Source organism: Strix aluco, chromosome 3 (genome assembly GCF_031877795.1).
Source record: "Strix aluco isolate bStrAlu1 chromosome 3, bStrAlu1.hap1, whole genome shotgun sequence".
Taxonomy (NCBI): domain Eukaryota; kingdom Metazoa; phylum Chordata; class Aves; order Strigiformes; family Strigidae; genus Strix; species Strix aluco.
The window spans coordinates 56,467,382-56,611,560 of record NC_133933.1 but is presented as its reverse complement, the minus strand read 5'-3'; the positions used below and the strand labels follow the sequence as shown (position 1 = coordinate 56,611,560).

Here is a 144,179-nt window from a genome sequence, read left to right as displayed (position 1 = left end):
CTAATTTTATCCCCTTGAACGTGGCCACAGGCTCTGTGGTGTATCAGAGAATCATTAAGGCTTCTTGTCTGCAAGCTGTAATCTTAACATGGTTGTTTTGTCAAGGTGTTCTTCTGTGCATGTGTTCATGAATGAGCAGAAAATCACATCCTACAGGCCAGCACAAAGCTCATGTGGTTTCCAGCTCCCCTGCTTATTGTGTAATCAAGTTCATGTGCTTCATTTCATGTGCAACTTGCTCCAATCCCATCCCTACTGTATGGCACTGTGTCATCCTACATTCTGTAAATGTTTTAAAATATGAAGAAATTGGGCCTTTTCCCAGAACTGGGACTGGTCAGGAGATGAACCCAAATCCCGAAAACATACACAAGTTGATGAATATGATGTGAATCACATTTTAAGTGCTGTCCAAGGGCTGTGGAGAGGACCCTTCAACCTTCAAAAGCACTACAGCAGTTTTTTTCTAGCATGTTATTGAGGGAGATTTACTTGGGAAGCCATATCCTTTTTTTTTTGCTCATCCTCCCTCCTCCCCTGCCTTAATCCTTACCCCTTTTAGCTGTTTTGGAGTTCAGACATGCAAAAATCCAAACTCATGGAATTAGGAAAAAAATCATGTGTAAACACAAACATGAATATGCTTTAATATGCAGGGCAGTGTCCTGTTATTTTTCATGCCACTCCCAGTGAGGCTTCCTTCCCCTGCCCCATCACTGATCCCTAATGATGTTGTAGTTGCATGCAGCCTCCCATGTCCTGAGGCTTCACTGCCTCCAACTCCTCTTCATCTTTTCCAGCTTGCTTAATATCCAGTCATTTTCCAGTTTGCCTAATATCTAGTCAAATTCTGGGATGCCAAAACCTAAAAGCTAGTCTGGGTTTAGAATTGCTTATTTTTTGTACTTATTTCTCTGGAAAAGGAGGAGTAAACTGGGAGGGAAGAGGGCTTTTGGGTGCCCTGGGGTCCCAAAGTAGGGTCTGCAGGGGTGGTGCTTGCTGCTGGGCATCAGGAGCCGTCTCATGAAGCCAATCTTCTGGGCATCAGGAGCCATAGACTGACTGACAGTACCAAGATTTGAAGGGGTGTAGGGGGAATTGTGATAGTAAATCCATTACTGTCTGCATGCTTGCTTTCATGCAGAATCAGGTGTAGCTTGGAGGAGGTGAGTTTGGCTCACAAATACACTCCCACCCATTACAGAAGCAAGCTGTGAGTGAGTGGTCCAAAGAGATTTTTAGTTTTGTAACAAGCAGAAGAAAGTGTTCCTTCATGAATTTCCCACTCATGCTGTATGAGTTGCTGCTGCCAGATGCCCTGGGATGCCAAAAGCATGAATGTGTTCAGAAGGCAAATAGGAAAATTTCTGGAAGGACGGTCCATGAGGGACTGAAGCAGAAATGTGGGCAGATGACCTCTGGCTCAGGAAGTCCCCAAGCCACAGACTGCTGGCAGTTGGAAGAGTGCAACAGGGAAAAGATCACCCTATTGGCCTGGCTTGTCCCCTGCATGTGGGGTCAAGGGATGGGCTTGCTGCAGCTGCTCTGCTGGCCCTCTTCTGTCTGCCTGCCACAACAAAGGTAGATCTGGGGCAAAACAAGTCCTTGAGGTGCTGGACTGCATCCAGAGAAGGGCAATGAAGCTGGTGAAGTGTCTAGAGAGCACAAGTCTTATGAAGTGTGGCTGAGGGAACTGGGATTGTTTAGGCTGGAGAAAAGGAGGCTGAGGGGAGACCTTATCACTCTCTACAACTGCCTGAAAGGAGGTTGTAGTGAGGTGGGTGTTGGTCCCTTCTCCCAAGTAGCAAGCGATAGGATGAGAGGAAACGGCCTCAAGTTGTGCCAGGGGAGGTTTAGATTGGATATTAGGAAAAATTTCTTCACTGAAAGGGTTGTCAAGCATTGTAACAGGCTGCCTGGGGAAGTGGCTGAGTCACAATCCCTGGAGGTATTTAAAAGACAGGTAGATGTGGTGTTTAGGGACATGGTTTAGTGGTGGGCTTGGCAGTGCTAGATTAACAGTTGGACTTGATGATCTTAAAGGTCTTTTCCAACCTAAACAATCCTATGATTCTATGATTCTTACTTGGGGGCAGCTTCAGAAGTCAGAACATGGAGATAAATAGTTTTTTCTTTGCTTCTCTCTTGCCTGCGGAAGGAAAGGGGAAAAGGCAGATGATGCTCTTGGTGGCTAACAGCATGATTCACCAAATAATCCATATGCTTACAATCACTGAAAACCAGGTTTAATGGATGTCTCATCACAGGTAATTTCTCAAATGAGGTTAGATTATTTTGAAGAGCCGCAAAATAAGGAGTAAAGTGGAGACTTTCTGTGGCTTTATTGCAGCTGCACCGCTTTCTGGAAAGCCTATCATAATAGTAGCATTAGTAACTTTAACTCTGGCATTTCCTACTGTAAAAACTGTTATTCTAGGTGGTTCCTAAAGTAACATCTGGGTTTGTGGTTGCATGGATGGACTTCCTAACTTTTCCTAAGGGCAACCTCTCCATACTCTACCCTGTGCTATGTTGCCATCCCTTTCTGGCCAAGCTGGGTCCTTTTCCTCCCACCCCCAGTTTTTTACTAGGCCAAGTATCTTTTGGCTCCGCATCAGCTTCAGTAAATCCAAGCAGCTCCTTTAGTGCCTGTGGAGCTCTGCCCTCACCCTGGGAGCTGCTCCAGCAGGTGCAAGTCGTGCCAGAAGGAGAAAGCACTGAAACCACAGGACATTCCCTGCCTTGCTTCACCAAACTTAAAACTACACCTCAGCCAGCTTTGTCCCCGTTGGGCATGAGCATCTCCAGTGACATCAGCAGTCCCCTTGCTGGCGCAGCTGTGTATGGGGGGTGAGAACAGGGTGGTGAGCACCCCTGAGCACATGTGGGGTGCAGCTGGCAGCCACAGACACTTAGATGGGACTGCTAAGTTTTCAGGAGGATGGCATGACTGGGGGTTGTGTTCCTTGGCTTTACTCCACACAAGTACAACAGCCAGCTTGAGTAGGGTTTCAATGCCATCGACCTGCTTGGCTTTCCCTGAGGAGCTGTGCCTTTGCCCCTCTGCCTCACCTGCCCTGGGCAGGTAGGATGGCTGAACGAGCTGCCAAAATCTCCTGCTGTCATGCCAAGGTGCTCTCCTGCTTGAAAGCCACCTTCAGCTGCCGTCAGTGGCCAGCTGTGGCAGGGATGATGTGTTTCCCCATGCTTACAGATGCCTCTCAAGGTGGAGAGGCTGTACGTGCTAAGGAGCAACTGAAGCCCAGATTGGAGCTTTTCTGAAACTGTCCTCCATGCCTTCTCTTACTGTCTGGCTCCCACGTAAGGTGTTAGTGGATTCTGGTCAGATCATGCAGGAGAGCCCAGAGCCTGATCTTGCTACCTGGGCATGAGTTACCCACTGGCCATCCACTGTATTTATATGTCTATAACAAAACCCAACAGATCCTCAGAGATGTACAATAACTTTTTTCTTAGCAGATTTTTCAGGTTTAAAGGAGAGTTGCTCTGCTCTGAAGGAGGGTCCTTAATGCCATACCTGTGCAAATTTTCAGCATCTTCAATGGTCTCAGGCAGAGCTTTTCCCTTCATCTCAGGTAGGAGCAAGACCAAACCACTGTCAATTAAGACAATCACAGCTGCAAACACAGAACAAGGATTGCAAAGGCAACACAATGGTCATGCCTGAGTTTAATTTCAAGTCACTAACTAATTCTCATTGAGACACAGCTGCCCCGATAATTGAATAAGGGCTCTTCAAAGTGATAACAAGTCTTGGCTTTTTATCTATGTCATTCTCATTTTTCAGTAATTGCAGATATTTCTGAGGTGCATCTGAGGCCTGGAAAGCCGTCCTGGGCCGTAGACCCAGAGGTGGACTGTTCCCTTGCTTTGTGCACACAGTGTGAAAGAAAAAGATTTTGGCTCCAGTTGTGCAGCTGGCATGGGACTGGGGTGACATTAGCTAGCTGTCATCCCTACTTTTGGGTAGATTAGGACATGCACAAAAGGTTGCTACCAGCCCACCTGGCCAATTTCACCTTCTGATTAGTTAGAGTCTGCTATGACCATACTCAGGGCAGATGGTCCATGTGGGCACATCGATCTGAATATGTGCAGTAGCAGACATTCAAGGCAGCCTTTTTTTTAGGATAGTAGTCTTAACATTAGGGCTGACATGCTGCTTTGTCATCCTGAATTGCCATGCGATCTTTGACAGACTGTGCCCCTGAGATGCCAGCAAGAGGTGGAGTGTGACTTTTTTGTAGGGAGACAGGAGGCCATCCTGCTTGGACTTCAGGTCCTGTAACCACATCCAGCTGAGAGGGGCAGAACCCAACGACATTCCTCCCTTGGCAAGGGCTCAGCAGGAGGAAGTCAAAGCTTGAAAGAGCTGTACCAAAAACATGGGGTCCCCTCCACTGCAGAAAGGGCTGAGGTGTGACTTTGGCATCTAGATGAAACAGACTTACCAAGCTGTGCCTTACATGTTGACAAACAATATACATCTCTCTACATTTTTTTAGAAGGCAAGAAATAGAGCAGCGAACTCATTCATCTAGGCCGTGGCCAACAGATGCATCTCACAGCTCTTACCAAAGACGACCAGGGGGAGTTCGTGCCAGAGCTCCGCTAGTCGGTACACAAGGAAGGGTGTTATGATCCCACCAAGGTCGCACATGGACGAGCAGACGAGGACTCCCAGGTTCCTGCAAAGAGGGAACACACGCATGCACACACAGAGAGTCACTGGCTCTGCCTGAGGGTGCCTCACACAGCCCTGCACCCTCAGTGCCCCGGCAGGACCCGCAGCAGATGGGAGCAGATCAGCACCCTGCCCGGGGGATTTGCAGCTGATGGGAGGAGGGATGGGCCATGAGCCTCAGGGAGAAAAAGACAGGTAACAAACACCCTGGGACTTAGAAAGGTCTGGCCCCTATTGTGGTGAACATAATCAAAAGAGAGCATAGGCAGAGCATTCTCCCGTGGGGAAATACTGCAAGATGAAATGAGTGAGGGGGCAGAGAGTTAGACAAGGCAAGACATTAAGACTAGCCTTATATTGGAGGAGAGATGTTAATGAACATTTGACTTCTGGTTCATTGAACTGCACTGGAAGGGGAGCCTGGAGGGTGTTTGGGAAGGTTTCTTACGTTCCCCTCAAGAAACCTGCTGCCTCAGTGCTGGGCTCAGAAGCAGGGAAGGGACTTTGGCAAGGGGGGGTGGTGGGTTTCTGCTGCACCACCCAGCAGCTCTCCTCCACCTTTGCAAGGTGTATTTAATACATACAAACACCTTTTCCAGGCCAGTGCATCAGCCACAGACTCCTCAGCTGCATCCACAGCCTTGAGCTGGCTTCTAGCAGTCTCTTCCAGAGAAATAGCCAGCGTTTTTACCAGTTAACAGAAGATGGTGCACTTACCTGAGAAATGTTGGATACAGCTCAGGATTTACCACGCAAATAATTTCATAGCACATGGTAATTCCCATCCTGCCCAGGCAAGCTGTAGTCATTTTAAGCCAATAGAGCCCTGGAAAGACATTGTGCACGTTAAGGTTGGAATACAAATCTATGGGTTGTTTTCTGCTCTTGATGTAAAACAGCATTAAACTTGATTTAAGAAAACAGTAAGTTTGCTGTCATGAAAGGTCAAGAGGGCAGCACATGATGGTGTTCTGTTTCAATCAGTAAAGAATTTATAATGCAATTGTCTTGTGATTCAAGCAAATAACCAAGGCTTGAGACTTTGCTAGGTTGCTGTCACAGAGAGGAGAAATCAATGATACAAACTAGTTTGGGTTATCCAATGCATTAACCAAAATCTTATGCAAGTCACCATTTCTTGCTTGCAATAAATCTAAACAGAGGGTAGCTGCATTGTTTGGTAGTTGAAACCTGCTTGTCAGCAAGATACTCTGTACTTTTGCACAGAGGTTTCTGATGGTTTTCAGACTGGGACAAGTTTGTGTTTCCCCCCTGTCTTTCAGTGTGTGCTCTACAATTGCTTTCACATCTGGAGCTACAGATGTCTGCTGCAAATAAATGAATATCCCAGGACTGGGTGTAGAGTCAGTGCAGCACATCTCTGTGTGCCATGTGGACTTTTAGATCCCAAACTGACCTTGGATTGTGGCTTCAGTTGTTTCAGCTGTTAGCACACACGGAGCATTGAGTTTCTCCCTCATTTCGCCATTTGAGTGGCTCATCAAGCCCAGGGCAGTATTTTACTGACCCATAGCTCCTGGTAAGCCCTGCTAGCAGAGCCTCTCCAGGGCTGAGACACCAGCCACTGCTGCATGTGATCTGCAGCAACTGCAGCTGTGGGAGTCTGGGGCCATCCCTGCCTCCTCAACAGGGCTCTGACAGCCCCACGGAGCTGGTCTGGGTGAAAAACAACCCTTTTCTGGAGGGTTGGACTTTGGGCTATGGGCTTTGAAGGTGGCTCAGATTAGGGCTGGTAGTGCTGACACAGGCAAATGGGGAAAGCTGGGGTCTCTGTTGGTGGGTGCTGCTGCCAAACCCAGCAGGGCATCAAACCATGGGCTGAGCTGGGAGGGCAACAGCATCTTCACTGGCTGTGACTGTCCCTGGTGCAAGACCCTCACCCAGGCACTGCTGTTCTCACTGCCCGTGTGGGGTCGTGGGACTCCCCCCTTCCTGTGCTCCCCCAGCAAAGCCTGGTGGTCCCTTGCATAGCCCCTGCACTCCCCAGTTGCTTATTAAAATGAGTTTCCATTGTCTGGACACTTTAGGTTTTTGCTTATGACATTTTTCGTAACATTTTGTGGTTTTGTTCTTGTTCCCCCATGAAGTGACAGTTGTTGGCACTGTTACATCTGTGGTTTCAGTCTAGCTGTATTCCATAAAGAAAAAGGAAAGATGTTTAATTCAGTGGCCCTTAAGGGACACATTGCTTTGAGACTATAGCCTTGGAGAGAAATGCTTAGCTAAACAAAAGCCAAGTGCCTGTCGCTGTGGTTGTTCAACATCCTACATTTATGGCAGCAGCACTGTTGATGTGTAGATGTGTACTTACCGTACCCAGATGGTGTTTAAGCGTGTGCATGTACCCATGTATTTTTCCTTTCAAGAAACGGAAAACATTGGGATTTTTGGATGAAAACCCTGAATTGTGCATTCAAATCCAAATTTTAGGCCAGACAAAAATTGTGGACTTTACATGGCATGTTTCATGATCTAGCACCCGCAGACTTGACATCTGATTTGATGCCATTTCGGAAATTTAATTCACCCCATTTCTCCAGCCTCTCATTAACTGGTATAAATGCTGACAGTGGGACATACGTTAGCTTTTATGGTATTTGTCTTCATCGGATCACAATACTGACATGGGCCAGGTTAGCAAGGATTGTTTTCCATTTTCCAGGGCAATAACCAAGAGACAGGGAGAAAATTCACTGACAGAGGAGGATTTCTTGACTCACTGTCTGGGACTAACGCCGTAATGAGGCAAGCACCACCTGCCATCATGTTTGCCGCAGCCCAGGGGTAACGACGGCCAATGCGATCCAGTGTTAGCATGAGAATGAAGGCGGCTGGGAACTCGACGAGAGCAGAGTAGAGGAAATCCAGATACAGGTTCCCAGCAGCTATTCCCATGTACATGATGAGCCCCTGGTAGAGGACGGAGCTTGTGAACCTGGGCAGAGAACAGGGTGCAAATGAAGCCAAAATCTTTGAGAGAGAGTTTATGTACAGAACTGAGATTTGCAGCTGGTCAGGAGGAAAACAAGCTTAAATCAACGATGACAGTTTAGGGCACTGAATCACACATCTCCATTTTGGCTGCAAAAGTCTTCCCTTACCAACTGTACATCAAAATAAATGTGTGTTTTCTGATCTGAGGTGTCCTGACCAGGTCTACAAATGAAGGTTTCAGCTTTTCTCCATCTTCATCTTCAGAGCTGAGATTCTGGGAGCACAAATGATAGAAGACAAGAGATTACACTGGGCAGAGGAGAGGGTGGTGAGCACTGCAATGAATATTTTCCTTTGGATTAATGGGAGGGTGAGGGTTTTCATTTGCCAGTTAAGTAACAGGGCAAAATAATTTCTCCAGAGTGTTTTGGGGAAACATGAAAATTTATATAGACAGTCTTCATATCTGTGTAGCCATGTGTATGAGGCCATTGCATGGCATGAAGCAGCATTTAAAAATATAATGAATGTTCTGGAATGTTCAGTCACGAGATTTGGCGAGTTTACTGTTGACTGATACTACTTAAAGGAAGAATTTTTCTTGTCTGCTGGCTATTTTTGCAAGGCTGTTTTCCCAAATATGCTCTGCAAAGGTCCTAGGCAGTCAAAGAGAAGAAAACTCACTTGCCATTCCTTTAGGGAACTGCTTGTGGTTTTTGGTTGCCAAGCTGCTCCCTACTCTAAACTCAAAACAATCCTTGATTCATAACATTATTTGCCCTGAGCTTTGCATATATGCATCAAATGCAGTGCAGTCACCTGGAAAGAGAGAGGTAGATTCTTCTTATTTCCCTTGGCAATGTGCTTAATAGCTTCCATAGCTTTGTCATTTTGCTTTTGAGATATGAGCCACCTGGGGGACTCGGGCAGACACCTGCAACACATATAAGCGTGACAGCTATGAGGAAGGAAAATGCATGTTACTGGTACACAGAAAATGAAAATGGAACTGAGTTTCTTGGGCTAGGATCTTATGGTGTATTGAATATCCAAGGCTGGTACTGATATCAGTGATAGCTCTGTCTGTCAGTGATTGCACTCTGATTTGTGCTCCTCTTGAATGACAACATAGCCTGATTTTTCTTTTCTTTTCTTTTCTTTTTTTTTTTTTTTTTTTTTTTAAGGCTGAAACCAGTTTATTATAGTTTGGAAATATTAGTCTGAGATAAATTCTGTTGACATGTTTTAGAAATGGCTAATAGTCTGTGGATATAAAAAAGAACACCTGTAAACCTGATCCTTCAGCTTCTTCATGTTAAAAATAAACTTCCAGAAAAAAAACAAACAAAAAACCCCTCCCAAATCTGTTCCCTGATCTGGTTATGAAATTTTCTAAGGAGCATTTTCACTCCATTTTTTTTGCAAATAGTCAACAAAAGTCTGTTGATTGCATTAAAAAAGAAGAAAATAATGACTTATTAGTTTGTGATGGGTGGCAATGACTCCAAACACAGTAGCATTAAGACATGTTGCAGGTAGTCCCTTGCTCTTGGGTGATTCAGACTAAACCCCTGGGCAGGGGGAACAGAACAACAGAAAAATGACAATCTGATCCAACGTCATCTTAGAAAACCTATGTGTAGTGCCACAGCTGATCTCTACAGAGAAGCCTCAACTCCCAGTTACAGTCTCCTACTTTTGGCTCAGTGCTGCTGGAAGCTATAAGAAAGAATAGGCACTTACCAATAGTAGAGCAGGAAGAAGAAATTGGGCAGTGTGACCGTGAGCTGGAGCCACCTCCAGTGTGGAAGCACATAAGCCAAGGCGGTGAGGATGAGGAGTCCCAGGGTGAAGGCAAGCTGGTAAGTGATGCCCACTGCCCTCCGGTAGTTTGAGCCAACAAATTCTGCAACTGCAAAGTCATATGAACTAAAATAAATTGGTTTGGAGAGCTGGGGGGATGTAACTCCTGCCAGCTAAAACCACATGCAGCCCCTGTGTGTAGCTGTGTCCTTGTGGTGTGCTGTGCGGGTGTGGGTTTGGATGGGAAAGCAGAGCAGGTCTGGGTTCTTGGTGTAAATCACAGGACAAGTCCTGACCCTTACTCCTCTTGTCATTCAGCTGGGGACTTCATCCCTGCCTCCAAAGGGGTCAGGCCCTCACCCATTAACATGGGGTAAAAGTTGCTTTCTTCCTCGCACTCCTTCTAGCTAAGAACTAAATGCGAAGATAAAATAGACAGCTGACGCTTGCCTCCATCTCCCTCCTTCCATACGGCTTGGTAACAGAGCCTCCCTACCTGCCAAGCACGTGAAAGAACACAGCAAAAATTGTTTTGGCACCAAGGCTGTGAAACACAAGTGTTATCTCTCACAGTACCACTTGCTGCCTTTCCCGGAGAAGTGTCATACATCTTTGCAGCCTTTTCAATTAGTTCTTGTCTCTAGACCTTGTCCTTCATTTTGGCCACTGGCTCTACAGATATGAACACTCCCTAGTTTTCAGAGCTGCCTCCTATTTATTCCATTTATGTCTACGAGCTGGTGCAAGCTTGGGTCATAAACACCTGTATTTAAGCAAAGAGGTGCAGTTTGGCAGTAAATAGCACAGTGTCAGTGTCTGCTCTTGTTACACACAGTTCCTTAAAAATTGAATGGCACAAGTGGGGGTCAGCCCTGCTGCTAAACAGGGGGTTCCTGCCAGAAAGTGTAATTGCAAGCTGCCGTAACTGAGGACGTAGCCTGTCAGCCAGCCCCCCTTGCTGACCAGTCCCTGTATCAGGCGGAAGATCACTGTCCAGGTGTAGCTCGGTGCAAAGGCCATAAGAACCCCCGAGACTGCATTGATGAGGACTGTGACCAGGAGGCAGAGTTTGCGGCCAAACCTGTGGAGAGAAAGAAGAAACGAGAAGAAAGAGGCTCAGCTGCCGGCAGGGTAGGGTGGGAAACCAAAGGGTTTGAAGAGGCTGGAGATGGTCCCTGCCCATCTTTTCTCTGTTCATTTTGAGTAGGAGTCTGTATCTGCTCTTCACTTTGCAACATTTTTCATCTCAATGGAAGCTCAGAGGATTCCCCTGTCCTGTGCTTTCAGGTCATTGCTCACTTCTGGTTAATGACAGCTAATGAGTTCAAGAAATGCTCATACTGATATGGCTCTTCAGCCCATCTTTCAAAGCTGCAATAGCTTTTAAAGGGGATCTTGTTCAGTAACTGTGATCTTTACCTACTTTCTCATCAACCTTCTCTGACTATTGAGCTCTTCTTGAAGAGGGTTTTGTACATCCCTGTTATTTGTCATTTCCTGTATCACTGTGACTCACTAATAGTCAGAAATAAATTCTTTCCAAAAGAAACAAGCTTACTGGAACACTGGAAAAGCATTTGTTTTCTAGCTGACAGAGATATATATTCAGTTATTAAGTATGATTTATAAAAAGCATTAAATTAGTCATTGCCCACTAACAAAAATAGAATAATAAATGCCAGACAGGATAAATGTCTTCTGTTCTCCACAAGAACATCAGCAGATCCCATCGCTCAAACTTTCCTCCTGTCATGAGCCTGATGTATGGACATTTTTGACTTGCCTTGAAGTCCAGCCCAAAAGAGCATCATCAGACCACGAGAAGAGCCCTCTCCCACAAAGATCCTTTCCCAGTGCCCCAGCTCTGAATGGCAGAGGTGCAATGCTGCATGTTAGCACTGACCTTGGGAGCTCTCTGTGGACACAGAGGTGCCATTCCAAGACACCTATGACTCTTGAATGTCAAAGTCAGTACCTGGATGTGTGCCCAGAAACTGATCAAGTAAATGAGTAGGTCTAATCCCTCAGAGAAGCACATTTGGAAAGAGCTTATGAAATCTCCCCTAAAGCAGCTGAAATATTTGCAGGAGTTGTCTCAAGTACAGTGGGTTGCAGCACTCTCATGCACAGGAAGACTAGCACTTAACTGCACTCAGGCTGTCTGACAAGAAGAGGATGGATATTTCAAATGCAGGAAACACAGAATCCATGGGCCTTCTTCCCATTCTCTCTACTAAATTTGAAGCTTCTGGGTTTGTTTTTGCTCTAAGTGCAACACCCTCTGGGTATGGGATTTTGTATTGCTGTTGTGTGCTTGCAGTGCAGGGACCATGGTGAACTGGAGCAGGATGGCAGTGAGCAGAGCAGTAGAAAACCCCTCGATGCTATGACATGCATGTGCTTTATCTTAACAGCAATGATATCCTACTCCCTCATGTCTTTTCATACTTTTGCTTGATAATAAGCCTTGGTAAAAAGATCCTTCAGTATTTTGACAGAGAGAGAGAGCATTTCAGATATAAATGGCTGGGGGGTTGGGAGCTCCAGTTTCCATTGGCTCGCACAGCCGTACGCTGCCAAGAAATGCCTTTGCTAGTGAACATGATTGCTTAATCCACCTCTGTGCTGAAAAGGTGATCTGAAGAGTAATGCCCCTGATGGTCACAGGATCTGCTCACTGCTGTTTCATGTCTTGCCATGCCTGGATGGGCAGCTGCTACATATCCCCTCCTTTGCTCCCATAAGCTGTGCATCATTATCCGAATGTCAGTTCTAGGAAGAATACCTTCAAATTCACTGGAAGACTGGCCAGAAAACAAAAATTTGTGTTTAAGGGAAAGGGAGGATGGAGGGCTGATGTATGTTTCCAATGCAAAAAAGAGACCAAGATCTTTCACAATGCATGTGAAGGAAAGCAAAAATTGGTGTAAACACATCAGCCTTCAAATCAAACAGGGGATTCCAACCCAGGAATGAAGACTAGATGTAGGATCTTTGCGGTACTGCTGTAGCTATTTGATGTCTTTCACCCAAGAGAGCTTTTTGCCAAAGGTGTAGCTGCACACAAGATATGGCCAGAGTTACTTTGATAAATCACTATCTTCTGATGAAAAATCCCTTTAAGCAGAAAGCTTAAAAAACCCATGATTTCTCTCACTGGAAGTAAGATAATGGTTTACTGAGGACTGAAAAGTGGTCTGTCCAATCCGTCCATAGGTGAGCTTCTTCACAAGCAGGTTTGTCCATGTGGAGGGACAGGTTGAGGTTAGCTAGGACTGTGGTAGCCACTTTCCCCACAAAGATGGTGTGCACAACCTAAACGATTATATGTTTGCCTGCAATGAAACATGGGAGCAGGGACAGTCCCACCCTTATTTTGTGACACTGCAGAAGTACTACGGGGTATGGCTGTGCCCCTTCCCATAGACCTTCCTCCTTGGAGGAGGGGGAAAATGAAAAGAAGAAAACGGTGGCAATACCTGTCCAACAGAGATGGTTTTGGGGCTTGATCAGCATGGGAGGAAAAGGTTATTGCTCGCTGTGCTCTCCTATGTTCTGAGAATACAAAGAAAAAATACATTTCTCCAAGACAGACTGACTCTACAGAAAGATTGTTCACCCTGTGTTACCTTCACCTCTTCAAATTCCAGTCTCGGCCTCTCTTGCCATTTTACTGAAAAAATTGGTAAACATGCACAGGAAGGTCAGCTACAAAGCATTACATTTGTTCAGAGTCTAACCTAAAAAAACCCCACCCACTGGGCAGATAGATGACACAATGACGTTTGTGATGGAAAAGAGGAGATGAGGGATAATAAGGTCTAGATCTGGCTACATAAAGAGGATCTGAGAAAAGGGGGACCAAAGAAAATTTAGGAAGGACCAACTTCTATTTCTGTATCTGAGAAAAACTCTCCTATTCTGAAACAGATTTATGGCCATCTGGATACTGTTAACATTAATGTGAAACAAATTTATCACAAAGATGGGCAAATAGTTCTTGGTGCACGAGTTAAAATTTAATCTCAAACTCTGAGCTCACATTGTAGTTTGCCACTGTGAAAGAAAACAAAACCTCTTCACTTGTGAATGTGCAAATTCCTCACAGAGCCACTGTGAGGCTGTAAAAGTGGAGTAACACCACGGCATTTCCATGGATTCGTGGGTCACAGCAGCCTTTGAAAGCAGGGGCTTAGGAACTACCATCCACCCCTTTGTAAGTGACACATGGGCCTTTTGAATCAAGTTTTAATTGCATTTATTTCCATTTTGAATCATGAATGTTGTTCAGTGACATGCAGAAAGCAGATAGAGAACCAGCGGAAACAGTTCTTCTCACAGCTGTCTATATAGTACATACCTGTCTGCTATGTAGCCAATGCTCACGGAGCCAAGAAAAAACCCAGCGTTCACACACGACTGGAAGAGGTCAAGCTTCCAGGAGTCCTCACACACCAGGTTAAACTGCAAGGGCAACCACAGTTAGAAGCATGGGAACATTCAGCACAAACCATGGCTCTTCAAGGAGGAAGGAAACTGATGACACACAACTAGAAAACAGGCTCTGGAAAAGAAACCCTCTAATCTCTTAAACTGACATCTGCAGTACATCTTGTCTGGATTTTCCCAAACCTTGTGGAAAAGTTACACCCTAGAAAATGATTGCACAATGACACATAAGGAGAGTGAGAAAGGGAGAGAAACTTTGAATGAACAAATTAAAAAGTTCAGAAAAATCTCACCCTCTCCTCCCCACCCATCTGTTTGAAATTTGGAGGACACTTGGAACATCGTTTCCTTCCCAGATGCCAAGACCTGTCTCTAACTGTATATTATCTCACTGCATGAAAGCAGTGCCAGGCATAAGAGGTGGTGGGGCTGTCATGAGCCCCGCCGGAGGGGAGCCAAGAGATGGCTGTCCCGCTCCTCATTAGCACTGGCAAAACGCCCAGGATTTGGTTGACTTTTCTCTGCAGTGAACCAGTACTCTGTAACTTGCTTTTAATTTACAATTAACAGGTTACCAACCTGCACCCAGCGAGGGTAGGAGGGCAAAGTGGTGTTAACTTCTCTACAGCTGGTAGATTCATTCAGGTGTAACTAGACTTCAGCCCAGAAAGCAGCAAGAATGCTTCTTATGGCTGCTTATTTAATCTCTTTCTAATCCGGACAAGTTTGCCGAGGCCGTACCAAACAGCTCAGACCAGTTTCCCTGGCTTGGCTGATGCAAAGGACAGCTGGGAGTGCTCTTATTTGCCCCAACCCATCTGTCCCAGGGGAAAGTGGGGTGGAGTTGCTTTGTAATGATGATGATAGCGAAGCAAGGGAATACAAATACCCTACCCAAGGAAGCTGTGAAGTATCCAGTGTCGCAGCTTTCTAAAAACAGGTTACAGAAACATCTGCTAGGCATGGTTTAGGTATAGTTAATACAGACTTGGGACTGAAGGAGAAGTAGAAGAGATCTATCTTGAGGTCCTTCCTATGCTTCAGGTCTCTACATGGCTTTTTAGACTGTTAGTACTGGTTTTACACAGTTTTTCACTTTCTAAACTATCTGGTTTAGATATTGTAAGTTGGAAGAAAAGAACACTGCTGTTGCTAACTCATTATCTGACAAATTCAGCACCATCTTCTACTTCTTGTTCATTGTGCATGAGTATCTGTTTGGATTACCACCCAAATGTGCAATTCCTCAGTTTGGGCAACAGGATGCTCCCCTCAATTTGGTGACTGAAATACTGGATTATGAGAATAGCCATTGTCTGATTGATGACAAGCTTGCAGTATTATCCTCCCAAAGGATAAGCAATCATTTCCCATTATTTATCCATATAAATCTTTGCTCTAAGTCCCTAGCAAGTCCTGATACGCACTATTTATTAGCAGTCAGGCTCAGTCTGTGCACCAAAAGCAAACTTTAGCAATCCAGCACGTTCTAGCTTCAAGGTGTGCAGGCAAGAATGATTTTGCTGGACAAACCATGTCTTACCTCGGTCACGAGAGAGGTCCCTGGGGTGTCATAGACCCAGCCGTCCCAGCAGGGACCAAGGGGGACGGCACTTTGATTGCCCACAAGGCTGCCGAGGGGGTCGGTGCAGCTGACGCCTGTCATGTTCCAGTCCACCTCATACCTCCTGCAGTGGCTGCTGAAACCAGTCCTGTGGCCACCCCACTCGGGAACCGTGTAATTCAGCTGCTCCTCCAGGCTCCAGCCACACCGCTGGCTCAGCTCAGCCACGCCAGGACTGAAGCAGCGATGCTCGGGGATGAACCCGAAGAAGACGACACCCACATAGACCGGGGTGAAGGCAGCAGAAAGCAGGCATAAGACAAAGAGGGCTCGTTTCTGAAAGAAATCAAATTCTCCGATCTGCTCTAAAATATCATCCAGAGTTGGCATCTTTGTATATTGCAACTCATTAAAATATCTAACTCAGCTGTGTTCCAGGGCTTTGCCTTTCACTGCATGCTTAAATAACAGCTGAAGTGTTTGCTCAAAACTCACAAACAAATAATTAATTGACTTTGTCAATTGTCAAGCCATGCATCACAACCTTTGTTTCTCAAATGCCATTTCTAAACAAACTTTGGCTCTCCAGTTTTGGCCTCTGTTGTTCCTTTTTTTTCCTATATGACACACTTGAAATACAAGGGATGATGTCTTACATCATGTCCTTTTCAGTCTGTCACTGAGAGTCTGTCAGTGCACGGTATGTGGTAGACGATAATTCCTTTGTCCAGCATTTTCAGACGCCATAAATATTATGAAAGCAATGTTATCCTCTTCCTTGTATATATACAACTGAAGAACTTTTTACTCAAAATTACACTGGATGTAGATGACCACTTGCATGCAGCTTTGGGGGTGTAGTAAACAACACAGAGAGGACATAACAGGGCAGATTTCTTTTAGGCACCTAGTAGCTAAAGAATAGTGTTGTGCCCCAAATAGGAAGCAGACCGGCCACTGCAGAATTGGCACTCCTGAGTCTGAGGTGCCCAGACCGAACTTGCAGGGGTTCACATGCAGCTACCCCACACTTGAGGAACTGAGAGTGGCCCGGAGACCTGTCACCATCCCTCGCGTGCCTACCCTGCCCCCTACCTCCTGCCCTGCACCCTGGGGAGGCAGTGGGCAGAGGCTGCTGTAAGCCACAGTCCCATCTCACAAACACTTTACAGCTATTTCATGTGAATTTATTAGACAATGCTAATGTGTAAATGTGTGCTTAAACAATGGAGACATCCTCAGCCTCTTTTACTGAGGAGGATGATTTATGTCGTGTTCTCATAGCTGGTTGCATAAGGTCCTTTCATGTGGTTCCCCATTTGCCTGCCCTGTAAACAATTTGCTTGTGACAAATAATGTAAGCAATGATGGAGGACTGGAAGAGATTCAGTGCGGCTGAACATCAAAAGTGTGGATTTAGTCAAAAACCATCTACTGGCAAAGATTTCTGCCTGCAGATTTTCCGCAGACAGGTTTTATTACCCCTCCTTCTAAGCCAGTCTGTAATGCATGCTTTTGCCAGGAAAGGTTGGACCAGAAGATCCTTGAGGTCCCTTACAACCTGATATTCTATGATTCTATGACTTTTTAACCTGTTTAGTCCTTCTGAAGGGAATCCCTGAGCAGGTGCTGTCACTTAGTTCATTTTCCCCTGAGGAGCACTTGGTGACCTCTCTGAGTTTTATGAAGCACAAAAGTAAATGATGAACCTTGAAGGAAAACAGAGGTGATAAGTATAACATGATATTTTAAAGGGCTATTAATAAGAAGCCCTATTGAATTACAATGACTGGCATACCTAGGAACTGTCATGAATCACAAATGGGACTGCTACTTTGCAAGAAACCTCTTTCACAGCTAAGAAAAGACCAGACCTTTGACCGTTTACCACTAAACTGTTTACCTGTCTCTGTTCAGGTCTGGTTTACATCACAAGGAATGGGCTAGTCTTCCTGTTAATGCTAGAGGCGCTCCCTGCACTAACAGCCTTCAAACCTTGCACCCATCTGCACACAGACTACTCAGCAGTCCATATATCTGATGCATTTGTTAACAGCTAAAACCTGGGTCAGCCAAAACCGAATTAAATACAAGAATAACTGCATAAAGCATTCTGGAAATCTGCTTTACTCCCTTTTCTGATTCTGCCTAGTATAGTTTCGCTAAGAAGGAGAGTGAGAAGGAAGACCAATGCAAGTGTTTTGTTTATATGCCAGTTATGCTGGCAGAAGATTGTATCTCTGCTTTTGAGGCAGATTGATGTTACTTCTTTTGGAAAACCTCCAGTGTCACTTGACTATTCTCTTGTATTGCCAGTAAGTAAAGTATTGTCCTACAGCAGGAGTGACCACTGAGTAGCTTCACATATTGCATGATCTCTAGAGGATTTTGTTATTGACATCTGAGCTGCCCTTGAATATCCTGACAAGACTCCCTCCTGTGTATGGTGACACCAGTCTTAGGGGAACTGAGTGGTCCATCCTGCCAACATAAGGGCATGTGACTTTTGTCACCTGGACACACCTGAGTGCATTCATGTGATCTCTTTAAGATGTTCTGCGTCAGGGTTTTTTTCCATGTCACTGGGGACAGAGCAGGGAGTAAGCATGCATGCAGTTCTGCTGGTGGATCTGAGCACAGGTGAACGGAGGCAGCATGACAGCTTGCCAGGGTGGCCTCTGCACTGAAGAACTAAACAAGACTGTGTATGGGCTCAAGCACTGTCCCATATCCTCACTGCTTAATCTTTACCGCGCTCCCTAGTACTGTTTTGCCTGAATCCTGTTAGCACAGTCCTCACAACGCCCAGGCAGGTTTGGAGTGGTGATGACAGACAGGCTGTTTCTGGTAGGCAGGAGGGAAAAGATCACCCTGACTTGGGATGGTGTATACAGATGTAAGCCATGCCATGCCCCAGGTCTCCAGCAGTAGAAAATGGGCCTGCCCATTTTATTTATTAGCGCAGATGCAGCATGACATCAATCAGCATATAATGTGTAAGACAGTCAGAGAAGCAAAGTAAAGAAAGCTGTAGCACCTCTGTTAGCAGAGGGCATCCGTGCCTCCAACAGAAGACCCATATTACCCTGCAGTGACAGGTTCATGAAACAGTGTCAGATGTGACAGGTTTACTGTGTATAATCAGTAATCCCTTCAGTTTACTGTAGTGAAGCATTACCATGCCCACTCTAAAACATGTCAGCCTTCCAAAAGCTGGGGTAAGCATTCCTGTACTCTGACCTTCCTGAGCTTTGGATGTATACTTACAGGGTTGGGTGAAATGTGAACAAAGTGAAGACTAAAACACTGCTGTAAAAAAATTACAGATACAAGTGCATACCTGTGGGAGGCATCGGCCTGTCAGCCCTGCACAGCCTCTGAGAAACAGCTAGGCTTTGATGAAAAACAGGCCTTGGGAGAAAGATAAGGAACTGCTGAGTGGTGCTAAGGTGGCAGAGGAAAACAACGGACAGCTGCAACACTAAACTGTGGAAAAGTACTGAACTGTGAGAAGTTACCGCCGTGTGAACAGCGCGTGAACAAGAAGTTGATTGGTCTGCACAGCGCGTGTTAGAGTGGTCTTCTGCTGATAGGAGAAAAGGTTGATAACTGTCTAATTGCTGATTTGCTAATTATGAAGTAAGAGCTTTGGCGAGAGCATAAGTATGTACTATTGGAAAAATAAACGGTTTTGCTTGTTATAACTCTCATAGAGTTGTGCAGGTCCAATATCCTCCCACAACACATACCTATGTATACGGACCTTATCATAGTTCTGTTTCCTGTGAGTATAACAAGAGCATAGATGTTTATCAGGGAGCTTTGAGCATGATGCTGTCTGCCATAATCGTGTGCTACCATGGACCTGAGCAGGAAATACTAGGTTCAGAGGAATGCAATGGAGAATCACTGGAAACCTCCAAATAAACAGTGAGTTGTGCTCCCACTGGGATGTATTGCTTGTGCATTGGGGTGCAGGTGAGCCAGTCCAGTCTCATGGTGTGAAGGTCCCACTCCCCATCCCCTTTCCTACAGCCTGTTCTGACACTTGTTGGTCCTGTACTCCATGAATTGAGTCAACTCGCAAAGTTCAGCAGAGGCTGATTCTAGAAAATATCTGGGTAGATATATCCTGCAGTAGGCAGTTATAGGGGCTCAGTGAAGGGCTGAGGAAGAATTCAGCACAAGGGAAGGGACAGGACCACATGGCTGGGAGCTGCTGTGAGGGGGAAGCTGGAAAGGCAATGGAAGAAGCAGAACGTCCTCCTTGTGGTGACAAGGAGACCAGCTGTCTTGTAGCTGTTGGTAGGGCTTCACCTGAGCTAATGTCAGCCATGTAAAAGCTGAGCATCTAGACTGAGCTATTTGTCTATACCTGTTGCCCAGGCCTGTCCAGTCAATAGAGAAGAACAGGTACCTCCAGATATATGTCCACATGTATAGCAGAGCTACAGTGGTGATAAGTAGCAGATCTGTGCACCCAGAGCTGTTAATAGCAGTTGGAGCACCCCGAGTACACAGCTAACCTGGACAAGGTGTTGACACATGGGGACATTTCTGACAAATTAACCAGGGCATGAAGTTCTGGGCTGGCAGTGGGGCTGACTGCAGGTGCCCAGACAACACCTGATCTTGCATGAATCCTGCTGGGAGAAAGGTGCCTGCCAAAAAATGTTTAAGCAAATTTGGACTGCCAGAGTCTGTGATACATCAGTGCTTTGCGTCATGGGATTTCGTCTCTTCAGATCAGCACTGAGGGCTAGATATCTAAGAGCTGACTATAGAGGGAGCCTACACACCTTGTTTTTAGGCTGCTCAAGTTATTTCAAACAACGTGTGTTCGCACTTGATATTTATTTGCACCATGAGAACGTATTTTATAACTGAGAGAAACAAAGTGTACTTTATGGTTGGCTCACATACTACTAACACATTTTTCTCAGATGATAATCACACTGTATCTGGCAAAACCCTCTAGTTTCTGATTATTTGCATCTAGATCCAAAAGTCACAGCTTGAGCTCATTTCCTCATTGAACACTAATTACCACTTAGTATTGTGCAATGTAGGAATATGTCCCTCGATTACAGACAGCTCAGTGCAGTCCTCACTGCTCAGCTTCTGCTGTGGCATAAAGCATGACGTGTTGCTGGAGTTTGTTCTTTGAACATTTCATTTCTGCAGTCGTGAGGTGGAGTAGCTTTTGCCAAGAGTGGGAGCGCTGCTGAGCTGCTGTGCCACTGGCATTTGGGTTCATGAGCTGCTGGAGCGCTGTGTGAGGAGCTGCTTGGGCCAGGATGAGGGATGCTCACACCGCTTAGGAAAAGGGAATCAGCCCTGCGGCAGCTTGGCTTGTTGTGAACCTGTGCCATGGTCCCCAGGGCAGAGCTGCTTTACTCTGACTTTCCAAGGAGACGGCAAGGTCACCCTGCAATGTGCTTGGGGTTTGCACAGCCACTTTTATCAAAGGGGGCAGAGATAAAAGGTTATCAAGGGGAGCAAAGGAGTCCTGGCAGTCCTGTAACTACCCGTACAGAGCCTGGAGGGTGTGCTAGGCACTTCAGAAAAAACACCCAGGGTTTTTTAAATGCTGCTCAGAGATTTTTTTCAAGCCTACCCACCCATCCAGTTCACAAAACTCCTCCCAGAGCTGTCTGGAGGGGGTGACTGCATCCAGCAGCAGAGCCAAGGCTGGACCTGGCTCTGGGGTGGTACAGCACAGGTACAGCACAGGCTGTCTGCAGTTATCCTCATGTTTCAACCCAGCCTGCCATCACTGCCACCAATGTGACTGGGAAGCACATGAGCCCCAGGGCTTCAGCTTCCTGGTGAGCAGCCACACATGGCTGGAAAGAACAAGCCTCATCCCCAAAGAACTTGCAGTCTAAGTCTTAGGTTTTTTATTTCTTTTGCGTAGTTGACCTGCTGATACCTGGTCTAAGGTAGCAGGACTTGACATGAGACAAGCAGTGCAAACAGTACCGATATTACAAGGCTAGATTCTACACAAGGGACTTGATAAACCAGTGAGGATGGAGTGAACCTGGGGACTGAGGCTGCAGCATAACATATGCTTCTGTTGGTGGCAAAGGTAAGTTCCGCTGTCATGACGTACTGGGTAACTGCACCCACAGTTACCTGGCAAAGTCATATCTATTTCACAGTTCTTAGTCCAGGCATAGTCACTCCTGGGGTGGTTTAAACACATTGATGACTTCTCTCCCACATATAGATGCTCCTTTTGAACCAGCAGCCCTGCAGAAGTGGGAGCTGCTCCGTGCCTTGGATAAGAGGGAAGAGGCGAGTTAAGTAGGTTTCAGGTGAAGCACAGCTCAAAGAAACCCTGTGAATTTGAAAGGGGATTAAAAAAAGCATAGGAGAAAGCAAATCGGCAAGTAGCAAGCAGGTTTGCTGTCAGAACAGCCAAAAGACAGTTCCTACAAAGGCTGAGAACTGGCCCTGTTCAGCAAGACTTTAATATATAGTTAATTGCAAGCATTTGATCTTGCAGTAAGGTCTTGGGAGTGTGATTGCTTAATTAATTCCTAGATTGCGCGTATTTATCACATACTTACTGCTGTGCTCAGACAGGGTATTACAACTGCACAGCATGATGTGAGGCATGGAGTCACCCCTGGCCCCTCACTCCAGCTCAGAGCAGGAGCAAAAGTGGTGGCGGGGGTGAGGCTGCCCTGTCTGTGGGGTTCAGGCAGGGGATGCCCCCTTCCCACCTCTGCAGGGCTCTGCTCCTTGTGCTGCTGCCCCCAGGCAGCCTGGGAGGACAGCAAAGGTGACAAGGGAGCAGCACATCCCACCACTAATTCAGCACCTACCCAGAAGGGTCCCACTGGGAAGGGGAGAAGAGGGCGCTTCTCTGAGGGACAGGTGACCGCATGGAGGAGAGAGTGACCCCCATCTCATCAGACAAGACTGCACTGGGGCAAAGTGTCCTGACCCCAGGAAGATGGAGAGGAACAGGTGGGCACGGGGAAAGACTGCGCTTGTACTTCAAGACCAATTAGTCCTCTTTGAAGACCCCAAACTCACCTGTCTGCCCTGCCTCAACCCGTGGCAGACCCCCCTGACTCCTGCAGCCCCTGGCCTTGCCCTGACCCCTGCTGAAATCCCATTGGATCCTTGAGGCAGCAAAATACCGTTACCTGGAGTGTTGGATTGTCTCAAGCCAGCCCTAACAGAATAAAAAGTGGTATAATATTATGAGATCTGATTTTCTGAATTTCTGACAGCCCTGCTCCATGTGTATCACCATGCAGCTGTTAGGATCGCTGATGGGAATGTGGTCTAGCAAGAGACAGGCAATTACAGAATTCCCCACGTATACCATGCCAAAAGACTTCAGTGTCATTATGCAGATTATTCTTGGATTTTCTGTATGGTCCTGAGTTAAAGCACCATTTGAGCACTTCTGTGAAATGATTAAATGCACCCATCTCTTCTGGTGTGGTTATATATTGCTTTTCACATGACAGAAGGCCTGGAATCAGACACACAGCATTTACTAAAAAGAGCAGTGAAGCAGTTAAAACTGACCTAGAAAAATGGTAGTTGGGGATCAGTCAGTGCAACAGATTTAGTGAAAGACTGCCTCTGAGTTTGAGTATATTTTTTCTGGATGCAAAAGGGGTTCTGCTAGCTTGCATCTTTGGGGAGCTAAGTATCATACACACACAGCTGTGATGCAGTTTGTCAGTGTTTGTTTACACAATCGTTACTAGCCCTGATATTTATGCTTCTAAAAGAGCTTTGTGCTCAGCTTCTGTTCAAATGGCTTGTAAACCCACTCCTTTTGTACCTGAGAAACCGCACATTTGTCTGTGAGATTCCGTGTTCAGGTCTGCTGCCTCTGACACTGTAAAGGTGTAAGCAAGGTGCTGCTCCAGTAAAGGAGGAGGTATCCAACACTACTTGTCACGGTAGGTGCTCTTAAGTCTTCCCTTCTGGAGAAGCTGAGGGCTCTCACCCTTAAGTTTTATTTCCTTATCTTAGCTTGTGATGTAAATTTTGGGGTTTTGATATCTTGTAATTTGGTTTTATGAACATTTGGGCATCTGTCTACACTTCTGGGAGATAATGAAACATGCTGATTGCACAAATCCAGCTGCAGCTAAAAATGAGATAATGTAAACACAATCTCTCAGAGTCTGCAAGGATAAAGAAAGCTGCCGAGGAGCAATGGCAAGAAAGCATCAGTAGGTTAAGTCCAAAGGAAACGTACAGACCCAGCGTTCATGGACAAACAGATGACCTTTGGTAGAGAACTGGAGCTAAATGCTACAAACCCATCATGAATGCAGGCAGCCCTGCCTCACTTTATCTCCAGGACTGCTGAAATTTCAGTGGGTCTAACTAGACTAAAAGAGGCTGGTAAGAGAAATAAGGGGAGTCAGATTCAATGGTAAGGAAGCTAGCTAGAGGCAAAGTTGAAGCCAAACATATACCATGTGGAATAGGACTTAGGAAATAGAGACCAATGTTTTCTGGTTGAGTCTTCCCCTGCAGTGGCTAACTGTCCTGCTGTGCTGCTCAACAGGCTTCGATGCTTCCCTCCCAACTGCAGTAGGTGCCTCGATAACTGCCTCCAGTGTAAGAAATGAGGTAGTGGGTGGATACTGGTGGTGGAAGAAGCAACAAGACAGTGATGGTCACCATTAGATATTCTGTTTGGGGCAGTGGTAGGTGAGAAGAAGCTGCCAACATGCTTCAGTGAGATCATGCTGCTACCCTTGAGCATCTGTAGGGTTGGTTGCCTCTTGAACAAACAACTTTTGAAGTGAAATAGCCACGGGAAAGCCTAGCCACTTTACAGCTAAGGGAGTAGGTGGAACGAGATCATTGGACTTGGCACTTTAAACAGATGAACCATAAATTCAGTGCGGGGCCACCGTTGGACTGGAGCGGGTTCGCTTTCAAGTTGGGAGGAATTGGCTAAGTGAAGGCAGGGGAGCTCCCTGCGGAAGAGCTGTTCTTTGTGGACTGAAACTGAGGCATTGAGTCAAGCATGTTAATTAAGTGACTGCGGAAGTTCAGCCTCTAAGTCAAATAAAGATAAAAACAAGGACAAAGTGCAGGAAGCATTCGCAGAAGGAGCCACAAATTCAAGTACAGGAACAGCATCATGTCCTTGTGTGTGTGTACATGGGGGCAGTGTGTGTGTGCAGGGAGGGCTTTGTGTTATTCAGCAGGTGATGGACAAACAGCCACCCTGCAACCTGTGTGGCCAGCCATGCCAACAGCGCTGGCCGCACTCTGGTTTCCTGAGACTGAGGTGGCAGTGCCGGCAGCACATGCAGTTTTACAATGCATGGGCTGTTCTCCACGGAGGTATTTTGGACTGAGTAACCTTGTAAAATGTGTGTCCCAACTCTCCTATGGAGCAAACTGCTCATTCAGTACAAGAGGTTCCCAATAATTTCTAAATTATTGGGCCACTCCCATAAATACAAGAGTAAGTGGACTAGGAGCGTACCAGGAAATTCTGAGCTTAAATCTTCATTAAATATATCTCCATGAGTCCCTAAGTGTGGAAGTGGGTGGGCAGGGTGGTTAGTCATACCTGTGGGGACCATCAAGGTGAGTGACTATTGTTAGTCATATGTGCAATAAAGTATGTGCTATTACATACATTTTGGGGCCAGGCCATAGCTATATCACAGTCATGTTAATATTTAACTGCATCTGCCCCTCAGTTACAGCAGAAGATGTGGTGATCTCATCTTTTCCATCTGATTTCAGGCTACATCTCCACTGTGACCTGCAGCAGAATTGTCCCACACCAGTAACACCAGTGGTGGTTTCCAGGTGACACAGCACACAAAGCTGACCTGAATAGCCTGGAGGCAAATACGCATTTCTGTTGAATTAGTGCACATGACATAGGGTCTATGCCAACTTTATGCTTTTACATTGGTTTCAAGGCCAGCCCCAGGATGACAGGTGATACCCACCCAGCAGAGAGTGAGGGACCTCAGCCAGCACAGATGCTGCTAGAAGGTCTCTTCAACACTTTCTGGACAAACCATAATCAGCTGAGCATGTTTATGCCAGCTCAGTGTTTTGCATCAGTTTTACCCATCCCTAGGAGCCTTACAGCCACACTGACCAGAGCCTCTGTGCCTGCTGTTGCTCCTGGTAGTGCATGGACACAGTGCGTCAGGCAGGTCTGGTGTCTGGGATATATGTGGCTTCACTTCCTGAGAATTACTGTTTTCTTGAACTCCACAGGCACAAGGAGAAGAGCAGATAGAAATACAGCTATGGAGGACCGTACCCTGCAGGAGAGAGCATGTGCTTCAATGAGTTTGGGCGGGTTAGGTCTGGCTGGGTATGCAGACCTCAGCAGAGACTCCTTCCCAGGCTGGTCTCGGAGGGGATGTACTCTATGGTAGTTCACACACAGGTGCTCTGCCAGGTGGATCCACGCTGCCAATCAACCATGAAGCTATACCCAACGCAAACCAAATCTGTCAGTTACCAAGCAGGGAAAAATTACGCTGCAGACTCCCAAACTCTGCTCTTATCAAGAACATCCTGTAATACTTGTGTGTGCTCTTGGATGATTACAGGTGGCAACTGTTAAGAGAAAAGCTTTTAAGTAAGTCAGACGATAGCATGCAAAAACTTTGTTTAAACTTCTATCTGCATTGTGGTTATCTTGGGGTTTCCAGGCACAGGGAACTCTGTGAAAGAATAATCTTAAAAAAATAGCCTCTACATCTGCTAAATAAAACAGCCACGTAGCAAGCTAGAAGCTGAAAATCATCTGAAAAGTTTCAGAAGCTCCAAAGAAATGAGCTGAGGTTTTCTAAGCAGGCGCTGGGAGTGATCAGTGATGTGGTCTGGGTGTGAGGGCGTGGAAATGCCACGGACGCCCTGTGGAGGTGGTGGCAGTACTAGTTCTGCGTTAACAGTCATCGATGCTGATTTTCAGCATTGCTAATCTGTACCTGAGAGTTACAGCCACTGAACAAGCAGTTGTGTTTCCCCTCACTCCTGCAACCGCTTTTGGTCCCCTCCCTGCTTTCTGGCTGTCCCTGTGTGTCCTCATTTTGCTCCTTGATCCTAGGGTCACACTGCCCATGTGTCGTGTCCCCATTCAAGCTCAGTGCCTTGCATTCCTGCTTCTGCAAACACTCCCCATGGAGTTTTTCTAGCCAGGGACTTTTGCCTCAGGCCTTGTCTTGCATCAGACCTCTGCACACAAACCATCACCTTGGCTGCCCCTCTGGGAGCAGTCTGCGTCACCTTGCCACGGCCTGGCCTGGCCACCTGCTGCCACCACCAGCCAACCGTGTGGCACCGTGGAACCTCAGAGAGCCTTGGCCAAAGGCGCGTGTGCGCGCGCACACACACACACGTATACACACACACAGAGCGTTAGTTTATTCCTCTGAGAAAAATGAGTGGTAAAGGGAAACACACTTCCACCAGGAGAGCATGAGCTGAATGCCTGACCTCAGTCACCATGCCACAGACACCGCAGCAGCAGACAGTAAGATGCCACGCCTCTGATGTCATTTTTCCCTGCACAGGAGACCAACTTCTTCTGAAATACTGCCTGCAGTGACAGTGCTGGAGAGACTCTGTGGACATTCATGGCTTTGGTGAAGCAGACTTTTTCTACCTTGAGGTCATGACTTAGCACCACAATGCTGACAGTCAGAGCTGCCTGCTGAGCTGTCCCCAGAGAGGACCGAGGGACAAGTACACCTCCTGCCTCCTCAGCCCACCAGGAAGCCCTTCTCCTCTCAAGACCTTTGGTGAGGGTCTAACCCAGGCCCTCCTCCTGCTAGGAGCCTTCAGAGCTAGATTGAAACCTCACTCAGTTTCTCTATAGTTACTCTATGGCTGCAAAGCATGGGAAGAATTGAAGGCTGCAGCAGCAGGAAAAAAGACCCCTGGATGCCAGCGTGAGCTGTGTTGGTGAAGATGGAGCCCTCTGTGGCTGCCGTGGCTTTGGGGAAGGTGGCACAGTGGTGCCTCTGCCCTTCCTCACTCACATGGACTCACAGCAGGAGGTGGAAGCGGTGCCAAATGCAGAGCCAGGCATGGCCAGCTGTCCACAGTGGCCACCGCTTTCTCTCCTGCCCCTTGACTAGTCCCAGCTCTTCCATGTCTCCTTGGAGCCAGCAGAGCTGTGGGGCCACCAAAGAAGCTCAGTAGCTCTCCCACGGGAACTGGCCCTGCATGGTCATTGTGCCAGTTAACCTGTTTCTTCTCCTTTCCCTCTGTGCCCGCTGCTTTGCATCCCTTTCCTTTTGCCCAGCTCATATGGGTTTACAAGTGCTTTAAACAGATCTTTGCTCTAGAAGCTGCTCTTTGCTCTCAGCAAGGCGTCCAATGGCCAGACCCACCTGTGGGCAGGGAGAAAGGCTGAGGCAACAGCAAATACCAGCCTGGGACAAGAAGAAACCGAGGAGACCTGGTGAGGGTGAGCAGATTGCCAGCTACCCTGCAACAGAGCAAAGCAGCAGCAGACAATGCCGTTCTCCTCCCAAGCTCTTTACTATCTTCATCCCCTCCCACACAGACTGCCCCCTTTGCTCTTAACTCCCTGCCCCCAGTTTTGCTGGTTTTACAGTGGTATCTGTGGTATGGTAGCATACAGTATAGCCTCTGTGTTTTCTACCTGGGTCAGCAATTCCTTTAAACTACTACTTCCCTTTCACCATATACTTAATGCTTCTCTTTTCTGCCATTTCTCATGTTGTTACCTTATAATTTCTCATGCAGTTATTTCGTCTGTGTTGGTACAGGTCAGGGTTGGCCATTTGCCTGCATACCTCAACAGAGCAAGCTAGCCGTGACAGCCTGGAGGTGAGCGCAGGTTAGTCTGGCTCAGGTATTGTTAGCATAACCATCTCTGTGGGCAGTGTGGGGGTTAGACCCAAGGCCTGGTGAACAAAAGTGACATGGTACCACCACAGCATGCAACTGACAGGAATAATTTTGTTATTTGGCACTACTCTAGTTTTTTGCACACACACATGGTATTTTCCAAAAAAAAGCATAAGAAAGCAGAGCTGAAGTTGCACAAATCCAGCTTGCTTTTGTTTCCCAGCAGCAGTGATGGGAATGGCTTAGCACAGGTAATGTATGCTGCAGTTGCTTGGAGCTTTGTAGGGAAAAAGAAACACAGAATCATCACTGACTGGTTGAGGTTGGAAGGGACTTCTGAAGGTCATCTGGTCCATCCCCCCTGCTCAAGCAGGGCCACCTAGAACAGGTTGCCCAGGGCCATGTCCAGACAGCTTTTGAATATCTCCAAGGATGGCAACTCTACAACCTCTCTGGCCAGCCTGTGCCAGTGCTCGGTCACCCTCATGGTAAAAAAGTGTTTCCTGATATTCAGAGGGAACCTCCTGTGTTTCAGCTTGTGACCATTGCCTCTTAAAACATCCTTCCTAAGAATGTGCTTTAATGCTCTCCTGACAGAAATTCTGCAGCCTCTGTACACAGAAGGCTGGATAGGACCTGAGTCAATGAATCTATAAGAAATCTTGGCACAGTATGAACTAACAGGGATCACAGCTGGGAGTGTGACTGCAAGGTATGAGGCCTCCTTATGTTGGTCACAAGGCCAGTGTTTCCCACTGGACTGATCGCTTTATGGAACAGGAGAGTAACAGGAGGAGGGATTTCTCATATCGTACACAGTGTTTTGCAAGTTTATTCATTTGTCCCAGAGAAGACTGAACTTGCCTGAAAGGTTCAGCCTCAGAGGTTGGAAAATTGAGGTGGAATAAAATAAAATAAAAACAAAGCATGATGTGATGGGAAAACCAAGGGAAAAACTTCCCTGAATATAGAAAAATCAGTGAAAGATTAGATGGGAAGACCATAGACTTATAGAAGATAAACAAGGGGCTTCCTTGCTGAAAGCTGACATATGGCTTAGCTAGTGCCACCCCTCTGAGCAAAAGCCATTACTAGGAAAAATAGGAATGAGGTATTCCTGGTACTTTAGAATAAATTGCCTTTTTAATCATACTGCTGACAGGAAGGGAGATTTTTTCCCCTATTATTTGTGCCAAGGCTCCTCTGTCTGGTACAAAATTGTCAGCCATCCCTTTGGAAAATGACTGTGAGGCAGAAGGAGGTCAGTGAAGATGCCTTTAAACTCCCACCAAGCTGGGATAAGGGCTTCGAGAGTGACAGCCAGTACCTGCAAGGCATGAGGCATGTGACAAACAGCCTTCCTTGGGGGTACACACCACTTCGATGCATGCATGACCTTGTACCCTGCTCTGCCAGCCTGTTCTGGATGGACAGCAGGGCTGGGATGGGCTCTGCTTCCCCTTGACCCCATGGGAAGGCAGCGAGGCCCGCAGCCCTTCTGAAGATGAGAAGATGAGGTCCATGCTTGTTCCTGCTCCTTATGCTCGCTATGCAGGAGCATAAATGTCTCCTTGGCTCCGCTGACCCAGGCACAGTTTGTTACACAGTACTGGAGGGGGTAGTAATTTGAGGGGTTGGGATGGTGTCAGCAGCTGTGCTTATGCATATATGGAAATGATATGGTAACATTGCTGTTTTCATTTATTAAACAAACCCAAAGTAAATCCCTTTTGCTTTTCTTCAGCTATCACTTTGCTAAAAATACCATATGAACTAATACTCTAAACAACCTTTTCATAAAGCTCATCTTTGGATTAGTCTCCTAAATCTAAGTTAGTCCAGTAACTGCTTGTTTACTGAAACTGGTCCATTCTCTGCCTTCTCATCCTCAGCATGGAGGAGCAGATAAGTGGGACTGGAAGTACTGTCTGCCCCGGAGGACTGATGGTGGGCCTACCCCCAGGGAAGGCCACACACCACAGCAGCAGATGGCACTACCGCAGACTTCCCAATACCTCCCCAATTCCCTATTCCACTGCAGCTGGCCAGCATGGAGCTGTGGCCCCATCCTTTTTCTGTGGTTGATAATGTCCCCTCATCATTCAGAAGCTCCAGCTCTTGGCTACTGCACACTACAAGGACCGAGTCAAGGGTTGCACACCTTCAACTGAGACCAGCTGCCCAGGTGAGTGACCTCACAGTAGGAAGAACAGCCTTTTGCAGATGATGCCTTCCAGTTCCTGGTGCCCAGGGCTTTCCACCTGCCACCATACTTTGCATGGTGGTGACACTGCCAGGGTCCACGACTCTGAGTTTCCTGATCACTGCACTACCCTTACACAGGGTCCTCTGTTAAGGTATGGGTTTGGTCTGTAGACAATGATGACTGAAAGTTCAGTCTAGAAATACAGCAGCCATCTCAGGGACTCCCTCTGCCATCTGCATTATTTTGTCTGGTCCAGCTTCCCAAGATGCAGGTGTTAGACTTTCCATCCAGTCACTGCAGGGTTGTTTCATGGGAAAATGGATACGAATGATGCAGCCTTTTCAGAAACACTCAGCTTGAACTGGCCTTTGTTTCATCTCATCTGATTGCTCAGGATTTCAGAATATCAGACCAATTCCTTGATATCTGTGGAATAATTCTTGCTTTGCATCTCCACATCAGGTATTTACATCTTTGTATTTTTTTTTTCTTAAATACACTCAGAAACATTCACTAGGGAAGTGAAAATATAACAAATCCTGTGTACTAAATATACTGACATTTAAGAGCAAACAAGCGTTAAAACAACTGAAAGTACTGATCAATTGAAGTACCCTGTGGTAGGTCCACATGCCCAAAAATGCCCATTTCAAGTAGTGTGCTAGGTGCTGGATCACGAACAGAGAGAGTGTAAGCCCAGATAAGCAGCCTGATGAAAGTGGCCTAGTCCCTCTTCCTATTAATAAAGCATGCTAATCAAGCAAGAGGTGAGAACCCAGCTGTAAAGAATTCCTTTGGGTTGGTATTGTGCAGTTAGGACAAAGGACACAATGTTATAGCAGAGATAAACTACAAAAACAGAGTCAACTATAAATAGATTGTTACCACTAAGGGCTTCCAAAAACAACTACAGGGAGATTACAGAAAGGCACTGAGGAATTACTAGTTCCCATCCATCCTTCCAGGATGACTCAAACTTTTGCTGGTGCATTTGGAGTGCACTGGGTCTTTGCTGCTGCTCTGAATTTACCCCGCTCCTGCAGCCTTTTTTATTTTCTGCAGAGCTGTATCTCGGTTCTTTTTCAGTGGTGGTAAAAAAATTTTGCTATTATCTTGGAAAGCCAGAAACAGGTATTTGCTGAGTCTAAATAATTTTTCATATAAATATGAAATGTATATTAATTGTCCAGTGTAGAGTTTGAGCAGCTCCATATTCAGGCTCATGGGGTATTTTGAACCTGAGTTGTCTTCTATACCAAGTCATGATGCTTCAATCCAAAGCTGTCCTTAAGATGGACAGCCGTGGTCTAGGAGAATTGCTCTATTACCTTCTTCTCATATGTGTGAATCCTAACATTTTTTTCCACTGACCAGCTTAGTGGTCTTCAAAATTCCTGGGACCTCACAGCAATAAAAATTATGCAACAGAAGGGCCACAGAAAAGACTTGTTAGGAGTATTTGATAGAACAGCAAACTGAGAAATGGTGTGAAAGTAGATTAAAAAGACTAATATTAGAAACTCTACAAGGGTTTTTGTGCTTGTTTATTTTTCTTTTTTTTTTTTTTTAAATGAAAGTCCCACTTCAAAAACACCTAGAGAATCAGACAGCTAGTGAGTAGCATCCCCAGGTGTTTTCATTGCACTGACACCCTTCTTGATATGGTTTAAAGGTTTCACCTGTATTCACACAAAACAAGGCTGGAAACTTTCACGCAAGGCCCTTTTCTTAGTATTTAGAACTATTTTCTTCCAAATTTGATGGAAACTGAGTCACAGAGGAGGGATGTGTAACCATGAGAAATCACAAACAAAACTGATGTGATTTCTCCCGTCTTTCCAAGCCGGACTTGCGGCAGGTGTGGCTGAGAGAGAAAGCAAACTTGTGATTCACAGCTGTCTGATAACATGGGGGAAATTTTTCTTTTTATCAGGAATTTACACCCATCTTTGGAAATACCCATTTGTTCCGTTGTGTGAAATAGCCTTTGGTGAACTTGGCTTGTCTTATCTCATGGCCTAAATGCTTGGCTATTTGAAGTCATTAGCGAAGGTCCTGACAGACGTGCTGTGGGATTATGGCCTATTTATCTGAACAGGAAGGCAGAGCCTGGTGCAGTTCCTCTCTTGGCCTCCAGAGTGACAGGGTGAAGAGGAAAAGGATGAGGGAGGCCACATATAGACTATAAAAATGTGTGTGTAGGAACCCATTTTCCTCTGGCTGCCCTTCCTTCAGCTGGCCTTGGAGAATCTGATGAGCCCTTTCAGTTCCTCTGTTGCTCTCAGATACTGAGCTGAAATCCTGACAAGCAGTTTTTCCCAGATGCGCTTGGAGAGCCACAGGTTTCTGTTGCTTTCCCTGAGTAGGATTAAAATCAGTGGGGAACACAGACAGGCTATCCACAGGCACCCAAATGTGTGGCACCTGATCTCCAACAGGCAGGCAAAGAGGAAATGTGCAAGCGCCATGGTGGCAAAACAGCACTGGGTTTGGGTAAAGAAACACAGACCCACCAGGATCCCATTTGCCTTGCGGCAGAAGACGCTTCACCCCCAGGAAGACCCTGTGCAAGGAGAGGTGTAGGGCAGCGGCGAGGGAGCCCTTGCTGCTGACTGCCGTGGGGATGAGACTGTGGGAGCCCCTGGGGCTGTGAGAGCCTAAACCACATGTGCCCCCCACCGTCCACACTGGGGCAGCAGGAGGAAAAGCTGAGGGTGTGAGAATGAGCATGAGCTGTGGGTGGAGGATGGCTCCTCTCCTACTGTAAGTTTTTTACCTACACGTGCTCAAAATGACAGAGATATGGACTGTCTCCGGTGTGGCCACTACTGGTCTGGTTTGGTTTTTTTTCCTCTTCTGTGAGGAGAAAAACAGGACCCTCTTTGCTCCTGTTTTGCTTTTCCTTTCACTCTCCAGGGTTTTTTTCCACTTTTGGATTTTCATTTCTCTCCCCGTGTCCCCATTTTCCTCTGCTGTTTCAGCTGCTCTCCTAGTGATGAGTACAGATCCCCCTGGTTGTTGTAGTCTACAGTTCCTAGAACTACATTTATTTGTATTTGTTCTTGGAACCAAGATAGTAAAAATAGCCTAAAGGCCATGGAAATAGCGATGGAGGGGAGTATAATGCATTGTACATTGCTTTCATGGATTGCCAAAAGGTGGAAACCCTGTTGATTGGAGCTGACTTTTCCCATGTCTCAAAGTTAGCCTGCAGCTTACTAAGTTGATCTGGAGTCCTGGGAAAGGACCTATTCCATTGAGTAGAGTTGCCACCTTCTGGAAAAAAAAAGAGGAAATCTGGAAGAAGGGGGAGATGAAGAAGATGAAAGTGGGTGGTGGGAGGAAGAAGAAAGATTAATAAAGTGAAGGGAAAAAAACAAGAGCAACAAAAAACAAAACACAAGAACTGTCAGAGAAAAAGCTGCATGTAATTTGGTGTCCTGACTTGGAATGTGATTGTACCATGTGTGGGAGAGAGGAGAGTAAACATCTCTAATTGCCCCACGAAGAGGTCTTGCTCTGATCTCAAAAAAATCATCTATTTATCCAGTCTCCAAAACAGAGCTCCTATATCCTTTTCAGACTGGCTTCTTAACAAGATGTGTTGTAACAATGTGAGCCCTATGAACATGCGACATTCCTGGGGCTGGAATCAGGTTTCTGCACTCCATCATGGAAGAGCAATGTTTTTGCACAGGAGAGTCAAACCCGCAGGATGCAGCTGGAAGGTGCGTGAAAGGTGAAGTGAGTGGTGAAGAATGATGAAGGGCCCTGCCATCTTCTGCTGTGAACCAAGCTTTGTCAGTAAGATCTGCGCAATGTACTTTGAGCTACTACTGCCCGGTTCATTGCAGCAGTCTCTCTGTGGCGTTGCCAGTTAGTGGAGGTACAGATAATGCCCAAGTGCAAGGCTGTAGAGATCCCTGCCCCTTCTTCTGGCATAGAGGGCTGGAGAAAAGACAGGTGTTGGCAATCTCCTCGCCATAGGATGATGTGATGCTGACTGGTTTGCACCCCTGCTGCCTAGGGCTATCTAATCTATAGCAGATTTGTCTGGGAGAGGAGTATCTGGTGCAATATGAAGCTGCATCAAGCAGTGAGAAAACAGGCAGGGTGAACGATCGCTTCCAAAGCTTGTTCCCAGGCCCTCTTTCATTTAGCAAGAGGTATACACCTGTAGGAGATCAAAACCTAGGTCATGCTTTTCTGCATCATTTTATCACAGAAACAGTGCTGTTATGGACAGTGGTGCCTTCAGGTGTCTGCAAACCAGCTAAAGTCACTGCCTCACTGCTTACAGTGTCCCAAACAAGGACTTTGAGGTTTTAAAGTGTTTATCTGAAGCACTGGCAAAGGTCATCCAGGGTGTTGCAGTAAAGCTGTAACTTTCCAGGATTCAGAGTAGCTATTGATCCAAATGTCTCATGAACTCAACCAGGCATGTGTAAGCAAATGGTAGTCTAGTGGAACGAGTGTACAGGAAGCGTATGTGCTTTCCCCTCCAGACTACATAGTTTTCATTCTGATTCTGAAATAGCTGTGACATTTAGGCTTCTAAACAGAGCTCCAACTGAAGATGCTCATGACTGTAATTTAGTTGTACTTCTATATCTCTTTCTTCTCTTCTCCCCTTTCATCACCACTTCTGCCTCTGCTCTTTCACTGGCTTACTGCCTTCCCACTCTTCCCCCTCCCTCTTTCTGTTCTCTTCTCTGCATCTGTTTTTAATGCTTCTGCCTTCTTCATCAGTCAACATCTTCCCTGGGTCTCTCTTCCCTTGCTTCTTTCCCAGTATCAAAGAGCATAATTTTTTACTGTATGTATAGGATAAAATGTTTAAAATACTGGTTTGACCCTGACATCTCTCCTCAAAGTTTTAAAGGCATTCTTTCAAGAGGTTACAGCTACAGACTTTGTATACAAACCCATCATTTTCCCATCCTTAGATGTGTTCAGCTCTTGCAGCACGCAGAGCTGCAGTTCCAGGAAAACCTCGGGGAAGCTGGGAATCACTTGCTGTAGAATATACGCACTAATGCATACTCTCATGCATCTGTCACTGGGATATGTTAGATTTCTTTGACAAATTGGCGTCTTGCAGCACACTGATATGGTGGCAAATATTGATAAGCCATTTTTGGACAGAGAAAAGAAAACGGGGTGAACACTGAAGAATCAAGGTCACTTTGACATCACCTATGCCAGACAGTTGAACTGATTTTACTGAATGAATCTTCTCCTGAATGACCCGCAGTGTAACTGCACCAGTGTCTCTCAGCTGCTAGGTTTTCTGGCTTTGGGTCTGGCAGACTGTGATGCACATGTTGTGCATGACAGGAGCATAATGGAGGAGATGTGTGAAACTTTGACAACCAGCTACTAGACTATGTTTTCTTTTGGGAAAGTAAGTAGCTTCAGAAGCAATGTTGCAATAGTGGACAGAATCTGGTCTAGCTCCACAGTTTAGCTAAGAGGTGGCAGTGGTACTTGCACCAATGGGTTTCTGAAATAGGTAAAATGCTGAGCACAGCTACACTGGTACATGGCTTACAGGGGACTAACCCTTATGATTCAGAATTGAGGTAATACCCAGCAAGGATAAAAGCAACATTTTTTATTGGGGTAAAGCTTGAGGACCAGTGGAAGCTTTATACACACCCTCGAGCAGAGCTGTGAGGGCAGCACACAGGCTGATTATCAGGCACTGTCCCCATTTATTTGTCTTTGTGGTGGTCCCTATAGAGACAATCTCCTCCCCAGTTGCTGGAAGCTGTCAGGATAAACCATCTCACCTTTGACATCTCAGCATGATTGACCTGTTGGGATAAAAGAGCTTCTCTTGTTTGAAACCAGCCATCAGAGAGTGCTCCATCTTCTCAGACACAGACCTGGACCCAAAGCCTCTAAGCTTGATTACTGCAAACCAGCATAACCTCAAAAGCATCTTCTGATGCAAGCACAGCAGCGCATCTACCTAGCAACACGCATCTTTGCCAAGCTCACACCACAGCACCAGTCTTCATGTCTGTTACAAAGTCTGTATAGTAGTCAAAACCTTCCTTGATCTGTATCTAACCATTTCAGAAATGATACTTTGCTTCAAAACCATAGACACCCATGGTAAAAGATGTAGGTAACCAGAGACAAGGAATTGCAGGAGACATCTTTGGTAAGTGCTGTCCCTGTGCTCCTTCTCACAAGAGAATAGAGTGACCATGGACCTCATAATCCTGAACAAAGTGCAAAACACCTGCCATTGCAATTCTGGTTTTATTCAGGGAGTTCTGCACAGGATGGGCTCACGTTCACACAAAATGCACCCCAGTCCTGGCTCCCCCTTCCCTTCTCCCGCCACTCAAACAGATGAATGGAAAAGTGAAATAACTTGTTCTCTATTCATTTTTGAGAAAGAAAAACTGGTCATTTCTCTTTTAAATATTTGGAAGACTTTGAAATTAAAATTAACAAAGTCATATAAAAGCCTTCTTGAACAGGTAGATCCAACTTTAAAAAAAAATCCTGGATTTTGGACTGTCACAGTTTGTGAGTCTCACTTTATTTACACTACAGAAAGACTCTTGCAAATTATATCTGTACAGATGGTGAATTAGCGCTTTGGAGAAGTAATTAAACATTGCCTCAGTGTTCATTTCTATTTGCTGAAGGAAAGACTTTATAGCTCTCTTTGAAACAACTTTCTTCCTGCCTCTGCCATCCTGCAGAGAGGCTACATCACTCACTGCTGCTTTTTGCAACAGTTTCTGCACTCTTTCCCATTTAACTCTCTGTTTTATCCTTGCACCTATTAATTTATCGCAGCAGTGGTGGGAGCCGGCATTTGTGGCTCACCCTCCCCGAAGGAGTTAACTGGGTTTATTACATAATCTGTTTAACATTCGGGATGAATAGGAAATGCACGCCCCTCCTCTCCTACAATATGTTTGTGCGCTTTAAATTGCACTCCTCCCCAGCTGTGTGTAAGCCCCACGCCACTCGACATGCCCTGAGTCTCCGCGTGTGTGCTTGGGCGCGCACTTGGATGCCAGCCTGCAGCTTTGCCCCGTTCCTGCTCTGCTCATGCGACCGGTGGCATTGCACACCCGTATGTATCTGTGTGTGTGTGTGAGCATGCACATGAGAAGAGAGGAGTGAGGGGAGGTGAGACGGTCACGTTTATAGGAAGTGCCAGGAGTCGGTGCAAAGTGTGAAAGCAAACTCTGCCATCTCTTGGACTGCTGCCAGCGGACAGACCACCTCGCATAATGCCGTCTTTTGATGAGGTTTTGAAGGAAGCTGGGGAATTTGGAAGATTTCAGAAGAGAGTCTTTTTTCTCCTTTGCCAGACAGGCATAACTTTTTCTTTCCTGTTTGCTAGCGTGGTTTTCCTTGGGCAGGCACCGGGCAACTACTGGTGCAGGATCCCTGGGGCAGCTGAATTAAGTGAACGATGTGGATGGACGCTGGAAGAGGAACAAAACTTCACGGTACTGCCCCTGCACCTGGGGAACGGGTCCTTCAGCGGGGAGTGCGAGAGGCTGGACATCACGTGGGACGCCTCTGTCAGCTGCGCCAGCCCGCTTGCCCACTATGGCAATCACAGCGTGGGCAACCTGCCGCTCACCACATGCCATGATAACTGGGTGTATGAACAGCCCCACTCCTCCATCATCAGTGAGGTAAGAAAAGTCCCCATCCTCTAATCTGTGGCTTCTATCCTGGTGCAGGATTGCAGCAGTACAATGGGAATGCTGCTGCAAGTGTTTTTGCTTTGGTGGCTGGTTTTCCTTTCCAGATTTGTTTTGTCCTGAGTCACCAGCAAATCGGGACAATGAGTATGATCAAGTGTCAGCGTCAAGCTTTTAGGGAAAAGTGAGCTGATCTGAAGGGTGGCTCTCCAAAGCCAAGCACCCCATGCAAAGCCAAACACCCCACACAGAGATTGCTCTGTCACTAGAGGGATGTCAGGTTAAAATAAAGAGTTAAGTCCTTGCAGCTGAGGCTTCTGGTGCTCAATTTTGGGCCAGCAGCTTTGGTGGTGTAAACTCCAAGTGTAGCTGACTGATACTACTTGATGATCTAGATCACTGTATATTATCCATTCTCTGTATTTCCAGTACTGTACATTTAAGTCTGCAGGTAATAAAAAAACCTTGTGGCAGACTGCTCTTTTGAGATCTGACAGGAGTCAGCAGAAATTAATGTGTTTACTAAAGAAAAAAAATCAAACACACATTTTTGCCCAAAACAATCATTCAGCTTTTCCTGAAATGTCAGCATCAGAGAACTGCAGACTATTACGGCTAGTGGTAAGCACTGGCAAATGTAGTGGCTTTTTAATGAGGGTGTGAAAGGCCATTTAAGATGCTTTCCTAGGAGATCCTCTGTGTAATTTGTAATCATGCTGTGGATGTGCTGTTGTCTGGCTCCAGCACAGTCTGCACACTAGAAGTGTATATTTTAAGATGATCCTAACGGTAACTGTCACTGATGCAGTGATGAAAAATATGAAGTGTGCTTAGAGGGGTTGGCTAGGAAATCATCAAGGTGTACCTCAAAATGTGTCAGCACAGCCATGGGCTTTGGCTGCTGCCTGTCTCATGAGCCTCCAGCTGTGGTTTTTAGCTGGGTGCTTGCCCTGGATCTGTGCCCTCTGAAACAGGGCACAGCGGGCAAAGTCCCAAGCAAACACTGAACTGAAAAGTGGTACCTATCCCAACCTTTCAATTCACCATCCTTTCCCCATCCAGCTCGGCCCACTGGATTTGCTCTTAGGCTTCAGGCTCTTCAGAGCAGCAGCTTTGGTGCCCTGAGCACCACATCTGACCTGTGCAGATTTAGCCAGGATCTATGCTCAGGAGGGGATAAATCAGAGCACCTGGGTGACCCTAGAGCAGAGGTTCAGAACTGGCTTTTGTGTGCGATTGTTGAAACTAATGCTGCTTGGAGGGCTGCCAGTGTTGTGCAGGGAATTGGTGTCAAACTTTGGTCCCTGTGAATGATGTATCTCTGCCCCAGCTGGCAGTGACATCCAGGGCTGGGTGGGCAGGAGGATGAATGCTGCCCGGGAGCCACAGTCTCGCTCTGGAGCAAACTACAGGAGGTGGCTGTGGTGGGAAGGTTATGCTGCTGCTGCTGAGGTACCTCTGCTTAGGGACTGCAAGGGGTTAGGTCATGGTGTCTTTTACTTGGGCAGTCTGTGCTAGCCATTCCCCTCAGAGATTAAGAATAAAAATACAGAGATTCCTTTACTTTTGTTATTCCTTTTTTTTCCCTTCAGCCTTGCTGTAGGTGAAAGAATGTAAGTTGTGTCCATAAGACTGTGCTCAGAGTCCATTTAGGGCAGCAGTTTGCATATCTAGCAAAGCCACTGTGATTTTCCAGCAGCACTGAGCCACTGGGCACAGCTATGGGACAATGAAACCAGTGTTTTTTTTGCAGCAATAAATGGGAGTGAAAGGTTCAATGTTCTCCGGCAAACACCTTGCCCATCTGCACCTTCTTCCTCTCTTCTCCCGGCAAGACCCTCCAGGGGCAAGGGAGGGAGAAGGGATGAAGGGATGCTTGGGGAAGTGCTCCCCACTTGTGCTCCCAAAGGCACACATTGGGAAAACCAGGGAGTAACAGTCTGCAGATAGCGACAGGTTGGGACTGTCTGTCCACTGTACCGGGGCAGCAGGTCCCATCATCAGAGTCACTGCAGCTCCTAGAGTGACTGTTGTTGACTGGGTGCAGCTTGGCTGGAGGGTGCTCTGTGGCACTTGCATCTTGTTCCCAGTTTTACAACATTTGCTGGATAAATCACATCCCACAAGGCTTGGTTTCTTCATCTGTAAAGGAAGCTTGTGTCATGCATGTCCTGGCTCAATTGCTTTGAGATCAGCTATTAAAAGGAGCTTGATGCATTATACGTCCAGAAAAGACAATTTAAATTCCAGATTTAATTTAGTCTTCTTTCACCCAGCTGAGGCTCTAACAAATCATGACTCAATTTGAGCAGATTTGTGCTCTGTTTGATCAGCTCACCAAAGACGTCTTTTCTCATGTGTCTACTTGTAAATGTTTCATGTTGTCCATGTGTACAGAAATGTTTCTGTTTCTTTCAACTGTCTTAAGATTTCTGGCACTTTATGTCTGACTGAATCAACAGTGGAAGTGACCAGGAAGACAAAGTTAAAAGGATGAGTTACATGACAATCTGAAGGACATATATTCAGGGAGAAAGAGAGTAGGGGAAATAAAAGTCAGGTTACTGAAGGAGTTCTTCCAGGCCTATGGCAAGCGCAGATCTGGTGTGGATTTGCAGAGTGGCAGGGGAGTCAGGGGTCAAGTGCAGGCATGTAAAGCCTTTGCTGGGAAAAGATGTCATATCGCAGAGCAGGTCCAGCAGCTAAATCACAGGCTATTGCAATCAGTTCTAAGCACCCTAAAAGAACTAAATCATATATCTGGAAAGACTGACTTATGAGGAGTTGTGAAATGGAAGGTATTGCAGTACCTGACTTCATTGCTCTCGTTGTGCATGACTGGAGCATGTTGCTCGCTGGCTGCTCTCTTGTCTTAGCTATCTTCCGCAGAGGTGTTAACAGTAGCATCAGCAGAAGGAAGCAGAGGAAAAAGGGGGAATGTGGACTGATAAAAAGCACCCACTGCTTTATAAGCAGTACCTGGGGTGCATGCTGCATCACCTGCTGCTGCAGGACTCCTGAGTCTCAGTGCTGGGATACAGTGGGGTGCTGGGAGAACGTACCAGGGCTTTCCTCCTTCAGCATTTGAGGAGAAGAGCAAAATCTTTTAAGAAATCAATACAGGAGCAACACATGGCAAAGCCATTTAACTTGGTCTAGTGACAGGCAACAGAGCACTCCTAAAGATTCCCTTTCAAAATCTTCTTTTGATGTATAAAGGGCTCTGAGAGGAGGTCCCTACTTCTGCAGTGACATGCCTAAGGGTCTCTGTGCTCCATTGCTTTAGGTCAGGCTTTTCTGTGAGGGCAATCCAGACCAGAGGAGGAGTTGTTCACTGGTGTTGCACACACGGTCAAGTGCTGTGGTGCCTGCATTAGAGTTGAGCAAGCCAGAGCTGGGATGATGTAAACGTTTCAAGATATCAGCAAAGTCCTCCGCTATGCGTAAAACTTGGCAGGGACCCCTCCGACGCAATGGTGTCGCAGGTGGTGGATCTGCACAGAGGACCTTGGCCCCGTGCATCTGCTCCTGTTTAGTTGAGTGGGTCTTGCACAGCTCCCTATGAAACTGGAAGACACAGCTGCGTGCGTCAGCGGCGAGACGGGAACCCAGTGGCTTCTCAGATTTTGCTTGGAGTGGGAGGCTGAAGGGGTACTTATCAAGCTAAATCCATTCCTGGCTCATGCCAGCTGATACCATCTGAAATGATGCTGGTTGTAGCAGGTGGCTGCTGCTGCTCGGGAGGGAAGGCTGGTGACAGCAGCACCTCTCAGAGGGGGAGGAGGGCAGGAAAGGACAGCTGTTCTGCGCAGCAGAGGGAGAAGGAGGCAGAGCAGTGGTGGCGGGGCTGCAGAGGACTGGGGGGCCACAGCCTGACGCTCTGACCCGGGGGTCTGGAAGGAAGCCCATGTCACCCCCTGCACTCCGTAATGAAGTAGGAAGCGTGTTGCCTGCCATCTCCTGCTGGGTGAGCCTTGTGAGGGGGACACACGAAAGTTAATAAACTTAATTTCCCCAGGAAACTGTGCTGAAGACTGAGTCACTGACCTTAAATACTGCTGGAGTTTGGCACTGTGTACTTAAGTCCCAGTGGAGAAAGTGTAGCACTCTGCGAAATGCCGGCTGGTGATAGCAAAGCAATAGCCATTTTATTCGGACATTTTTGGCGGTGATGACGCCTAGAGGCATGTGCATGAATTACAATCGCGTCTGTAGGTTGAATGGCCTGTGTTGGTGGATGAAAGAGAGGGAAGTCGACATGGTTATCAGCAGCTACAGCACAGCTGGCATATTTTAGGCTTATTAGCAGCCTTTGTTGGCAGGAGTTCAGCAGAAGGGACTAATTCCAATATGTCCTGTCTGCAGCAAGTCTTCACGCTGTAGATGATGTCATTTCAAGACCTGGCAACAATTTTATTGCCAAAGTGCAAGGTCTGGGGTGGACAAGTGATCATCTGAACATATCCTATTGCACCTGCTGGGAATAAATCTTCTTACTCCTCTGCTTGCCAGCTGTCTCAGAAAATAACAGTCAGCCAGCATTTGCACAGAAATCTGTAAGCAAAGCAATAATGTTTGTCTCAAAGTTTTTACAGTCCCTCAGAGCAGGAGATACCATGGCAGTCAAGCTCAGAGTAGAGAAAGCACAGTTGGTCCTTTTGCTGTCCTCCTCCAAGGCAATAAACAACGCAATTCACCCTCAAAGTGTTGATCTAGTGTAATTATTGTCATTGGCATGGCAGTACCCTGTCTTATTTCCCCGGTCATGGTGGGATTAATATTAAGTGGTGGAGTGAAAGGGAAAAAGGGCAGATGAAGCAGCAATTGCTGAATTTCTTATGAAGGTCTAACTAAGCTTTCCCCATCTGAGAGGGGCTGGAGCAGTTCCTTGGATGAGTTACACCTGTGGGGCTATGTTTTTGTCACTGCCATTGAGCCAGCTGGTACTGGTTGAGGGTTTGAGCCTTGGTTTTTCTTGTTCTTTTTAGGACAGTTGCTGTTTTTCCCCCTTTAGGAGACGGCAGGTTTCTCCACCTCCCTCTTGCTTTGGCCATGGATAGACATAAGAGAAAAGGACAGAACAGGTCTTCTGTCCTAGGAGGCTCAATGAGTCCAGGTGATCTGAGTGACAGGGACACGAAGGTAACAGCTGGGCCTTGGGCCATGCACAGGTGAGAAACTTCGAAAGCTTTCAAAGCTATTCCTCGGGCCTTGAGCCTCAGTGCCCTGGGAGCAGGGTAAAGGCTGACTCCATTTGTCCTGTTAAGTGTTCAGCTTGAAATAAGACATGAAGAAGAACAGTGTCCTTTCTTAGTCCCTTAGCACTCTGATGGAAACTTTGACAGAAGGAGAAAAGGTAATTTCTCCCTTTCCACTTGCAGGGTGTCTTGTTGCAGTAAGAATGTGTGAAAGATGGCAGTTTGACAGCCCAGAGGTCAAAAGAAATGAAGAAGAGCTTCCCAGCAACAAATAAGGAACATGCAGCAACAGTGTTCATCTCCCCAGGTTTCCTTAAACGATGAATATTGCACTGAATCGTTTGTCACTGGGAGTGGAAGGATAAACCAGCCTCCATTTGGCCACTTATATGAGTAACGCTTAATATGGGCTCTCAATATGCTGTTGTAACTGGGCTGAGGAGTCACTGTATTGACCAAAGAATTTCATCCATCATTTTGAAATTTAATTGTAAGAGGCAGTAAAGTGCTTCCAAACTCCTACTCAAAGTTGCTACATTTTGAGGAGCTTTAATGACATGCTGTCATTTAAAACAGTGCATTTCTGCAGGGATAGGTGTGCTGAAGTGTTTTGGGACTTGCTCAATGCATAAGGGCCTCTCAAGTACCAGGAATTACAAGTCTGTGGTTAGTCTGCATGTCAAACTAAAATGGAAAATGTTTGCCTTCTGTCAAAGCTATGAAGAAATGAGAAGTTGCCACAGTCCCCATGTTTCCCAGTCATTAGTCATGTACGAGCATTTCTTCTATTCCCATCTCAGCCAGTTCCCACTCCTTTCTACAGAGATTATTCCACTAATGAACTCCAGAAAACCAGTGCAAAACCTCTTCCTTCTCCCGGAGAGGTCTCACTGAGGTGGTTTGCTGCTGCTTTAGAGATCAGCAAAGTGCGCCAACACAGTTCCTTCCAGCCACATCACTGCTGCTGTAAATCTGCACTGGGATTTCACATTGATGTTCAAACCTCTAGCGCATAGGAAAATGTTCATCGCAGAGATGTATTTCCAAGCAGGAGTGTATGACTGCCTGTACTGCAAGGCTATCAGGGTGAAAGGGACTGATTTTCCCCACTCTGTTAAGGACACTAAAGAAGGGGATGTCCTGATGGAGCTGTTCCTGCTGTCTGTCTCTGTTGGCAGCACCTCACTTCTGCTCAGGATGGCAGTTCACTGCCAAGGCTAAGAGGAAAGGAGTGCAGATGTAGATTGTTTATTAATGTGGGCAATGCAACTTTTTCTAGTCAGCTCCCTAAATGGAAGGAGACTGTGTTCCATCACACAATGCTTTTTGTCATAGAGTGGATAGAAATCATGCAGGCGAGCATGGTGCTGAATGCAGAGACGAGTTGCAGGGCTGTGTTGGGTGCATGCACTTGTGCAGTGAGGGGCTTAGCTGGGAGCATGGCAATGCTGAGGAAGAGGATGTGTCCTTAGCTGGAGCTGGCCAGATGAGCTAGTTCACCCACTTGATGATTGCAGCGAGGAGCCGGCTAGTTAGGTTTTGACAGGGTCTAGGTGTAGCCAGCACTATACAGGTTAACAAATAGGCTTACAATCAGGGGCTAAAAAACCTAAGGTTTTCCCTTCCTTTTTCATATCCTTCTCCCCACACTGCAGTAAATGTTTTAGCAGTTAAATTTCAAGTCTATGGAGGAAAGGGGACTGAACACAGGATGCGGTGACATTACCTTTCTGCTATTGTCCTGGGTAAGCTTATTCAAGTGAAAGCAGAAATGTTTACTTCACGGCATGACATGCACTGTGAGGACACTGTTTGTGGACAGAGACACCTACAAATGCACAGGTTGGACAGGGCAGTAAGCTCTCCTTGCTCTGGCATCTCCCATAGGTTTCTCTGGAATACGTCCCAAATCTTGCAGCAGCAGGGGTGTGCTGTTGCAGCCATAGAGGTGACTCTTCTGAAGGGAAACCGCAGCTGCATCCCAGCTTGCTGAGGGTTGTATGATGCTCAGCAATGAGCCACTGGTCTCACATCTCTTCTGCTGCTTATTTTCAATTGGTGTGAGCTATAGCTCTTCTTCCCTGCAGCTGTCAAAGTGAAATGTTCAGGAAGAAAACAAAGAAAACCAAAGTCAGACAGCTGTGGTCTAGATAGAGAGCCGTAGAGTTTTTGATTCTCAATGTTACCAATTTTGGAAACCAAGTGGGATCACAGGAGGGTAGTCTGTGACATTTAATCACCGTATGCTGAGAGTTTTTTGGTATGTTATGAGAAGAACGTGTACTTTCAGGGAATGATATCTCCTATTACTGACAGTGGGAGATGGTTACTAACAGGGATAGCTCTTCTGCTACTCGATGCCATTGGATATTAGCATGGAAGCGCTCCTGGTCGGTGAGCTCCTCACAACATGGACTGCATCTGCCTGGGCACAGGAGCAGCCTGTGTGGTAGGAGTGTTAACATCAGCCCATGCATAGATGAGCATATGACTGTTCAGAAACAGAGAGGAGGCACCACTCCAGTCCCTTTTGTGGAGGCTGCTAACAAGGGTAGTGGGAGATGTTTTGGGGGAGTGTCATATAGGAGGACTACTGGCTAACTGGAGACAGACTGAAATCCTGGGTAAACAGATGCAGATGCTTTTCCTTGAAGTGATGCAGATGGGGATAACTATCAGGCACAACCAAACCAGGTCACAGCTGAAGTGGTGATGTGGATCTGACAGGCGGCTTGGATCAAAAAAAGATCTCTGCAGGGTGTGCAATTCTCTTTTAAAGGTTACATTCCCCTCTAAAGGTTATGTTTGCAAATGAAAAGCAAGACATTAGCTGGGTGATGACTTAAATGCTAGATGCTACGTCAGACAAAGATAAAAGGTCTGAGAATGCTTATCTGTACCAGAATTTATTTAAATACTTAGAAAATAACAAAGCGCAGGATTAATTTAGGAGAGTACAGTAAGCATATTGTTACTAATCTCTTCAGAAAGAGCTCATAGTTTCTTAGAAGTTTTATGTATTTTCCTATTTCCCAGAATATTTAAAATAGTTGACTGTGTTGTTAGCCAAGACCTAGTTTCAGCTGCTGCCTAAATCATCTGAAATTGCTGTTCAGATGAAAGAGTCCTCTCCAGTAAAGATATTTTTCCCTCTTTCTGGCATGCGTTTGTTCTCCTGCCTTCTTTCATGACAGCTTATTCACTGTCTGTTTATAGTAAAGAGGGATAAAATTATTTAAAAAATAAATACACCCTTTGAAAAAGGACCAAAAGTATAAACCCTGAAGGCCAGTGCCTGCAGCAGGCACTGGGGCTGGTCCCTCTTGGCAGCTCTGTGCCAGCTGTCTGTTTGCCTGGGCATGGCTCCAGTGCTGTCCGGCACAGTCACCTACAACCACCCTGGGAGCTACCTTTGTAGCTCTGTAGCTTTCCCTCTACTCCTCGAAGGGCAGGTGTCCTTCCTGGGAGTGCTGAGGGTCCTGGGCTGGCACCGTCCCATGGCAGGCAGGAATCTTTTCTCTGCTGATGACGGCGCTCCCTTTGCCATTGCCTGAGCTGCTGGGATAACCTCCTGGGTCTTGGGAAACCTGATGCATTGGCTTGGGGAGAGCTGTAATCCCAATGCAGCTTGTAGGTATTAGAAATCTGGGGCTTGGTCTCTGAAATCGACAACTGAAATTAGGGGCGAGTGTATTTTAAGTGATTTACAATGTTTTTATTTACAGATTTTATGTCCGTGTAAGCATCATCTCATTTTGACATTGCTTTAACAGTTTTGTTATTATATGATCTTTTAAATTTTGTTCTCATGCTAATTTATTGCTGTTTCTGATGAGGTAATAATGCTCTTACTCCCTTCCTCATTCTCTGCTAGGCTGTTTTGTCTTATGAGGGGAAGTCTTCTCTCATGACCATCTTCTTCAGGAGCAATTGCAAGTGTCAGAGGATGTTTTGCTCTCTGACGCAGGCAATTCTGTGAAGGGCTCTGAAACTTGGTCCTGTATGAAGCCCTCACTCTGATCTATCAATTGGTCTGATATTTCCCTCCAAGACTTTGGTCTTTCAAGGAGCCAAGCTGCTTGTGAGGTGCCGAGCTATCTTAACTTTCCCTGGGAGACAACTCGCTCTGCAGACCATGGGCTCAGATCTCTCAGTTATTCTTGGGGACTGCTAGGAGAGAGGTATGAGGGCTCCCCTCTGCCTTTCTGGGGAATGGAGCTCCCAGGGTCTCTCTACAAGTGTCTGTTGGAAGCAGAAAATAATGGTGCGAAGGTTCATGTTAAACAGTGTTCAAGGCTGGAGCACAGATGCAGGTTGAAGCTGACCTCTGTCACTCTCCATCACTGTAAATGGCTGGGAATAGCCAGTGCAGCACAGCCATCTCTGAAGCCACCAGCAGGAAATGGCATGAAATAACAGAGCATTTTGTAAAGCAGCCAGTGACATAGGGCTCTTGAGCTCTCACTAGAGCTGTCATCCGCACAGCAGAGCATGGGGTCTCTCCTTCTGGCACTGGTCTGACCAAAAACCCACAGGGAAGAGTGCAGCTATATGGTGAGACAGGTAAGGAGAGTGAAAGACCTGTGCTGCGCTTTGAGGTCCTGGGAGAGCTGTTGCTGTGTGATGTGAAAGCTCAGCTGAGCAGCACCATTCAGCACCTGAATGTCTCACCTGAAATTCAGACCAAGCTGGCCAGAGGAGACATGCCAGTGACCCGCTGACCAGGCAATGTATATACCTCTGTGTTCATATACCAGTCCAACAGCTGTCCCCATGGTGCATACATGACAGTGACAGCGTGTCCAACATGGGCCCTGATTGGGGGACCTGCATCAGACGTGTTCTGTGAGGTATCTAGCTGAGCACAGCTCTAAGTCAGAGACGTTTTCTTGGGTTCATGTGACACCACTCTTCCTGCTTGCCCTCTCTGCCTGTCTCTTTGCGTGATTATTTCCTTTTCAGTTAGACTTCAGCAGCATGCTTTTAAAGCTGATACTTTATTGTAGCTGGATTTTAGCCTTCCATAAGCTGTATTGCCCTGTATAGGTGGCTGCAGGTCCTCCTCTGAGAGCCCCAATCTCTGCCATCAGCACAGTCAATTGCAATGTCTTCTAAAGTCTTTTAATGATCATTCTCATTAAAAACTCTGTTCCAAAGTTGCATCTTTTGATACTATTTGCCAGGGTTGTCATAGTTTCAAGAAGCAAGAGGTTAAGCAGCTTTTGAAGTCTGAAAGTCCTGCTCCATGTTCAGGCTATTTTAGGAAAGCATTGCAATAGCCCTTGAGTATGACAGCTGAGAGCAGGTTTTATTCCTCTCAGAGGAAGCTGAGATTTCTGCAGCTCTTGCAAGATTTACAGAAGTAGAAGCCAGATGCTGATGGCCTGGCTTGACTGAAAGGTGGCCAGTCAGGCTCCACAGAGTAATGGGGTTGACATCAAAAACATGGCTTTGTTTAATGTCAGTGGGGGTTGGATATCTATCAGGTTGGGGATGTATGAGGTTACTAGCCAAGTTTTTCTTCACAGTTGTGAGAGCTGGGAGCTGCAAGTCTCAGTCACAAAATTCCCAGACCTACAGCTTCCAGAAAAACAAAAAGCCACAAACAAATCCAAATCCTGGACTTTCAGTAAAATCATCATAACTAACAACAATGATTCTTCTGTAGTTACTGTCAGCTAATAGTACATCTGGAACCAAAACTGAGGAATTTTTAAAAAGTGAAGAATAGCCCATAGAAGTGAGTGTGAATGGCACTTGTGTGGAGTTCAGAATATTAAAAGAAATGGTTTCTTATTTAGGTACATAAATAACCATTAAAGAGTATTACTTTAGATTTTTGGGTCCAGATTCGGGCTCAGTGAAATCCAAGTCTGGGCTCTCTCTGTATCTCCTGTGTAGGCACCTCTGAAATCCCAGGCCCAGCAAGACTCGCTGGGCATTACAGCATGCAAATGAGCCAAGATGGAGGTCAGGCTTGCGGTACTAAATTTCAGAGTCTGGAGAATTGTGAGTGGCAGAAGAGGCTGTTAATATTCTCTCCAACCCACCCTGTGGCCACCCTGTCCAATCACAGTGTTTAAGCACTGGTATTATTGTACATGTGCTGGTGAGCACAGATGTGACACACTGTGTGTGCTTCAGCAACCAGCACCTTGTTAGTAATGAAAAGATTCCTTGCAGCTCATGCCTGAAAGCAAAAGGGTCTCTCTAGGGTAAATGGTGGCAGCTGTGGTTGTCTGTGGCTTCCCTTGGTCCTGAAGCTGCATTGTTCCTAAGGTTACCACAGATTTGGATCGAAACCTCCCAACTCCAATAAGGTTTGCAGAACTCGGTTGGTATTTCTTTATTCTCAAAGAACGTCTAAAGTAATTTCCAGTGACATGCTGTCTGGATGACTACTTCAGTTTCATTTTAGTTTTAATTCCTAGTCTCTTTGTCTCCCTTCCTCTCACCCACTCCCCGTCCCCATCCCTGTTAATGAATTCTTCAGATATGCACCAATGTAACGTCATGTTAGGGAGTTATGGCTACTGCAGTATAAGGAATGGAAAAGTCTGGGAAAGCTACACCAAGAAAATACATATTGAATGTGTCTGAAATTGATCTGAGATCTGTTTTCAGTTTCCTCAGAGACCACATGTTTTTGCTTTTATCTAGAAGGCACTAAGAAAAATAATCAAACCATTTCTATGAGCTGATGTTTTCATTGGCTATAGCTGTGCACCCTTATACTGCACTAAACAAAGTCATGGCTTTGCCTTGGCAACATATTTAACAGCATTTGTTTGGTTTGCAAAAGAGCAATTTGCTTTCCATATCTGGACAACTAATGTATGAAAGACAGCATCCTTTTGGCAAGGAAGATCTCTCCTTCAATGTTCACAATAGCTTGAAGAGTGCTTGCTGTGGCTGCGCTTCCCTGGCCCCAGTGGTGCTTGCTGTTGAACAAGCATATTTGAACTTCCTCTTCCCCTTCCCTCCTGATCTGAAGCAGTTTCTATAATGTTTTGCCCTGAGGACGGTGAATGACCCACCTGGAGTGTTTATGCCTCTCCCTTGTTCCTGCAGTATAACCTTGTGTGCGGCAATGCCTGGATGCTGGATCTCTCACAGGCTATCCTCAATCTGGGGTTTCTGGCTGGTGCGTTCACCCTCGGCTACGCTGCAGACAGGTACTGTATAAGTGCTGCTGTACTTTGATTTGTTCGGAGGTGAAATCACCTCTAGTGTCATCTGCAATAAGCATGCATCAACACTCTGGAGGTTTAATTCACTTTGGATAAGCATCCCCAGCCTGGGTTAACAAAACCCAGCCAATGTAATCTTCACTTCCTGTTGGGCTGGGAACTTCACATGATCGTACTTAATGATCCTGTTTGGACTTTAAAATGTCATGAAAAGAGCTTTTCTTGCTGTTTCCGACGTTTTCTGTGCACATCTGGACTCAGGAAGGGCAGAAGGACACAGAAATGAAAAGGAAGCATTCAGATAAGTTTTCTGGACTAGTATTTACTGGAGGATGTTTAATAGACCCCAGTGATGAAGAAAGCAGCTACTTGAGGAAAGAAGGAAGGGGACTCAGTATGGTAACTCTCTCCATTCACAAGCTGGACTCATATGCTTACCACTGAGGTCATAGGTCCCTCCAGCCAGTCCTCAACTCTGTTAGAGCTGAATGAATATCAGGGAAAATATGTGGGTGATATTCAGGCTTAAGCAGCCGACCTGCCCCGTAGCAGGGAGCTCCCATTAGCTCTGCCTTGCTCTTAGAGTAAAGGAGGGAGCCTGGTTTGTGCTTTGTGTTGATAATTAACAGTAGTCAACCTATATGTTAGCTGAGAGAACCACTGATGTTTTCGATGGCAGAACATATTTCTTCAGTTCATAAAATTCTTTCTGCCTGTTTTGTTTTGTTTTGGTATCTGTAATAATAGTAATAGTAGCTTAAAGTACAATTTCTTTGTAGGCAAGAATACTTACAGAATTATCTGGGATGTCATCTCAGATAACAAATGTAGAACTAGCAAACAAAAGTACTTTCAAGGAAAACCTCATCTTTCCAAGGAATATAATAATAAGGGAAGAAGTAAAGTGGAAAGGATGCCATGGCACTGGCTAGCTTAAGATATCGCTGCTCAGTGGCTGGCTGGGCAGTTGTGATACTAGCACCTTAAGACTGTGTAAGAGTAAAGATATTACAGCTAATTGTTAAAATAAAATAATATGTCTAGGAGTACTAGTGTGTTAAGCATAAAGTAACTACCATACAACTATGAATGCTATACATTGATAGCACTGGAAGAATGTGCTGCAGCCAGATCATTTGACTCTTGTCTCCTTGACAGCACTCAAAAGAATGGACCTGGTTGAAAATACCCTGATTGTTGTCCCATATAAATTCTTCTCATGAAACCTTTTGAACAAAATAGAACAAACAAATATTCTCTCAAATACTTTTTGATAAGATAAACAGCTACATCAGTTTTCACAGTTTCTTCTTAAAATAACAATAACAATGGAGAAGAAATCAAAATGGAAATTCTAGTTGTGTTCCAAGGACACAGCTGCCATGAAACTGCAGGGAGGTTTTGTTGGGGTTTTTTTTGTTACGGCTTATCTTGGGCACACCTATTAATAATGATGGTTTTTGCTGGAAAATGAGACTCATGAATACGTTAGGCATGAAAACAAGTGGTCTAAACCTAAACAAAACACTGGAAAATCACATAAAGTAATTAAAGAAGAAATCACTTGCTTTCACAGAGCTGGTTGTAATTACTATTAGGAGACTAACTTGTGAAAACAGAAATCCCCAACAAAAGTTGCCTTTATTTCAGCTAAATCAAAAATCTGAACTGTAACGTATGGGCTATAGTTTAGATACAGACTGTTTTCTAAAATAAAAGGGGGCCTGGTGAGGACATCACCAGTTTTAAAATTAGTACCATAAAGGCAGTGATAGCTACCACAGGGAAAAGGGTCCAATATCCCAAGGGCCAACAGTGCAGAGTTTCAGGCATCCTCCATTTGGAGCAACGCTGGTCTCAAAAAGGCACTTTCAGATCTAGCATTAAAATGAGTGCCAAAAAAAATTCTTTGTGTCTTTTCATGATTTTCAATTTCTTTTCCCTTTTCAACAGATATGGCAGAATCCTCATCTACCTGCTCTCCTGTCTCGGGGTTGGGATATGTGGTATCATAGTGGCATTCGCACCAAACTTTACTGTATTTTTGATCTTCCGTTTTCTCCAAGGCATGTTTGGCAAAGGAACCTGGATGACATGCTATGTGATTGGTGAGAGCTGTTATCTTATTTCTTTTCTGGTTAGGAAAAGTGAGGGATTTTTGGAAGACAAGAAGTCTGGCTACACCTGCTTTTGATAATATTTTTTCTTGGGAACAAAGCACTGGCCTTGGAGTCAGCAAGCAATGAATTACGCAAGTCCATCCCTAGTTATTGCATTGTCCTCCAAGACAAGGTACCTGCATGCAAATTGTAACTTGGCATCATCCATGGTCTGGGCTCACGCCTGAACTGAATGTTTGGAGAAGCAATCACTGGCCTTTGTCCAGACAATGATAGGGACCTTTCTAGCAGCTAAACAGTATAGTGTTTCCTTACCTGGTGATGTCTGCTAATTTACTGGTACAGAGGTGGCCTCTGAGAATGGCAGCAAGTGCAAACTCTTTCTGATATTCAGTACTGATATAGGATGGAAATGTGCAGCAATGTACAGGCCTGCCTGACCTCATAGGATCCCATGAAGAAGAGTGAAGAAGAAATAATGCATGAGAGCAGACTAACAAGAGTGACGTGTCCTTCAGAACTGTCCAAGCTCTCCTTTTCTACTTATCTCTGTGGTATTTGCATATGCCTGTGAGCAGCTGGCCATAGGCAATTCAGCAGCAATGCAACACTTTCTGTTGATGTTATTTGAGGACTTTTATGGCTGGGATTAACATAAATAATTAAGAGGTGGAAGAGTAGAATAGTAGGAAGTGTATTTATAAAGGTTTTCTTATTACATAAAAGATCAACAAGATGATCAAAATCTACAGAGCAACCCCCAAATAAACCAGATACACAAACAGGGACATGGTTAATTTTGGCTGAGTCTGAATGTCTTCCGCACATGTCCAGAGGAGTTGACTGCTTTTCCTCATTGGGAGGACAGACACTTGGATGGCTGCTCTTCATTCTTTAGCTGGGAGTCTTTGCTTAGTGCCAGGGTGCATATTAGGATTCTTATTTCCTGAAAAGGGAAAATGAAGGGAAGCTTTTTTATAAATAGCATCAAAACAGCAGGGATTTGATAGATTCTTTGATAGATTATAGTCATGGCCCAGCAATGAAGCTCCTCGCATAGCAAGCTTACTTTTAATGAGAAAAGGGTATTGTTGTGGCATCTTGAATGACTGCCATGTTCAGAAAGGGAAACTCCTCTCTAGAGCATGAAATAGCAAGACATTGATGAAAGCATCCTACTAGATTTTTTACTTAAAAAGAAAATCAGCCATTCAGTAATCTACTGTGATAATCCAAAACACAGTGATAACATCACTATGTAGTGCAAAAATTTGTACCATCACTGTAGTCTGTGAGGCCTGTGACAATTTTTTTAAATTCCTAGTGGAATTTATACAAGTGAGAGCAGAATTGCAACCAGATGTAAACAGTTACAGTGAGACCTGGGAACACTGTGGTGATGTATGTGCAAACATAGCTTTCTAACCCTCTCAGCATCTAAAGACCAGAAGCACCTCAGTTTTCTGGGCAAAGTTACAATGCTGAGCAACCCAGGTCCAAGATCCAGTGAAAGGGCCAGAAGTTGCTTTTCCACTCACTTCCAAGCACATGGCCTAGTTTTAAGCTGAGATCTTATCCTAAAACTTTGGCAGGTGCTCTAACCAGCAAAATGTTTTATGACAGACCATGGCTTCCTTAAAACGGCCAGGTTTTAACAGAAGGATATGTTTTGCAATGCTCAGATCAGATCACCCAGAGTATTTATCAACCTAACATCTTTTAAGAGGCATATACAGATCATTGGTTTGGTTGCACTAAGAGGATGGTTGCCATTAATACATCTTCCAAGCTACAGATCTGTGCTTCAGAACCACAACAGGCTGCCCCAGGAACATCTCTTCGCTTTTACATACAACCCAGCTCTACCCGGACCAGTGCTGAGCAGCTACCTTTAGGCAATAGAGTTGCCCCTGAGCCATGCAGAGATGATGAACAGTCGATAAAACCAGTAATGGTGTCATACCTCACTGCATTGCCAGCTGAAATGGATCACTGTTACTTGTAAAATCGTGTCTCCTTTAGTAAAAGAAAAAAAAAAAAAAGTGTTTTCTGTGTATTATAAACCAAGGTAAAGTCCTCTGCTTTTACTCTGAAGGCTAGGTAGTGGTGACAGTTTTGAAACAAACAAGCGACATTTCTTCATGCATTGCTCATCTCAACTGTGGATCTCATGGCATGGGATATTGCCTGAAATATGGGCTTACATGTGCTTCAGAAGCAATTAGACATGTTCACAAAATAAGAATTCCAGCAAAGGATTAAAAAACCCACCAGAAGCTATGTTTGTTCTAGTAAATAAAACAAACTGTGGACCATACCTTAGCCCTCAGAGCAACCAGCATGGAATGGCTAAACTCTCTTCCCCACATACGCCTTGTCCATATTACCACCTGGGAGCAGTCCCCGCCTGGAGGATCTTCTATTCTGGGGCATGGACCAAAACTATTCCAGGGAGAGTGCTAGCAATTTACCACTAAACATGATCATGATGCAGTCTCAAACTGCTGTTTTGGCCCTATTTATTTCATTAGTAAACATTCACTCAGATACCCCTCTAGTTGAAGAATGGTGGGTGAATTTATGAGGGAGTGTCACCCATGCTTGCCCTGGGCAGTCTCGGTGACATGCTTACACTGCTGAAAGGCAAGACACTGGGCTAGACAGATTTGTGACCTGATACAGTACTATCCTTCTTTATGTTCTACTATTAATATTTTTCTTTCCAGTTAGGTTTGTTTCTGTGTTGATTATTTTGGCTTTCTCTCTGATCAGTGACGGAGATGGTTGGTTCTGACCAGCGGATTGTTGGGATCGTGATTCAGATATTCTTCACCCTGGGAATTATGATCCTCCCTGGAATTGCGTATTTAGTTCCCACTTGGCAGGGGATCCAGCTGGCCATTTCACTGCCCAACTTCCTCTTCCTGCTCTACTACTGGTAACATTGCAGTCATTGCTCTTGTCATTATTGCTATTGCTATTTGGCGCACTTTAAGAGTCCTGCTGTAGTCCTAAGTCTTCAGTGTGCAAGGTGTTGTAGGTTAGGAAGAAGATATTTGCATATTGTTGATTTTGGCATTTTTAATTATTTTTAGTGAATCGCAGACATACATTACATCCTTTTTCTGCCCAGGTTTTGCCTCTCACATCAGCCACAGCTGGCCCTTCACAGAACCCCTATTTGCTCCTGCTTAGCCCAGGGGTGTTTATCTGGTTAACTTGACCAAAGTCTGCTATTGCCATCAGACATGGGACCCCACCTTTACCTCTAATTATGTACTCAGTTCAAGCCTGAGTTTGCCCTACAGGTCCCATGAGTTGGGCAATACAGGTGATGAGAAAGCAGAGCACTATGCCGTGGTGAACATCTGTCCCAGTGGAGTGCAGCCATCCTGTCGGCTGGATCCAAAGAAACTAATCCACATAGCCTCTTCCTGCACATTGCTTCCTTAAGCACTGCTTGTTGTGAACTTTTAAATTGTGAATCATCTTAACCCTAGGCTAGCAGAAACTGAAACAGCAAACAGTAGTATAGCTTTGTGTTCAGTTTATAAAATTTGTATACATTTGAGTGTGTGTGTCTGTCATATAATGATACAGCTAGAAGTTTCCTGATCCGCCTGTGCTTGGTACTACATATATTTACTGTTGACTTTCATTGTTCTTTGCTGTTCTACAGGCACCTTGTTTGCTTGCTGGTTATCATACTTTTGACATCCATTGTGCAAATGCAACTTATTTATATTATTTATTATTTTTTAGCTTTGCAGAGTATTGATATAGTCTATTTTATTCTTTCTTGCCCACAAGGATCAGATATTTTACAGGATACTGACTGGAAAAGCAGTCCACAAAAGAGTTTCTATATCCCAAAGACTGAAGAACCAGTGTGGTGTTTGTTAGCACAGGCAAAAGGCAAAGGAGTTTGGGTTATTTATGATGTTAAAGGGCAAAACCCCTATTTATGACTTCTGTATTCTTACAGGGTGGTTCCTGAATCTCCTCGTTGGCTCCTGACACGTAAAAAGGGAGAGAAGGCATTAAAAATCATGCACAACATTGCAAAACACAATGGAAAATATCTCTCACCACATTACTCAGAGGTACTGTCATCTGTTTAAGATAGAGTTTTCTTCCTATATTTTCTTAATCTTTTGAAGGTTGAGTTGTGTTAAAATGCATTCTCTTTATGTGATGGGCAACACTCCTGAAGTGTCACACCGGAACTAGATTGTCAGTCCCATACCTACTTTGCCAATCACAAGAGGGTAAAAGTGAACTGGCTGGAAAGACATGGGCTGTAAAAAGAAGTTTGCAAAACAATGAATCATGTCTTTCGTTTGCAACACTCCTACTTTAAAAACTTGTGAGAAATATCAGAAACTAGCCTGAGGACCAATGGTATTCCACAGCAGCTGCTGTTTTAGCTGACAGAGCGAGTGGACAGCAGGATCCACTTTCCTGGCTCCTTTGCTAGAACTTCCTTTTACAACTCAAACAGAAGATGATGTAGAAAAATCGGAATTCAAGTATAAATTTGCTTCCATTCCAATAGGGGGAAAATATGCCCCAAAATTCAAAATAGGGGAAGCACTGTCTGAGATCAATATTTACAAAACAGGACAATATATGTTAGAATTACAGTTCTTTGAAAAGTGGTCTCAATGGAACTGAAAGGACTGATGCATTTCAAACAACACGTGTCGTTGCAGCATTTGCCTTGTTCTGCTTTGGGTAGCAATGCCTGGCTCAGACCATGTTTACCATGGCATTGGCCTTATGGTTCAGTGATGACAACAGATGTGGACAAGGTTCCTGCTCTGTAACAAACCACATCTGGAGCCTAAATGCTAGCAACAGTAATGTTAGAAATCATCATCTGAACTAAGGAAAACAACACAAATTGTTAGCACACAGCAGCCTAGAGGCAGCATACTGAATACACTACAAGTATTTCAGAAAGGAATTGTGATTTCCTTACTGAAAAGAAATGACCTACATAAAATGTCCATCTATCAGTACACAGTAGTATACTTTATCCCTACATACATGCATATGCGTATACATTCATTTTTATACATATACAAAGTTATCATGTGTGACTTTTAACTAAATTTGCATGGAGACCAAAGGCAAAGGCTTTGGGATGGCAGTGTTTGGAGGAGACCGATGTGTCCCATCCTGTGTGTTTTGTAACAGGCAGCTGACAACCTTGGTTCCCACAGCTTGGTATCTTACCTAGGTCTTTCTCATTGCTCTTCTTAAGCAAGGGAGAACCTGACAATTTAGCTCAGCTTATCCAAAAAAGTGGGGTTGCTTCACCAAAATCCTAGAGTATAATTCTGGATGAAACCCAAGATGTTGGCACTCTTCTGAAACACCAGATAGCCATTCCCAAACCCATAGGATTTTATTTACCTGGTGAAAAACAGGCTCCATAAATCATCCAGCCAGCCTAAGCAGCTCTGCTTATTCAGGACCATTACTGCTATAAATACAGACCTTGCATGAAGTGGCAACAGAAGGAGTATAGAAGTGTAGGAGTATTGATTTATACCAATATTCCATTATCTTCCCATTTCATTAAGTATACGTTAATGACAGTTCTGGCAAGGTAAATTTCACACGGGTTCCACAGAGAAGCTGGGCCCTAACCTATACTATGCCTCTTAGGATATATGACTCTGGATTAACAATTTTATAAAGTCAAAACTAGACCTATCAGCAGAGATGAGTATGCTGAAACATGCTTTTCCACAGCCAGCTGCTTTATTCATAAGCAACTTGTTCAAGTGCCATAACATTGCTATAATGACATTTCTCTGAATGTTGAGTTGCTCAGGGAAGCACACAAAGGTTAATGATGAGGAGGGAGGTTTGTCAGGGGAAAGAGTTATATATAAATTCCTTGGCCAAGAAATGGGATGTACCGGATGAGACTGTTGTACATTAGTGAAGCAAGATGACAGGAGTTTTCACGAGCAGTAACAAGCTAGGCCAGCAATTAGTGAACCATTTTTCTGATGTAAGCCAAGGCATCTCTGTGATACCAGCCAAGGTCAGGACATCACCCTCAGCTGTCCCACAATGCAGAATGAGCTTTGCTAGTCATCTTGGAGTAGCATATTATGCAACTGGAGGACTGAAGACTGAAACTGGTGGGAGAGAAACAAACTGAAAAGACTAACTAAGGAGAGAGAAAAGGGTAAATCCATTTATGTCAGTGACCAGCTGGAGTACATGGAGCTCTGCCTGGGGATGCATGAGGAGCTGACTAAGAGCTTATGTGTCAGGATTAAAGGGAGGGTAGGCACAGGTGACATTATTGTGGTGGTCTGCTGCTGCCACCTGACCAGCAAGACCAGGCAGATGAGGTCCTCCATAGACAGATAGGAGTAGCCTCATGTTCACAAGCCCCGGTGCTCATGAGGAACTTCAACTACCCCAATATCTGTTGGGGGGACAACACAGCAGGGCATAAGCAATTCAGGAGGTTCCTGGAACGAGTTGATGATAACTTCCTTCTCCAAGTGATAGAGGAGCCAATAAAGAGAGGTGTTCTGATGAACCTTGTTCTCACCAACAAGGAGGGGCTGGTGGCAACTGTGAAGCTCAATGGCAGCCTTGGCTGCAGTGACCATGAAATGGTGGAGTTCAAGATCCTTAGGGCAGTGAGGAGGGTGCACAGCAAGCTCACAACCCTGGACTTCAGGAGAGCAGACTTTGGCCTCCTGAAGAATCTGCTTGGCAGAGTACCGTGGGATAAAGCCCTGGAGGGAAGAAGGGCCCAAGAAAGCTGGTTATTATTCAAGAATCACCTCCTCCAAGCTCAGGAGCAATGCATCCTGACAAAGAGGAAGTCATGCAAAAACACCAGGATAAACAAGGAGATCCTGGACAAACTCAAACAGAAAAAAGAAGCCTACAGAGCGTGGAAGCAAGGACAGGTAGCCTGGGAAGAATACAGAGAAACTGTCTGAGCAGTCAGGGATCAGGTTAGGAAGGCCAAATCTCTAACAGAATTAAATCTGGCCAGGGACTTCAAGGGCAACAAGAAAAGCTTGTATAGGTATGTCGATGATAAAAGGAAGACTAGGAAAAATGTGGGCCCTCTCCAGAAGGAGATAGGAGACCTGGTTACCCAGGATATGGAGAAGGCTGAGATACTCAACGACTTTTTTGCCTCAGTCTTCACCATCAAGGGCTCCAGAAGTCACAAAAGGCAAAGGCAGGGACTGAGAGAAGGAAGAACCACCCACTGTAGAAGATGAGGTTTGAGACCATCTAAGGAACCTGAAGGTGCAGAAGTCCATGGGACCTGATGAGATGCATCCATGGGTCCTGGGAGAATGGGCGGATGAAGTTGCTAAGCACTATCCATCATAATTGAGAAGTTGTGGCAGTCCAGTAAAGTTCCCACTGACTGGAAAAGGGGAAACATAATCCCCATTTTTAAAAAGGGAGAAAAGGAAGACCTGGGGAACTACAGGCCAGTCAGATTCACCTCTGTGCCTGGCAAGATCGTGGAGCAGATCCTCCTGGAAACTATGCTAAAGCACATGGAGAATTAGGAGGTGATTGGTAACAGCCAACCCAGCTTCACCAAGGAGAAATCATGCCTGAATGAATCTGGTGGCCTTCTATGACAGGGTTACAGTGCTGGTGGACAAGGGAAGAGCAACTGACATCATCAACCTGGATTTCTGCAAAGCTTTTGACACCATCCCACACAACATGTTTGTCTCTAAATTGGAGAGACATGGATTTGATGGATGGACCCCTCAGTGGATAAGAAATTGGCTGGATGGTCACATTCAAAGAGTTGCAGCCAACAGGTCGATGTCCAAGTGGAGATCAGTGATGAGTGGTGTTCCTCAGGGGTTGGTGTTGGGGCCAGTGCTGTTTAACATCTTTGTTGGTGACATGGACAGTGGGACTGAGTGCACCCTCAGCAAGTCTGCTGGTGACACCAAGCTGTGTGGTGCAGTCGACACGCTGGAGGGAAGGGATGTGCCATCCAGAGGGACCTGGACAGGCTTGGGAGGTGGGCCTGTGTGAACCTCATGAAGTTCAACAAGGCCAAATGTAAGTTCCTGCACATGTGTCAAGGCAATCCCAAGCACAAATACAGGCTGGGTGGAAATTGGATTGAGAGCAGCCCTGCAGAGAAGGACTTGGGGTTTTGGTTGATGAGAAGCTCGCCATGACCTGACAATGTGCGTTCACAGCCCAGAAAGCCAACCGTATCCTGGGCTGCATCAGGAGAAGTTTGACCAGCAGGTTGAGGGAGGTGATTTTCCCCCTCTACTCCACTCTTGTGAGACCCCACCTAGAGCACTGCGTTCGGCTCTGGTGCGCCCAACATAAGGAGGACATGGACCTGTTGGATCAAGTCCAGAGGAGGCCTTGAATGTGATCAGAGGTCTGGAGCACCTCTCATATGAAGACAGGCTGAGAGAGTTGGAGTTGTTCAGCCTGGAGAAGAGAAGGCTTTGGGGAGACCTTATAGCGGCCTTCCAGTACCTAAAGGGGGCTACAGGAAAGCTGGGGAGGGACTTTTTACAATGGTATGTAGTGATAAGACAAGGGGTAACAGTTTTAAACTGAAAGAGGATAGATTTAGATTAGATGTAAGGAAGAAATTCTTCACCATCAGGGTGGTGAGGCACTGGGACAGGTTTCCCAGAGAAGTGGTGGCTGCCCCCTCCCTGGAAGTGTTCAAGGCCAGATTGGACGGGGCTTTGAGAAACCTGATCTAGTGAAAGGTGTCTCTGCCTGTGGCAGGGGGGTTGGAAGTAGGTGATCTTTAAGGTCCCTTCCAACTGAAACCATCCTCTGATTCTGTGATTCTATGATTTAATGTCCTTGGCTCAGGCATATACACCAGTGAGATTCCCCCATCCCGGTCAGCATTACCCAGTGCCAAGTTTGGCCTGAGACATGTAGCAGGAAGGTTGTGCTGCTGCAGCTCCCCCTCCACATTCAGCCCTGTGTTCCTACACTCAGTTGCCCTCTCTAAACATCAACATTTTCAAAGCGTCATGTCAGAATGGAGATGTGGGTCTTTCTCTGCTTTTCGTTTTAAGTGATATTTAATTTTTTTCAGAAGTGTCCCTACTCATGACCCTAAGCCACTCACAGCTGCAGCAGATTAACCTCCACATGTCCATATTTGTGCTGGATCTTTTCCTGGGACCTTTTTAATATACAATGTCTGTCATCCTTGGTGCTGTGCCCAGAGGAAATAGAGCATCTCCAGGAATTACGTTAGTCACAGATCAAGTGTACTTCTCACATTTATTCACATCAGACTTCTCTTTCACAAAGCAACTCCAGAATTTCAGGCAAAGTGATGCAGGTGTGGAAGCACACGGAGAAGTGAGAGGCATCCATCAATGCATTTGGGTTAATTACATGACTCTGGATGTAGCAGCCTTGCATTTTTATTGACACGCAGAAATCACAGATGACCTTTATATGAAAACAGATAAACATTTGCTTCTTTTGCTCTCTGAGTTACGACACTGGTACAGTTCAGCTCCATCCAGAACTCATTAAATTAATTGTAAATTATAAACTCTTTCCCCAGTTGCTCATAATTATCCTACCATGTTTTCTTTTCAACATAATTTTTAAATTCTTGGTCTCTGTCCAGAAGCAGAATGGACTGCAACCAGCTGAGTAAGAGCTGCTTCTTAAGAGACTTGTACATATGTGTTCATTTTTCTATTCTATAGACATATCTGGACATACATATTTCTAGTATATACTAAATTACATACATACGTATTTTAAACATGCATGGATGTACTGTCCTGTGCAGAATTAAGTATGTGCAGAATGATATGTCTGTGCTATGAGGAATCTTTAAAAATTATTGCAGAAAAACTGATAGGTAATTTTTCTGGGACACAAAAATGTCAGGGAAGTTGGTTATAAAACTTCCTTCAGAGTTATCAGATAGCGTATCTTTGGAGTCAAGGGCCCTCTCATTGAATTCTTGCCTGCACTGATGTAAATAGCAAAGTTGTCCTTGACTTCAAAGAAGAAAAAGAGGATTTTTTTCCCTACAAAGAGCTGACTTTCCACAGAGATTTTTTTCTTCATCCATTAGAAAATGCTCAGTCATGGTTGGGGTTATTATGACTTTATTAAGACATAAAAATGTATGGTAGCAGCTATGCTGAATTTATCTCTAGTCCTTTGGAAAACTAAAACCATATTTGCACAGTCACAACTAATGGCTGGCAGCCTGCTTTTATAAACACAATCATGGCAGCTTTATAACCATAATACGAGAGAGTCCAAGAGCAGTGCAGAAACCCAGCAACATCCACCTACCCCATAAAGGGCTCTGGCATGCAGCAGAAGTATCAGTGATTTGAAGAAAACTTCTGGCTCTGGTTATAGAAGAAAAGCAAGAGAGAGTAGAAAGGAAGTTCAAACAAATCTAGGGTTTCTCTGTCCACTTACAAAGTTTTGTGTCACTCAGTTATGGAAAAGTCATGTGTAAATGCATCCAGCCAAATCTCACTGGAGTACAAATACAATACAAATACAACTTTGGGCATAGCCCTGGCTGAGCCAATGAGGCCCTTGGGTAATGCCTTTGGCTTTATCTGTGTTCTTATCACAGATCTGAATGGTCCCATGTGCTTCTCCATCCTTTCACGCATGTCTCCCCACTGGCCAGGACTATTTCCTTGGGCAGTGCCTGTGTGGGCAGCGGGTGCTGCGGTGGTAGAGAGGGCTCTACTCCTCATTTTGCTCTCTTAGGCCTCCTCTCAGGAAGGGGGCAATAACTGAGAGTCAGAGCAGCCAGGATGCCTGAAATCCTTCTAAAAAGGGCACAGCAGGTTTAACCTCATGTTTCCCACAGCTGCTTTGAGAGCTGATGGGAATCCCAGACACGGCTGCCAGTTCTCAGGTGGTCTCACAGTTTGTCCCTGCCTAAAACCACCTCTGCCTTCTCTTCCTTGTCTTCCACACCTGGCAAATAAACATACAAACAGAAGGTCTGCCACCTGTCTTGGACATCGTGGTTAAAAACTGCTGGCCACAGTTAAAAACAGCCTCCATCAATGTGCCTAATACTTTTTTTGGCCCTGCTAATGGTTACACAATATCCTATGGCAATGAACTCCAACACGTAAACACAGACTGTGTGAAATCCTGCCCTTTTCTATTATTGTAATGATTTCATCAAGTGCCTCATAGTGACTGTATTGGAAGAAGCTATGAACAGATTTACCATACTTTGTAGGCACTATGAGGACCATCAATTTATATTTTGCAGGATTTTTTTCTTCCAGGGTAAAAGCCATGTTCAGCACATTGCTTATGTATTTTAAGACCCTCTGAATTTCACCAGTTGTATGTTTTGTAGCACTCAAACTCTTTCACATATGCTCTTTCTCTCAATCCTCTTTTCTTCCTGCTGCCCAGCTGCGCCACCAGCCATGTTCCCAAGCTTGCTGCTCACTCCCTCTCTCCCTGCTTCCCTTAACTCATTGCTTTGCCCTTCCTGCCATGGTCTCCTCCTCTGTCACCTCTTGCAGAAGGCAGCTCTGCTCCCAGTGACCCGGACGTGACAATGACCGCTTATTGCCTTCCAAGAAATTCCAGGTCAACCTCTCTCAGTTTACAATGAGGAAATAATTTTTCCACTCTGAAGTCAAGACTGGGGATTTTTTTCTGATTTTTGCATGATCATCATTAAGGAAAGCCCACAGATGTGTCCATTTATAAGCTATTTCCCATATCTGTGCAGGACTCTGGAGTGCTAAAAGCAGCAAGTTGTCTCATCAGCACCTTTGCTCACTGACTGGAATATTGCTGAGCACTCTGTTTACATAGAAACTCTGCCCCAGTGCCTGCCTGACCCCTGACAGCTGACTCTACTGCTTGCTTTTCTCCTCAGATCACTGTTAGCAATGAGGAGGTCAGCAACCCCTCCTTTCTCGACCTGGTGAGGACTCCCCGGATGAGGAGGAACACAGTCATCCTGATGTATGCCTGGTGAGTGCCCATGTCAGTCCAGTTTGTTACCAGGGCGACGGGTTTTGAATAAAAATTCCCTTGTGACTTCTAGGGTCTATGCAGCTGCCTGCAGTCATTTATTTGCCTCTTAACATTTTTTTGCCTTTGCTGTTTAGGTTTGCAAGTGCCCTGATCTACCAAGGGCTTGTCATGCGCCTAGGAATTGTTGGAGGAAACCTCTACCTAGATTTCTTCATCTCAGGAGCTGTGGAGCTACCTGCTGCTCTTCTAATTTTAGTGACAATTGATCGCATTGGCCGGCGCCTTCCCTTTGCAATAAGCAGCATTGTGGCGGGAATTGCATGCCTCATTACTGCCTTCTTGCCTGAAGGTAATCCCCTTCCCAACGTCAGGCTCTTTAGGTCAACGACTTCTCTCTGATATCCCTTAAGCAAGGACAGCAGGACACGCAAAATTGTAGATAAAAGTAAAATGTGTCTGGGGATGCAAGCAGTCATGGAACAACATACTTTATTTGCTTATAGATTGCCCTGGGATGTGTAATGGCCATATCTTTGATGGATGTGAGCAATGGCTGGGTGTAGTCTTAGGGAAAATGTGTATAAAGGCCCTGTACTGCTTTTGAAGGCAAATGCAAAGGGAGAGTATACAAACATAAAGGAAAAATACATTCCCTGACTTGGAAGACACTTAATGATGTAAGAAACCAGTGATTTAGCTGAGGCAGCTTGGTAGTCTTCTCACTTGCAAATAAAGCAATGCAAACCGCAACACAATGTAGGGTCTGTGGCAGACAACATGGAGATTGCTGCCCTGCCCTCACCCTCCCAGGGGTTTGTACCATGTTAAGGGGTTGGAGGAAAGGTACGGCTTTTGCATAAGTCATTCTTATCTGGTTTCAAGGACAACTGAAAGGTCTGATATTGCACACAGACTTCCCAGCACTTCTGTTTTTTCTTTAAATTGTTTTCCCTCCTGTGTATTTCTTTTAATCCCTGGGGAAGCATTTGGAGGTGCTCTGAGGTGAATGTTACCGTATCAGCGTGCTTTGCCTTAACGTAGCTGGGGACTGGCAACTGAACAGACATTACAGAGACTTATTCCTCCCCAGGGATGTTCCTGTCAAAGTAAGGTACAGTCCTGGCCAACATTAAAGGTTTTAGTTCCTGAAGTTATATCACAGGGCAATTGTTTTCCTAGAGAATAGCCATGAGAAACCACTTCAGGAGTATGTTGTGCCCTTGAAAACAGGCAGGTTTGTGGTGAATGTAAAACAAAGTCCTTCAAAGAGGTATGTTGGTTCACCTCTGTCTCAGTTAAGCTCCCTTTAAAGGGATTCCTCCAAAAGTACTTAAAATTAATACTGTGTGCTTGAGAAGCTTCATTGCTTTAATTGAAGCAGAAATGATGGGGAAGGGAGAGGGACAATCAACAGTCTGTTCCTGGTGCCAGCACTGGTGGCTGTGTGATCGTGCCCTGGGATATCACATTGTTGTCACTTGTTTGCATTCATCTGTTTGACCACTGAAGCCCATGAAGACTGACTCTGCTGTCCTGGCAGGTTTTCCCGAGATCCCCCATTCCTGTGTGCCTCTCAGAAGAGCAAGTGGATGCCAGCTGCCCCGTGCTCATGTGGCAGCTACCCTGACACAGGGCAGGGCAGTTCAGGCACAGAGGACCTGGTCACCATGTGACCTGCTGGCTTTGCCAGCATCATTTTCCACCTGTTAAAAAAGTACAAAGGTCCCGCTGGGACAGCAGGGTCTGAGGACTGTTGATCACCTGGAGCTAGGGCTGTTGCAGGTAGAGAAGGAAACAAATAGTGGCACTGGGGGATTACTCCTGCTGCAGGACACCTGCCTCCAGCACCTTCATGTATTTTGGGCCACACCATACGTGGAGCATGGTGCAGCAGGTCTGGGGTTAGAGCAGAAGCATTGTGTGGGGCTGGCACGGCCTGAGCGAGCAGAGAAAGTGGTGGCCTGGGGTCAGCAGGATGCTGCCACCAGCCCACTCTCAGTAGTGCTGAGGGGACCCTGCCCAGATGAGCAGAGGACAGCCTGGGGATTAAGATACTCAGAGATGGGACACCTGAGGTCCAAGTCCTGCTTTCAAGAAAAGTCTGTTTATACAGATGGGAAAAGCTGCACTGGCAGCTTGTGAGAGCTCTGTCATGATGGGGTGCTCACACAGTTCGAGTCCCCTGGAAGAAGGAGGAGGCACACGGACATCACCCTCACCTTGGGGGTCTGATGGACTGAAGGGGTGCCAGGGAGAAAATGTGGATTTGTTTTGTTCTTTCCAGCCTTTGTTTTGCTTGCAAATGTTTGAAAACAGAACTTTTCAGGGGAAAGGCAGTATTTTGCAACATGGGATTAAATTTGATGGGGGTTTGTTTGGTTGTTTTGGAAGGGAAATAATCTCAAGCATCTCATTTTTTGGTTCAGAGCAAACTGAAATGTTTTCTTGTTCTTCCTATTGAAGTTTTGAGAAAACACAATCACTGCCAAAGCCCTCTCCAGTGGCAGAGCTTCCCTCCATGCCAGGTTCAGGCTTGTTGTGTCTCTTGCCTCCCCATCTGCCCAGTCATGGTTAAATCATACAGGAGACTGTCTTCTCACAAGGGCATTGAAGAAGTGCTTATTGCATTCCTTGTGATGATCCTCCAGAGGCCACCGGCTCTCCAGAGAGGGCACTCGGACTGCTGAGGGGTTGCACATGGCGAGACTGGATGGCTCTGCCCTGCAGTGCAGATGTGACCATCGCAACCCCTACTGATGTATAAGGGCTTTCTGCTGATGTACACAGGGCAGAGGCTGCACACCAGAGCTCGAGTGGAGCTGTTAGAGCTGGGCAGAGCCACCAGGGCAACGTAAGGCCCTGGGCTGGTCATGTCAGGTACAAAGGCAAACACCAGGGAAGGGAAGGGGGAGGATGGCCAGGAGTAGCATTATTAGGAGTGTGTCAAATGTGCAATTGCTAGGCAAATTACGAAGTGTAGCTGGCCTGCTCTAGGGAGATTTATTTTACTGTAGCATCCCTGAAGGTGTTTAAAAGCCATGTAGATGTGGCCGTTAGGGATATGGTTTAGTGGTGGACTTGGCAGTGTCAGGTTTGAGGTTGAACTCAATGATCTTAAAGGTCTTTTCCAACCTAAATGATTCTATGATTCTATGCAACTTTAGAGGTATCCTCTTTGTGATCAGAAGACTCTGGGAGATGACTCAATGGTGTTTCTTACAGCATAACATCCCTGTATAAATAAATGCTCCTTTCCAGAGCACAATGTGCACGTGGTCATGGAAGCTTATAACATTCATTCTCCTACCCATGCTGTTATACCCCACCAGCATCTTGAATCAACTAGAAGTGATTTCTGATTCTCCAAAGCAGCCTCACATGATGCTGGAAAGCAATAAATGCCAGTATAGATTGATATCTACAGCAGTGGCCTTTCAGTCTGATTTGCGCTGATCCAGTGTTTCTGTGATGTAGCTTCTGCTGACAGGGCCTAGGGCTCTCAGAAATTCTCTGCTTCTGCAGAAAAGCACACTTCACCTGGGTTTCTTTTTGAATTAACAGATATCCCATGGCTTAAAACAACAGTCGCCACGCTGGGAAGACTGGGCATCACGATGGCTTTCGAAATAGTTTATCTTGTGAACACTGAATTGTACCCTACAACACTGAGGTATGTCAAAAGATCCCAGGACTCTTTCAACTTTTCCCCCTGCTTTTTCCCAATTCCCTATTTCACTGCTGTTTAGTAAAACTTGGTTTTCTCCAGTTTCCTAACTGAATAGCCACTGCTCAGTGTGGATGGCGCATACTGAAAAGATAATTTTTGAGCTAAGTCTACCTTCTGCTCCTTAAACTGCTGGTTCATCTGTTTGGTAGCACCTCTCAAATATCTGGCACTATTTTTCTTTTGCAGAAACTTTGGTGTTTCCCTGTGCTCGAGTTTGTGTGACCTAGGTGGGATCATAGCCCCATTCCTGCTTTTCCGATTAGCAGCCATTTGGTTGGAGCTACCTCTAATTATTTTCAGTAAGATTTGATTTTAAATGTACTTTTGGTTTAAATATCCTCCTCCTAACAGAGCTTGTCTTTCGGGGCAAAAGTGCAGTGTGTGGCCTCATCTTCCTCTCAGACCAGCCCCTCTCACCCTTCATGCCTAGAGCAATAGACTGAACAGCAAATAGGTGAAATGTGAGTGATTTCATGGCATGCTATGGAAGAGTTCAGGTCTGCTTGGGTAACTTGGCTGAAAGAGCATAAAAGAAACTATGTGAGGTGCTTCAAGACTGAGAAACCTTCCAGTTAAGTTCTGTAGTTGCAGAAGAGTAAGCTTAGTCTCCCAAGAGTAGAGGTCAATGTCCTTTAAAAAATACTTTGTTTGGGTTTTTTGGTAGATACAGTTATGATTATGGATGTTGTATTAACTGTAACTTCATATTCCTGTCAAATTTTTTTCCTCAGTTGCATTTTGGAAAAAATTACCCCTGTGGAGTTATTTCCAACAAGGAAATAAGCATCTGTGGCTAAATCAGACTTTCAGAAGATACATGTGACTGGGAAAAAAGCAAAAGGGATAGGATAGAATAAGAAGGGCAATTGGTGCTAATGACAATTTTAGCTGAAAACAAAAATGGAAAAACAAAAGTAACTTTAAAAGATTACCATTATTCCAAGAATAGACACATATAGAAGTACGGTGTTCACATTATCTAATTCTGAAATTCTGTTGGTGCTGAAGGACATATGGATTCCCTCTGTCTTGAGTAAACAGCTACAAAATCAGAGAGGATCAGAGTACTGTGCAACAGTCAGGCAACATTTCACTTTTTACTCCAGCCCTTTTATTTTTGTCTTATTACATTATTTAAATTATGTCTATTCAGGAAATTATTCCAAAATAACCATTCCTGATGAACTATTTCAGATTGGCTCTGTATCTGAATGCGCTTTCCCAAAGATGAATTTGTATTCTGAATCACATAATCTACTTTGTTCATGGAGACACGAAGAGAGTATTTCAGGAAAATCTCAGTGGTCTCAAGAAACACATGATAGAGCCCCTTGAACAAAAGCAGATTTTTCTTACGTGAGAAATACCATCCTGGTTCCAGCGCAGTTTGTATGCACTTGCCCATGTGCACTTATCTCAGGTTTTTGACTTCTAATACCTCCCTTTTGGGGCAATTCAGGCTGCAAATGAACCCTAGCCCTCATTTTTTTTTTTTTTTTCTAATAGGTTAAATTAATGTAGCATAAAGGTGTTTTGATAAGAGTAGGGTAATCAGAGATAGCTGTTGCACTTTAGAAATCCCACTTCAACCTTAATCTGAATAAAATTTCTTCAGTTGATAAATCCTGAAAATAAGAAAAGTAACAATTTTCTTATTACTTTTGTATTTCTTCAATGTCCATTGTAGGTATTCTCGCAGTTGTCTGCGGGCTCCTAGTGTTGCTTTTACCAGAGACAAAGGGAATCTCCTTACCAGAGACAGTGGAGGATGTGGAACAACTTTCAAGGTATGATACATGTTTTCTTACTTTTACTTAGGTGAGGTTTCCTGGGGTTATTCTCCTCTGACCTTATCAGTTGTCATAAATGTTTTCCAAGTATCAAAGTAAATTCCCTAGTCAGGTTGATGTTGTGAGCAAGTGATATTTTTCTCAATAGAAATGTGAACTTTTCAGTACCACTAAGACAGATTGTTAAAAAAAAGTATGGGGATCGAATCTGTATTTTTCTCATAGAGACACAAAGTTGTCCTATGCACCTCTCGAAGCAGAAAATAATAGTGTGCAAGAGAGATACTGCAAAATATAGCCTGCAACTCTCTGCTCAAGAAAACCAGCCATTACCTCAGTCAATGCATCCTGTGAAGAAAAGCCCTTGATCATGGGAGCATTCCACAATTTGTGAAGTCATTGGAAAGTCACATACAAGATGAATTTATAGCTGAAGAGCTGTAGGCAGAGCTTTCCACCTCCTGGCACACAGCAAGCCAGACTCTCCACTGCACTGCAGGTGAGCAGGAAACACGTTGGCTAAATTTCTTGAGGAGCTAGTGCTATATGTTAATGTTTCAAGCAGTGGCTTTGGATATTACATCAACAACTTTTGCTTGCTTTAATGTACAAACTAAAGAAAGAGGAAATTTTCTATGCAGAAAATAAATGTTTCAGTACTGAAGCTTGGCCTACAACTTGGACTACATCTTTTCCTGTTTCTTTCACCCTTATATGCCTCTCCCCTTCTGTTTCTTCAGTCATTTTGGTAAATGTGGCAAGAAATGGAAACACCGGGACACCAACTCTTATATTTGACCGTTGAAGGACAGCACTCAATGAAGAACCGTGTTCCCATACTGGGAATTTGTTCTCCAGCTGCCACCACTTCAAAATTTGCTGCAGAGTATGGCTTAAACTCCATGTTCTTCTTCGAAACATAAGGACATTTAAAACAGAGTGCATTTTTTTATAAATATGGAATAAATTCTTTTTTTTTTTTCTGAGTATGTTGTTTGCAGGAAGGGAGCACTCTGTAGTTCTTGGTAGAGAACAGAACAGATTTAAAAAGATGCACTATCCAGCTCAGTGAGCTCTTATTTATTTCTTTATATATTTGAGCCATATGTTTATTTCTATTGTTAGCATGTACCTTTGGATTTGAAACGGTACTGCATGTTCAAGATTTAGATGAATTTGAGGAGGAGAGGATGAGTATTTCAACCTGTTCTCCTTTGCCCCTGGAGAATCTGGACAAATAGAAGATCTGGTGGTGCAGGAAGGAGGATGATGATTGGGGTGGCTCTTTCTCTGGTTGGGAGGGGTGGGAATCAGAGGCGTGCATCAGGACACCTTTGCCCTGGTCTTATCCTCTCCCCCAGCAAGCCTCTGCCACAGAAGCCCTGCTTCCCTCCCTCTTCAAGGGCTTTCTGAAATGTGTCAGCAGTCCTCCTTCTCCTCGCCTTCCCAGGCCTTTATGTAGGTGTCACATCCTATGCAGAGCATTAGCTCTGCAGGTCCGATTGTCCTGCTGCCTATTAGTGCCTCCCCCAGACCCAGCTGGGGTTCATGTGACACCCTGTTGTCCTGTTGCCTGGCCAGGATTCCCCGTATCTCTAAGGGAAGGGCTTCTGCCTTCTCTCCCTTGCAAGCAGATAGCAGGGACAGCCTGCCTTCCTTTTGAACTGTAAGACCTTCTTCATCAAGCACTGGGTCCTGGCCACTGACCAGTAAACAGTAGACTTCTTACAGTGAAAGACTTGAAAAGATGTGGTGTTCAAAAGATATCCTGTTACCAACAGAGAATTAAATAAAAAAAAGAAAGCCAATGAGCTCTTGTAAAGTGCCTTATAAGCTCAGAAAATAACATATTTGGCATAAGCAAATATAGGGCTGAGTTTTGAAGGTTCATACCACAAATGAGTGGTGCTAACATTACAGTCAGTGCTGCTGAATGACTACTGCTCCACTCTCACCGTCTTAAGAGCACATAGAGGCAGGTGCCTGCACAGGGGGATTTCCTACGGTGTGGAGTATACTGTGCATTTCAACAGTTCCCAACTCTCCCTGCCTTTTCCCAGCAACTGCCCATACCGCCAACCCTGCTGGAGGAAAACAAGACCTTTACTAGTAATCTCTATCTAATATTTGCATACTTTGAGCAGTTAGCGATAAAGGGCTGTCTTTCTAACTTCCTCTGAGGCATAGTTAAAGGTCAATGGGATGCTTAGCAAAAGTCAGTAGTGATCGAAAGATATGAAACTAAACAAGCATTTCATAATATATCTGTCTAACTGGCAATAGCTAGAGGACAACCCAAAACTGGAGCTACGGCTGCAGGGAGAAAACTCCTCCTACACAGTGTGGTCTGCAAATAGCTGTAAGCTCCCTGGAGCTGGCTGGCTGAGACCAGACCTGAACTGGAAGCTGTGGGCTTGCACTGTTCAGGTGACCTGTCTCAGCGCAAGGTGGGACCACGGGTGCCTGGCCACAGAGCTCAGCCCTGACTTCATTGCACCACAGGCACAGCCCTCGGAGAGGCAGGGTGAGGCAACCAGATGCGATGCTGTATGAGTTGAGCCTCCTTCTTCCTTTTAATATTCCTTCTTTTTGAAATTTAGATTTTTTAATTGGTTTCTTTAGTTGGTCTGAGAAGGACTATGGAGGTCATTTAAAGCTACAGCTTGCCAAAGAAATGTCAATATTATTTGCCAGCCACTTCTCTTTGTGGACAACTAAAATGTGTTGAGAAGTGAGAGACACAAAGACTTGTTTCTGACCTTTCAGACTGTTCTTTGTTTTGCATAGCATCATATGTTGCTCAGAAGAGAATATAAGTGAAATATTTCAGTATGTAAAATGGCTAGGAGCAGTGTCAGAAGTTTGGATGCATTTATTTTCTAAAAATTCATATGTAAAGGACAGCAGGAAAAAACCTGTGTATATGTTCTGACTTCTAATATGATAGTACTTAACAACTTCAGGTAGAGTTTATATTTCATAATGGCTCCTGTGCTATCTCTTACCCCTAACAGGGGGATTTTGTAAAATGGCAAATCCTCCCATCTTCTGTGAGACTGGGTTGCCTCATGAATGTTGTGAAGTGGGTTTGGTGACTGGGATTATACTGTTGTGGTGAGAGAGGACAGACGAGGTGCTGGAAGCAGAGGGAGAACTTCAGCAAGGGAGAAGCCTGGGGGAAACCAGCCAGGGTTGTGCAGACCACTGGATGGGCTGCTTGTTTAAAAAGAATTATTATAGATTCATATGTGCCTCAAACCACTTAATACATTGAGCCTTACACGAAAGTCCTACAAACTTCTCAGGTGACGAAGAAGTTCTTCTAAACTGCATGGGTTGACACTAAAAAGGGTGTTGTGACCCACATCAGTGAGAGGCATCTCTTCAGGAGGGGCCAGACACTGACAGCTTTAGTTGTCTTGCATGTGTTATACTTCAGAGGCTTAGTGAGAGATGTGATGTGCATAACAGACAAAGGATCACCTTACTACCCCCAAAGACACACGTTCAACATGACCCCAGAAACCCAGGAGCTGTGTTCTTTCTGCCTACAAAGAGATTTCCCAGACCAACAAATGAGTGAATGCGCTGCTGCTGCCACCCAATTTGCCTTGTTACTTCATCTAGCCTGTGCAAGTGGTTAGTGATCAGTGGCAGTTTTTACTGCCACTTCTACTCTTGCAGAAGGAAAAGATCACAATTTACACACTTTAAGAGGTTATGAGGTGGGACTTCTGTAGCTGCTCAGGTGTGTCCAGGTGTCTCGAGGAGGTTTGGCAAGGTCAGCAGGAGGGGGTTTGTCTGCCTACAAGCCAGGTATTAACCATGCCTGTAAGCGTTCACATCTGAAGAGCTTTATAAATCAAAGACCAATCTCAACACAGAATTTCTGTTGTCAGGGAAGTACTGTGAGTATTTCTTGGCTGACTTCATGATCCAAATAAATAGATACAGAAAATATGCAGGAGAGTATCTGTGCCCAGTGAATCCCTCACAACCAGAAAGGTGGGTGGGGAGTGCTTTAGCAGTGCTGTTCCTGCTCAGGAAGGCAATGCTCTGAGGTCATTGCTTCTCCCAGAATTAGACTCCAGGTGTAGAAGCTGAAATAAAATCACCCAGACACCTAACTGTTTTATAGCTTGTATCTCCCTTTGTAGCCTATGGGAGAAAAAAAAGAACTCCCAGGATGCAACCCATCCCTTCTGTATATATATGCATGTTAAAAAAAAAAAGCAATTTAAATTAAATGACATGCAGCTTGGCATGTGTGGGAGTGGACCTCTGCACTGCAGAAAGTGGGCAAGACAATCCCAGCCCAGGAAGTAGCTGTGTTACTTGGGGTACACTAGCTCACCCTGAGGATGCAGGAAGGAGACCATAAAGAGCTGGGGGTCCCCAGGTGTCTGTGAGGTGCTCCCTAGCTGATGTGCAAGTGGTGCAGGATGAGAGCAGGGGTTCATAGTTAGCAAGTGTTTCACTGCGGTGAGCGTGAGCCAAGCTTTCCCTGGAGAGCATCTCTAAATGTCTAGGATATCACTTCCCATACTCACAGGCATGTGTACATCATTTTCTTTTAGAGAAGAAAAATGTACATGTAACAGTTATATAGTGGGATAAAGTTATATAGTGAAACAGGATGTGTACTATGGACAACAAAATTTTATAATGTTAGACACATTATCATTACTTGCTGTAATGATTGACAGTTATTTCTCTGTCTTCACTATGGACTAACTTCAGGGTGAGGCTATTTTTTATTCACTGTTTTATATCTCTGATGCAATATTTGTACTTTTGCTGACACACAGATTTCCATGTCAATAAAAAAATATGAAAATACAAACCAAATGTGTTTGCTTCTTTTTGCTTTAATCCTGTGTATTTAATGCTATTGCACATATCTAATAAAACTTCACATGCATATAAAACATGTAAAGTAAGATTCTTCTTTGGTTTGTATCATTAAATTGGTAAGAGGCTCAGAAAACTCATAGAAAATGAGAAGTATTCTCCTTTCTTCATTTGCTGGAAGCACAACTTGGGAAAGTCACACTTAGAAGAAAAAGTCATTGTGGAGCCTAATATAAGATTGAAATGCAGATGTCCAGTTACAGTTGAGGTTGGGATTTGTGACATGGACTTCAGAGGCAGGTAAGTCTATTGTCAAACATAGAAAACCACAGAACATAAAGAAAGAGGGTAACACACCATCAGTTGGGTTTCTTGGCAATAATGGTTAATTTATAGTAATTTAAGATGGATGATCATATTTATTTTACTTTCTTATGAATGATTGTAGTTTAATATTGCACTTGGAATCTTGTATTTCTAACACGTATACTGCTTTCCAGGAGAGGGCAGTCCATACTCAGGATCAGTTGTTTTCCATTATACTCTTAATCCAGGGAATATAATTGGAAACTCGAACGTAAACACCAGGTTTCATGGGCTGCGCACAGCCAAGACCCCAAGAGGTGACTCCATGTTGCACAAATTTATCTTGGTCCAGACAGACTAGAGGTCCTCCACTGTCCCCCTAAACAGAAAAAGAACAGGATGATTCCTTCACAGATAACCCCATGTGCAAGAGTGGCCTTCTCACAGGAGGTACAGAAACAGGAGTACTTCTTGCATGTGAGGAGCACACAAGTTATAAGAAAACACTGGAGCTCTAGCCAGAGAAGAGTTCTCTATGCATGTTGTTGAACACTGTAGTAAAGTTATCTCATCCCATCCCATCATCCAAGTATGACATTTATTTTTGAAGTAAGGGGATTTGGTGAGAAGGAATCTGATTGCCTTTAGTAACTTAAACTGCATTTTCTCCCTCAGTCTCTTCTCTGAGGTCTTTACAGCCCCCCGTTGTTACTAGGTCATCCAAGACCAAGTGAATGAATGCATTCAAACCATATGTCTTAAGACATGAGTGCACACCCCTCAAGGGCCTGCTTGCCCATCCCAGTGCGTGCATAGAGTATCTGTGCTGTTATTAGCAATGGTGTTGACCTGCTGGCTGGGGCAGGCAGTCTGCTGTTTCCACACTTCTTCACAGTCATCTCTAGCTTTTCAGGGAGGAAAGTCTCCATCTTGATGCAGTATGTTAAGCTTTTCTGAGCCCTTTCATGTATTTAAAGAAAATGAAGAATTCAATTTCAAAACCTAGATTTCTGGAAAAAACCTTCATACCACACTTGTGAGATGAGCTATTGCCAACCATATTCTTCCTTTTCATCAAAAAAGAAGTCCAGCATGCATTTTGCCTTGCCCAGTGTGATTTTCACAGGCACAGGCACTGACACTTGGAAATTAGTACTTCCTTTGGCCCATGGTATGCCTGCATGGCAGACTCCACTGCATTGTTCTTTGCTATCTGAAATGTCTCAGGTTGTTAACTGAGCTAGCCTGGATATTGGAGCTAGTCTAGCCGAGGCAAGCAAAGTGGTCTTGGGGAAAAAATCAGACCGTTAGTCATTCTGAATTGGCTTCCATACACCTGGCTCAGGCAGCTGTATATTGCCATGTGCTTGATAGTTCAGGCTTATCTGAAAAATCACCTGCCCCACTTCCTAGCAGCAGACAAGGGAGCAAGGGAAGAGCAGAATCTATGTGCCATGTGGTGTGGCAACATCCCAAGACTAATTTTGAGCTTCTAAAGCCCAGAAAGCAAAGAACTATTTGATTTGAATGTGCTTATAATCAACTCTGATGCTCACAGAGTTCCTTACCTGGCAGCTATCTGTGCCACCATGAATATTCCCAGCACAGAGCTCATGGTTTTTGACTCTACCATTCAAAAATTCAGGGCGGTTGCATATTTTATTCTCGATTACAGGGAAACCAGTTTCCTTTAAGAAGCCATCACCACCAGTTCCTTTGCAAATAAAAATAAAACCAAAACACAATAAATGACAAAGGTAAATGAACATCTTCACAAAATGAAAATCGAGATATGGATAAGCAGTAGAATAAGCATAGTGTTTATGCACTATGCATATACTTTCCATGCAGTAAGCATTATCAGCATCATGGTACTTATCACCCTCTACCACCCATCAAAACCCACACTGCACTGATTGACCTTCCTGCTCCCACAATATGGATCCAGTACCCACTGATATTTGTGGGAGTCATTCCCAAGCCATTTTATTTCTCTGTATGTGAGTTTTCTTCTCTGTGGAAAAAAAGGAGGTAGGAAGTAAACAGTTGAAAATGACATGATGGGCAGAAACAATGAAGCAGAGAAGGTGTTGATGCCCTTCTTAACCAAGACAGAGTGAGAGGTTTTGAAAATGAGAGTTATGTTTATATTTGTATGACATCTTCTGAACCAGGCTGGTTGGGATTAAAAATCATTCAAGAGGATGAGGAAACTCACCCTCATGTGATTAAGAAATAATCTGGATCTAGAAAAATTTTCGTTCTGACTGCATAAAAGCCCACTTTGAGGAAAAGCAGAGTGGATCGAGAGATAAGAACAGCTCCTTAGGTCTGATTCTCCTCTTTTAGTATTGGTTTAGGGGGTTTCAGTTTACATGGCTCTGAGTGATTTAGGAGAATCTAAATCGGAGGGAGACAGCAGAAAGAATGACAGTACCTGATGAATTTTGATGAAATATGTATGCATGGAAGCTTGTGTGGGGTGTTTTTGGCACAAAGAGAATACACTTTGGATACAAGTATATACCAACCTCCAAACACAGAGCTTTCAGATGTGTTAACGCTGTCTCACCTCTTGTATCACCCCAGCCCGTCACATAGCACTCCTCTCTTCCTCCTAACACAGCATTTTCTTTTGGCAAACAAACTGGTATTACATGATTATTGATGATTGCTGGGCTGAAAGAAACAAACAAGAGACTCATACAGGAACAATCATTAGCACAGTTATCTCTGATACCACCTTCAGGTTTCTAAAAAGATTTTATATACAGTCAACCTTTTTTCTTTGAAATCCTGAACTTCAGGTAAAGGGTTTTTCTGATGTGCAGAACTGCTTTTGTTTTAGACTCTAATCTCTCAGAATGTGATACACAAAAGGAAAAGATCTGAAATGGAGAACAGTTAGAGGGTTTTGATACTAAAATTACTAGCATAAATCCAAGAGAATGCCTTCACTTAGGCTAATGCATAGCCAACAAAACCTAACTGCAAAGCTACTTAGGGGTATGAATTAGTGGCATTTAATACACAGATGTCAGCTTGCTCTGTCTGCATCCAGTCTGACTATTTATAAATCACTTTCAAACTGGACACTTAGCACACAGCAGAACCCAAGTCAGTCTGACTTGCCTTTGGATGCAGCTAAGGCTAGGCTCAATTAAGAAGCCACATTAATTGTGTTGACCCCAAGCACCATATCTTCACATCTGCTTGCAGCTGTATGCATGTATTCTTTTTGATTGCACAGTGCCTCAGCGAGAGCTTCAGATGAATGGAAACAGATGCAAGAAGGGCCATACTGGATATTGCATCAAATGTGCATACTGTTTGCCTGTGCACTGGACAGACCTGCTGGAGGAAGAAATCTCCCCATCACAGCATGGAAACCATGTGGGGTAACATCATGCTAATATTGCAGCTTTCAATCCTCATTACCTTATCAAGGTAGAAGCATGTAGAAACACAGACTGAAAGCTCCTCTAGACATTACCTCCTCCTACTCTGCTGCCTCTGCCTCACCTCCTAGCAGCTGGCACCCAGCATGTTGCCAGCCTGTGTCACTGTCCCTAGCCCTCCTCCCCTCCCAAGGCAGCCCTTTCCCTTTCTGAAGCCCTGCAGCTGAATCACCTTGGTTTCCACTGGAGCTTCTGCAGAAAGGGAAGAAAGAGAGAGTCTTAAATCGCTGATTGGACACAGTGTGTACAGAAACACGCATTTCCATGACACCAGCAACCAATAATTAGCCAACTTGTCCCGTCAGAATGAAGGAACGCTTCAGATGAAAAGGGTACCTGCTCAGTTTTAGCAGAGCAATGTCCGTCCTGTGTGGCTCCTTGAACAATTTCTCCACATCTCGTTTTTGCACTGATGCCTCCAATGCTCGCTCTTTGTGTAATCCAAGGTATACTTTATACGCAGATGGCCGTGAGGACCTATTAGACATGATTGCAGATGGTGACCTGACAGACACACACCCAGGACATAGACCACTTATGATGTCATTTGGCACCTTGTTCTGTCAAAGACAGAAAAATAAAGCCAGTTTTGGCATAAGCATAATTTCTAAATCCCTTATTATGGCATATGAAATCAAGTCAGCGAAAGTTATCACTGTCACTCTTCATTTCTTCAGTCAAAACTCTGCTTTAATGAATGATGGATAGACTTGGCTCAACTCTCAACTGTTTGTACGCTGAGTTGAAAGACAGCGCAGGTTGGTTACTGGGTCCATTTTATTTCTCTGATTTTCTATCTAGTGTAAGAAAATGCTGGTGCAGGCTATAACAGATACTTACTTTTCTAAACAGTGAGCAGCAGTAAGAACCCACTGAGGGTCTATCAGAGTTCCCCCACAGAAATGCAGGCCAAAACTGTAATAGAGCAGAAAAGCATGAAGAGGACGTTGGTTTAAGGTGGGGAAGTTAATTCTACTACAGTTTATCAGGTAATCTTTCTAACATGTATGCCTTTACAAACAAAAGATATTATTCCATATTTTCGTTAAGAATCAATATTTTACTATCCTTGAACAATATTTCTTACAATGACAGTAGTGTTGTGTGGAGATTTTAATAAGGCCTTGTATGAAAACACCTAGATCTTTGTTCTTAACCAGTATTTCTATTACTGGAAAGCCTTATATGCAGTGATGCATACCATTTTAGAGATTTTGGCTTTTATCTAGCTCTGATCACAGTCGGAAAGGTCTGCAACTGGCCTTGATTCTTAGTTTTGCTAATAACTTTGCCAGTAGCATCAAACACTTACATGAAAGGACCAATCAAGATCCGTACTAGCCATACTTCAAACTGTTGCTTCTACTCATAGAGTACTGATTCTACTGTAGGATATAGTGACAGATTTAAAGTCATTCCGCCTATTAGTGAAAGTGTTTTTTAAATTAGTGGTCGTGTTGATTCTATAGCTGTTTATCACAAAACAGAGCATTCATGGTTGTCTAAATGACCTTCTTTAAGATTAGCACACAGAATGTATAGCCTTGAGCTATTTTAAAATTAAAATCAAGTTTAGAATGCTGAAACCACATGCTATAACATCCTATGAGAGGCAAAGTTTCCTTGCATTAAAGTCTAATGTAAAGGGGAATCATGGCCATACTTTGTCCGGAGACTGATTTGCCAGGGCCAGGAGTGTGGATGTGAAATACACCCAGCAACAATCCTTTGAGCACACAGCTTTGGTCTGAACTTGGATTTTCCACACTCATATTGAGCAGGAGCTACAGAATAAGAAAAAAAAAATCACTATAAGGAACTTCAGCATATTTCTTATACATCTAATACGCACTCAGAAAACTATAAGATTAACCTGTTACATTTGTCACTTCAGCTTTTGATTCTCTGCACCACCTATATTTTGTTACGTTACCTTCATCTGGAACACTTAAAAATGCCTGGTAAACTTTTTTCACATACACTTTTCAGTAGTCAGCAAATTACACATCAATAGATCTATAGTCAGATAGAAAAAAAACAGAAGGAGAAGGAGAAGGAGACAGAGAGAAAGAAGAAATAAATTCTCCCAACACCTTTAAGTGTACTCTTACAGATGCCAGCAATGCAAAAGCTACACTGGCAGCTTTTTTCAAACTAGTCTTGGTGGTACAGCACATGAAATTAAATCGCTGTCTCTGTGGAACAAAATTTTGTCCACTCTTATCACAGGATCTTTTGGTGCTTCAGATGTCTCAGAGTTATTACAAAAGGGTATTTCTTATTTATCCGTTGGAAACTGACTCTTTATCAACACAGAATTTAGAATTTGTTGTCAGCAAAAGGAACTAACTAATGAAATTAAAGGCAAAAGCCATGATTTTTCTGTTGTTTAGCTGAACAACTGAACAAAAAAATTACTAATTTTAAAAAGAAATTGAATCTTCAAAATTAATATAATAACCATGTGAAAATGCCATTTTTTCCTCTAAGAGTCCCAGCCCAACACTTTCAATGCAGTAGTATTTTTACAGTTACAATATGTGCATCTTCCTCTTTCTTGTTCTCTTGCTCCATTTTTGGGTTTTGATCAGAGCACATTTTCTGCTGCTCACAGCTGAGAGGATAGAGCAGCAAGAAAATCACCCTTCTTTTGAGTAGGAACTACCTCTCTTTCTGGCATAGCTTTTGTTGTTGATGGATATGAAAGGGCTTGAAACCAAAATGTTGTAAAACTTTATCAGTATACACTTTGTTGCACCTCCTCATTCAGATAACTGAATGGCCTGATTACTAGCCACAAAGACAAGGGCATTCGGTTAAATATTTAGGGCCAGATGCACTTTCCAGACATCTGGTATGGTACAATATTGGAGAAGGAAAACCTGTCTTTCATCCAGGAGAGGACCAGAGCCACGTGATCAGGGGCTGCAAAAATTTTGCTGGGAAAAGAGCATCCGTTTTTTCACCCTGGCCACACACACATCTATGTCAGGTGACCAGGCAGGAGCAAGGGAAATTTCTGCAGAAACAGCCCTATTTTGAAACACATGGCAAAACCTCCATGAGCTTCAGTGGGCTCCAGGTACATCTTGTGCTGGGTTTGGGAATTCCAGGGAATAAGCACCATTCTTAAAACTTCAGACACAGATTTTGAGCATCACTTCCCCACAGCCTTAATTTCCAATCTAAAGGTATTGCACTTAGATCAGTCTTGCAGATTAATCATGGAATGTCCTCCAGTTGTCATAAAGGTTACAGGAAAGGGAGACACTAGTCTTTAAAGGAATAATTACGGCACTTGGGAATGTCACAGTACTCCCAGGCTTTTCTTGGGTCTGTTGTGTAGCACCAAGGTCCATTCACATCTCCATCAGGATTCCTGCAATACTGTAACAAAGAATAAAGACACCAGCTATTAACCAGGGGACAAAAAAGCCTACAAATGCATGTTTCAAAATAAAATTAGATTAAATTTGGGAAATATATATTTTACTTCCTTACTGATAAGTGATTTCCAATTCCTTTTGTCAAAACTTGTTTCATTTTTCTATTTGCTCTGTAAGTTTAGAAACAGATAATAAAAATTAAACCTCTTCAACTGTCTTAAGCCAGCAAGCTTCACTAGTGCAAGCTTGGACCTCTGAGCTCTCAAAAAGTAGATCTTGACCTAGGATGGGGTTTTCTAAAGCACTGAACAGGTCTACTCCTGCTTCCACTGCAGTTAGTGGGAACAGCAGGGTCAGCCCCGAGATCTTTTCACACCCACTCTGGTTGCATGACTCCAGAGCAAGTGGGTATTGTGTAAGCTACTCTTGCACAACTTTGTGATGCCTGAGTCCCAGGGGCAGGGGTGCAGTGTTCACCCTGACGTGGCGTGCCTGGTTAGCTGAATCACTCTCTAGGTCTTACTGGCCATACTGACTGATCTCTGCTCAGTACAGATACCTCACACAACGGCATGCTACCAGCTATATTTCTAATCTCCTTCTCTACTCTGAAGTATATACCATGTCTTAGGAAAAATGAGGAAATATTTGCTTCCCTTCCCCAAGAGTCCCTGTCAAATGCAAGAACCAAAAAATTATGGCAGGCAGCTTTTTGGAGGGAGTTTCACCAATCTGAGCTGGAATTCAATACAGGGTATTTGATGCCATCAGAGGATTGTCTAAAGCAAGCTCTAAAATCATGTACCTGGAGAAAAACCAGTTCAAGCTAGCAACATCAAACAAGCTCTTTATATGGCATACAGAGCTTGTCACAAACCACTCAAGTATTGTATAGAGGATGTTACAAGGCTAGAGAGCTAGTGATGAGTACATGTGTTAGGACTAGGGAGATGAAGGTTAGAGATAGAGAATGACTTACAGGATGGGTCAGATGCACATATATCTTTGTATGATGGACTGCAGCAGAAGTTGGAGGGCTGGAGGGGGAATTAGTTGAGGATGGACTGCAATCCATCAGCTATATATCTCAAGGAACTTGCACTGAACATTAGATCCCCTGCCATCTCACTTATCACTGTTACTACTGAAACCTATGACCCTAGGTGCTCTTTCTGGCTGAGGAGGCAGAGATGTTGCCCACAGACCAACTGCAGTTAGTCCTCAGTAGTGAGGAGAAGCAAGTGTCCATCTGAAGCCCCTTGGCTGTGCTGCAGGAGCATTCAACAGAGCTTCTGGGCATCTGTGTGTCCCACAGAAGTACAGACTGCTCATGTCAACAAGAATTAGCACGGTCAGGTTCTTGGACTGAACTGAGGAAAATAAATTAATTTACAAAGACCTGGCTTGAAATGCTCGCTGAGGGACCATGAAGAAGACAGGCGAAGCTCAATGACAGCAAGTATTAAATGAACAGCTGCTTACATTTTTATCCAGGCCTGCTCCTGGATGTGTTATGGGAGTGAAATAGTCATGGCTATGAGGTCTCTGAGAACTCCACTCTTGACAAGTTCTGCCCCTTCCGGTCTTTGCTACTGTGCCACGATAATCTTTACCATTACCATTAATGCAATCTGTGAAGAAAGAGGAAAAGAAAATGACTCTTAGCTGTGAGCTATTGGGCCACATCCATACTTGATTGCGGTGAAGCAGAAATAAATTTGAGGAAATAATACTAGTGCTTACATGTGCTACCTAGTATGTATAGAAGGAAAGAAGGAAAATATAGTGTCAATGATAGCTAACAATCACATTTTAATTTCCTTGCATTTTAAGCATTTTCTTCATGATTATGAAAGTTATAAATCAAAGAAGCTTAGATTCAGTTGACCACTTGTGAGTTCAGAAGCCAGGACCACAAAGACCATGCACTTATGAAGTCTTTTCCTTACAGACACTGATATCTGTCCAATGCCACATTTTACAGTAGGTAAAAAGCAGTAGTACATGTTCAGACAAAACCATTAGCCTTCTAACCAGAAGAACATGTCATAGCAAAAAAAAAAAAAAAAAGAAAACTGCAGCACTCTAATTATCTACTGCATAACAAAGTTGCATCTGAACTGAATTTAAAAAGCCAGCTGTCCTCTGGTGGGAAATGGAGCCCTGGAAACACAAATGCATGGCATAGGAAAAGACTTTTTTGGAACAGTTGCAATCAAAATGCCATCACCTCTATATTTGCTGTCATTGCTAGTAGCCCTCCCACAGTAGTGTGAGACTACTAGCCATCTGTTTCCTTGTGTTTCCAATATTGCCAGATGTAGTAGGTAAAAGATGCAATATTAATCTAAAAGCAAATACAGAAACCCTGCTGTAAAATTCCACAAGAAAGTTCAGAAAATGAAAAGAGTGGATACAGTATTATATTAAATTCTGTAATTATCTAGAGATTCCTGTATTTCACCCTCGTTAAATTCTTGATGACATTTCCATAAAAAACAGCTTGCTGGATATGAGCAATTCTGGGGGAAGCAGAAAGTACTCTCACCAGGGTTTGGTACCAGTGTTGTCTGAGGAGGTTTTGGTAAAGTGACTTGTACATGGTCATCACACTTCTTTAGGTTGCAATACTCCCATCTCACACTGGGGTCGGTGGTGTAGCACCATGGGCGGCTATCGGCATCTGGGTTTCTGCAATAATTCTGCTTCAGGTCCCTACAAATGTAAGCATATTATTGTTCTGCTGATCAAGGATGTCAATTAAATGCAGACACCAGAGTGAAAAGAGTAGGCTGATTTTACTGTTAATAGTTACAGGATATAACTCAGTACTGCAGAAAATAAGCAGTAAGAAAAATACAGAATAGTACACTTAATTATTACTACATACAGTTAAGCAAGGTAATGCACCTAATCATTACTACACGACGGGGAGAATAGCGATTAAGAAAGCTGCATCACCACTTGCATATGTTACCAACATCCAGATCCGCAGTCGCTGGGGAGCCCCGGTTGCAGCGAGGATTTGGAGTACCTTTCCCTGCAAGTGGGAAGTCCTACGCGATACGTCCACCCATGGGTGAGGCATCCAAAGTCATGACAAGCGGGTCCAGCCTTATATACCAAGAATCAGCAAGCCAGAGTAACTTGCACATTTGTTTTGAGCAGAAACATCCGGTTTCATCCTCCTATTGGATTCCACCCAAAGCCTGGCCAGGGCTTGGGGGGGGAGAATCAAGGGAGTTTCTAACAAGGCCAAACACTTGGGTTGTCAGCCTTAAACAAGGCTAAACAAGGGAGGTTGGATACACATTCTTACAGCATTTCATTCTCACTACTAATTACATTTTGCCTAAGCTACATCTTTCACTAGTGTGCATACATATTTTGCTAATGATCAGATACTAATAATTAACATCAATGGTAATACAGATTTTACTAATTAACAGATACTAATAATGGATAATGTTTAGTTGTGAGGTTCATTTAGAGGTCAGCTTTGTTTCAGGGCCTATTATTCAGGCCCTAGCACTATAATTATATTCACATTCATACCACTGATCTGAGGAGAACTTGAAAGAACGTTTTAGAAAGCAAGTCTTTTACAGAGTTAGCATATATCATTTATCATGTACAGTGTGCAACAGAAATCCTTTTGCCAGCATAAAGAAATGAAGAAGCATATGCAGAATATTTAAATATGCCAAATACTTACTCACTGATTAATGCTTATAGTAGAATACCGTTTACAAATCCAGATGATAAGTAAATGCACATATATATATGAAAGATATAATTATTTTTACTTTTCCAAATACATTAATAGGTTTTAAGAAGAAATCGTTTTTTTCATTTTGGAATAAATAAGTAGTAAATATTAGGAATAAGAAAATAATCCATCCCTTCCTCAAAGGTCTAATGAACTGCAGACTAGGAAGCAAAGACTTAAACTCATGAATAATCTCATGTATAGAAACAGTTCATACTCTCAATTCCTTTAGAAGCAATGTAGAAACACACAGTTAGTCTAAAACATAATAGTGACAACTGTGGTTTGTTCCAAGATGAGGTTAATAGAAAATGTTTTCACATTAGAAAAAGAAGAAAAGGAAGGGATTATTTTTATCAAGTACACTCTCTTTCCAGCTTTAAAATCATTGCAGTGTAAAGATAATGCAAATCAAAATGAGTTCATGAATGGCCATTGTCCAATGAAACATAGAAATGGGAAACACACATACGCATTTGGGAACTGGTCTGCCGTTTTATTGTGTCGGTGCGGTGACATTGAGCTCCAGGCTTGACATTTCTTTCCCGTGAGAGTGAAAGAAGCTGTGCCACGGTAAGTCACACCATTGCCTTGATAGCACTCCTCAGTAATTTGAGCCTGCTCAGGCACATCAACAGCTGTAGTGAATAACAGAAACCAGTCCCTTGCATCTTAATACTTTGATATTTACACATGAGCATAGAAAGCCAACAGAAAACAAGCCACAGTATTTCACAGCCCACCAAAGCACGCTCTCTGTAACAGAATCCTTCTCAGATTGTAGATCGAAAGGAAGATTTCCAAAAATGTTTGCAAAGAATTTTATGATATGCTAGATTAAAAGCACTTGTATGTCAATTTTACTGCCATGCATGGGGATTTATTTCAGCTAATGATCCAAATAGTTCAGATATGGATAAAAACTTCTCCAAGGTCAGGGAAAGTCTGTGGCTTTGACACAGATGCATGTGTGGAAGAAGCCTGCCTTGTGTAGGGAGAATTTTCTTTTGATTGCTTTTTATGGAGTCTTATTTCAGTGCTCTTAAATTATATTAGGTTTTGTTTTGGATTCAATTTTTCAGGAGCTGGCATATAAAGATAACTAACTTTTCCATGGAGCATTTAAAAATTTAGAGGTGGAGGGAACCACCGCTTGGCAAAAGGAAAAGACCTCTGTTACAGCAATTTTTCCTGAGTTGGGTCAGTGGGTGACTTAAAACCTTCTGCCCTTTTCCACCAGACTGAACATACCAGCATGGGCTCCACAACAGGCTCAGGAGTTCAACTGATACATAGCAATACTGAGAGTGACAGCAATAGCACAACTGAGCAGAGTTACCCAAGATTTTTCAAAATAAACCATGATGACCTTTCACTTCCAGATGTCTCCTGTTGTTCTTACCAGGGGCCTCTGGCTCTGTCCCATCACAGGATGGGATGGTGCAATATTCCCACCGGGCAGTTCTGTTGGTGGTGTAACACCATGGCATCTTCTCACCATCAGGATTTCTACAGTAGTTTTCCTCTAGGCTCCTGAAACAGAAAACTTAGCTAAGAAAAGCCTCTCATGGAAACCTAGTAAAGGTTATGAACAACAGGAGAATGTACCTTGCTGCCTAGTTTACTGTTGTATTTACTGTAGGTAACTGCTGCTGTCATTTACAGATTCCATTTACTAGATGAATGATTGCAATGCACTGGTGTTTTGGATGTGCTAAACCAGACACCTCCTTGATTGATGGATGAACTAAGAGATTGTATTTCATGTAGTACTTTGAAGCCAAGAGCAGCACAGCAGAAACATAGGGTGAAAGAATCTAGCCCCAAGCAAATACCATAATTGTAACTTTTACTCCACATTGCTTCACCTGAGCAATAATACAGAAAAAGGATGAACTGAAGAGGGAAAAAGTCAATCAAGCAGAGCTTGAAAGTCAGAAGAGGACACTCTAGTATCCAAGAACAACGAAGTGAATAAAAGAAATGTGCAAAAAAATTGAAAATGTGGAATCCAGCAAGTGATGAATGCTGGTATAACCAAAGACCTTTGCAATATAGTTGAAGAAAAATGAAGAAATTCTGTGCCTTGGTACTTCTCATGCACACTGAATATTGGAGGGGTTTCACTTACTTGCAGGGATAATTTTCAGGAGTGCGAGCGTGTCTGTGAGGAAATTGAGAACTCCAGCGCTGACAGGTATTTCCTGATTCAGTAACAGATATTGTGCCTCGATAGTCTTCTCCTCTTCCTGATAGACACTGACGTCCTGGTGCAGGAACTGGTGGGCGTGTTGCTATTAGAGTAAAAAAACTGAAATTAAGCAGTGCCTTCTAGACATAGTAAAAAACAAAACCAAAATAAAGCCCTTTGAGCTTTATAATTAAGTGGGCTCTTTAGCTTTCTTTGCAGGTAAGGTTTAAAGACCAAAATATTTTGAAAGTCCAAAAGATAGAGGAAAAGATATAAAAATATCTTAACTTTTCTTTCTTCCATTTTAACATCTTCACAAGCAGTCAGACTGCCAGAAGGGCATTTGCATCTGCCCCTTTACAGCAGCCAGGATACAACACAACCAAGCGCTAGCAGCCCTATCAGAACAAAGCTGGAAAGTGAGCAATTGGTAACACTGTGAAGAAAACTGGTGTGAAAGTGGCAGGTCCATCAGTGATAGGAACAGGTGTAGGTGCAGATATAAAAGAGATAACTGATGAGAGTTAGAGACAGCAAAGATGAGGTCCGGTGAAAAGCCCCAAGGAAAAGTACTGTGTCAAGAACAGGCCTTTTGGGGAAAAGAAAAATGAAAAGGTGGAGAATTGAATTGGAAAAGTAAAACAAAAGCCAAAAGATTTTCCGGAAGAGTGAAACTGACATCAAAAGAGGAACATCAGAAGAAGCATCAAAACCACTGAAATGCCTGGTCATGGACACATCAAGATGGGAGATGTGCTCTAGGCAAAACCATTAAAAATGACTATGCTAGAAATGTCTAGCCTCAAAAGAGCTATCAGAGGTTCATTTCAAGGTTTTTTTTTTTCCTTTGGGATAAAATTCAGCAGTTTTTTATTCTTTCCTTTATCTTTGGGGCCTCTTCTATTTGTTCTAGCTCCTTGCACCACCCTGAATGGAAGCTGTCTAGATGTCTTTGTGTCTAGAATTATAGAAGTCAGACTCACTGCAACGAGGAATGTTGCAAAATTCCCAGCGTTTAGTTGGACTGGTAGTGAAACACCAGGGCCGAGGTTCACCATCAGGATTACGGCAATAATTCATCTTCAGATCCTTCTCTGGAAAACTGAATGGGAAAAATAATTTTTTAAAAATGTCGCTAATGTCTGTAACAAATATTCTTTCTGGGCCAGAGTAGTCTTCAGGCCACCATTGACGATGAACAACCCATCACAGAGTCTGACTCACTTTTCTGGGAGGTATCCATGAGAGTGAGGTTGCTGGGAGTCCCAGCGCTGGCACTCAAGCCCAGACATTGTTGTTGCAACTACTCCGTGGTAGTTTTCTCCACTGCAATGCATGCACTCCACTGTAGGAGCAAGGCAGAATGAAGACATGAGAGACAGAAAGTCCCTGAGGAACTGGTCCATAAACACTCATACTCATCTCACATAAAGCTCAACAGCCTGATCAGAACACAAGGCTGAATGATAGTCTCTTTTTGGCAAAGTAAAAGCTTATTTTTCTTCGTAAGATGACTTCAACTCGTTGATTACATTTATAGTTTTCAATTAAAAAAAGCCCCAGCCTCATAGACCATAGTTTTTAAAAGAGATAAATTAAAACTACTAAGCTATAACTGAATATCTGTGCCTTGCTGTTGTCATGTTTTATTTACTTTTGCACTAGCAACTGTCATTTGGTTCAATGCTAGAATTATGATATGTGAATACACTCATATACCCTTTTTTTAAGGGTAAAGACTTTGTATAGCTTTTGATATATTCCTTATTGTTGTTGAAAATGACTTGGGAAAGTTTCAGGTTGAACTAAACTCAAGTTTGGAACAAATACTCGATTAAAAACAAAAGTATCTGAATAACTTCACATTCTTGAACACACCTTCTAAAAACAGAAAGAAATTGGTATTTATATCCTGACCTTCACATTCTGGGATGTTACAGTAATCAAATCTGGTAGCAGGATCTGTTGTGTAACACCAGGGTCCCTTTTCATCGTTATCAGGATTTCTGCAGTAGTTTTCCTCCAGTCCTGCATTGGGATATTTTTCAGGTGTATAACTGGAACAAAATTTAAATGGAATTAGAGAATAAGGAAAGTATCCCAGTTGTTCAGCTAAGGACTCTAAAAATGAAGTCTTTATCTGAGGACCATTTTGTAGGTGTTGTTCATTAGAAGTCTCCTGATTGCTACTGCGTGCCATTGCTGAAGAGTTAGAAGTGCCATAGCTACAGACTTCAGGAAATATGGTGCCTCTAAGGTCAGTCATGTCTTTAATACTTCCATTTACACCAGATATTCAGTTTCCAGTAATTTTTGCCCATCTGTGGTACCATGTAGAGAAAAGTTTCCTCTGGGACATGTTCCCTGGGAGACTCAATGAGAAGATACTTGCTGAAATGTGAGAGTTCTCGGTAACCTGAATGCTATGCCTTCTCAATAGGAGATTACTAAATAAACCCAACTGAGTGTTTTTCGTTAAATACAAGAAATACTGCCCTGTTAATTGTCTGTGGATTCACTGATAAAATGATGTACCTCCATCTCATCTGTCACATGCTATACCTTTAGCTGAGAGAAGTTGTTCTTGCCCTGGTGAGATCAATGGAAAATTCTTATTTCAGCAGAACCAGGTGCTTCCCTGTCTAGTGTTTTGCTTATGTATGGGCCACAAAATTAAATGCAACTGCCAAGACTGACAGTGTCCCTATTGATCATGTAGCCCCAACTGCATGTCTTTGAGTTACAACTCAGATTAGAGAATTATCTTGTTCTAGAGAAGTGTAGAAAAATATCTTAGAAGAAGACTTTGAACACCAAGCAAATTGCTTATAAGACTACTCAGCACACATAAATGACTTAGCAAAATTTCAGAAAAGGATACAAACATAAAGAAAAAGGCCTTACTTTGGTTTATGGGGGGCATTATCAACCCAGTTCTGGCATGGCACACCTTTCTGAGTTTTGGCTTCTGTTCCTCTGTAATTCACCCCTTTTCCCTCCTTGCATTCTAGAAGATAAACTGAAATGATATGTGCTTAATTAATCAGTATCATGACATGTCCATTGGATTTTAGCATATACAAAATCCATTTTCATGTTAATACATTTAAATACATTTAGTCATATTTTGACTTTCTTATGCTGTCAAAAATAGACAGTTCACATTGTAAAATCATACTAGTTATCTGATGTCTAAGTTGAATTAACTAACACTGCAAAATTTATGTGAAAGCCAAAAACTTCCAAACCAGAATTCCAGAGAAACTTGTAACACCACCCAGTTCTTTTGAGAACATGCTATAGTAGATTTAAATAATTAAGTATGCTTTTAACATTTAAATATGCACTGTAACAGAATACAAACACACTCTCTTTTCCTTGCCTCCTATGATGTTGTTATAGTTATGCACAGTAATTAAAATCAAACCTTAAAAGAGAGCCACCTGAATTCAGTTGAAGAAGATAACAAGACAGAATCAGAGATGCATACACATGGCATTTTACCAGTTTAAATAAGCAATTTTTTTTAAGCTCATATAAATGTGGGTGACATTGTTTCATTAAAGTTCACCACATGATGAATGACATTTAATTAATTCATGATATGCTAAAACAATGACTCTCTGCTGTAGAAGAGAAAATGGAAAGTTGGTTGAAGGTGCATATTATATATGCTTTTGTACTCTTAGATTTTGGAACTTAATGAAACTTCATGAAAAAAAGACAAAGAAGGACTAAAAGAATTAGCAATGAAATCCTGTCTTTATATAGGTCAAGGGGAATTTTAACGTTGAATAAGCCTTGGGCTTGTATTGGTGGCCTTAAAAACATGAAATTGTTTTAAATTATTAATCACTAAATTAAATGAGAACTGAAAGCTCAGTGTTGTAATTTTTTTCCCAGGAGGAGGGAGTAACCACAACTCCATTGCATCCTTTAAGATTTTCCTGGGAGGACTGAACAATTGCATTTCCCAGCAAAGAGCTGGTGACTGCAAGGGGAGAGCAGGCTTGCAAAGGGCAGCTCTGCCAAGGCACAGCTGAAGGAACTCAGATCTTGGCACACTGCTTCAGAGCTCCTATATCTGCAATTTAGGGACAGTCACTGTGGGGCACAACATGTCCTCTGGCTTAGAAAATTAAACAGGAAATTAATTTAACATTTCTCTATACACAGGGCATATTTCATCAGCCAGTTCCTCCTTTCTAGCTACAATAAAGCAATCTGTCTTTTAGGTTGTGACCTTGGCTTGTCTCAGTGTCTTTAAGCAGTGTCTAAATCAGATATTTGTGGAGACTCAGTTTTGCATCAGCTTTTCTCAGCATCAAAGTTATACCAAAGCTGACATACAAGCATAAGATTAACATAAATCCGGGAAAACAATGCCATTTTACACATACCTGTCTCGTCAAAAGTAAAAAGAACTAATACTTGAATATGAAATAAGGTCCAGCTCTTCTGTGGGCTGACAGGTATTTTAGATCTGGATTTATAGATGTACCTTTAGGCACGTCCTTATTTCAATGTATATGTATGGGCAAGTTTACTCTAGAAATTTTAGCTGGAAGTCATTTGGATCTCTCAAACAATTTTGCAATAAATTGACATTAAAAACCTCAATAGCTGAACATCGAATCCAGCAAGTGCTGACTCTTTTTGTTTGCATAAACTTCTGACCGTTTATATAACCTTTAGATTTTCTTTCTGTCTGATGACAAATAACTAACTTTGATCCCCACACTCAACCCATGTCCCTTGGGTTAATTATTTACAAACAGATATGTGGATAACGATTCCAAAATGCTAGCTTCAATTCTCTTAACTTTTTCTATAAGCCAGAGAAGGTTAACTTTCTCTTTTATAGCACATACCATAGAAAAACTAATTTTTAAAACTGTGAATTTTATATCAATTGTCATCCTTTCCTTTGAACACAATGAAAAAGAGAAGTTAGTTCTCATCAAGTAATTGCTTCAACTGAAAAAAAAATCATGTTGGTTTCAGCAATAGTATTGCAAAAGCATCTGGGCATGTGAAACTAATTTCCTTGAAGTATCAGGACAGCAGCATCTGCTGGAGACAGTGATGTAATCTGCATAGGTAAAAGCTACATTTTCCATTCTATTCTGTAACAATAGATTAAATTGATGTTATCATTAGAACAGGTACATAATTATTTGACAGTCTCTGCAAATGAAGGGATGAGCAACAGAGTAACCATCTGACACATACACAGTAGGCTGTGCTTTTGATGTTCATGATACCTCGGTCCATCTTTTGCTTTCTGTAGGTAGATGTGCAATTTTTGGACATTTTGGCTATGTAACACTACAGTTTTTCACACCTTTACTGATGGGGTTTGGAAGAAACTAAAATCCATGCCTATGACCTCAAAAGACTTAAAAGGATGCAGTAACAAATCTTCACTGAACATTGTAGGACTCATCCAGGTTCTAAACTCAGCACATCCAAGGGATGTCTCAAAAATAAATCAGAATCACAGTCTAGCTCCTGATCACAGTACTGAAGCAAAATCAGTAAGGATTATTTACAAGTAGGTTATTTGTTCAGTCTTTAAACTTTATTACTTGCCAACTGATCTATTCAGTTTTCCTTTGACAATAGAAACTGCATAAGATTTCTTAGCATTACTTAATTATGATTCAGGGAAATTCCCACCAGCTTCTGGATATAATAAAAATATCTTATCTTCAAAACAGTAAGTTACCTATCAGTTATATATACAGAAGAAGGAAGTTGGCTGTAAGCTTCAGAAATTATCAGGCTGAAAAGGACCCTCAGTGGTTTTTGGTCCAAACCCCATAAAAAGCACGGTCAGCTTTTGAGCTAGATGAGGCTGCTCAGAGCTTTGTCCAGTATCTGCAAGGGTGAAGGTTCCACAGCCTCTCTGGGCAATGTGGTCCAGTGCTTACCCACCCTTCCTGTGAAAAATTATTTTCCTTATATACACAATGTCTGAACAAAGTCTCATTTGGATGCAAGTCTGCAATCCAACTAAAGCTGTTGAACTACTACATAAAATCTTCTTGCAGATGCCCTACACATAGCATTATCTTATCCTACAAGTCTTTGCAGGTCAACAGAGGAGTAAGGATGCAATTTTCCGGAATTCATTGGTATTTACAGTCTAGTTCTTGTGATTCTTGACTTTTGGTTAGAAACTGGCCTATTGAAACCACTGTATGATTTGCAGCAGCTGAGAACCTGGTTCATTTTTCCTCTTCATGCACCTTTCTTTGTTGAAGGAGACCAATTTTTTGGTAGATACTATATTTTCCAATTTCTGAATATTCTCAAATGCATTAATATTTTTTAAAAAGTTACAAACCAGCAAATGGTGAATGGTAATGTTCACAAAGTCATTTAACAGAGAACAGCAGTAATTCTTTTCAAAGTTTACCACATTATCTTAAATCTGTATGATCAGTAAGGAGATATTTTCTCCCTTGTGTATTAATAGAGTCAGAGAACAACATAATGAAACTTATGTTACATTAAAAATAAAACTCATTCCTTCTTTCCTGTATGTAGCAAGAGCTGTGTGTGTGATGAGGTAATTCAAAAATAGTCTTAAAACCCAATCATTTGTTTGCATCTGGCATAAGGTGATAGATTTTTAAAAGAGATGGTAATGGATAGTTGCCATTTCTTAAAGACAGATTTCCATTTTCAGAAAGAATAGGAGATCAAATACACATTGGTCAAATAATCCTCATCTGTGATGAAAATGATCAGAAATAAAACATGTACAAAAGGAGAATACAAAAATTCACCATGTCAATTAATTATACCATGAAAATATAGATTAGGATAAAAGTTTCAACAAATTAATTAACTGAAGAGTACAAACATCGTATAATGATACACAAATACTATAAAAATAGATTGTTTTTATCTGAAACATAGGTAATACTTTTGACAAGGTGTGCAACTAGAAGAAAGTTGATTTGATCCCACCTAAGTAAACTGTGAATTTTCTTTAGTAATACAAATGAAATTATTTAGTAATTTCCATCAGTTTTCCTGTGAGTAAAGGTCTGTCTCAGAAACCATTGCCAGCACAAGTAGCTCCTCCTAGTACCCTCAGCAGATACAGAGGAGATGCAGCTGTAGATTATTGGCTGGTTTAAATGAAGAGGAGAGAAGGAACCCTTAAGCACCTCCATTACTCCCAGCATCCTCTTCTTTGCCCAAGCAATGATGCTCTTTTCTGCCTGTGGACCCTAGGATTAATGAAGCAAGAAAGATGCTGGAGCACTAATCTGGGAAAAAAAAAAAAAAAGGTATCACTGCTATACCAGCAATACGGTAAAAACCAGGTGTTAGGTAAAGCCTGACCTACCCACTTCATCTGACCCAGTGAAGGCTTAGCCTCCATTTACAATAGGGTTATATGAACCCCACTAGAAAGCATCTCACAGTGAAATAATATGAAAAAGACATAGACATACTTCTTTTTTCATAAAGAACTGCATTTGTTCTTCTGAATATCACTGCTGTTTTGGTGTTCTCAGCCAATGTTAAACACTCTTGGTCTTTACTGCTGAATAAGAAGGCCCTGTTGAAATTAAGAGGAGAGAGCAATGTAAGAGGCAGCAGCTGAATATGTGCATTATTTTCCTGAACACCTTTTCTAGTATTCAGTTATAATTTTAGCAAGCACTGCACGTCAGTGTTTTTAAGATTGAGTGATGTTTCACAAATTAGTATTGCAGCTCCCATTTTCAGTGGTGACTTTGACTCCTAAGTCTTCATACCAAACTTAGGTTGAAAAGGAGCTACATGAACAAATTACGACAAGGGATAAAAAAGGAGGTTTATAATGTGCTGGAGACTCCAGAGAACATGCTGAAAAGGATATATGCACAAGGGACCTTGACCTTATTTAACAAAAATCAGCGGTCATTCAAGAAACGAGACATTCTACAGTATTCAGCAGTTACCAAGGAACTGGTAAAACACAACAAGCCAGGACCTTAAATTACCTTGTAATAACAGTTCTGGGTCATCGTATGTGAAGCAATGTAAGCACTTTGTAAAACACTGCCATTTGTCTTTTCAGCAAGTGCCTAGGCTGTAAGTCTGCAAAACTGGAGTGGATGGTGTAACCTTTACAACAGCGTCCAAAGAAAATTCCTGACAGGCTAAGTAATTTCTACAGCTGTTTTTTCTGAACCAAAAAAAGAGCAATAGCAACATGGCATTCTGTGGGTAGGTCTGTACCAGGAAAGCATATACTGACAAAGACCATTCTGTAGCCCTGCGACCAACTGGCATGGTCCCAGTGTGCCTGTACTTGTAAATTTGCACAGCCTCATCCCAAAGGAGAGGGATCACATCTGGACTCTGCTGGTAACCATGTCCATGAGTTGTGTGTGGAGCACTGGTTGTCCTGGGTCAAAACTACGCTGGAGACTGCTCCCCCCAGTGCCAGCCCAGCTATCAGAAATGTTAAATTTATAAGTAGGGTTGTAGCTAATGAGCGCGGTCCAACACACTGCTAAGGTGGGATAACAAGTCTGAAGTATTGACCTGACCTCACTGCTCTGAAGCACTAAATGTGAGAGTGCTGCAGTGCTGGCCTGGTCTTAAATCTCTGCCTAACATTTACCTTTCTTCTTCCAGATCCTTCCCTGACAGGTAGTACCTGTTCTTTATTGATTGTAGTAGATATCACATAATTAATTAGGGAGGCAAGGACAAAACACACTGATGTTATTTCAGTGTCAGGTGATGGTAGGCTCAGACTCAAGGCAGAGGCTAAGGAATGTTACAATAACCCTCTGCAAACTGTAAATATACAATCTGAATATACAGACCTGCCCTCTCTGCCTTCCTCCCTATCCTCCTGAGCCAAGTACTACTGAAGCTCTGCCCTCTCTTTGTGGTTTTCAGAGAGGTGTGTTGGGTCAAAGGGAATGGGTGGTACTTCACATGCTTAGTCAGCAAACCCCTGTCATCCTTCAGGGTTACACCTCTTTAAAGTCTCATTTTCTCTTTTAATTTAAAACACAAATTTATAAAACACATTTGAAAAATACAGCACCAGGGTATCCCTGCCTTGAATAAAAGCCTGATGGAGAATGAATTACTGGAAACAGCCCTGCAGACAGTCTGCTGAGTTCAAAAAGGTATGCTGCAGAAGTGGTAGATCAAGAACCCATGAAGATTAGAAGAGAAAACCTCCCTTCCTCATATGTAAGGACTGCATCCTACTGCAGTAAGAGATATCTCTCCTCATTACTCCAGTTGCCCGCTGTACTGCTGAAGCAGAATGGGCTCTGAGGCTTCAGCACAGGAGGCTCAGAAGCCTTAGGCTCAAAGCAATAGGTTCTCCTGAGGCAGGAGCCTGAGCAAAAGCCAGTGGTACAGGCTGGCCAACTTCTTTCATGCTTTCTAGACCCTTGGGCCTGGTTAAATGCAAGTGTGGAGAGAGGGCTTGGCTGGAAGTAGGGTTTAGGATCATTAAAGTTTAGACGGCCATCTCTTTCTGGTTTTCAGTGTGCCAAGCTGTGCATCAAAATATCATAATGTTTTCCAATAAAAATTCAACATAATTTTCTTAATTTCTCTGTTTCTGCTGTCTTCATCCATATGTTCCAGGCATTCTGTTTCTATACATCTTTTGTAACAAACCTCAGACACACATACTCCTAAGAAATCCCTCAAAAGTTCAGACTACTGATAAATAAGATAGACTGCTTCATCATCTGCAATGAAAGATATACATGGGAACCAGTGGAAATTACCTGCAAGTAAATTTATTTTCAGTTTCACATTGCTCCGCACATTCTTTTTCACTATTTGTCCTATAAATTTGCTTCTTTGAGTTGAGCAGCCAAGCTCCCTCTGTTCTCACATAGCTGTCTAGTATGTCTCCTTGCACTAAAAGGAAAAAGAGAGAAAGAGGTAAAAATATGAATGCTGATATGATTTATTTCAAACTCTCATGTTAAATTCCTTGTCACCTAGTTGAGTAACATCATCATTTAATTGCTGGAATAATTGGGTTAATGGTGACAAAATATGGGTAAATCTTGCCTTCCTAGTATGGTAAAGAATAGTGTAACTGAAAACCCAGTGTAAATCAGGACAGAGAAGTAGCCTGAACAGTGCTTTGTATCATTCGAAAATCATAACAAGTAACACAAACATAGGGTATAAAGTGATGGGAACAGGGAAGATGATTCAAGGAGTGAAAAAAAGTGACATGTTTGAGAAGGAAAATATTGGTCGCCCATACTTTGGAGAAAGTGGAGAAATGGGACTCAAGAAGGGTGTGAAGCAGTGATTGTCCATTGCTGATACCTACCCACATGGAACAACTTCAGTTTTCTCAGCCATTCCATAGCTGCCTCTTTTCAAATGCTCTTGCTCTTGCAAGAAATAAGCTATCCTCAGTCACTGGGGTTATCACTGTGCTCATGTTCAGTTTATCATTTTTGTAATAACTCTGTACTGAACTTACTTAATAACCAGGGTAGCAGATGGTGCCCTCTGTTGCAGTGAATTAACACAAGACATTAAACTGATAAATAAATTCACCTAACAAACTCTGGGCTACAGCTGCATGTGAAATATATAGGATACTAAAAAGTACAGCTATGTTTAGCAGTAAACTCCAGAAATGTTCAAGTACAATCCTTCTTGTAAAAGTCTTTGCTATTTAGTATTTTCTTTTTCTGTAACAGCTATGCAATCTCTGAATGCTTAGCTATAGTTCACAGCACTGTGACTTTCATGACTTTCTGCTGCAGGGTCATGGAGTTGCATGAGTCCTGTGATTTTTACAGTTTCTTTATCAGATGAGCATATGACTCTACTGACAAATATTTGGCTCTGAGAGTTACCCAGTCTGCATGGTTTCAACCCCAAACAGATAGCTGGCCCATGGTCTTTGCAACACACCTCAGTCTTGCTCTGGTTTTGTGCCTGGCTTTATGCAGTTGCTGAATAAAAGTCATGCAGGGTATGAACCAGACCCTGGCTTCCCCCTCATATGTGACAGCCATGCTGAAGAGAGGGACTTCTTTCTTCATCTTTTTCTGACCCTTCTCTTTCTTCTCTGTAGCCCAATGACAACAGGAGATGCAGAAAGCAGCCTCATCCCACTCAGACCCACAGCCTGTGACTGGTGGGCTCCACGGGGATATTCAATGAAATGTCTTTCAGGCTGAGGAAGGCAACTACGTCTCCCTTTCCTGAGTTACACTCTTCTGTAGCGTGAAGCAGGATCATATGCCTCGTGGTACAGTTAAATTCCTTCACCTGAGTGCTAGCTCAGTCTGCAGTAGAGTATTTTCTTGAAGATAATTGTGCACCTACAAGAGGGAACTGATAAAATAGGCCCAAAAGCCAAATTATGCTTCCTCTCATACCATTGTAAACCCAGAGAAGTTACTGGAAGCTTTTTTTCAGCAGGTAGACTAGGGAAAAGTTTGACCCAAGGGTTGACAGTTTAACAGGATGCATGAAACAAAAGGATAGCTGCTTAAAAAAAAAGATAAAGTGAAAAAGGATACAATAAAATTTCGTGTGACAGGCACAAGAATCACTGATTCCACTAGTTATTTCAAAACAAAGATGACATTAGGAAGAAATGAGTTTTGAGAGAAAGCATTAAACTAGGTTAAAACAGTCTCATAGGGATGCTGCAATTCTCTCCACAAGGACAAGAAATACAAGCAAAGATTTCCTATTATGGTACAGCTTCCATGCAACCTTAATTCTCTGCAATAATATTATCATTATAATTATAGCATTTGATTTTTAACATATTGACAGGGTGGTAATTGATTTGGGTCATAAAAACATTTTTCCACTTTTCTGTTATGATTATATGGCAGGGCATAATACTTTAAGAAAAAAAAATATATGCAAGCGATTAAAAATGCAGTAAATGTTCTTCCTACCATTTTTCCTATGTCTATGGAATTTTTCAGTGTTAGAAAGATGTATCACTACCTTATTCAGAAACGCAAATATTTACCGCTATTTGATAAAAGATTTGGAAACAAAAGCAGTATATTGCAGACAAAAGCCCAAATCCTGTATTTTCCTTCCCCACATAAAATGCTTACTTATTTGAGAAGTGTATTTGATTTGAATGAGGCTGTTCTGCAAAAACAAAGCTTAGAAACTAGAATTTAAATTAAGGTCATAATTCTTAACATTAAATAATATCTAAAATTTTTTATGATGGAGCATGTCTCATACTTGTAGCTAAAATCTACCCATACATTTTTCTGTTACCTTTTTTATATTTTAAAACTACATATGTAAAATGGTTGTGCATTTTATGCTTTTTTACTATGTGTTTGTACACTCATAACTATATTTTTAACTGTAATCACAACAGGCTGTGTAGTTATACAGAAGGTCTGAAAGAAAATGTGCCATCTGAAACCCGTAGTTCATGGAAGTTTAAAGTTATCAGGACAGACAAAATTTATTCAAAATTTCTGTAAGAGTTACAATCTACTAAACCCCAAAAGACATATGAAAAGAGCCTTACTCAGTTTTTGTGTATTACAAATTATTTTGTACTATCTTCCACAAAAATACTCTTGCAGCACCAAAAGTACTGCAGAAACTAATGCTGCCCAGATTTTGGCCTCCTTATCACATGGATTGAAAAATTTCCTATTAAGATTGTGGCTATGAAAAAGACTGAAATTCTAGCATGTAGAACAATATTTACTTTTCCACAATGCATCTACAAATTTTAAAACAATCGAAAAAAGGATCAGAGTACTTGGCAATAACAGAGAAAAGAAACAACCCTAGGATAAAAGGCTGATGAAATCAGAGACAGCTGTGTCTTTTTAGCAGGCCTGTGATAGGCTGCTTTCCAAGGGTGCCCCCATTTCTGGCCATGAGGCATATTTGCAGGGAGCCATTTGTTCCCCACACAGACACCAAGGCTGTTGGTCTTCTGGTGTCTCTAATGAACACAGCACTGGAGCAACCACAGCTCTTGCTTTGTTCAACGGCAACTCTCTCTGGCCAGCAAGCCCCAAATCCATCGTCATCCAGGTAAGTGGTGACACAGAGATTTGGGGACCTACCTTCACCAAATGGAGCTTGCAAGCATTTGCCCCTCATCTCACCTAGGCAAGTGGAAAGCAAAGGGCTCTTACCTGAGCTGAGCAAGAAAAGAAAGAGAAAGGCGGCTTTGCTAATCCCCATTTCGGCCAAGCTGGTGGGTGCTGGAAGTTGTGTGTGTCAGTGCACAAAGTTTTATTGACTTGCACTGGAGTGAGGCAGCATCAAACAAACAAGGCAGGTAGATTAAGTTAATCATTCTCCTGTGCTGTGACCCCCTTTGCTGTGGTGTGTCCATTCAAACAACCTTGAATTGGATGGATTACCAAATCAGACTCAATCATTTGTACTGGATGCTGGGAAATGTGAAGGCACTCTCTTGTTTTGCAGGGCATGTTTTTGTTCTCAAATGGTTAGGACTTTCTTTGTTAGAGAATAGACAGGAATAATGTTGCTGGAAAGCATGGGAAATCATGTGTCCAAGCAGAATGTTAGTTTCTCCTGATACTAGAGTCCAATGGTAATTCCAGCCAGGCATACCTGTATTGACTTTTAAGGACCAACTTCCATTCAATCTCAGGGTAAGCATGATTATCAGATCCAGATAATATTAACTCTATAAAATAGTTTAATTTTACTTTTTTATTAAATAATTCCTTCTCTCCTATGTTTTTTTGACCTAGGCTTTTCTTTGTTTCTTCTATTTGGGAGTAAACCTTCGAGTTCATTTTAGTTCAATAGCATTAGGTTTAAGACCGATAGATAGCTATTTCGTGTTCTTCCTTACCAGACATTTAACTTCACTCTGCACGCATAAACTTATCCAGTGAGGGTGTCAGACTTTGCTCATCCATGTGTTACCCTGATTTCAACACCAGCTCACCCTGCATTTCCCAAGTGGCCTTTGCCTTGGAAAAGTTGCGCTGCAGCACCATTTCATGGTTTCTCTTGCATGTTAAGTCACTGGTGTTGCTTCAAAACAACTTGTTGAATCAAATGTGGTAGTGACTCACCAGAGGCAGGAGGGGGCTGAATATTGGATGAGGAAAACAGGCTTAAATGAGTGCCGCTGTGTCATGCAGTTCAGTCTTCTGCAATTGAAGCCAAAGAGTTCATAGAATCATGAGTTTCTTCTAAAAACTAGTGTGCCTATCCTCTTCCTTGATGTCCTGCTTACTTTAAGCAGAAATTGCATTGTACTGAGGGCTTGGGATAAAGCTAGGGGTGCAAAAGTAAATATGTGAGAAACATTCTAGTATGGGAAACAGATTAGCTGTTATTTTACTGATTATTTGAAAAATCTAGAGTTGATCCTGCTTGCAGTCCTGTGCTATTTTTCCCCTGTAGAGTGCTGTAATACCATGTTATCTGGTTGTCTTCGATGATTGAAGCTGTTTTAATGAAACTTGTGAATAACAGTAGAGTGTGGGATATCTGTAGAGGCTTGGGAGATCGCTAACGCTAGGCCAGGGAAACAAAGCAGATGGGCCCAAGAGAGTAGCCGATGGGACCTGGACTCAGCTCAAGGAAACACTTGAAGGGTGACAGATAGGAGGGGTTGGATACTGTGCAATTACATGTGGAATCAGGCTTATTGGGTTTTAGGAACAATTATACATTAAGAAAGATGGATAAAATGAAGGAGCAGAATAAAAAGCAGGCTTCACTAGCAAGCAGGCTTTTGAGACCTAATCAAGTTTGATTTAGCCCAACATGGTTTTAACAGTCTTAAACCCATTTTCAATTCTTACTCCAGATCCTGGGTTCCCTTTCTCCTGCTCCACACCTCCTGATTCCCTGGCCACTGTCTTGCCCCCAGACACAGACACTGTCTGCTCACCAATCCCTGTGCTTCCTTCCCATCAGATATTATCAGATAGTGGTTTTTTCCTTACTCAAATGTAAAATTTGTTTTCTGCACAGCCCTTCCCTCCCCAGCACCTCTGGCACCTTCCCCATCCTTCTGTATCCCCCATTTCCACTGAGGTATTTGCTGGGTTACTGTGTTATGGTACTTATCTGGTGGTTAAAGTGTAAGAAAAAACCTGCATATGTGGATTACATGTGGCAGTTTCTCCTGCACAGGAGAGGTTTGAAAAGCTGAGTTTTAACTGAGTTTGTAAAACTCTTTGATAAACATGATGTTTTAGAGATTTTAATCGGATCTGCTTTTCCTACAGGTTTTCAAAACCAAAGGAGCTAATTGTAGCAGCCAAAGGTGTGTTAACATGTGTCTGAGTTTGGGAACATCTGCATGCACCATGTAAGCAAGCAGTCTTTTGCAAGATTTTTTCATGTTAAAGGTCCATGTATACTCCTTCAGGTCTATAGCAGTTGCCACTTTTAGGCTTCTCTCAATCTCATTGCCTTGAACCTGGTTAAAATGCACCTACTTCTGTGTGATTTATTTATGAGGAAAAGAAAGAAAACCTGTATTGCCATTTCTTTCAAAGACGACAATGCAGATTTGGAGAAATACTATTCACGTCTGTCTGAACGGCTCTGGTCCTGGAAAACTGGTCTTGGAATATTGTCAGCAATTGATCCAGGTACAAAAATGCTCATTCTATAAGTTTTCCACAAGAAAATGTCCAAACAGGAGAAGTGTCATTCATCTACTGGATTGGCACTCCTCACTGCTGTCTTGTGGCAAGGATGATGACTCAAGGCCTCGTGTTTGAAAGGATCTCTTGTAAACTGTTGATTTATCTGTCTCCTTTTGTGCCTTTCCTCCTTTCCTCTTTTCCCTCATAGATCCACAGTGTCTAAATCTTTCCCCAGTTCTGGTCTTGTGGTGTTTGTTCTCATTTATTTGACCACTGTGAGGCCTACCATAGGTGGAAGTTTATCAGATCTTATTTCAGAGTCAGGGTACATTAGTTAGCACAGTGGTTAAAATATAAACAACAGTAGGAGGCTTTTTAAATAGAAGTTGACCCTTGAAATTGGGTTTACTGTAAACTCAGAAAGATCCCCTACAAAAGAAATTGCAAACAATATCAGAATACAGGTCACACCTTATTTTATAAATTCACATAAACATAATTTCCCTAAATTTCAGAATAGAGAAAGACAGAAAACAGCCTCTTAGATAACGGTTATTTGCTAAGAGGAGAAAGGACCAATAGCAAAATTCAGTTGCTTGGAGGGGAAAATCTCAAAAGGCAGCTCTAAGGAAGGGCACAGCTGCAAGACTGTGGCGAGCGTGAACTAAAGGAGCTCATGTAAGAATCACAGAATCATCTAGGTTCGAAAAGACCTTGAAGATCATCCTGTCCAACCATTAACCTAACATTGACAGTTCCCAACTACACCATATCCCTAAGTGCTATGTCAACGCGACTCTTCAACACCTCCAGGGATGGGGAATCCACCACCTCCCTGGGCAGCCCATTCCAATGCCTAACAACCCGTTCTGTAAAGAAATGCTTCCTAATATCCAGTCTGAACCTTCCCTGGTGCAATTTGAGGCCATTACCTCTTGTCCTATTGCTTGTTACTTGGTTAAAGAGTTCCAAGGGATAATGCTATGGCATAGATCCACATACAGCTGGGAAGTAAGGAAGGTATTTTTACTTTCTTTTCAATGACAACCAGAACAAGTCATAAAAGTGAGACTTGCATAGCCCTGATTCACAGTCAGAGGGAACTTTGCGCAGCGACCCCAGAGGGATAACATGGATGGCTTCTAATGGCAGGAGCTGCTGCAGGTAAGATGGAATGGGACTCAGGAAGGAAAAAGGTAGCTAAGTTAAAAATAAATTCTGTCCTTCTTTTATGTATGAAGGTACACAGAGGGTAGAAGACCTGGTGGATAAGCTCATCTCTGCAATTTCTGGCCATAGACACTAATGTATCCAAGGAAAGGAAAGTGACAGTGACAGTAAGGAGACAGAGCATGTTTTTCCAGTAGTGAAAGCATTAGTTTTTGAGATGTTCAGTTGTTCCGGCTGCTGTCAAATATAAGAAACCAGCAGGATAGTCAAACAGACTTTAGAGAACTAGAGAGGTTCTCTGGAAGTGAACAAACTGAGTGTCATCTTTCTAATATAAAGATCTATAGAATTAACTACTGGGGTTTCTGTGTTATTGAAAAAAATCTCGAAAAACAGGGACGCTGCAATTGCCTTTAACAGACCTGTGAAGAGAATTAATGCCATAGAGAATCTGACAGTAGCCTTTACTGGAGGTGATTAAGAGAAAATGCAGTCCTTTCCCCACCTTAAAATTAAGCAGCTGAAGAGTGAATTCAGTTGAAAATACTTGAAAATAGGGCCCAGTTCAGCAGTCATGGCATTTAGCACGCAGCCTGCTGTCACTCTTTACATGTGGGGCTGCAAAAGAGAAGTGGAGAAGCAGTGTATAATAGAGCCTGAAATTCAACCTGTATGTCTATTTTTCTTTTTAATCCTGTTTTCTTCTTGGCAGAGTCTATAAGAAAATGAGTATCTATTTACACTCAGGCTCCTCAAAGACTGGTGGCTGTCAGGTCATGGCTACACTTTTTTGCATTTAGCAGGCAAGTAGTTCCTGTCTCTGCTGCCACATATCACAGGACTCAGCTGTGACTCCTCGTCTGGAGCCCATGCAGAGGGAGGGTTGTTGAACTCCTACCAGTCCTTCCTCTCACACATAATGGTGCAGTTTAACCCTTTGACCATGCTGTTCAAAATGTTTGGAGTTACTGGGGAGTCCTTGGATGAGGGTCAGGGCTATTTGGCAGTAGAATGTGGAAGAGAAAATGAAGAAAAGAAGCATAACCACTATTCCACTTCTGGTTAGAAAAACAGAGGAGAGAATGTGTGGGGAGAGATTTTGCATTTTGTCCAACAATTGCCCAAGTGCCTCCAAAGACCCCAGCAAATGCCTGCTATTTTGTTCTGGTATTTTTCTACACAGTTATACAGTTATATATACAACCTATACAATGATCCCTGCAGCAGTGTGTTGTTTACTGGTGGTTCCAGCTAGTGATGAAATTGCCTGTCTAGAAATATCACTGAAATAGGATGAATGTTTATAGCTCCTTGTTTCTATGACAGTCTCAGAAAAGAAGGACAAGCCACCTCCATTTTCCACACAATGTGTATATTGAAATTGCCAGTGCAGTTTCTACTTGTCACTTACATGTAAGCTTATTTCCATGCTTGTTCTTGACTCATTAACTTGAGTGAAGGAAGGATTTTCTAACCAGTTTAATCTTACTGAAATGAAATGTTAAAAGGGCAAAGGCAGTAAAAGATGTGATATTCCATTCTAGGCTGTGTGGAATGGGATCAGTTCAAGCCACTTGAGTCAATGAGATTTTCAACAATATGTCAGTGAGGTGAGAATATCACTTTTAGATTTAGCTTAATATTTTGTCTGTGTGTATGTGCATGTGCCTGTGTGTTTATGTGTGTGAGTTTAACATACAATAACATCTTTGTTTATGAGCAGTTTATAAAAGTGCTCTTAATGGTTCCAGTTTAATAGATGTTCTATAAAAATCTTTTATTCTTTAATCATTTTAATGTCCCTATGCAAAAAGACCTTGCCATTAGATTCCACAGTTTGCTTTTCCTGGAGGCAGCATTGGAAAAGTTGTTTGGTTTTTGGTTTGTTTTTTTTTTTTTTTTTTTTCCCCTGACTCTTATGTAAACTTCTGAGCTAAGATCAGAAAATTTGGATTAGAAATCATGGGAAAATTGCTGATCAGCCTTATCGTTTGCCCCTAGTATATTTTAACTCAAAGTAAATTTCTGAAAGGTATGCCATTTACATAAGCCATGTGTCCAACAGACTGTAGCATATCATGCTTTATTTTTGCCAGAGAAAGTGAAGAAATATAAGCTTCATCACAAACAACAAGGTGGAAGGCAGATGAAAGCAGGGTGAAAACTTAAACAGATGATGCTGTGAGCAACTGGAGTGATCTTCATAACTTTTTTTCCAAACTTGTTTTCAAAGTCTGCAGCACCTTCCCTAGTCACAAACTGCCTATCAGTCTTGTAACATCTAGCTTCTTGAAGAAAATGCACTTCTAGCACTCAGAAAGGTTTGAAGTGCTGCAGTTGTCCACAGGCTTAAGGTACAGAAAACCGAAAGAATCCAGTGGTACATTTGCAAGTGTGACAGAGTAAGAACATACAGTACACCAAAACAGGCCCAGGAAGCATGGATGAAATGAAGAGGGTGATACTTGTGTGCCAAGGATTCAGGGTGCCATCCAATGAGAGAGTGCTGGTGTTATTGTCAGAATCAGGGTCCGAGTTCCTAACTTCCATGACAATGTATTGACACAGTCCTAGTAGGAGAGAGTTGCACTGTAAATATAAAAATAAATTTATTATTTAGACACACCAAAAGACTGGAAAATGCAAGAAGCCTTGCCAGAAGCAGTGTATCACTATGTGCCAAAACCAGGACAGGTGACTGATAGTAAATCAAGAATTCCCATGCTGCAAAAGAAAAGCTAAAACTGCAGTCATTTTCTCAGCTGAAGAAAACAATGCACGATTTCTAGACTGTATTCTCATAAAAACTAAAAAAACCCCAAGCCAAGTCACAAAATGATACCCAGAAAAGACTCAAATACCTGTGGAACCAAGTCACACAAGATTCAGAGAATATTGTAAAGTGAAGGCCAAAGAAATCTTCAGTCCCTGAAAATATCCGGTAGCAAGAAGATGGACTGCTAATGAACCACAGGGATTTCTGGGAAAGAAACCCAATTTTCAAATGTGATGCATAGCGACATGAAAATTATCATATTTATTAGAGTGTCCAGGGAGAGCTACACCAACGGTCACCCCAAATCTAACCAAATAGTATTGAGAGATACTCTGACAAGAACATCCAGGGAGAATGTCCTTTTTTAAACCTTGAAATCAAGAATAATAGCTTTTGGTTTACGTAAAACAGCAGCAGCATTTCAGTGATGAATGTGCAGGGTTGTTGCGTTCCATGAGGATTATGTGGCTACACACATCTGTGCTGCTGCAATCTGTGAATTACAGGCAGACTGTACAAAACCTCTGCAGGCAACGGTATCACCTAGGTTGGCAGACTCCAGCAGGCACAGTTCAGCATCTACCAGCAAAAGTCAGTATCAAATACCTGAAATTTCTGTTATAGGAACTGAAGAATGGCTTATAGGCACCAAGAGAAACAGGAACAATTTATCTACAGAGAATTTGTGCCAATGTTTTTTGAAGGAACAGCTACTGAAAGAACTTACAAAAACAACAATGCATGGGGAATAGAAAGTAAGTGCGAGATGTCAGCAAGCCTTTCATGTGCTCCAGGAAACCTCTTGCTCAACAGGTTCTGAAAGTATCCAAGCTTACTGAGCATACAACTTAAGAAAAGCCTTTGGGGCTGTATTACCACAGGAGAACTAGGGAGAGACACACTGAGTATTACATTCAGGAGAAAACTTGTGCAACTAGAGAGTGTATTATGTTTGTGACAGAGCAAACGAGTTGTTTCTGGGTTCATGCTGTAGGTTTTTTTCCTACCCCAGTGATTAAGTGAAGTGAATGGTAACAACAAGCTGCAGAATTAGCTGTAGCCTGAAACATGCTCCCCTGTAACAGCCTGTTACATGTTCAGCTGATCACACAATAAAAAGTGGAAGAGACCCACAACCAGCTCCAGCTTCTCAGGGTCAGGCCACAGAGGTCTGTGACAGTGTGAGAAACTCCATGCAAAGGGCCACGGCCTTTAAAAAGTTGGCTTATTCTTATGGCTGCAGTGGGCATACACAACTAAGGGCAGACTGGATGGAAAGAGAGCAGGAGCTCAGAGAGGGGGACAATATTCAGGATCTGGAAGGAATCCAAGAAAAAGATGCTGTCAAGAAAGACTAAGTTAAAGAACAGTTACTCAAACAGTATCATGATGAGCAAAGGAAACTGAGTGGGTCATAATGGAAACAGTAAAGAATTCATAGAGAAGATCAAGAAGTGAGTAGAAAGTCTGCAAATACTTTTTAACTGTAGCTTCTTTAAAAATCCAAAAATGAGTTTATAGAATCTGATCTCTATAGAGTTCTTTGTAGCAATAATAAAGTATCTAAATAAAGTACCTGGTTAACTGGGATATGGAGAAAGCTGAAGTATTCAAAGACTTTTTTGCCTCAGTCTTCACTGGCAAGTGCTCCAGCCACAGCACTGAAGACACAGAAGGTAAAGGCAGGAACTGGGAGAATGAAGAACCGCCCAGTGTAGGAGAAGATCAAGTCTGAGACCTTCTAAGGGACCTGAAGGTACACAAGTCCATGGGACTTGATGAGATGCATCCACAGGTCCTGGGGGAACTGGAAGATGAAGTTGCTAAGCCACTATCCATCATCTTTGAGAAGTCATGGCAGACCGGTGAAGTTCCCACTGATTGAAAAAGTGGAAACACAACCCCCATTTTTAAAAAGGGAAATAAAGAAGCCCTGGGAAAGTACAGGCCAGTCAGTCTCACCTCTGTGTCCAACAAGATCATGAAGTGGATCCTCCTGGAAACTATGCTAGGACACATGGAAAATAAGGAGGTGACTGGTGACAGCCAACATGGTTTCACTAAGGACCATGACAAATCGTGCCTGACAAATTTGATGGCATTCTACAACAGGGTTACAGCACTGGTGGATAAGGGAAGAGCAACTGTCATCATCTACCTGGACTTCTGCAAAGCTTTTGACACTGTTCCACACAACGTTCTTGTCTCTAAATTGGAGAGACATGGATTTGATGGATGGACCATGTGGTGGGTAAGGAATTGGCTGGATGGTCGCACTCAAAGAGTTGCACTCAAAAGCTCAATGTCCAAGTGGAGAGCAGTCATGAGTGGCGTTCCTCAGAGGTTGGTGTTGGGGCCAGTGCTGTTTAACATCTTTGTTGGTAACATGGACAAGTTCGCCAATGACACCAAGCTGTGTGGTGCGGTCGACATGCTGGAGGGAAGGGATGCCATCCAGAGGGACCTGGACAGGCTTGAGAGGTGTACCCATGCAAACCTCATGAAGTTCAACAAGGCCAAGTGCAAGGTCCTGTACCTGGGTCAGGGCAATCCCCAGCACAAATACAGGCTGGGTGGGGATTGGATTGAGAGCAGCCCTGTAGAGAAGGACTTGGGAGTATTGGTGGATGAAAAATTGGCTATGAGCCAGCAATGTGCGCTTGTAGCCCAGAAAGCCAACAGCATCCTGGGCTGCATCAAGAGCAGTGTGGCCAGCAGGTTGAGGGAGGGGATTCTCCCCCTCTACTCCACTCCCAACTTAAGAAGGATGTGGACCTGCTTGAGCAGGTCCAGAGGAGGCCACAAAGATGATCAGGGGGCTGGAGCACCTCCCCTATGAGGACAGGCTGAGAGAGTTGGGGTTGTCCAGCCTGGAGAAGAGAAGGCTCCGGGGAGACCTTATAGCAGCCTTTCAGTACTTATAGTGGGCTACAGGAAAGATGGGGAGGGACTCTTTATCAGGGAGTGTAATGATAGGACGAGGGGTAATGGTTTTAAACTGAAAGAGGATATGTTTAAATTTTATACAAGGAAGAAATTCTTTACTGTGAGGGTGGTGAGGCACCTGAACAAATTGCCCAGAGAAGTTGTGGCTGCCCCCTCCCTGGAAGTGTTCAAGGCCAGGTTGGATGGGGCTTTGAGCAACCTGGTCTAGTGGAAAGTGTCCCTGCCCATGGCAGGGGGGTTGGAACTAGATGATCCTTAAGGTCCCTTCCAACCCAAACCATTCTATGATTCTATGACTCTATGATTCTATGATAAATACTAGATATAGATTTATAATATATTTTAAACGAGGCATACAACTGGAAGACTAAAAAAATACAGAAATTCTTGTTCAGATTACAGTTCCATAGGAGGTGTACATTTCTTCTGCTATTAGGTCAATACATATATGGTTTAGAAGTGATATGTTTTTAAGTGATATGCAGAAAAGTGGAACAACAGCTGAAAATTCTGGAACTGGCTTTGGTAACTGACTTGGAGTCAATGGAACAGGCAGGTTTCTGTTGATTTCTGATGTTTCTGGAACATGTCCCACTCAGCAATTTCCTTTGATCACTGCAGTACTGCTTGAAGAGTCTTTCTCTAACCCAGCCTTTCCTGACAGAATCCATGGCAGTCCTTTTCCATTGCTCTGGGTGGCAACCAGGCCGGGTTCCGTGGCTCTGGGAGGCTTGACTAACCTGGGGGTGCCCTTTCTTTCTTCACCTCCCTGCCACAGAGCGCACAGGAGCATCAGCGGCCGAGCCTGATAAGGCAAGCACCGGTGCCATGCCATCCAGCTTCACTTGTCCAGTCCTCTGAGATGTCCTTGCCTCTTCCAGAAATAAACTGAAAGAACAGTTTATTTTAATTCCTGAATTCTATGTCAGGACTGAACTATTGATGTCACAAGTGAGAGCAGGATTTCTGTGCAAGTGCCTCACAAATGTCTTAACCATACCATATGCCATCCAACTCACTGCTTTGCCTGCTGGAGTGAATAGTTGTTTTTTCCACGCAAACATCTAACCTAGGAAGGTTACGTGATTGCACAGTACAAATCTCTGCCTGGGTGGTGAGAGTGGGGGGAATTAACCTCAAGAGGAAGCAACCCCAACAGGCATTCATCCAGTTCCTGGCAGCACAGGCACAGCATAGTCTTTTCTTACCCAAGGCAGCAGCTGGGTTTGGCTGCTACTTTCTTATTCCTGGAGCAGCAACAGAAAGGGGAGCAGATGCCAGTGATAGGTACAGGGACAGGCCTGATTTGGGATAAAGTTTCTTGCAGTGGGAAGATCTTGTACATAGAGATAGGCTAGCTGCTTACATGTACAGAGGTGTCTGAACAAAGAGGCAGCCACTTTCATGAGTTGGAGCACATCTCAAAAGAGAGGGATGAAGTAGGAAGCTTACAGCTGCTGCCACATGTAACATGGTTGACTTACCCAGGCACAACACAGACACACTGACAGACAATAATAATTGGTTGACTTGGCTATTGTGTTGCAATAGCTACTTATGTTCAGCCAGTAATGATATTTATTTAAGATTCATATGAATTGTTACAATTTAAAACCATATTTGGAATGCTGTTTCTGCACAGGGACTGCTTTCCCAAAAAGCCAGCCTGCATCCAGATTCAGTGGACAACTATTGCATTCTTGATCCAAGAAACAAAACTAGGAATTCGGACAAAAACAGGCTTTGATGGCTGGGTACAGTCAAGTCCCCAAGAGGTGACTCCATATTGGACAAATCTGTCCTTATCTTGGCAGACCAGAGGTCCTCCAACTTCAGCCTAGGGAGGAGAAGAGAGAGTAAGGTGATCTCTCTAGTGATAGAGACACTAGACATGCAAACAGCAAAATACTGGCAGGAATAATATTGTGGTAACTTTGAAGGACTCAAAATATGACTGAAGCAAGGGCTGGAGAGAGAGAGAGAGAGTGTTTTATTAGACGTACTGGAGTAAAAAATTTTTGGGGGAAAATAAAAGTTGTTTCCAAGCATCCAGGCCATTCTCCTGGTCTGAAGATCTACCAATCACAGATGTGGGAACATGCCCAGATCACTGTGAGGCCAGTTACACAAAAAAGGGGAAGTTTCTTAATTTTCCACATCCTACTTGATCCCGGACAAAACAAATTTAATTGTTTTAATGCTGTTCCTTAAAATCCAGGCACGGCAGGATATGAATACCTATGTGCAATGTTTTGTGAGCCTATCAATGAAGGCACTGTCCACACTCTCAAGGATATCATTTGCACTGGCAGTCTTGAACACCTGCTCAGGTAGACCAGCGTTTGCTTTCTGACTCTGTCACCAAGTAGCTACCAGCTTTTTATTGAAAAGCTCCCAACATGATAGCCTCCATTAAGAAAACCACATCTTAAAAGTCTTTTCATATCCTTGTGTAAATTAGAAAACTGGAAGTACTTCAAGCTTTATTTAATCAAGGGATTAAATCAAGGGATTAAATAAAGATGTGGTACAACTCCAGGCTGCACCAGAAACAGTCACTAGTTTCCACTCTGTCTCTAGGAATGAAGGGAAGTCCAGGTAGTATATTACAGGGTTTATTTCAGGTGAGGTGGGGTATTCACAAAAGTAGGCTACTATGAGTAGGATATGTCAGCATGCAGTTCTGAAAAAAAGGCAAAATTACCCTACACAATTCCCATGCTATTTTGGTTGACTGTGTGAGTGAAGAAAAAATGTTACGTATACCTCAGTTCTTATGCTTCACACAGAAGCCTTGAGTTGCTGAAGCTATTTCTGAGCCTTGAAAGTACAAATTGTTATTTGACCTGCTTACACTCAAAACTAGATTATTCTTACCTCACAGTTCTCTATGCTTCCAAAAGTAAATCCACCACAAAATTCATGATTTTTGACACTTCCATTCAGAAATTCAGGGCGATTACATATTCTATTTTCAAGCACAGGGAATTCAACGTCTTTTAATCTGTTGTCTGTATTGGTACCTTCATGAACAACCAAGAAAATATAACCGTTATAAATGGTAGCCCGGGCATTGTGATCCAGTGAAGTCTCAGTAATGAAAGGACTGGAATCCACCCCTAGCTCTGCTATAGTCTCTGAGGTCCTTGAAGGATCTTATTAAGTCTTTCAACTTCTTTGTACTTGGATCATGCCTACCCTCAACAAGATTATTCTCATTTGAACAGTGTTGCTAAATAAATAAAAACAGATACTTAGTATTCTGAGCCATTGTGTTGGTTTGTAGGCTTTCATCATGATGCAGTAACAATGGCTTGTTTCAGGGGGAAAAATGTTAGCCTGGATTTACTTTACATTAATTTGAACTCTTTCAAGCCTAAAGTGTTTTCCACACAAGGAGGGTTTTCCTGAAGACAAGGTTGAATTTTCCCAAAACACAATTTATTTAGATGTAGGACTCTGGTTCTGCTCCCCCTCCCCTGCTGATTTCATGAACTTGTTTCATAACATGGCAGGACCATCTTCCCCACTGCCTAAATGCAACAACGGTCTGTTGATTTTTCCATCCTAATGCACTTCCCGAAGAAATCTAGCCTGTGCCATTTTTTTTTTTTTTTTTTTCTGGCTGTGATCACTAGAACATAGGAAGCAGCTGCCACCGTGTGGCAGGCTGAACAAAAAAGAAAAAAAATGCAAGGTAAGAAGGAAAGAGGTGAGAGAAAAGCCAGTAAATACTGTCTATGCTGGAGAAAAGTGTTTCTTGATAATGCTGATGAGTTACACTAATAGTAGAGTGATTATTCTTAAGCATTATTTTTGTAGCATCAGTTTTGTAGCTAAATGACACAAGGAGGGTAAAAAGGTACTGCATTCTATGTGGAAGGTTTTTATGGTGAAACCTAGAGAAGGGACATGTTCTGTTAATTTTTTTTTTTTTTTAATTCTGGGGATGCACACACAAATAAGAATCCATTGGTTTTGTTTTACACGTGGTGTATTAATAAGGTGCTGTCTGGCAAATGCGGTGGGAAGAGCATCCCTTGTGTGTAGCTCAGCAAGGACATAAGTGTGTACATGGGAGCTGGGACTGACCAAGGGCAGATGCCAGAATCACTGCTGGAAGCCGCAGGGACGAGGAATCGTCTCCTGCCACAGCAAAAGTGGGTCAAAGAGGGCTGGGTATTCTCAGTCCTCAGCATAGGTGGAGTAGGAGCTGGGAAGCAGGACACCACATGGTCAGTTTTTAATGCTGGACTGTGAACAAAATTCAGGTAAGGGTTTTGCTGACATTAAAAGCCTTCAGCTTCAACTCATTTTGCCCATGCCCATAAGGTGGCTGGATCTGAGCAAGCTCTGACTCAAAGGCTTCACAGTTCCTGGGATGCCATCTTATCTCAGATACAAGGTCTTGAGGCTGTTACTTGCCCATATAGCCTATCATTCTGGAGTGAATGTAGGTGTCTGCAGGTATCTGTGCAGACAGTAAAACTACAGGAAAGCAAGTGCAAGCTTCGTTCAGATGTTAAAAAAATGTATATCTGAAGATCAAAATTAAAGGCAAGGGCATTATTTGAGTATTGTCCTTATTTGTGCAAATACAGTGTATACCTAAGCTGAAGAAAGACTAAAATAGACAGAGATAAAAGGTGGTAAAGTCTTAAGTCTAATTCTCCTCTCTCTTTTCTCTTGTTTAATGAGTTCAGTTTATGTGAGCATAAAGTTGCCTGGTGACTTAGTTAAATCTTAAGTAAAATGTGTTTTTCAGGTCCCATGAGTACACATATTTTGGAATAGGATTTGAAAACCTTCCTAAATTTTCAACTGCACCGAATATACTTTACCTCTTGTTTTTCCCCAGGCAGTTAGAAAACATACTGCATTTCTTTCCACCATCAGACTGGTTTCAGGCAAACAAACTGGTTTTACGCGGTCAGTAATTGTTACAGGACTGGAAAAAAAACAAAGAATAATTAAAATATCCTTAGAAAAATTACCATTAGCATGTTCAGTCTTCATACTCAGAAGACTCTGCATTGAAATGGTGTGGGGAAGAGTGGAGAAGGTGATGGTGCCTTAAAACTGTATAGATGGTTGTAAAATAGTGCCTAGTCACTTAGTGAAGAAAGAGATTCCTTACAGCAACTGAAAGTCTCTGAGATATGTTTGCGGGCACAGTCACAGTTCGAGTGTGTTTGCAGCATAGTGCTAGAGCACTGATCTCTGGCTACCCCTGCTACTATAGGAACATGCACAAGCCCAAGCCCAGCCCCCAGTAACCCTTGCAAGTGGTGTGAACCTGACTTATCTCAGATCGTCCCTGCCTCAGAGGTCGTGGACATTTTCAGGGACTTCACAGGAGGAGGGAAGGATGGATGAATGAGTAAATAAGCAGACACAGCTGAAGCTGCAGAAAATTCCTTTCTCTGGTTACATGGCTGATATAACTGTGGGTAACATCATCCAGCATCTCACACATTACTAAGTCTAGCACCTCAATAAAATAAATACCAAAATAAAATTCTTTCTCATCACAACATCGTGCCTGGATGCTTCAGCACTGGAACAAAGCTTGATATGGAGTGGACAGGGCTCTGGGAAGCAGTTCTGCAGAAGATGAAAATGTTGCATAGGGAGTTTTTTGCTTTGAACTGTCTGATCCCTTATTGACTTTCAGATGTAGATGTGAAAAGATGAGGTGGCTTCTGGAAGGTGTATCGCCCTAGAAGTCAGACAAGTGCAAACAGTTTTGGAACAGTGAAAGTATGTCTGAAAAAGCTGTGAAATGAGATCTACTACTGTCAGAAACCTACCCTGTGAAGGTTATTTCTGATTGTGAAAGAGAGTTAAAGGACCTGAATGAACTCCACATGTTCAGTCAGGGTAAAATGAACCTTTATAATCTCTTTTCAGGCCCAGAATTACTTTCAAAGTATGTGATGTGATGTGATAGCTAGTGAGATCTTCAATGTCCAATTAAAGGGAACTAACAAATCCCCCTGTTCTTAATCAGACCATGTCAGGGCCATGAGCCCCAAGAAAATTCAAGAGAATGAGAAACCAAAGGGAACTGACTCTGACCCCTCTTAAAATAAAAATCTCTCCAACACAAAAATCTGAATGAAATGTGAATGCAGCAGTCCAGGACAGTAGGAGATGCTAATTAGCTCCTGTGTTGAAGCTACAGATGTGCCAATGCTATCATCATAATTTTGAACTCTATCTTCCAGCCCTCTGAAGTCCAGGATTGTTATCTCAAAACTCCACTCTCACATGGTTCCATGAAGTTAATCCTTTTCCCTACAAGAATGGAAATCAGTTGTGCAGCTTCCAAAACTAGTTCATTCACCTCTCAATGAAGTCCACTTTTATCAAAAGAATTCCTGAAAATTAATAGACAAGAGGAGATTAAAGTGAGAAAGCTCGTATTGATGGGGGGTTTCTCTAGGTTTCTAGTGCTGTTCCTCTAGGACCTTTATCTTCAAGGTTGTATTTAGCACCTCAGGTCTAATTCCACTGGTAGTATGGCCCTTAGAGCAACTCTGGCTTCTGTTTAGCCTGTCGGTGTGACAGTAGCCAGGCAAACATTTTTGAACTACAGCAATAGAGCACTGCAGCTTCTGCTTCCCCAACACCAAAAAGTAAACTTCATTTCTACCTATGCTCCTATTCTGCACCAAGGAAATTTTACATCCAGCCTAAGGTGAGACAGCACCTAAAAAACCCGTTGGCACACAAGGAACTGGCCTTTGAACAGGATTGCAGCGAACACTGGGTGGATACTGGCACCTTCTCAGAGGTCTCTGATGTCTGGGTAGGTAAATGAACAGGAGAGCAGGGAACAAGTCCTCAGAAGATACACCAGAATATAGTCAATGACATTGAAATGGAAGTTTAAAGTCCTGGACAGCACACATCTTCTAAGGAGCATGGCACATAATTCACCTGGGACTAGACTTCTACTGAAACCAGTGGTCCTCCTCAATAGATCAGCCCTCCTTTGGGATGACTTTTGCCAAGATCTTCACAGACCTGCACCAGTTCTCTGACAAGTCTTGTCTATTGACACAAAATGCAGGTATAGGAGTAGCAACCAGTCTTCTCGCATCATATTTTCTTGGGTGATCTGTTTCATGAACAGACAGTGAAGATTTGGAAATAATAAGGTCCACAAAGAAAGCTGAAGGCAAATGTAAAGAAGAAATCTAATGAAGCTGAAAACAAGCAAAGTTGATCTAAGCCAGAAACTGAGGGATATGATGTCTATATCTGCTATTTATGGCATCTCACATGCAGAGTGTGTTCAAATGGTGAGTGCTGCTGATACAAAACTGACTACAGTGCTATAGCATGCAAATGTGCATAGAGTACCTGATGAAAGAGGAATTGAATGACAGAGTTGCAAGCAGTAGCAAGAGTAAAACTGGTGAAGCATGAGTTCCTTCTGCTCACCTGAAGTCAGTGGGATTTTGATTAACCAAGCACCAGAGTTGAAATCTAAGTGAAATTGTTCTAAGTTCATTAAAGCTGTATGGTGAATTTCAAAAAAGAAATGTCCTCTCAGGTCAAACATGACCTTTTCATGATCTTTTATCCATGTGTGGTGAGCATAATAAGGAGAGGGAAATCAAGAAGTAGAAAAGTTTCAGGACCATCCCAAAAGGGAACAAATAACATTGAAATAACTGTACACATTTCAGAGCAGACTGCTCAGACATCTAAGCAAGACCCAAAAGAGGACTTCAGGCAATTACAGTTATGCACAGGATTTTTTACTATATTAAAAGTAGGATCTGATTTTACTGAGCTGTTGGCCAAGGCTGCAGCTCATGAAACATGCTTGTGGCCTGGCCTGGAGCATTGCCAGGGAAACTGGACCATTCTACTTGCCTCATGCAGAAGCTGTGGTGCCTCCTGGCCAAAACTTGAGTTGTGGCTCACAGCCCTCAGAGCTGAGCAGGAAAAGCCTCCAAGCAGCAGATCCTCCAGACACAACTCCGTTTTAGTTTACCTCCACACTCCCTGCTTCAGTGGAGCTGCTTCTTAGCAGGTGGTGAGTGGGAATTCCCCATGACAATCCCTCCCATCCTAACTGGTCCTTGCCTTTCCTAAACTGCATAAGAAGCTCACACGGATTCTGCCAATGGTGTCATTCAACAGGAGAGATGCTCAGAGTTCACCCTTGAACAGATGCCTATGCTAACACTTGAAGGGACTCTCACACTCTCTCATACCACCCACAATCACCCCTGAGAGCTAACTCCAGGCTAAGCTAACCTGTGACTTCAGAATAAAGGTGTTAAGGGTGGAAAGCCTGGACTGAAATGGTACCTGCTCAACTTCAGCAAAGCGATGTCTGCTCCACTTGGTTCCTTTAATACTTTCTGAACACTTTGGATCTGCAGGGATGGCTCTGCTGCATTGAGATTCTGTATCCCAAGAAACACCCTGTAGGAAGAAGGGTCTGTTGACCTGGAAGAAATGACAGTGGCAAGGTTACACATCCATGCATGTGATCAGGAATATCATTCTTACAAAATGCAGTGATTTCCCTGGAGAACTGCAATTAATAAGATGGTCAGGTTCCTGTTTCTGACCATAGATGCCCTCATTTATTCTTGGGGAGAAGGAAAATGTGGCTTTTTTAATGGTTTGGTTTTTATGACAATGAAAAATCCCATTGGCTGTAAATAATGTGGCACCTTCTTGCAGTGTTCACAACTACTAAAGCCCTAAGGGTCAGCTGCTAGCCACAGTTTTTCCAAGTGTAGTTAGCACCAGCACATCATTAGCACCCTGTTCGGCATGCTTTGGGGTGAGGGAGAGGGCAGGCAACAGAAGTAACCTCTGTTGTGCTCTGCTGCTGTTTGACTGAGAGAGGAGCAGAAGATAAAAATCAGCTTGCTGGCAAGAAAGACAGGAAATAAGGAGTAAAGAAAGTGCCTTTTTGGGTACATCTTGCTCCTCTGTTGATTTTCTCATACAGATTTAGGAAATGTCTGTTATTGGTTCGAGTGGATACTCACTCTTGCAAGCACTGAGCTGCAGTAAGGACCCACTGTGGATGTATCAGAGTGCCAGCACAATGGTGCACATTGATACTAGAATAGAGAAGACAATCACATTAATTTAAGACTGCATAGTCAGTTCTCCACCATGTATGCTGTACCCCGTGGGAAACACTATCAAATTAGTAATATGCCCCTTATTCAAATCTTTTGCCAGTCATAGTTTGTCTTTTGCCAAAGGCAAGAGAAACAAAATGCAGATTTTCAAAGGACAAGCTTTGCTCCAGAACATGAGAGACGTGAAAAGAAATTTGACACCCAGGAGAAATTTTTGCAACAGGGCACTCTTGCTTTCAGGAATTCAATAAAAATAATTACATTTCCTAACAATTTCACTTGTGATGTAATGTGTTTGTCTTGATGAACAATTAATAAAAGGATACATCCTTCTGATTTGTGGGGTTGCTTTGGACTAGCTCTTTAAATAAACCTTACTATGGACTTTTAACTTTTCTTGAGATAATATTTATTATGGTGACTGTCAACAACTCTGTAGAAATTTTAATTAGCCTTTCTGTAAGCACTTCTTCATCTTCTGTTCAGCCACTCTCATTGTGACTGTGGAAATGCTATGCATAATCATTTTTTTATACTGAGACATGATGGTCTTCCTGTGGATTCTAACATGACTAGGGTGATCACAGCATCAATTTACATTTGAACCAGATTGGATGCTGGGTGAAAAGGGATGATCAAAATCCATTCATACCCATTGTGGTTTGGTGGCTATATTACTGAGTTTAAACCCCCCACTGCAGAATGCAATTAACTGTTACTATCCTCAGTGGCAATTATTCCTTCCCCATTTCAGTAAACAAAGGTGTACTTAATGTCTTTGCCCTCTAGAGATTCAGGAGAAAGTGAGGAGTTTGGGATTAATGACCCAGTAAGTAGCTATCTGTGGACATTATGATTTAAAAAAAAGGTTTATTTTACATGCTAAGTCTTTTTATATAGAAACCAAGGCCAGTCTCCAGAAGCATATGCATTGTTTCCCGTCATTCTCTTTCTAACACCTGTTCCCTGTGAAACCCTGGTGCTCATGGATGGTGATACAGTCTGGAATACCAGTACCTTGTCCTGAGACTGACGTGCCAAGGCCAAGACCCCAGAGTTGCCTCACACATGCTATATTGCTCACAGGCTCGCTCACTCCTCATTGGGACTTTTCCACAGTCATGCTCAGAAGCAGCTACAGAATTAAAAAAGCTACAATGGAGAATTTTAAAACAGTTCTGTAATGCCATCCACAGTGCATTCAGATGAAAAGAGAAAGGCATAAGATTTTTTTTTATCTTCCTTAAGTTTTCACTCTTTACATTGGTTAATAGAAACTAAGGCGAAAGAAACAACCCGAACCTTTAGACTCCATTATATTTTCATTACCTTGAGCATTTAAAACTGGGGCTAATATATAAAATTTGATGTGAAAAAATATTAATTTACCTGGAAAGAATTGTTAACTTTGTCAAGTATTTGTATGTAGTCAGATAATATAAATAAAACTACAACGAGCCCCATCCCCAAAAGAAAATCTGTAAGGAAGTTGAAGGGAATAGAGAGCTAAAGAAAGTGGAAGAGTTTATTGCCTGGACAATAATAACTACTTCTAAATTCTTTAAAACATTACAGTCTATAAATGATTATAAATAAAACTGAGTCACTGTCCCTTGTCATAAAATATTCCAATTTTGCCCTCACACGGTTCACTCTACTTTCTTGCTAATTTAAATCTCTCTGAACTTTTTCAAATGGATTGAACTTGGGTGCTCGGTAAGGACCCGAGTAACTCTTTCCAGAGCTGCATATGGTGCTATGGATGTTAAATTTGTCAGTTCCAGTATGAGACAATTAATAAAGTAATAAAACACTAGAGACTGTAAGGTTCCCCTACACCTTAATTTAAAAATCTAAGATTCAAAGGCTGCTTTGAAAAGAAATCAGATCTCAAAGCGAAGCTCCACCACAGCAGTTGCAGGGAAGAGGTTTTTACAGCTATGGTATGTGTTGTTTGTATACCATTCCTTATTCTTTTTGCCTGTGCAGCTTTTAGGTCTGGTTGACAAAATTAATGTGTACAATCATAATGCACTGCTGCTTAGAGGAACGTGATGGCCAGCATGAAGAATATCACATACTCCTGAAGGAGTGACCACTCTTCACTATTTTGTATTGCTACATTGTCCAACAGAGCAGGGACCTGGCCTCTAGATGTTACTGTAGTAAAAATAATACATAAGATGAAGAAGAAATAGACTTTCCATATCCCTGCCAGATATATTAAAACAAAAAAAAATCTGTCAAAATGCAGGCAAGGAAGGGAAGAGTAAACCAAATGAGATAACTGCCAGGTGTGCCAAGCAGCGCTCCCAGTACATTGCACCTGCTGTTGATGTCCACTGCCAGAGCACCACAGAAGGTAAAATCTCTTGCGTTGCTGAATTTTTTACCAAATGCTACACCTGCTCAGTGTACTGATTACTATCCCAAAATAGAAAAAAAGCATTAAGGAAACCTTGTAAAATATCCAGGACCAGAGTCAGTCCCTACCCAAAAAGAAAGGGAAAATATCTAGGGACAGATTATTTTAACATCTGGATCAGAATAAAAATTAAGCCAGCAGAGAATGAAAAGGGTTTCAAAGATGTCATCTATGGTGCTCCCAACCAAGAGCAGGTTCTGGAGGAATTAGTCCTGTCACAAAGTGAATGGAAAGACTAGCATGAACATCAAGGAAATCATCTCCTGGGTTTGAGGAGCCCAGGGAAGGAATACTTCTCTTCACAGCTTCACTGGATATTTCAATTCAGCTAGCAACTCTTAATGCTTAGCTTCACTGAAGATAAAGAGCACACAGATTGTTGTCTATGAAATCTTACTGATGATTCTTAGTACCAGGTTATCCAAACTTTGGCTGACTGTTACAGGTGCCTAATTGTGTCAAACTTCCATACAGACCTAAATTCAAATCTAGAGTTAGTGCCTACTGCAGTTTTTTATGGTTGTATTGAAAACATTTTGTAACTATCAAGACAAGTTTTAGAAAGGGAGGACAGAAAAGTCTTTAAGGATAATTACAGCAGCGTGGGATTTCACAGTATTCCCATTTTTTTTCTGGGTCTGTTGTGAAGCACCAAACACCATTTACATCTCCATCAGGATTCCTGCAATACTGTAATAATTACAAAAACAGAGAATGAAGACTCCAAATATTAGCCACAGAATGAAGAAGTGTATAAGTGCATGTTTTTAAAAAAGTGTTAAACTAAAACTTTGAATGATTTCCCCCAACTACTTTTTCCACCGGATGTTAAATGCTTTCTGTTTCCTCTGATCACAAAATTCTTTCTTTCCTTTTTCTCAAAACCATTAGGTGAAATTTGAAAAATATAATAAAATTCCTATAATTTTCTTCATCCACCAGGAGTCACCCTACCGCTAGTGTTTTCTAAGGCCTCATGAGAATAATTTTGTCATTGGATGACTTGCACTAAAACAGTTATTGTTGGCCTAATCCTTCTTCCCCTAAAGTCAGTGACAGCAGGTTAGGTCAGCTCCAGGAATTTGTCAGAAGCCTGCTTAGTTTGTGTCAAACAACAAAAGGTATTTCTTTGGGGTCTGCAGAAATCTGGGAAGCACTGTATGATTTGTTTTGTGCTGCCTTGCCTGTCAGCGTCAACCCTATGGTGTACCTCTGTGCTTGAAGTACCAGCATCCTAGGTAATGTAAAATGTATCCTTCCCTCTTCAACACTATTATAGGTCTGGGCTATCAACATGATGATTTCCAGATATGCTTAACCTGGTCTATAAAGACTGAACATGAAGTGTTTACTGAGGGATCATGGAGAAAGGAGACAATGTTCAATGACACCAACGGCTTTAGCAGCTGTTTACGTTTTTATCCAGGCCTGCTCTTGGATGAGTCACAGGAGTGAAATATTTGTGGCTATGAGGTTTCTGAGAACTCCACTCTTGACAAGTCCTGCCCCTTCCAGTTTTTGCTACTGTGCCACGATAGTCTTTACCATTACCATTAATGCAGTCTGTGAAAAAAGAGGAAAAGGAAATTGTTGTTAGCTGCTGAATCTGTGTGTGGTGGTGGTAAGCAGAAACAAGACAGATTAAGTACCTTTAGGACTTGCACACTCTCTAGTGTCTGCAACGGAAAGACAAAAGTGTACCATGTGATGTGATCTTTTAGTGTGTCAAGATGGATGTCTTCCTGGATGTACAGAGTAACTGAATTGGAAAAAATTTCAAGGAACTTCAAGCTACACATTTTCTGTAACATATTGCAAATACCTGAAAACACTCCAAGATTCTTGCTAAATTGGTATCAGTAAGCACCTTCCATGAGAGAAGCATATCTCAGAGTTAGCAGCCCATCACACTGACAGAGAAATTTTTGCTTCCAAGGACATTGCTTCAGGTACTTTCTTCTGCTGCATGTAAGAGTGCACAGCTCCATTTAGGAATGTATCTTTATCCAACCCTGCCACCTTCTTTTGCGAATTACATATTCCATGGAAAGCTTGACTATACATTCAGAAAAGTCTTGCCTGTCAGCGTCAACCCCATAGTGTACCTCTGTGTTTGAATTTTGACCAACTGTGCTTGAAGCACAGTTGACCTCTGTGCTTGAAGCACTTTGAAAAATGTGAACTATTAATTAAGGAAACAATGAAGCAGGATAGAGCAAAAACATTTTTCTCTTGGTGCATACATTTTGGAAAACAAGGTTGCCTATGAACAATACAACAAGCTAAGGTCAGTCTCCTGAAAACACAAAACACAGCACGAGCAAAATTCCTACAATAACTACAATTCACTGTGATCATATTTCAATAGCACACAGCTACAGAAACACTAGAAATTTTGTCTATTTTCCTCTTGTTTCCCTAAATGAAAAAGATCTCCTACAGAATGCACTGTAAAATGATACAGGCTGCAGGATATGAACTGACTAAAGAGTACTTGCTGCAAAACTCAACATTACAGCCCGAAAGCTGGAGGAAGGATGCAACTATCAATGTTGCAGTCCTAGTCAAGGACAATTTGGATAGATTACTATTTCCTTTACCCACAGACTCTACAGGAGGTGGCACTTATAGCCAGCTGTTACCGGATGTGGTGGGTGTAGTCAGGCCAATGTTTTGTGCCATCGTTGTAGGGGGGTCATTTGGTGCGTGGTCTTGTATATGATCATCACACCTCTTGAGACTGCAGTACTCCCATGTCGTGCTGGGGTCAGTGGTGAAGCACCATGGGCTGCTATCACCATCTGGGTTTCTACAATAGTTGTCCCTCAAATCCCTGCAAAAATAAGTACAATAGTCATGCTGCATAAGACTGAAAGTAATCATAGGAATATATTACCAAAAAGATGTGGATCTGTACTCTGCAGAGATAAATGCATTTATTAATTTTTTTATTTATTGCCAGATATCCTATTACTAGCAAACACATTTTTGGCTGTGATATGTGTGGAGAGTTACATTTCACATGTACATCAGAGTAATGAATATATTTATGCATAAGGAAACATAATTCAACTACTGGCTTAAATTCTGACTGTAATATGTGAATGTGATGAGTAGCTAAATAAATGCCCGATATGCCAATAATTTAATTTATAAGTATATATGTATAAACATACACAATTGTGTGAATGTGTGAATTAATAATAATATGCAGGAAGATCCATACTGTTGGTGGACAATTATGCTTTTCCAAAATTTTTATTCTTAAATGTCAGAGGGTTCTTTCTCATATTCGGAATAATGGCAAATAAATAATTATGCTAATGATTTCCCCCCACTAAAAAGCCTAACCCACTTCTACTGAATTCAGTGAGAGCACTCCCATACCTGTGCTTGCTGGGGCAGGGGGAAGTAGAATTTGTCTCTTCAATAATTTGCAGAGTTGCATTGTTTTCCTATCCTGAATCACAGCACAGTCACAGAATGAAAAAAACTGAAATGCTTTTTTCTGAACATGCCAGAACACATTAATTCCATGTTTTCACAGCTTAATTTCAATTTTTTAAAATGTTTTTGAAAAACAGCATCCCCTGTGAGGATGTTCCACTTCGAATAAATCAGTATTTTTGATGCTAAAATATGACTGAAAATTTCCCCCAAAATTTATTTTAGGTGACATCATAAAAAAGGCAAAAAATAGAAAAGTATCAACTTTCCTGCTTTTACTTGCAATTCACCAAGCAGTGATGGATTTACTAGCAATTGTCATTTTGTTGCTTTCCTACCCTTATGAAAAACTGACACATTAGCAATTATGATTAGCTCTCTAAGTCATCCCTGGTCCAGTTTTGTTAGTCTTAAGAAGATAAGGAGAAAAATTCAGTGTATGCAAGTCTGGGTGCACAATTCCAACTACAAAGAACACTTAAATGGTAGTTCTAATCATAATCTGACTGTGTGCATTGCAGCATAAATGCTGTGTTGTCCCCAGGTGAAATAAGTAGAAAGGCCACTGCAAAGGTCTCAAATTCATAAACAAAATGCATATTTCAGCAGATGCCCAGACTCTGGATACAAACCTCCCAGCGTCAGTTACAGAAGCTCAGATTTAAGAGTAAAGGGACACAGCTGTATTTTACTGAGAATTTAAATAACAGGAAAACACGGTTTTTAAAAATGAGACTAACAGAAAATTTTTCCACGTCTTGGAAAAATTCTCTTTCATGGATAAATTCCCTGGCAGTGTTTTAAAGCATAGATGTGCAAAGATAATAGAATTGTAGAATCATAGAAGCGTTAGGGTTGAAAGGGACCTTAAAGATCATCTAGTTCCAACTCCCCTGCATGGACAGGGACAATCAGCAATAGTCATTGTCAGATAAAGCAAGAAAAAGTGAGATAAACATACGCATTTGGGAATCTGTCCGGTGTTTTTTCATGCCTGTGTGGGAACATGGAGTTCCAGGCCTGGCATTTTTTTCCTGATGTAGTGATGGAAGTTGTGCCACGATAGCTCTGGCCTTTGCCTCGGTAACACTCCTCTGGCAGGGGAATCTGCATAGGCACATCTGCAGCATATGACAGAAACTGGTCTTTTGCATCACAATTTTATGTTCTCACTGAGTAGGAACAAGAAAGCATTAAACACACAGGATGACAAAAATGAACAACTCATTTATACAGACAGCGTCCAGTGAGAGCATCATGGCCAACATGAAAAGTGGAAGGGCATTTCCAAAGATAATTAGAAAACTTTCACAGTTTACTTTCATATGTCAGATGTGGTTCTGTATATGTGAACATGTTTAAATTAAAGATCAGAAAGTTCACATGAAAAATCTTCAAAGATTAGATGCTAGTGATTTTGCCCCTGATATATCTCTAAAATGGACATTATATTAAACTTTAATCTCTCTATTATCCTTTTGATCGCACTATAACTTTCTTATTATTTTTTGTGCTTGATGTTTCAGACGAGATTTTTATTACTTTGGAAGCTCCTGTCCTCTCTTTTGTGGCTACTCTCCAAAAACTTCCTTTTATTTAGCACTTTTTCATCTCTTCGTTTATTTTTCAATTAACATGCTAAAAACCCCCTACCTTTGGGAAAAAAAAAAGAATATAGAAATAAACCTCTTTCATCCTGTAATTCTTCTGTTGGGTCAGCTGGTGATTTACATCCTTCACTGCACTTCCTTAACTATTGAGAGTCCAATATTTGGCAGGTTTTGTAACATGCCAAGCAGAAAAACTGCATTAACAATAGTGACAAAGTGATTGAAAAAAGATTTCACACATTTATAATGAGAAACAATAAGGCTTTCACTGTTTTAAAGTCCTTATCTCAAGTACACTCCTCAACTCATACCAGCAATCCCTTGTTCCGTCCCATCGCAGTGGGGAATTGCACAATATTCCCACCGAACACTGTTGTTCGTAGTGTAGCACCAAGGCCTCTTCTCTCCATCAGGGTTTCTACAGTAGTTTTCCTCTAAGCCCCTGAAACAGAAACATAGGGTTTAAACTACTCATACAAATCCAGACAAGTTGTGTCTGTGCATGCAGAACTCAACTCAGTGGTTACATTTATTCTTTTTGGAGATTATCTCATGCACTACTATTTTGGGACTAATCAAGAGCTTTTGAATTTACAGTCTAAATGCTGATGATATGTGAAGACCTTTTCCAATGCTTACACTTTCTGCTCTTGTTTTTGAGGCCAAGATAAGGGAGTTAAAGCTGACTTCAACACACATGTCATTGGTGTACCCGACTGCTATGGTAAGAACCAGGCAAGGCTGGATGTCACACACTGATCCTGGAAGCAGGTGCATATGAGCACCGGTGCATGCTGCCCTCTGCCCTGTGATAATGGACAGGATTTCACATGCCCAGGAAAACTTGCAGGCTCTATTTCACAACCCACAGGAACAAAATACAGAGCTAAAAGCCTGGCCAGTCCCAGCTACCCTTGTGCATTGATAATGCTCCAAAAACCCAGCTCCTGTGACCTTGGAGCACAAGCATGTATTGGAGCATCTTGGACCCTGGAGTATCGCTCTTCAGAAGAGTAATGCATTGAAAATGTGCCAAAACATGGCCAGGGGCTTTTTAACATAAAGGTAGTAAATACTTATAACTCTGCAGTGGGATGTGGAGGAGACAGATGAGACAAGTACATGAGAATAAAGTAGCCGGTAAAAAAAAAAAAAAAGGAATGCAGAAAAAAATTAAGAGCAAGACCTGAAAAGAAGTGATGAAAGCTGACAAAAGGGGAGAAAACAGCTTATCAACATAGCTGTGAAAAACCTGTGCTCCTCTTGCCTCTGCATCTGGATCAAAAAGGAGTTAACTAGGTTCTTCGATATTTGTTAAAATGAGAAGGCTCAGCATACTTGCAGGGATATCTGTCAGGAATCCAGCCATGTCTGTGAGGAAACTGTGTGTTCCAGTGTTGGCAGGCATTTCCCGATTCGGTGATGGCTATCCTGCCTTGATAGTCTTCTCCTTTCCCTGAAAGACACTGGGAGCCCAGGCCAGACACTGGTAGGCGCATAGCTGTAACAGGATTTAAAAAAAAAAAAAAAAAGAAAAATGTTGCTAACTAGTGCTTTCAAATATATTTTAAACCCCTTTGTTTTCTGTAATGGTGAACATGCAATCTTTTTCTTTCAGCAGAGGTGACATTGGTTGAAAGCCATGGCAAAACAAAAGTGCAAATTTTCACAAGCAGTCAGGCTGCCAGACAAATGTCCTGTGTTTGCCCTTTTACAGCAGTCAGTAAATAACTTTCCCGGGTCAAGCCAGACTTTGTTCCTGCAGTCCCCTGAGAGCAGAACTGGAAAAGCAGTAAGTAGTCCTATACAGTCTTGCAAAAACAAGTGGGATGAAGGGAGCACGTTAATATAATACACATGGGTAGGGTGGAAGGGCAGAAAGGATAAGGGCCAAGAAAAAATTGTGAGAGAAAGCAAAAATATTTCAGAGCTGGGCCTCTGAAGTCCGTGAATTGGAAAAGTGGGGCAGAAAGAGAAGTGAAAGAAAGTTAATGTGGTGAACAGCAAAGAAAGTAAGAGTAACGATCAGAGGCACAATACCTGCAGAGGGCAGAGAGAAAATGAATCTTCAGTGCATACCTATTATATATGCTTTGCATATGGAATTTCCCGAGGAGACAACTATGACTTTAAAAGGTTGGTCTGTTTCTTAAACTTTCTTTAAGTTTTAAGCACAAAATGGAGATGCTGTGCTAATTTTCACAATTTACTTTATCATACAGAAGTCTATAAATAGTCATTCTTCCATCTGTAATTGAGCATGCTGAGGCGAACTACATCTAGCAAACACATGCTGCTGCTTAGAGCACTGGCAAGTGCAGATGCATAAGAAAGCAAGCTCTATAGATAAAAACACAAAATTTTTTCTCAAAGTGCAGTCCAGTTCAACAAACAGCAATGTTAATCTCATTATTCAGTGCTTTGGAAATGTCTAGATTTAGTGTGCTCAGCTTAATGGATAAAGCTAGCTCACTGATAAGACAGGTTTTTCTTCTGAGGCCTGAACTTGTTTCTCAGGATTCATTCCTTGCTAAGAAAAAGGCAGTGCTGTCTGAGCTGGCCAGACCCAGGTAAAATATCACAGTATGGCCACATGGTGATTTACGTGTTTTCCATGAGTTAGCAGGTCATCTGAAAACTACCACCTGATTTAAACTGAATGCCCTGCCTCTCAGGTGAATTTAAAAGTAAGGTGGCTTGAAGACAAATTAGGGTTTTCATAACATCTTTGGCTTTATTGCACTTGGTGACACCTGCATCATCACTGACCTTAGATGATTTTATGTAACAAATATAGTGAGTGATTCTGCTTATTAATGTGCACTTTTCCTGGTACATAAGTATTTCCTCAGGTTACTCAGAACCGTGATTTCTTGTCTTTCCCCTCCATGCATCATTTTAATGAGAAGAGCTACCCTCTGGAGCCATCTCAGGAAATCACACTCACTGCAACGAGGAATGTTGCAATATTCCCAGCGTTTAGTAGGGCTGGTAGTGAAACACCAGGGCCGAAGTTCGCCATCAGGATTACGGCAATAATTCATCTTCAGATCCTTCTCAGGAAAGCTGCACGTTGAAAATGAAAGAGAAGCTTGTGAGTCAGCTATGGCTGGCTATAACAATTAGGCTGTCTGTAGGCAGGATCTCCCAGGCATGAATTCAGCACTGTGACTCACTGTTTCAGGGTAAATCCATGCATATGAGGCTCTTGGGCATCCCAGTGCTGGCACTCAAGCCCAGACTCTGTTCTGGAAACTTCTCCATGGTAGTCTTCACCATTACATTGCATGCACTCCCTTGTAGGGCCTAGGCAGAATGAAAACAAAGCAAGGTTTTCATCAGCCCATGAATTCTGATCCTGACCTATTCATGGAAGACTACACTGAAAGGAAAAGAGGGTTTTGCTTCAGCTAATGATGAAAGGAATCTAGAAGACCATGCATTACAGCCTAGCCAAATGAATAAAGCTTTAGGGATACATGTCGTTTGGAAGGAGGACTTTGTCACATATCTGTATGTACTGATAGCAATGGGATTTCTGTATATAGCACAGCACTTGGGTCAATCTTTTCTCTTGTTAAAATTAAATAAATTGCTAGGGGTAAGAGCAGGACAAAATCAGCAAATGATTAAAAAAATTTCAGTTCTTCCATATTTACCAAATTACTTTGATAACTGGAGCCCATTAGGAAAACAACCTTTGTGTTGAGAACTTAAGTTTCAGGTCGATCTAAATTCACATTTGAAACCAATATGCAATATTAAAGCAAGAACAAACAGCATGCATAATATTACCTACTCGAACACTCCTTCTCTGAAAAATAAATATACCTTCTCCTGTGTGCGTGACCTGGCTTTCACACTCTGGGATGTTACAGTAATCATATCTGGTAGCGGGATCTGTTGTGTAGCACCAGGGTCCACTTTCATCCGCATCAGGATTTCTGCAGTAGTTTTCATCCAACCCTGCATTGGGGTGTTTTTCAGGTGTATAACTGTAATAGTATTAAAATTCTATTTTAATTCCAGTAATTTAGTGGAGCAGAAGGGAAATGTCCAACTTGCTCAGCTAGCTGTGGGCTCTATTCATTCACAGTAAAAATGAGAGACGCAGATTCCCCATTGTAACCCGTAAATGAAATCTAAAAAAACATTTTGGAACAACCATTATCAGTAGCTTTCTCCCCAGGTCCCAGTTGCCAATGATGAGTGAGCTTACAGCCTGAAGGAATATGACAGTATGAAAAGATAATTATTGTCTTTAATACTTTCATCCAGCTGATCTAGTCAGCTCACCATGACCTGTGGCTCTGTCATGTATTTCTCTTAACAGACCTACTTTAAAAGAAGTGGAGTATTTCTAGAGGCTATTCACCAGACACAACTGGATCCTAATTTGCAGAGATTTTAAAGCAAGTGACCCTAGGCTTCTTCTTATAGCAATCCTCTCAGAGAAGACTGAATAACTTTTAAACAAAAATCTTAAAAAGTGCATCCAAGTTTCATTAGAACAACAAAAAATAATTTCTTAAACAGATAAAACTCCAGCATAGATCAGAGAAAATAGGACCTCTTCTTCCACGCTTGCTTCAGTGAGCCCAGTGTCAGCCAGCCCTGAGAAAACTGCTTGGGCAGGTCCCTTAGGCACTTTGCTGGATGTTTCTTCTTGACTGTCTGGATGACAGGCAGGGGGTCAGAGAGCTGGACAGATATCACTGCTTTTTTGTTTTCACACCTCATACAAAAGAGAGAAATTATGGCCCCACTGTCACCAATAGCAAAATTTTCATCATGTGTTAATAGAAGGAGCACTTCACCTTCTTACGAGGCCAAGCATTTAGACACAACTTCTCTAGCTGACAGTGTACCCTTTCCTCATCCATATCATTGCAGTTCTCTGCCAGTAGAGTCAAAAGTAACAAGACAGATGAAGATAAAGTTGTTTTAAAAAGTCACCTGACAACTGGCTTTGATAACACGTACTATAAAGTTGTTTATACACATGAAATTGGGGAAGCTTGGAAGAGATTCAGAACAACATGAAGACAAATATAAATGAAACCATACTTTGGGTTGTGGGGTGTTTTTTCTGACCACTTCTGGCATGGAATACCCCTCTGAGTTTTGGCTTCCATTCCTCTGTAGTCCTTCCCAATCCCTCTCTTACACTGTAGAAGGTAAACTGAAATGGAATTGGCTTTGTTAATTCAATGGCTTTACAACATTGTAACTCTTGAAACTGAGAATCTGCAAATAGAACTCTGAAGTTCATCAGCTCATGAAGAACCATGTTTTACCCATGTTTTGAACCTCTGTACATGCAAACACAGATGTGATTCTCTAAGGTATTTTAAAACAAATTAGTTACCAACTACTAGGCAACTACAGAGGAAAATTCCTCAAGCATTTTTATAAAGCTAATAAAATCTAGTTAAGAAAACAGATATAACAAGTTACAATTGTATATGACATGTATAAAATGCATGCTTATACTATCATACTACTGGATAAAAAGGAAGGTCATTCACCAGCAGCTGGAGATTCTTTGAAATGCACTATTCATAAGCACATTTGCAGTGCGGATGTCATGCAACTATCCCTTCAAGCCAGGAAATTTTTAGTTATCAAAATATGTTTGCCACATAAGTGGCCCCCAAACCTTCGATTGCTCTTAGCCTCAGACTCCCAGGTACTTTCTAGTGGGATTCCAAGGCAGAGAGAATGCAAAACATGTTGATGATGCTTTTATTGGCAACAGACACTGAAAAATCTCCAGCTACTGGGGGAGTGACCCTGATTTTCCCTTCCACCAATTTTCTTGCACAAGAAGAATTCCCCTAACCCCCAAAATATAAAAAGAAGATGTTAGAACAAGAACAGGAGACCAATCTGATAGGAAAAGCTGAGCCTTGTTTGGACACCTTATAAAAGTTACTGCCATCACAGAGTATGGCTGGAACTACAAATGTCCGTGCTGTGTGTCTTATCGAAAGGGAGCTGCTACCTGGTTGTCAGGGTACTACTGGAGTGTCCAAAAATCTTGTCACTGCTGCTTCAACATTGATACTCTAGTAGCAGGTCCCAGCATAACCATCTCTGGTCAATATCCTTGCCCATGGACATTCTGATGTTGCCAGGTTCCTCCTAAATAATTTTAGCCTGTCTAAATAAAAAAGCCGGACGTATCCGACAGCTGTGGAGAAGGAGTGGAGGCTCTGTATAGCTGGGTGAGGGATGAAGACAAGCAAGTAACTTCTCAGTTCAAATGGCACGTGAAGACCACCATGGATTTAGGCCTTGGTATTTGATCCCTCTTTAACATGGCTGTTTGAACCCCAAAGTCTCTCTTACTTTTCTGTCCTGTACAGCAGCGTGCTGTGCTGGCCTATAACCCCTGATAATCTGTGTTCCTCAAAAGAGGGGTGATATCAAAAGCCAAACTATATGTCAAGACAAAATGAAGATTTGACTGGGGAAACTGCTCTGTAAAGAAGGAGAAGTCTCTAACCAAGTTCTTAAGAAATATTTCAGTGACTAAGTGCCAACACTTTGATTATTACCCCTACAAGAGGGTAAGCATCCCAGATGGCCACTGAGTTGGGAAAAACGCCATGGTTCTTAAACTCTGAGAACCCAATTAGAACCAAAGGAAAAGGCATTCTTGGAGGTCTGGGTGGGAAGAAATCTGACTCAACATAATGTATTGAGCATATCCCACAAAAGCTATGTATCTAGGCCTTGTGGATCATTCCTACTATTAACAAGGAGGTTGTAATCAAAAAGAGGATAGTCTCTTGATAACCTCATACAGGGTTTTTCCATTAACATAAGGAAAGTAAAACTGTAACTGCCAGACATATGCTCATGGAGTTGCCTTCACAACTATGGACAATTCAGAGTACAGTCTGCATATGGTTCCCAAAGTGTCTGTGGTGGGGTAAAATGTGAGTGCATAACACTGAGTGGCCCAGCACAGCCAGACAAACTCCTATACTCACAGAGGGATTAACCTTTTGGTTTTAAAGCAGAAGTTTTGTACAGATATTTTGAATCCAGTCCCAAGGAAAATAAGTTCTGGTAAAGACTGTTGCCAGAGTAGCTGTTACAAACTCCAAGGTCTGAGTCAGGCATATGTGAGATTGTACAGTCATCGTGAACTTAAGGGAGTGGCAGAGCAACAAAATGTTCTGGAGATTGCTTTCTCCAAGCAGAACAGATTCCATCATATCTTAGCAGAAATGAGTTTTAGGGCAGCTATTTCCTGGTGCTGACGAGTCATGGTGGGGAGAGAAAACTTCTCTGAGACTTAAGGAAACTAAATATCTTTATTTGCAAATTCAAGTTCAGGCAAGGTGATGCTGGCTGTGATAATTAGGTTGCTTCTAGGAAGGTGAGTCTCACTTTTACAATGCACTTTAACAGCCTTTTGAGAAATATCTCTGGTTTGAGGTGGATTGGGGCCATTACAGATACAAAATGATGCCATTTGGATTATCCAGAGACTTCACAAAGATGCTGGCAGTGATAGCCATGAGTTTCAGAGGGCATGGGATAGTCTTATATTCCTGCTAGTGAAAAACAGAAGGAAGATGACTCTACATCCTCTGTTTGAAAAAAACAGGCTCCGTAAAACTGTCCCCTGGGAAAAAAAGAAACCAATTCTCTGGCTGCTAGAGCTAAAAGCAATTCCTGCTGAAGCAGACTCTCATGAAGAGATATCCCTAAGAAGGCAGAGGTAGCGTGTTGTATAGCAGCAGCATAGGAGCTGAATGGTATAGCCAAAGGAGGTAGCAGGTGTCCCAGGTGTCAAAGGTGGGTCTCCTAGTGTGCAGAAGGCAGCAGGAGATGAAGATGACACAGGCAGTCGCCAAATTGCTGCAGACTGTAAGAATGTTATATGATGAGCATATGAAGCCTAATAACTCATTAGATGAAAATGAAAAGTCTGTGAGGTGGATGTTTTTTTCCCCTGCTAGTATCTAGCTGCTTTAAGGCCCAGGTATACAGGCTGAGCCATTTCAAAGAACCACCGCCACCAGCACAAGGATAAAATAGGGAAAGAGAAAATTGTTTCCACATGAAGGGATATGGTATCCATGACCTACTATCCAAGCTGTGGCAGTGCCTGGTTGCAGCTTTCAGTGATATTGATAGATGCTAATTATGAAGGAGACTTGATTTCTGCTCAATCTGAAGTCAGAACTGAAAAGAGCCAGACTACTTTAAAATGATCAGAAAAGGTCTCCCAGTCACATCAAAGGACTGGCAACTCTGCAGAAGGGCTGCAGATGAATGTGTCTTCTCTGACAGCCCACACAGTGATAGCAGTGAAGGCAAGAGAGATCGCTGCCCACCATGCCTAGGTGGGACACTTAGTTTCACCCTGTGGAAGGACAGCAGGTAACCATGTCTCTGTCCTGTGCATGGCACCTGGACAAGTGCCTCCATTCATGGGGGACCCCCTGCCATGACAGGCACCTGCATGCTAATGAGCTCGTCCCTCAGTGTGAGGAACCAGACACAGTGTCTCCCCCTGCAGTGGACTCATGTGGTGACATTTCCTTCAGTCCCTGTCATGACCAGGAAGGAAAAGCTCTTCTTCCAAGAGGATGAGGAGAGTGAGGAGCAGACCCATATCTCACTCTACAGTTTCAGTTAAGACTAAAATGACAAATCCATCCTGAAGCATGAGAGGGTGCCAAGCTAGGCCTTTTTTCTGCAGGAAAAGGTGATTCCAATGGAGGCACGAGCAGCAGAGCTGAGGACTCTGACTAGATTTCTAGATTACATGTGTTCAGGAAGGTCACTGGGATGAACATTGAGGCTGGAGTCACCAGGCCTGTCTTCCAGCAAAGAGCTTTGGAGGAGGCAGACAAGAAAGAAGAGAAACCAAGAAGTTCTCTCCTTTTCCTGAGAGGCCAAGGCTCCCGGGCGTAAAATCAAGTCTTTTGCTGCTGACATGGGGATTAAATGTGTCTCTTCAGACGTTTCAAAAGTTTGGAAGAGCTTGGACAATGGCAAGTGATGTAAAGGGACCCTGATGAAGCTGGGGATATTGTCTCAATTTGTACCAATTTAAGCCTGAATTATTGTCTGGCCCTCTGTGACAGCATATAATTATGGTCAGTAAGAATTATTTATTCACTTAGAAGGTCTAATTTCAATATAATAATTAATGCCTTGTGCATGTGTATATTAACTTTCAACATATGCAGAGGAATTTATAGAGCACATACTCCTTTATCCTGTTTTAATCTCAAAGGAAAACTCCAATCAGTTTTGACTTCAGTAAAAAAAATCACATTTAAAATGTTGAGTCATTGGCCACATCCATTATTTCTACAGATATTTCACGTGTGCCAGAAATAATTTGGCTGAACCTGCTTCTGTACTGGTGACTCACACACCAGTGATCTATGAGGAACATGTGAATAATAAAAGTGGAGAAGAGCTCTCCATAGGCTTTAGTCTTGTGAGGTCTGTTACTGGGGCAGGGGGTGGACATGACTGTAGAGCTAAAGTCTTGTAATAAAAACAGCTGTAACAGTGGCTTTGACTTTTAAAACAGGGAGGAATCAGACCATAATAACACTTAAGAATCAAGCGGTATGCTTCAAATTCTAGCTTTTAAGGCTTTAGTAATTCATCCAATCTAAACATAAACTGCAAGTTCAGGAAAACTGGTGAGAAAATCCGCTTGTCATTAGCACAGAAATAAGACACCAAGGAACACATATTGCACCATAGGAACAAAATGTCACTGGCTGATAATCAGCTAGAGGTTAAGCTACTACTTACTGAAGATAGCTGTTACAAACCAAGTTGCACCCAGTGCCGTGAACCTGGTAACCCATTATCCAGTCTAGTAGCAGAAGAATTAGGATACAACTGTTTAAATGTTAACATTCTAGCTTTTTGTTATGTTTGGGCCAGATGTCCAGCAGCTGTTAATGAATTTATCAGAATCGTATCAGTTAATCTAGCTGGGAATTTGAACATGAACTGCTTTCTCTTTAAGACTTTGATATGGCAAAGGGGACCTGCACCATGATTGTTCATGCAGTTTCAGTTTTCTGTATATCTTTCAAATGCTTCAGCATTGTAAAGACACTGAAAATAATTGTCTTTTCAAACAAACTGAAAGGTTCTTACAAGAAATGTTCACTATTCATCTCACATATCAGTTAGTAATAGGAGCTTTCTTTTTCCCAGAAAACTCATTGAAGTTAGTGTTTGTGACTGTATTATCTATGTTCCCACAAAACTTACGAAGATAAGCTAGTTAAATTTTTTTTCCCAACTATATACTATCTATTCAAAACCTAGAAAAGCATTAATTAATTAATTCAAAAAACAATCTTAAAACCAAGCCACTTACCTAAGCCTGGCATACAATAAGAATTAAGCACAAACAAAACAGCTTACAAAATGTGAATATTTGATTACAATTTTTTTAAAAAACCCTATAAGTCAATATTATTTCAGTCAAATAATTCTTGACTGAATTATTATACAGAAAATTAGAGAAGTAGGTACATAGAAATAGATAAAGTAGATATTCCTGTAGTCCTGAAAAGTGTATATGACCAAGGACTCCACTAGGAGCAAACACTTAAAGGGCAGAGAAATGCCTGATTTTAGTTTTGGAGTATGTTTATTCTGCCTGATCTCAGTAATACATGACTAAAGGGTTGAAACACAAGTTCAAATATAAGGAGCCTTGATGCTATATGTGGACTTGAATGGCAGTTTCAGCCCAGTTCATAAGGTGTGCAGACCCACCTCACTGAAACTGTCACCATGTGCAACGGTTTGCTCCAGCACTGCAGCAGAGAATGCAAGGATGCAGTTAAAATAAGCTTAATGTGTAAATGTGTAGCATCTTACTATATACATACTTTTCTTCTCATAAAGAATTGCATCCGTGCTGTCAAACGTCACTGTCATTTTGGAGTTTTCAGCCAGTGTTAAACACTGTAGCTTTTTCCTGGTGAATAGGAAGGCCCTGTTGAAATTGAGAAGGAAGGAATATTGACATAGGAAGAAATATTTTTAATTCAATTCAAATTAGTCAACTCATAATTATTTTTCTGTAAATTATTGATTTACTAGCACTGTCTTGTATCCATTTATACCTCTCAGGTACTGCATTCAGTATTTGAGACACTGAGAGACTGACATTTTCTACTGCTCTGAAGTGGCTGACTTTTTCATGATGTATGACTACGTGAATAAGTTACTGTGTGGGAAGCTAGTTACTGCATTGGCAAAACGTTATCAACAGCATCCTAGCTGCTCATTCCCTACAATGAATTAGAAACATCTCACCCTTCTTTTGTGAAACAAGACAGCATCCAGTTAAAGGGGCATAAGCAGCTTTCCAGGTAATGTTTGCGAAGAGCAGGAACTTAGCATTTACTGTAGAACAAGTAATACATAGTAAATCCACCCTCTACTCGACCTCATGGTAATTTATGGGTGGAGATAAGCCACAAGCTAAAGGCACAGGCACGGGCAACAGCTGCAGGTGGAGGAGCTGCAGCAGGATGGGCATGTTGGCTCTGAGCAACAGTAGGAAAATACCATTGATATGCAGACACCCACAAGGACATAGTTTCAAGATTCAACAGAAATTACCTGCAATTAAAATTTGTTTCTGCTTCACATTTCTCTGCACATTCTTTTTCATTATTTGTCTTGTAAAACTGTTTATTTCGAGTAAGTATCCAAACACCATCTGTTCTTAAATAGTCATCCAGTATGTCGCCTTTCACTGCAAGGGGAGAAAAGGAATCAGACATTAAAATGAGAATGCTGCAGTTAAGAAGATCTGTGATTTTGAGTCCCATTTTTCATGTAGCATTGACAGGAACCATTTATTTTGTGTAATTCTGGGTAAAACATGATAAAATCAGGAAATTTCTGTCTCCTAACACAATCACAGCTGTATGACCGGGACACGTCATAGGAAAACACAGCAGAAGAGAGATGTGGAGAAGCATCTGAATGGAGTTATGTATGGGTTTGAAGCTGAGAACAAAAAATGTGAAGCAAGAGTGAGAGGGACTGGAGAGAGGGACTAAATGGTGTCAAACAAACACCACTAATCAGAGGAAGATTAATGGATGCCATATCCAGCATCAGGTTACAAAGTTACAAAAGTGATATAGTTTAATTATTTCACTTTTCAAGATAGATTATTACTGACAGACAAAGGAAATTCATAATCTTGTACAGCATTCTCACAAGTAATGTGAATCTTTCTTTGTGCAAACACCCATATTCACTGCAACCTCACCCCAGTGTAATTAACTCCCATGACATATAGGTCACCCATCACCTACCTCCACATGACACATATTCATATAAAATAAAATGTATTTGAGCCACTAATGAAAGCAAGATGATTAATTGTCTAAGGGCAATCTTCTGTGACTGCAGATCTGGCTCAATGCTATAAAATCTGCAAACAAGTGTCTCCTCTCCTGACCTTTTTCCTAAGCTAACCGAGGCCACTGTTCCAGAATTGCAGGGGACCAGAACAGGAAAATACTACTTTCCAAAATTTATTGGTTCATCTTAAAATATAGGTTTGTCCAAAGAGTTCTACTTTGGATACCATTCCTTTTCAGCGATCATAAAAAAAGATTTATTTCAGTTGGTTTAAGAATGAACACACAAGATTTTGGATGACATACGTAAGCTAAAAGGCAGCAAAGATTAGCAGAAACTTAGATAACAGAAAAGAAAATGTGATGTTAGTTGCCTGAAAAACACTGCGAAGTGTAAACTTTAAAAGTAGATTTAAAAACACAGCAGGGAATGTGTTATTCTGGGCAAAGTCCAAGCCTTTATAAACACAGACATAACACATGATAATTGAACAGAATATTCAAATATATGTGAGCAAACCAATTTCTTCTTTTACATATGTTTCTTTCCAGAGTCGAACGGTACTATTCCAGAAGACAGAAAATTGTTTTAAGGCAGTTTTGTGGACCATCACTTTGGAGAAAGCAAGTTAGAGCTGATAAGAAGGAGCAAATAAAAATAACTTTATCATCTGTCTTTTATAACCCACACAATCATACAATGATATGTCCCTGTTATTCTGTCATATTAAATGTCCTAGCTAGTAGAAAATCATACAAACTGTACTGATATGTCTTTAACAGTATTTTTAAAGTCATTTAAGGGCCATACAGTGATATGCAATGTCAAAATATTAGAGAATATGATATCTGATGAAATCTAATTGAAATGTATACTACATGTGGTTTATTTTCAGAATTTGTAGATGAGCTTGAAATACATAGATCACCTTTAGTGGAACACCTATCTTCTTTTGGACTTGTAAAAAAGAATTCTAGATGCATTTCTGGAAAAGTTGATCTAGGTTACTGAAGGTTAAATTTCTACCTACTGCTTCCAGGAAAAAAAGGCAGAACATTTTCTTCTAAGTGTTTGCCAACAGAAAATGTGAAATTGCTGGAATATAAAGGAGCTTTTTAATTTTAAATTTTGTCCTAAATATTTAATTTTAAAACTCTGAAACTCCTATCATAAAGGATGAAAATCAGGATCACTGTGCTCAGCAATGCTTGGCAGTAAAAACAGCTTTAGGATTTGATCCAAAGCCTGCTGTAACCAGATATTTGTCTCATTGATTGCTACGGGTTTTGCAGCAGGCTTTGGGGCTGCTTTCCAAGGGTGCCCCCATTTCTGGCCATGAGGCATATTTGCAGGGAGCCATTTGTTCCCCACACAGACACCAAGGCTGTTGGTCTTCTGGTGTCTCTAATGAACACAGCACTGGAGCAACCACAGCTCTTGCTTTGTTCAACGGCAACTCTCTCTGGCCAGCAAGCCCCAAATCCATCGTCATCCAGGTAAGTGGTGACACAGAGATTTGGGGACCTACCTTCACCAAATGGAGCTTGCAAGCATTTGCCCCTCATCTCACCTAGGCAAGTGGAAAGCAAAGGGCTCTTACCTGAGCTGAGCAAGAAAAGAAAGAGAAAGGCGGCTTTGCTAATCCCCATTTCGGCCAAGCTGGTGGGTGCTGGAAGTTGTGTGTGTCAGTGCACAAAGTTTTATTGACTTGCACTGGAGTGAGGCAGCATCAAACAAACAAGGCAGGTAGATTAAGTTAATCATTCTCCTGTGCTGTGACCCCCTTTGCTGTGGTGTGTCCATTCAAACAACCTTGAGTTGGATGGATTACCAAATCAGACTCAATCATTTGTACTGGATGCTGGGAAATGTGAAGGCACTCTCTTGTTTTGCAGGGCATGTTTTTGTTCTCAGATTGCTTGGCCTCACTTTCCTTAGGTAAAGATGGGGATCAAGGCAGTGAAAAGTATGGAAACTCAGACATGATCTAGTTCTATAGTCCTGTATACTCAGCTTTAGGTCACAATGGTATTTTCAGTCACAGACTTGCACTGCTTAGGCTGGAATTGCTTCTGATTTATGTTTTTCGTAAGCCAGTCCCCAGACCAGACCCTGATAATGCCAACGCTGTATCAGAATTTCTTTCAACAGTCACCAGTGTCCTTCCTGGGGGAAAGAAGCTTCCTTCCCTCATCTGTTTCCCATTTCTGGGTTGTTGTTTGTTGTTCATGACTTGGGAGGCAGTGTTAATTTTGGTTCAGCGTATACTGTGTCTTTGCTCTCCAGGCAAAGCTCCTGATATCTCAGATCTCCCCAGACCTCAGGGTGCATGCAGGGTGCCCCACGCATTTCAGCCTATGGTGGTTTGACCTTGGCTAAATGCCAGGTACCCACCAAGTCACTCTATCACTTCCCCCCCCCCCCTTCCCCTTTTTTTTCTCAACAGGGCAAAGAGGGGAAAGAAAATAAGATAGGAAAAAAACCCAACCCTTGCGGGCAAAACAACAGCAGTTTTAATATAAGCAAAGCGAAGCAAAGGTCCGCGCACCCAAGCAAAAAAAGAAAACAGATTTATTCTCTACTTCCCATTAACAGGTGATGTCGGGCCTTCTCAGGAACCAGGGCTCCAATACACGTAGTGGTTGCCTCGGAGGACTAAGGGTGACCCTCCCCTTCCTCCTTTTTCCCAGCTTTATACTTGAGCAGACGTCATATGGTATGGAATATCCCTTTGGTCAGTTCGGGTCAGCTGTCCTGGTTGTGTCCCCTCCCAAGATCTTGCCCACCCCGTCCCACTGGGGGGGAGAAAATGTCGGAAGGAGCCTTGGTGCTGTGTAAGCACTACTCAGCAGTAGCCACAACACCAGTGTGCTATCGACACCCTGCCAGCTCCCAACATAAAACACAACACCATGAGGGCTGCTATAGGGGAAAACCAATTCCGGCTCAGCCAGACCCAGTACACAGCCACACCACCTCCATCACCCCCATGGGTCTCAGCAAAGGCAAGCTAAGCGTTCCCAGCCAGAGTACCCTCAGGAGTTTCAGCTGGTTTGCCTGGATAATTGGTATAGTCTTCAGCTGGAGTTGCTTGGGCAGAGAATGACAGAAGCAAGGTGGGAATTCCACATATTCCCCTCTGTGCTGGGAGTATGATGGTTCTGGAAAGGCCATGTGCAGCCGCCGCATCCCTGTGAGCACTGATGACTAGACAAGTCACCTGGGGTAAAAGCAGTGGTCAAAAGGTACGAGACTCCAGGGCACAGGTGGGAAATGCACCCTGGGCTGGTGGTGAGGCAGTGGGGAAGTGGCCTTTCTGCCTCAGCTCTGAGAACTGCAGAGGGTTCTCAGCAGGGAGCCAGTATGTATCTTGCAGTCAGGATGGGCAGAAGAAGTGATGCCAGTAGGAAAACAGATGGTTGGTCTTGGTAACTGTTTTGTGGTCAGTTGTGTCCATGTGTGATCACATGCACAGCTTATCTGCAGTCACTACGACAGTCACTTTTTGAGCATATCATTCAACTTCCACCACACCTGGCAGAGGGATGGAACTCTGATGTTTCTACAAGGCTTCAGAAAACCAGTGGTTGAACAGACAAAGGAAAACAAAATCTGTTCTCCATAAGGACACTCATGGTGGAAGCAAACACCATTCATTTCTGGTAGGCCAGTCAGCAGGTCTGTACCCTCCAACCAGCATGTCAGCACATGCATAGGAGAATCCTAGGAACATCCACCTTCTACACGTGGATGTGGAAGAGACAGGCTGTCCTAATGGAAGCCAGGAGTACCTCACAGAGAGATTATGGGGACATGAATGGGAAGAAGAAAGATTAGGGGACCATTTGGGAGTGAGGAGGGCATGGAGGACCTGAAGATTTCCCAGTTTGATATAGGAAAGAGGTGGGGTCACAAAGAGATGCAGGAAGACATGATGAGGAGGGATATGAACTATGTGGAGCCACACCTCTCTTTTTCTGCCACTGACAGCATTACTTGGTCTGCTCTTAGACAGCAAATGCCATAGATGCAGAAGTCTGAAGACATTTTAGGTCTGCTACTAAATAGCATGGAAAAGTCACTGGGATCATTCGGATCATTTGGAAAACTCTTGGATCTCATTTAAATCTTACACCAATAAAAAGTAGAGATATTTTTATGCCCATTTACTTTTAGAAACAATGGAAACCACATCTTTGCTCATGAAAACTATGCTGTAATCCTACCTGATTTTGTTTGGGATTTTCTGAAGTATGTGCTGTCCTGGTAATGTCCAGAAGGGTGCAGCAGATGCCACTTTTTTGACAAAGTAAGTGACATGAAACCCCCAACATAAGCAAAGGTGTCTGTAAACACTCATGATATATTGGCAGGAGATGTTTGTCCATAAACCTGAAAAAATCCCGAGGGATTTACTATTCCATTGCTCATATCACAGCACTAGCTTATA

General features: G+C 42.8%; 3 protein-coding genes across 7 annotated transcripts; 1 reads left to right on the top strand and 2 right to left on the bottom strand.

Annotated features, from left to right (window-relative positions):
• Positions 1–1,721: 1,721 nt before the first annotated feature.
• On the bottom strand, positions 1,722–15,866 carry SLC22A2 (solute carrier family 22 member 2). Of its 2 annotated transcripts, XM_074820695.1 has the most exons (11): positions 15,456–15,866; positions 13,824–13,927; positions 10,390–10,544; positions 9,404–9,572; positions 8,480–8,594; positions 7,828–7,934; positions 7,447–7,661; positions 5,423–5,531; positions 4,597–4,709; positions 3,539–3,638; positions 1,722–2,149 (listed from the first exon to the last, which is right to left on the bottom strand). In XM_074820695.1, exons 1-11 carry the CDS (start codon positions 15,864–15,866, stop codon positions 2,083–2,085), a joined length of 1,665 nt encoding a protein of 554 aa, XP_074676796.1. In that variant the 3' UTR covers positions 1,722–2,082. The 2 variants fall into 2 exon arrangements, with proteins under 2 accessions (XP_074676796.1, XP_074676797.1); XM_074820696.1 differs by lacking the exons at positions 3,539–3,638; positions 4,597–4,709.
• A 21,664-nt stretch (positions 15,867–37,530) lies between these two features.
• Positions 37,531–71,248, top strand: SLC22A3 (solute carrier family 22 member 3). Of its 4 annotated transcripts, none has more exons than XM_074818647.1 (11): positions 37,531–38,213; positions 50,492–50,595; positions 52,564–52,718; positions 55,503–55,668; positions 56,716–56,833; positions 64,651–64,748; positions 64,886–65,100; positions 68,313–68,421; positions 68,665–68,777; positions 70,166–70,265; positions 71,009–71,248. In XM_074818647.1, the coding sequence occupies exons 1-11, from the start codon at positions 37,800–37,802 to the stop codon at positions 71,064–71,066; spliced, it is 1,650 nt and encodes a 549-aa protein (XP_074674748.1). In that variant the 5' UTR covers positions 37,531–37,799; the 3' UTR covers positions 71,067–71,248. The 4 variants fall into 4 exon arrangements, with proteins under 4 accessions (XP_074674748.1, XP_074674747.1, XP_074674750.1 ...); XM_074818646.1 differs by lacking the exon at positions 71,009–71,248 and adding an exon at positions 70,494–70,795; XM_074818649.1 differs by lacking the exon at positions 68,665–68,777.
• A 4,234-nt stretch (positions 71,249–75,482) lies between these two features.
• On the bottom strand, positions 75,483–141,402 carry LOC141921612 (apolipoprotein(a)-like). Its single transcript, XM_074820536.1, is given in 38 exon segments — positions 75,483–75,804; positions 76,994–77,139; positions 77,998–78,104; positions 79,220–79,360; positions 79,724–79,798; positions 80,547–80,667; positions 82,177–82,270; positions 83,752–83,900; positions 84,818–84,984; positions 86,511–86,676; positions 87,441–87,571; positions 88,170–88,332; positions 89,213–89,331; positions 89,454–89,574; positions 90,147–90,286; positions 91,134–91,248; positions 95,702–95,808; positions 98,000–98,135; positions 101,390–101,471; positions 113,610–113,755; positions 115,574–115,680; positions 119,061–119,201; positions 119,756–119,830; positions 120,872–120,989; positions 122,876–122,969; positions 123,694–123,902; positions 123,904–124,038; positions 124,922–125,112; positions 126,688–126,847; positions 127,648–127,778; positions 128,675–128,837; positions 130,152–130,402; positions 130,513–130,642; positions 131,168–131,331; positions 132,404–132,518; positions 138,235–138,341; positions 138,974–139,109; positions 141,330–141,402. Coding segments are annotated over 38 exon segments (5,064 nt in total). The 5' UTR covers positions 141,379–141,402; the 3' UTR covers positions 75,483–75,642.
• Positions 141,403–144,179: the final 2,777 nt, after the last annotated feature.

Excerpts from the sequence above, each read along its gene's own strand:
- SLC22A2 (XM_074820695.1), bottom strand. The coding sequence starts at position 15,866 with ATGCCAACTCTGGATGATATTTTAGAGCAGATCGGAGAATTTGATTTC. Across the intron at positions 8,595-9,403 it reads TTCTTCCTGCTCTACTATTG|GTGTCTGCCCGAGTCCCCCA; the intron begins GTAAGTGCCTAT and ends TATGTGTTGCAG. Across the intron at positions 2,150-3,538 it reads GATGCTGAAAATTTGCACAG|GCAAGAGAGAAGCAAAGAAA; the intron begins GTATGGCATTAA and ends TTCCTTCCGCAG.
- SLC22A3 (XM_074818646.1), top strand. The coding sequence starts at position 37,800 with ATGCCGTCTTTTGATGAGGTTTTGAAGGAAGCTGGGGAATTTGGAAGA. Across the intron at positions 55,669-56,715 it reads CTCTTCCTGCTCTACTACTG|GGTGGTTCCTGAATCTCCTC; the intron begins GTAACATTGCAG and ends GTATTCTTACAG. Across the intron at positions 68,422-68,664 it reads TTGTACCCTACAACACTGAG|AAACTTTGGTGTTTCCCTGT; the intron begins GTATGTCAAAAG and ends TTTCTTTTGCAG.